At 48.8% G+C, this 141,357-nt stretch overlaps 3 protein-coding genes across 11 annotated transcripts in view; 2 read left to right on the forward strand and 1 right to left on the reverse strand.

Annotated features, from left to right (window-relative positions):
- Positions 1-1,238: 1,238 nt before the first annotated feature.
- Positions 1,239-31,724, reverse strand: LOC128338670 (kelch-like protein 12). Of its 3 annotated transcripts, XM_053281411.1 has the most exons (6): positions 31,388-31,724; positions 29,060-29,226; positions 9,507-9,625; positions 7,541-7,619; positions 5,426-5,653; positions 1,239-2,928 (listed from the first exon to the last, which is right to left on the reverse strand). In XM_053281411.1, the coding sequence occupies exons 3-6, from the start codon at positions 9,580-9,582 to the stop codon at positions 1,440-1,442; spliced, it is 1,872 nt and encodes a 623-aa protein (XP_053137386.1). In that variant the 5' UTR covers positions 9,583-9,625; positions 29,060-29,226; positions 31,388-31,724; the 3' UTR covers positions 1,239-1,439. The 3 variants fall into 3 exon arrangements, with proteins under 3 accessions (XP_053137386.1, XP_053137387.1, XP_053137388.1); XM_053281412.1 differs by lacking the exon at positions 31,388-31,724 and having other exon boundaries at positions 29,060-29,423; XM_053281413.1 differs by lacking the exons at positions 29,060-29,226; positions 31,388-31,724 and adding an exon at positions 11,379-11,409.
- Positions 31,716-74,748, forward strand: TNFRSF1B (TNF receptor superfamily member 1B). Of its 2 annotated transcripts, none has more exons than XM_053281415.1 (10): positions 31,716-31,828; positions 51,914-52,016; positions 56,775-56,903; positions 59,061-59,210; positions 61,855-61,948; positions 62,470-62,672; positions 66,223-66,294; positions 68,616-68,638; positions 69,723-69,978; positions 71,423-74,748. In XM_053281415.1, exons 1-10 carry the CDS (start codon positions 31,757-31,759, stop codon positions 71,704-71,706), a joined length of 1,386 nt encoding a protein of 461 aa, XP_053137390.1. In that variant the 5' UTR covers positions 31,716-31,756; the 3' UTR covers positions 71,707-74,748. The 2 variants fall into 2 exon arrangements, with proteins under 2 accessions (XP_053137390.1, XP_053137391.1); XM_053281416.1 differs by lacking the exon at positions 31,716-31,828 and adding an exon at positions 49,764-49,836.
- Positions 74,749-77,749: 3,001 nt separating this feature from the next.
- The window catches only part of VPS13D (vacuolar protein sorting 13 homolog D), a 171,515-nt gene continuing 107,907 nt past the window's right edge, over positions 77,750-141,357 (forward strand). For 5 of the 6 annotated variants that reach the window (XR_008312635.1, XM_053280941.1, XM_053280945.1 and 2 more), the window contains exons 1-29: positions 77,750-77,859; positions 85,826-85,992; positions 88,016-88,090; positions 89,900-90,090; positions 92,369-92,449; positions 94,976-95,092; positions 95,869-95,973; positions 96,646-96,816; positions 97,049-97,149; positions 99,650-99,818; positions 101,389-101,481; positions 102,736-103,003; positions 104,791-104,970; positions 105,134-105,264; positions 108,251-108,323; positions 110,447-110,617; positions 112,085-112,215; positions 113,896-114,028; positions 115,611-117,842; positions 119,372-119,520; positions 123,058-124,095; positions 125,751-125,841; positions 126,892-127,018; positions 127,501-127,681; positions 129,999-130,181; positions 131,313-131,520; positions 132,532-132,742; positions 133,618-133,789; positions 134,998-135,104. Coding sequence is in view for 5 of the 6 variants with exons in the window: in XM_053280941.1 (XP_053136916.1) it covers positions 85,896-85,992; positions 88,016-88,090; positions 89,900-90,090; positions 92,369-92,449; positions 94,976-95,092; positions 95,869-95,973; positions 96,646-96,816; positions 97,049-97,149; positions 99,650-99,818; positions 101,389-101,481; positions 102,736-103,003; positions 104,791-104,970; positions 105,134-105,264; positions 108,251-108,323; positions 110,447-110,617; positions 112,085-112,215; positions 113,896-114,028; positions 115,611-117,842; positions 119,372-119,520; positions 123,058-124,095; positions 125,751-125,841; positions 126,892-127,018; positions 127,501-127,681; positions 129,999-130,181; positions 131,313-131,520; positions 132,532-132,742; positions 133,618-133,789; positions 134,998-135,104 (6,986 nt within the window). In the remaining variant the exon portion in view is untranslated. The remainder of the gene's footprint in view (positions 77,860-85,825; positions 85,993-88,015; positions 88,091-89,899; positions 90,091-92,368; positions 92,450-94,975; positions 95,093-95,868; positions 95,974-96,645; positions 96,817-97,048; positions 97,150-99,649; positions 99,819-101,388; positions 101,482-102,735; positions 103,004-104,790; positions 104,971-105,133; positions 105,265-108,250; positions 108,324-110,446; positions 110,618-112,084; positions 112,216-113,895; positions 114,029-115,610; positions 117,843-119,371; positions 119,521-123,057; positions 124,096-125,750; positions 125,842-126,891; positions 127,019-127,500; positions 127,682-129,998; positions 130,182-131,312; positions 131,521-132,531; positions 132,743-133,617; positions 133,790-134,997; positions 135,105-141,357) is intronic. The other variant, XM_053280943.1, reaches the window with a different exon arrangement.

The following is a 141,357-nucleotide window of genomic DNA, read 5'->3' on the forward strand; positions in this document are numbered from 1 at the left end:
ATTCCCCTCCACCCCAAGGGACGGAGCCGCTCTGGGAAGAGCAGAAGGTTCCAAGTTCCCTCCCTGGCAGCATCTCCAAGATAGGGCTGGGAGAGATTCCTGCCTGCAGCCTTGGAGAAGCTGCTGCCAGTCTGCGTAGACAATCCTGAGCTAGATAGACCAATGGTCTGACTCAGTTTATGGCAGCTTCGTACATTCCTAGGTGGCTACTAGGGAGAGAGCCTTTTTGGTGGTGGCACCCCATATATGGAATAGCCTCCCCAATGAGGCTCACCTGGCGTCATCACTTTGTTCTTTTAGATACCAGGTGAAGATCTTTCTGTTCACGCAGGCCTTTTAGAATTGATTTTTTTTTTAAGCTTCAAAATGTTTTGTACTGAATTTTGAATTTTCTGGGTTTTTTGGTAATATGTTCTGTGTTACGTGTTTTGATGGGATATTGTGTTGTTGTGAGCTGCCCAGAGAACAATTACTTACAGGGTGGCTAACTAATCAAGTTTATTATTATTATTATTATTATTATTATTATTATTATCATTATCATTATTATTATCATTATTATTATCATTATTATTATTATTATTATTCAGGGCTGAAGCAGTCAGAGTTCGTTGCCCCTTCATAATAGCCCCAGACCACTGTGGACCTTGTACCCCCCACCCCCACCCCATGGGGTTTTTCTAGTTTCTGGGACCTGCTCCATAACCCCCAAGCCCTGGGTAATAGAGGTGGTGCAGCGTTCCAGCTCTGAAGGCGTGCTGTTTACCTGGCAGCTCAGGGACTCGTTCTCAATTGGCCTACCTGGGAGTAGGAGGAAACCAACTCAGGTGCCTCCTCTGAAGCAGGGATGTGTGAAATTCAGCCAAATTCGATTCGAATCAATTCGATTCGGAACCACGGAACAGAGTGGAGATTTGTTCAAATCGATTTGAATTCTCCCAAATACGAATCAGTTCAAATGAATCTCCACTCTTTGCAGTGGTTCCAAATCGAATCGATTCAAATTTGATTTCGGGTTGAGATCTCATGAGAGCCACCCCACAAGCTCTCGTAAGACCATGCCGTTCTCAAGCAAGATCTCACCCGTTTCCGGGCCAGTCTGGGGCATCGTCCATGACAGCAGCACCGATACACGCACACACACACACACACACACACACACACACACACACACACACACGGAACCTTCCAATGGTGGTAAAGCATGCACTGGTCAGGGCTCAGCCAGAGGTATGCCCCAATTCGTGCTTCCTCCCATTCCAGCGGTCCCCTCACGTTTCTTGAAATAAATGGCAAGCGCACACACACAACTAGGCAATCACTATTCCTTTTTCCTAAACCTCTGTAAAGCAACTGCCACTCGTTTCATAGACAGATGGTCCTTCTGGATCCCATTTCACAAGTTGGGCCCTCGAGAGCCACGGAGCCACCCTGGACCACTAGGGGCTCACCACCTCGATAGCAGTCAGGGCAACGGAGGTTTTACGGAAGAGCTCTAAGATGGGCTTTTTGGGTATCTTCATGGTGGTGCACCCAAAGCCACTGAGACCCCAGCTGGTAAAAGGTAACCTCTCCGGGCACCGAGTCCACTTGGGAGCTCCCGGCTCCCAGTAGTAAACCGTGTTGTAATATTCCTCGTCATTTTCTCCTTCCAGGTTATTATACAAATAGGTATTTTCGCCCCCCAGCACATAGATCCGGTGTTTCCAGCGCACCACGCCCGCTCCGGCCAGCTCAATCGGCAGCTTGGGGATCACGACGTTCCTGTCGATTCTCCCGTTCTCCTTCAGGAAGAAGCACTTCCGGGTGCAGCGCAGGCTCCCCGCGTCCGGCCACCTCTCGTTGTGATGCCTCACCCTGCTCCGGAAGTAGCCTCCAATCACGTAGATCCCGTTATTCATGGCCACGGCACCGGACCAGTAGCATTCATTGTCGAGGAACATTTGGTTCCACAGGTTCGTGAGCACATCGTAGATCAGGACCTTCCGGGAAGCGTACCAGGAGCCAACGGAATCTGTGACGCCTCCTATCAGATAGATCTTGTTTTTGAGGACGGCGGATGCAAAATGGCTGAGGGCGAAGGGCATCTTGGGCAGACGGCTCCAGGACTTGACCATCAAGTCGAAGCTCTCGGCTGTGTTGAGGTAGTCCTCATATTTGCTCCAGCCTCCCATGGCAAAGAGCTTCTGGTTGCAGGCGAGGAAGCCGTGGGAGGCCCGGGCCACCGACATGGAAGGGAGCTGGGTCCAGCGTCCCCTCAGAGTGCTGAATTCATGCAGCGAATCCGAATAAGAGTCATCGGTGTGGACCCCGCCCGTGACGTACAGTTTGTCCCCCACGGCCACGCAACGTGCACAGTACAGGCACTTCAGGAGGGGCAGCTTTCCCCACGTTTCGGTTTGCGGGTCGTAACAGCCGACTTGGAAATCTTTGGTTTTAAGCTCCGGGCCCTCCATGGTGAAGAGGTCCACACAGACAATGCAGGTGCTATACATGCCCTGCCTCAGGCCTTGGCACTGCTGTATCCGCTCTTGCCGGTTAAGGCGTTTCCACCGCGGCCGTAGGTCCCGGTAGCACATCAGCTCAGCCTGGACATCCCGCAGCTCCTCCTGGGTCAGAAGCGGGAGGCGGATGTAGGCCAGCAGCTGCCCTAGGAGCGGGAAGCGGCTGGTGCTTTGGGCCATCACCCAGTTCCAAACGGCCCGGTAAACGACCAGCTCTGAAGAGACGGCCAGGCTGTCCAAGGAGATGATGCTCACCAGCGTGCTGGGTGTCAAGTTGAGGAAGGTTTTATCCTCCTGGCTGAGGCGCTTGAAATGCAGGTTGACCAAGGTCTTTGCTTCCTGAAACAGAGAGAGGTCACTGTGTGCGTAGCCTAGTTCGTAGAGTCTGAGGCAGTTCTCTGGGCACAAGTGTTCCAAGAGGAACCTGGGGGAAGAAACAGGGACAGAATCGATACCGACTTCAACCCTATTCAGCCCGACACATGGACAATCCGTCAATAGCGGACACACGTGCAGATCGGCATGGATGTACAGTTATTCACACGTCATTCGCGTTCAACATAACCGCGTCTGGGAACCTTCAAACTTGACTACTACAATGCGCTCCATGTGGGGCTGCCTTTGTATGTCATCTAGAAACTGCTGTCGGTACAGAATGCGGCAGCCAGGTTGGTCTCCGGGTCATCTCAAAGAGGCTAGGGATGGACATGAGCGGTTAATCCAATCCCTTGTGGGGTGGGGTGGGGAGGGGTGCCTTTAACAGGTAAGGAGCTCCTTACCACCTTGCCCCCTCCCCGTCGCTTTCACCTCGCTTGTTTTAGAAACAATCTCAGAATCCAAATGACTAGCACACGTGCCCCATTTATTCTCATGCTGATGCCATCTGGGGCTGCAGGAAGGAACACTGCAGCCCTGCCCGGCTGTTTCTAAAACAAGCACCGGCAGGGGGGAAGTGGTAGGGAGGGAGCGAGCAGGTAAGGAACTCCTTACCTGTTTGTTAAAGGCAACCCCCCCCCCATCAAACTGGCTCAAACGCCAGCGTTCGAATAGGTTTGGTGCTCAGGAAAGAGAGTTTCAAACGTATTTGTGCACATCCCTAAAGAGACCACATTATTCCTATATTAAAAGAACTACACAGCCTACCAATATGTTTCCAGGCAAAATACAAGGTGCTTGTTATAACTTATAAAGCCCTAAACAGTAGAGGTATGCATGAATTGATTTTTACAATTCAATTTGACCTCGAATCGAATTGCAAAAACTTGAATTGATTCATTGAACCAGCTAGCCATTGCCAGCCAGTTCGACAAACCGAATCGAAAATTCACCAAAAAATCAAGATTCACCAATGGGAAACTCGAATCACCCCATTGTTACCCTAGGGACACCAAAGTGAGTTGTGTGGTAGGACATGATGGGTGCTACCTTCCACCCATTTCTCGCCACAACACCTTCTCACAAACAGACCAAACTACAACTCAAAGAAGGTAGCCAGGCACCCACGTTCTGCCTTTGTCAATCTGAGATCCAGCAAAACCAGATAGTTTTAGCAGAAATAGGTAGGTAGCACAGCATTCTACTCAGTGCTGAAAAAAGAAAACCACAAAATCCTTCCTTCTTCCTGTCCTGATGTATCCTCTCGATAACAAGCCAACCAAGAAGCAAGGAGATCTCAAGCCAATCAGAAGCCAGTGCCAGAAAACCAATCAGCAAGGGGGGAAAGCCCATCAAAATGGCTGCTTCAATCACACAAACTGATTTGCACAGGCTGATTCAATTTGACCTCAGATCAGCCCCTTCATTTAAGGGCCAATTCAATTCGCGGTCAAATCCACAAATTTCCCCCCAATTCAGCGTGAACCGATTCGTGTGTGAATCAAATTGCATATCTCTACTAAACAGCATAGGTTCAAGGTATTTAAGAGAACGTTCTAGGAACATAGGAAGCTGCCTTTTACTGAGTCAGACCCTAAAGGGAATATCTTACAGTGCTCACACATGTAGTCTCCCATTCAAATGGAAAGCAGGGCAGAGCCTGCTTCACAGAGGGACGGATTGTCATTAGCCATGCCCACAAAGAGCCATCAATGGATATGTGAATTATTCCTGTGTGGAGACATTTTTGAGGTGAGAATGTGCAAAATGAAGAATAATTCTCTAAAGCAGAGGTTACCAACCTGGGTTCCTCCAGATGTTGATGAACTACCACTCCCAGCATCCCCAGCCACAATAGATTGTAACTGGGGGTGATGGGAGTTGTAGTTCAGCAACATCTGGAGGAAGCCAGGTTGGGAACCACTGCTCTAAAGAATTCGCCTGCCCTCCCAAGTGAAGAATATTGGGAGGGGAGGGGAGCAGTGGTTGGAGAATATTCTTGTCCATAGCTACATATAAAAGCTTTTCACACCAGCAGTGTGAAGAGCCTAAAGGGGGTTTGCGTGGAGAGTGGGTTTGAGCCGCTCTCCCCACAGACGATCACTCAGTTGTCCCTGAGCAGCCAGATCCGCTGCCAAAATGGTTACCACCTCTGTCTCGGAGCCGGTGCGAGTGGTGGAGTTTGGGGACCTCCCAGGCCCCAGAAGTCCCTGAAAGCAGCGCACAAGTGCACAACGAAGTCGTGCTGCACCGACACACAATCACTTAACCCACTTTTCGGCCCAAAACCCTGGTTAAGAGGTGGGCTACTCAGGAGGGTTTGTCACTGGCCGTCCCACTGGTTCTCACGCGTGGCTAAAATCGGGCTGGGCTTCCCTAGCCCAGTTTTAACCAGACATGAGAATAGCCTCATCATGTTTTGACAGAGGGGAGATAAGACGACCCCAAGCAGTGTGCGTTCTGGGCAACATGAGGGGAGATGCCATTTGGGAACTCCAGTGACCCCCGCAGAGCTATGGTTCCGACGTGCCATCTTTGCTTGTTACCTGGAGCAGCTTTCTAGCAGCGGGAGGATCTGGAGTCTGCTGGCTGCTACAAAGAGATCTTGAGCCATCTCCGGCACGAGCACAATCTCCTCCGTGTAGTAATAGTTCAGCACCGTTTGGACAATGGAGGGGTCCATGTCCTGGAGCAAAACCTCTCCATCCTGGGACTCTCGGAAGGAGTTGGAGAACATGGCTCGGAAGTATGGATTGATGGCGGCAAGGAGCATCCTAGCAGAGGGAGGGAAGTCAACCAAGGTTCCTGAGACCTGGCCCTAGATGATCCCTTAGAAACGGGTTTCTCAACTGCTGGTACTCCAGATGTTGCTGGACTACAACTCCCATCACCCTCAGCTACAATTTATTGTAACTGGGGATGATGGGAGTTGTAGTTCATCAACATCTGGAGTACCAGCGGTTGAGAAGCCTGGTCTTTGAACATAGGCAGAGCCCCAAGGAGGCTTTTAAAAACCTCTAACTTATATTAAAAAAAAGAAAACCCTCAGAGATAATGGAACATCGACTTTCTCCTGAGATCACAGAGTTTTAGAACAACTGAAATAATAAATAAAATAAAATAAAATAAAATAAAATAAAATAATGAGCTTTATTTGTTAGCCGGCCCATAACAAATTGTTCTCTGGATGGCTCGCAACACAACATTAAGACATGAAACAAAAACACACAACACATTAAATCATAACAGACCAAAAAGGGCGGGGAGAGAAAATACTAATTATATAATACAATGCAATTTTAAAAACTCTTTAGAATCAGTTTTTTGAAACTTTGGAAATCAAAATTTAAAAGGTCTGAGTGAACAAAAAGGTCATGACCTGTTGTCTAAAAGAACAAAGTGATGAAGCCAGGCAAACCTCACTGGAGCGATTTTTCCATAAACAGGGTGCCATCACTGAAAAGGCCCTCTTCCTAGTAGCCACCTGCCTCACCTCATTTGGCAGGGGTACTCGCAGGAGGACCTCCGAATAAGATCTTAGGGTCTGGGTTGGGACATAAACTGAGATCTGAACCACAGCTGCAAGTTCAGACATAACATGAGACTATGGTTGGGACAAGCCCACAAACTTCAAACCTTTGGCTCCGATTGTGGTTTGACGGCCTAAAATAAGCCACAATTTGTTCACTAGTGTGAATTCAGATGGACAAACTAAACACAGTTAAACAAAAGGAACCCTGCTGCCCCGTGATTTCCGAACCCGTCCTGTGGCTGTGTTACTTATACGGCTAATTCAGACATACCATTGAACCATGAATAAAACTTGGTTCTGCATTACACTTTCAGAGCAAAGCAAAGTAATTCTCTCTCCCCGCCCCCTGCCGCTATGTATGGGGTGCGGAACCCCTCTGCAACGCAGATACATCTTTGTGGCATATACACGATCAGCTGTGTTGGGTGTCTGCTACTGTCTTAAAATAACACTGCATCAAGATGTGCTAAGCCAGTTAAAGAGTGTGATTCTAAAATCCGGTTCGAGTGCAGGAACATAACTAGGGCAGAATGGGCTTATGTTCTCCCCTCTCCATGGTGGCCGTTGCACACACCAGCCATACCCTCTTATGTGATGTCATGCACATGGGGTATGGCCAGCACCTGGAAGGACCCACTGGGCCCTCCGGACTGCATTTCAAGCCGGCTTCATTGTCCCAAGGGAAAGAGCAAAGAACACACCTAGCCGACAATGAAGCAGGTTGGGAATGAGACCGGCCCGAACTCAGTGGGAGGGACAGGAGGGAGACAGGTAGCTCCCAGGAGTTGGGGGGGCTCGTGTCCTTTGAGCCCATCTGCCCAATTATAGCTCCGCCCTCTTAAAGTGAAAAGAGGACCCTATGGAAGACTGAGCAATATTAGTTAAGGATCTGGAAAGAGATTCCAACGGAGCAGTAAGGGAAGCTTCTTGCAAGGATCTTGGGAAGGGGGGCAACAAGGCTCAATGAGAGAAAGACACCTTTGCAAGGTGAAATGTTGGCCTCTGATGTTGGAGCGGGGGGAATTTACACACACACACACACACACACACACACGAAAAACAAATAAGGATTAGACAGATGTGAACTCTAAAAACCTCTAGCAGCATGGTCAGCAGAAAGGCCCGGTACCTGTGACAAGGAAAGCGTTCACCTCCGGCCACGATGGTTGTATCACAGAGAAGTTGGTCTTGCTGCAGCTGCTTCAGCCCTGGAAGAGTAAGGGAAGCCAGATCCAGGCTGATCTGAGTGGAGGCATTCAGCAAGAAAGGTCTTATCACTTAAACCAGGGATAGGGAATCTGGAGAGGTTCGTCTACTGTTGCCACCGGCTCGTCTGGTGGCTACTCGGGGACGGGCCTTGCTGCCCCCGAGGCTTTGGAATGTACTCCCTGTTGAAATAAGAGCCTCCCCATCTCTGATAACTTTTTAAAAAGTCAATTAAGACACATCGGTTCACACAGGCTAATTTGACTTACAGTTTTAATACTTTTAACTTCTTTTAAGTTTTAAATTGTTTTCAATGTTTACATTTTGTTTGATTTGTGTTTTTATTGCGATCCGCCCAGAGACAAAAGTTTTGGGCGGTCTAGAAATTTGTTCAGTAAAAAAATATATATATATATGTACAGAGTTCCTGGGTGGATGTACACACATTTATATAGCAGAATGTCAGAGTTGGAAGAAACCTCGGAGATCTTCTAGTCTCGAGAGCTGCGACAGGTGGTCCTTCAGATGTTGCGGAACCACAACTCCCATCATCCCCAGATGCAACAAATTGTAGCTGGGGACGATGGGCATAGTATTGAGCAACATTGGAGGTACTACCACTTGGGAACCCCTGTCCAACCACCTACCCGCCCTTGCTATGATCTTATATGGAATTCTCTGCCACGGGGTGGGGTGATGGCCACTAGCTTGGATGGCTTTAAAAGGGGCTTAGGCAAATTCATCGAGGACAAGTCTGTCAATGGCGACTAGTACTTATAGGGCTTTTTAGATAGTTTTTTAAGCCAGAAAAATTTCCAAGGTGTTTTAAACTAAATATTCAGAGACTTCTCAGTCTCCCCCACCCCCCAGCCCTATGGCAAGCATATCCCTATCTATCTGGGGGAGAAGGGTGACCCCAAAAAGGAGTTCACAGTCTACCTGGCAAATGCTGGGCTGGGCGGAGGGTCTGCTGCAGAGAGCTGTGGGGGCCACTCTGCCTGCCTGCCTTGCTTGCTCGCTTGGGGACTCCCTGCAAGCCTCCTCCAGTTCAGGCTTCACTGGGGCCTACACGGAGGCCCCCCTGGAAGCCCCACCCACCCGCAGATCAGCTGAGAGGTGGGGAGAAAAGGAGCTCTTTGCAGCTGCTTAGATTGCCGGCCAGGAGGACAAGCAGGAGGGAGGCAAACAGGGCAAGTGGCTGAGGGGACCTGGGGCTGGGCAGGGGGCAATGGGGAGGCATGAGAGGTGTCTCTGGGGGCCCCCCCAGGCAACCGCCTCCCCTTGCCTAATAGTAGTTACGCCCATGCCCAATGCCCATACATTTCCCCAGAATGCCAAACATTTCCCCCAAATGCCTCTTTTTTGCAGCATCCGGGGAACCCAAAGGAACCCCAAAAGTGGCTCTGCTCATTTGATGCATCCATGGGAAGATGTGAGCTAATGCAGCCGACTCAACAAAGTGAACGTCCTGGTTTTTGTTTAAATTGCTTTTTAAAAAATAAATTTATGGCCTGCCCTTCCATGCACTACAGCTCGGGGCTGCTTACAACCCTGATAAAATAGATATAACATAGAACAATTTTTTTAAAGAAGAATTAATAAGAATTCAAAGACCTTCAATTAAAGAATTCAATTAATAAGAATTCAAAGCTAAGACCGCATTTAAAAGTTACACGTTGTTAACGCTTTGCATTCAAAGTTATAAATAAAAAGCTAAAAACCAAGCAGGATTGGTTCTTCAAGACTCATTGGGAATTATCTGCTTACTAAAATTAATTGGTAATTAATAATTAGGAATCATGAATCATGAATCATTTATTATTAATGGGGAATAAATTATTATTAATTATCTGCTTACTAAAATGCCTTTGTGGCATCAGGATACGTACCCTCCCGTATATAGTGATCTAGAGGCTTGGGTTCATCTTGCATGGCATTCCGGTCCATGTCGAACTGCGAGTTCATCACTGCACTCCCACTCAAAACGAAGCTGTCTTTTATATCATTCCTGTTGGAAGAAGAGCATGCAGGTAGCCACAGCAAGAAATCTGATTTCAGGCCCATGGGGTTCCACCTCCTGACCCTTGGGGGGCCAGCCCCCTTTCAAAACCTTGCAGGGTTTGTGAGGAGGCAACCCCATCACCCCCCTAGCTGCCATAAATTGTGGCTGGGAATGATGGGAGTTGTAGTTCAGCAACATCTATTTGTTTGTTGTGAACCACCCTGAGACCTTGGGTTAGGGCGGTATAAAAATGTGCTAAATAAATAAATAAATAAATCTAGAGGAGCAGAAGTTGGGAGGAGAGAAGGAGAGGAGAGCTGGTCTTGAGGTAGCAAGCATGGCTTGTCCCCTTAGCTAAGCAGGGTCCGCTCTGGTTGAATATGAATGGAAGACTTGATGTGTGAGTACTATAAGATATTCCCCTCAGGGGATGGAGCCGCTCTGAGAAGAGCAGCAGAAGGTTCCAAGTTCCCTCCCTGGCTTCTCCAAGATAGGGCTGAGAGAGACTTGGAGAAGCTGCTGCCAGTCTGTGCAGACAATACAGAGCTAGATGGACCAAGGGTCTGACTCAGTATATGGCAGCTTCCTATGTTTCACCAGAGGAAGGCCTGAAAACCCCTCTGAGAACACATAGCTGGCACAGCTGCCGGGAAAGAACTCAGGCCAAGGGCTACGCGTGAGCAAGGGAAAGGGTCTCCTTTGGGAGGAAGAGTGCTTCTACAAAGCCAGCAATCGGGCAGCTGCAGCTGCAACAAATGACTCGTTTGCCTCTGCTAGGGATGTGCATGAGCCAGTTGCAAAAGGAAGCCCCAAACTGGCTTGAACACCACTCAACTGGTAGCGGCGGCGGCGGTGGTGTTTGCCCCTATATCGGGCAGCAGCGATCTGGGAAGATGCTGAAAGGCATCATCTCATACTGCGCGGGAGGAGGCAATGGTCTACCCTTCCTGTATTCTACCTAAGACAACCACGGGGCTCTGTGGGTGCCCAGAGTCAACACCGACTCGAGGGCACAACTTTACCTTTAAGAAGCTCCTTACCTACTCACCCCCACCCCACTGGTTTCCCCCTGCCAGTGTTCGGTTTTTCAAGAGTTGCACAGGGTTGTGGTACATCCTGGCCATGTGTGCACTGAAGCCGATTGGGGGTGCAGGAAGCAGTTCTGCAGCCCTGCGCATCTATTGAAAAACGAAGCACTGGCAGGGGAGGGGGGAATGGTTGGGCAAGGGTGAGAAGACAAGGAACTCCATATCTGCTCTTTTAAAGGCACCCACCCACCCCTGCCACCCCGGGGAGTGCACAAACGGTCTGTGCACATCCCTGGCCTCTGCTCTGCGAGCCTCTCAGCTTTGTAAGCCTCTCCGTTTAGCCTGCTCTCTGCTGCAACAACATCGCCATCGCTGGCCTGTCTAGCTCCCTTGCTTCTGGACCCAGCCAGGAGCAGAGACCTTCATGCCTGAGCTTGTGCTCCCTGTCGTCACCTGCAACCTGGCTCCTGACTCCACTTGCTACCTGGCTCCAGACTCTGCTGCTACCTGGCTCCAGACTTTGCTGCTACCTGGCTCCAGACTCTGCTGCTGCCACCTTCATCAGTTGTCCCTGCACAAGCCTTTGACCAACCCTGGCCTCAACATCGAAACCGTGCTGGGACCCTGCACCCCCCCCCCACACACACAACCAGTAAACTGTGAGTGAGCACTCCTGGCTGTGCAGAGGCTTTGCCAGTGTGCCTGCAAAGCATCCTTTTCCTCCTCCCCACCTGTGTCCAGACTCTTGGGGGTCCCAACCTCTTCTTTCTGCCCCTCTGCCTAGAGGCAGGCCTGAGCCTCTTGGTTGGGGCTTGTCCCTCCTTCCCATTGGTTGGGCTGGGATGGTTGTCACAGACCATTTTGCATATTATGTGTTGATTTGTTTCTCTGATTGTGTGCCTGGGGGATTGATGGGGTGGCCAGGATGGGGAAACTGGGGGCTTGGTTTGAGGACAGAGGGACGGTTAAAAAGAGCCTCAGCAAATAAGAAGGAATCAGTCTGTTTCAAGCAATGGGTACTTTGGGAAGAGGCTGGGTTGTGAGCTGCCCAGAGAACAATTTATTATGGGATGGATAACAAGCTGTATTTGTAGTAGCATTTTATTTATTAAGAGGCTGGGCATTTTCAAACCGAGGCTGGCTGTCCACCTGTATGCTATAGGACTTTCCTGCACTGAGCCGAGAAGACTGGAAGACGTCCAGGATCCCTTCTACTCTGTGATGCCGTGAATTTCAAGCCAGCGGATTCAGGCTAGCCATTCAGACTTTTCTAGCTGTCAGGGATACTGGAGTGGTTTCATGCACTGGGGGGGGCAGACTAGAAGACCTCTAGGGGACCCTTCCGGCCGGATGCTGGACTTACTCTCTAACTGCCCCTTTCTGTCAGGGATCATGCTTGTTTTCTGGTACCAGTCCCTAGAAGTTTTTCGCACCCAGCTTTTAGTTTGCGTCTCCTCCAGAATGGAAAGAAGGAAAGAAATATTTCTGAGCCGTGTTTCGCTTCTGCAACCCAGTTTGGTCTTTTGTGTCTTTTGTGAACTATCATCCTAGACTTCCCTACCGGGTGGCCAGATTGCTGACGCTGGGGTTGCTTCTCTCTCTCCCACCCTGCTCGAGAGCAATGCAAAAGGCCATTGTGGCTAGGAATGATGGTAACTGTGCAGCTCTACCTGACAGACAGGCGGCCTGTAGGCAGTGGAGGGTGGAAGAGAGAGGAGCAATCTAAGCCGACTCCTTTGGCGTCACCTGGTAGTGATGCCAAAGTGTCAGTAGTGACTCGCTGGGATTTATGTATTATTTATTTTTCTTTGGAAACTGCTTTGTGTACTTTGGTTGAAGAGTAGTATATACATAGTAAGTAGAAGCAGTGGGAAAGGGCATATTTGGGACATCTTCTGCTGGGAAACAAAAGGAAACAAAAAGATAAGACTTAGGAACATAGGAAGGTGCTGAGTCAGACGATTGGTCTATCCAGCTCAGTATTGTCAACACAGACTGGCAGCGGCTTCTCCCAGGTTGCAGACAGGAGTCTGTCTCAGCCCTATCTTGGAGATGCTGCCAGGGAGGGAACATGGGACCTAGATGCTCTTCCCAGAGTGGCTCCATCCCCTACTAAGGGGAATATCTTACAGTGCTCATGCATCTAGTCTCCCATTCAAATGCAACCAGGGTGGACTCTGCTTAGCTAAGGGGACAAGTCATGCTTACCACCACAAGACCAGCTCTCCTTGTTTTTTCTTTCTTTCTGTGAGAAAATTCTGGAGCAGGGGAATGCTTGTGGATGAGGTCAGCTGCACAGCTGCTTGTAAAGTAAACACAGCCGAATGAGTGAAAAACTTTATTACGATCGTTGATCAGATGTACAAGCAAACTGATAATATGAAACAAATACGACAAATATTTATATACCGCTTTTCAACAAAAGTTCCCAGAGGTTTACATAGATAAAAATAAATATAATGGCTCTCTGTCCCCAAAGGGGCTCACAATCTATAATATAGTAATCCCTTGCCAACTGCTAGGGTTCCGTTCCAGCAAAACCTCGCCGTTGGCAAATTCGCAGTTGGCGACGCATTACAGTCTAAGGGATATAGGGGGTTTGGGGAACCGTGGCCACAAAAAGAGCTAAAAATAAAGGAAAAATAGGAGGGAATGCAGAACTGCTAAAAAAATCAATGTGGAATTCTCTGCCACAAGATGTGGTGTTGGCTACTAGTTTGGATGGCTGTAAGAGGGGTTTGGATAACTTCATGGAGGAGAGGTCTATCAACGGCTACTAGTTGGAGGGCTACAGGCCACCTCCAGCCTCAGAGGCAGGGTGACTCTGAGTACCAGTTGCAGGGGAGTAAGAGCAGAAGGAAGGGCATGCCCTCACCTCTTGCCTGTGGCTTCCAGCAGCATCTGGTGGGCCACTGTGTGAAATAGGATGCTGGACTAGATGGGCCTTGGGCCTGATCCAGCAGGGCTGTTCTTATGTCCCAAATCCCATAATATTGCCAAGAGTCACCAAGAAGAATGAGCAGATCATTGTCTGGGGGGGGGGGGAACAATTCAGAAAATTGACAGCAAGGTCAGCAAGGGCAAGAGCAGTTTGAACCTCTGGCACACACACCCCATCACTAAACCTTCCCCCCACCCCGCCCATCACTAAAAAACCTCGCCAACCATGGATACTCGGATCACGGATGGCAAAACCTGTCACGATTTCTCATTTGCATATACTCAAAACCACGGTTGGTAAAACCACAGTTGGTAAAACCACGGTTGGTAAAACCACGGTTGATGAGGGAATACTGTACTACATTCACATAAGAATCCAATCATATAGTATGCAGCACAATCACCATTTCTCTACATCTAGGAGCCAGAAGCGAACTGTTGGTGGATCTTAAATGCAGCTATACAAAATCTGGCAGCATTATGAGTGATGGGAGTCGTCTTATCTGCGAGAAGAAGTGTGGCATGAAATTCAGCCATTTCACTGGGAAAACGTGACAACAGGGGAAGAATAAGATTACGCCGACCACCATTCTAAAAGGAGCAATAGAACAGCATGTAGTGGACAGATTCAACTTCGTCTGAACCACAAGGGCAGATCCAACTGGCCAAAGGAATTTTTGAAAAATTTCCAAGTAAACACAGCTGAGAATCAACCTTGGCCTCCGTTAGGTATTTGTTGTTTGTGACTTGGTGCTTATGTACTAGGAATGTGCCTAAATGTGATTCAGCATCTGAATCTCAAGCACAGTCCCTTTAAACCGCCCGATAAGTGGGTGGCTCACAACAGAACAGTAAAAAAAACACCCAATAAAAACCCGTAAAACAAGGCAAACAAATTACAACACAAAATAGAAAATGCAAAATACAATACAAAACATCTTTAAAACTTTTTTTAAAGGCAATTCTAAAAAACCCTGAGTGAACAAAGAGGTCTTCACCTGGCATCTAAAAGAACAAAGTGACAACCCCAGAGGAGCCTCATGGGAACCTTTTCCATAGATGGGATGCCACCACCAAAGAGGCCTTTTCTCTAGTAGTCACCCACCTCATCTCATTTGGTGAGAGCAGGAAGAGAGATCTGTAGAAGATCTTAAGGTCCGAGTCAGGACATATGGGGCAAGATGATCTCTCAGATAACCTGATCCCAAGCTGTTTAGGGGGTTTCGTGAGGTAGGCACATATACTGATCTGGTGCGAAGAGTAAGCATAAGGTGCTTTTCTTAACTGAAAAAAAAAATTGGCACAAGGAGAAATTTGTCACTCGCCACTCTTGATGCCACAGACATTAACCAATAGATGCCTGCGACAGGCAGTAACCCTGGATTGCCTTGTGAGACAGAGGTGCTCCCAATCAGGCTGGCTGAAGAATCTCACAAATGGCGCTGAGTGGTCCTGATTTTTAGACAGGCCAGGCCCCCTCAGCCAACATCAGACACGGGGGGCATGGTTAGGCTGCAAACGTGTTAGTATGCATCTATTTGAAAGAAAATAGGGACCACTAACAGGGCCACCAGCAGCTTCCTATGCTCCTGGGGGATTTTGACACCCACACACACACATCCAATGGTGGCTATGCTGCTACAGTGAGGGAAATAAGTATTTGATCCCCTGCTGATTTTGTCCGTTTGCCCTCTGACACAGAAATGACCAGGCTATAATTAGAATGGTAGGTTTATTGTAGCTGTGAGAGACAGAATAACAACAAACAAACCCTCAAAAGCCCAGTGCCCAAAAGTCAGTGATGGATTTGCATTGTAGTGAGGGAAATAAGTATTCGATCCCCTATCAACCAGCAAGATTTCAGGCTCCCAGGTGTCTTTTCACTATATGCAGGTAACTATATGCAGGAGCTGAGATGAGGAACACCCTCTGTAAGGGAGTGCTCCTAATCCCAGCTTGTTACAGTACCTGTATAAAAGACACCTGTCCATAGAAGCAAGCAATCACTCAGCTTCCAAACTCACCACCATGCCCAAGACCAAAGAGCTGTCGAAGGATGTCAGGGACAAGGTTGTAGACCTGCACAAGGCTGGACTGGGCTAAAAGACTATCGCCAAGCAGCTTGGTGAGAAGGTGACTACAGTTGGCACGATAACTCGCAAATGGAAGAAACACAAAATAACTGTCAATCTCCCTCGGTCTGGGGCTCCATGCAAGATCTCACCTCGTGGAGTTGCAATGATCATGAGAACGGTGACAAAGCAGCCCAGAACTACACGGGGGGAACTTGTCAATGATCTCAGGGCAGCTGGAACCATAGTCACCAAGAAAACAATTGGTAACACACTACGCCGTGAAGGACTGAAATCTTGCAGTGCCCGCAAGGTCCCCCTGCTCAAGGCAGCACATGTACAGGCCCGTCTGCAGTTTGCCAATGCACATCTGAATGATCCAGAGGAGAACTGGGCGAAAGTGTTGTGGTCAGATGAGACCAAAATCGAGCTCTTTGGCATCACCTCAACTCGCCGTGTGTGGAGGAGGAGGAATGCTGCCTATGAGCCCAAGAACACCATCCCCACCACCAAACATGGAGGTGGACACATTATGCTTTGGGGGTGTTTTTCTGCTAAGGGGACAGGACACCTTCACCGCATCGAAGGGACGATGGACGGGACCATGTACCGTCAGATCTTGGGTGAGCACCTCCTTCCCTCAGCCAGGGCATTGAGAATGGGTCGTGGATGGGTATTCCAGCATGACAATGACCCAAAACACACAGCCAAGGCAACAAAGGAGTGACTCAAGAAGAAGCATATGAAGGTCCTGGAGTGGCCCAGCCAGTCTCCAGACCTTAATCCCATAGAAAATCTGTGGAGGGAGCTGAAGGTTCGGGTTGCCAAACATCAGCCTCGAAACCTTTCTGACTTGGAGAGGATCTGCAAAGAGGAGTGGGACAACATCCCTCCTGGGTTGTGTGCAAACCTGGTGGCCAACTACAAGAAACGTCTGACCTCTGTGATTGCCAACAAGGGTTTTGCCACCAAGTACTGAGACATATTTTGTGAAGGGATCGAATACTTATTTCCCTCACTGCAATGCAAATCCATCGCTGACTTTTGGGTACTGGGCTTTTGAGGGTCTGTTTGTTGTTATTCTGTCTCTCACAGCTACAATAAACCTACCATTCCAATTATAGCCTGGTCATTTCTGTGTCAGAGGGCAAACAGACAAAATCAGCAGGGGATCAAATACTTATTTCCCTCACTGTATCTAGAACAGAAATGTCCATTTTCCTTCCCAGGCTCTTGGAACAGTTCTCCTCAAGTGGAGAGCTGGTCTTGTAGCAGCAAGCATGGATTGTTCTCTTTGCTAAGCAGGGTCTGTACTGGTTTGCGTTTGAGACGACATGTGTGAGCTCTGTAAGATATTCCCCTGAGGGGATGGGGCTGCTCTGGGAAGAGCACCTGCATGCTTGCATGCAGAAGGTTCCAAGTTGGCTTCTCCAGATAGGGATGAGAGAGATTCCTGCCTGCAACCTCGGAGAAGCCGCTGCCAGTCTGGGTAGACAATACTAAGCTAGATGGACCAAGGGTCTGACTCAGTATATGGCAGCTTCCGATGTTCCCATGTTTTGGAGAGGAGAACTGGTATTGTGGTAGCCAGCATGACTAAGCAGGGTCTGCCCTGGATTGCATTTGAATGGGAGACGGCATGTGTGAGCACTGTAAGATATTCCCCTTAGGGGATGGAGTTGCTCTGGGAAGAGCAGAAGGTTTCAAGTTCCCTCCCTGGTGGCATCTCCAAGGTAGGGCTGGGAGAGACTCCTGCCTGCAGCCTTAGAGAAGCCGCTGCCAGTCTGTGAAGATGATACTGAGCTAGATAGACCAACGGTCTGACTCAGTATATGGCAGCTTCCTATGTTCCCATGTAAAGCCAGAACACTGCAAAAGTGTCCCTTGCCTGATGGCACAGGTGGCTATCAGTCAAGCACAAAGTGGTGTGTTCGCCCATGTGGCATAAATGACGTCAAAACATTTGGCTCCCGTGACTCACGCTTCTCCTGCAAGTCATGAAACCGAGAACCCACAGTGAAACTTACATTTCAAAACGTGTCAACTCATATCCGTCATGGAATTAACAATGAGCTTCCTTTTTTGTTTGCCCTGGCATGCAGATTGGTGAACTGAAAGGAAAGTTCCCAAGATACTTTCCCAATCCAATACATACCCTCCCAAATGATTTATTCGGATCTTTCCTCCATTTCCACGTGTGTGGCACACAGATTTGAACAGCGGGAGACTTTGAAACCCTCTCAGAATAAATCAGACTTATTCCAATGAGATCTGCTCTCATTCCACTGGAATGGAAATTGGGACCCCGAATCTCAGCATCTCAGATGAGACAGACCGGCCACATTCTCACATAACACGAAAGTGGAGATCCCTTCACCTCTGGTTTTGCAAACTGCATGTCTGAATACAGGCAAGTGCAGTTTAAGCAAAAAATGGACCCGCAGTTTCATAAGAACAGCCCTGCTGGATCAGGCCCAAGGAGGCCCATCCAGTCCAGCATCCTGTTTTGCACAGTGGCCCACCAGATGCCACTGGAAGCCACAGGCAGGAGTTGAGGGCATGCCCTCTCTCCGGCTATTACTCCCCTGCAACTGGTACTCAGAGGCATCCTGCCTCTGAGGTTGGAGGTGGCCCACAGCCCTCCGACTAGTAGCCGTTGATAGACCTCACTTCCATGAAGTTATCCAAACCCTTCTTAAAGCCATCCAGAGAATTTCTGGCAGAGAATTTCACAAGTTGATTATGCCTTGTGTGAAAAAGTACTTCCGTTTGTTGGTCCTAGATTTCCCAGCAATCAATTTCATGGGATGACCCCTGATTCTAGCGTTATGGGAGAGAGAGAAGAATTTCTCTCTCTCCACTTTCTCCACACCACGCATGATTTTCTAGACCTCGATCATGTCTCCCCGCAGTCGTCTTTTTTCTAAACTAAAAAGCCCCAGGTGTTGTAGCCTTGCCTCATAAGAAAGGTGGTCTAGGCCCCTGATCATCTTGGTTGCCCTCTTCTGCACCTTTCCCAGTTCTACAATGTCCTTTTTTAGATGTGGTGACCAGAATTGTATGCAGTACTCCATGTGTGGTCACACCATAGTTTTGTATAAGGGCATTATAATATTCGCCATTTTATTTTCAATCCCCTTCCTATTGATCCTTCCCCAAACTGAGAATTATACCTTCGGTCTGCATTACATTTCACCGCCTGTACCTCCAGTTTAGCAGTGCTGGCATTGCGTCCAAATGCAGGCACCACAGTTAGCCTTTTCCCCAGTCATTGAGGGACGACTCATGCTCACTACCACAAGACCAGCTATCAACATTCTTTCTAAACTGAACACTCATTCAGGGATTCTCCCTAGCCGAAGGAAGCCTCTCCATGCCGTTAGTGATTGCAGTATCCTCCAGCTAATGTGGTTTCCTTTCACTGATTGGATTAGTCAGGGAAACTCACACGTCTTGATGAAAAATTATAGCCTGGAAGTAGAGGGACTGGCCATCATCAACAGTGTCCCCAAAGTTCCCCCAAAGCAGAGATTTTGGATTTCCAAAACCCGAAAGTCAGAAGCAAACAGAGTCAGAAGAGGAACTGCTCTCCTCAACACCGCTGCACGATGAGAGAATAAACCCGACTAGTTCAGCTTCCAGTGGAGATTTTTCTCACTGTGCTTTTTACTTCGAATCTCCCCCAGAAGGGAGTGTGTGCTTTCACACTTTGGCCAGATTCCCGTCAAGGTCCCTTCGAAATCTGTGGGACCGCTTTGCACACAATTTGGATTTTCCCTTCCGAGTTTAAGGTTAATCCCCTTTATGACCGGGGTAAAAACCAACAAGCCTGCATTTCAGTGGCTTTTTCGGGATAATGGCTGCCAATCGAGCTTTTGAGATGCTAGCTTTTTAAATGCAAATACGAAGCTACCTTCTGTAATGCCGGGATTCTTACTCAAAGTGGCTTCGCTCATGGCATACTCCGAGAGCAGAAGCTCTGTGTGAAAAGCTCCTCTTATTCTGTGATTTCCAGCCAAGTTCAGGCATATCTACCTCAACCCGGATCCAGTGTTTGGAACAGACTAACCGGAACATCTAGGAGCTTTTACGTACAGCAGGTAAAGCTCTCAGGGTAAATGTTGAGTGAAGCCACTTTGAATTACACTCGCGGCATGAGCGAAGCAGCCCCTCCCAGGGGCGGAGCCACCTTTGAGCCAACAGGTTCCAAGAACCCGGGCCGCCACCCTTCAAAGGTTGTGCCTCGCATCCCAGCCACACACCCTGTGTCTGATGTCAGATGCAGGGGGCGGGGCTAGGGGGCATAGGGGTGGGCTGAACCTCGGCTGCTGCTGGCCTCCCTCCGCCCCTGCTCTCCAGGGTCTTTGCCCCTGGAGAACTGGTCTTGTGGAAGAAGCATGACTTATCCCATTAGCTAAGCAGGGTCTGCCTCAGTTGCATTTGAATGGGAGACTTGACGTGTGAGCACTGGAAGATATTCCCCAAAGCGGGATGGAGCCGCTCTGGGAAGAGCATCTAGGCTCCAAGTTCCCTCCCTGGCAGCATCTCCGAGAGAGGGCTGAGAGCGATTCCTGCCTGCAACCTTGGAGAAGTTGCTGCTGCCAGTCTGTGTAGACAATACTGAACTAGATAGACCAACGGTCTGACTCAGTATATGGCAGCTTCCTATGTTCCTGTGTTCCCCTCTGCTCTCAGGTCTGCTTTTGGTGCAGGCTCACATTGCATGCCTCCATGTTTTCCTTCTAGCCAATGGGGAGGAGGGAGAGATTGTGTGTGTGTGTGTGTGTGTGTGTGTGTGTGTGTGTGTGTGTATGTGTGTGTGTGTGTGTGTGAGCTCCATGGGGAGGGACACAAGTTGCCTTCAAAACCTCGTGTCCTAGACTGGGAGCATTTTTATACACTAACAGATTTCTTCCCTTTTTTCCAACACATGTGTGGTGTTTTAACCAGCGAAAACCTTGAGCAAGCAGACTAATATGGTTCACAAGTCCACTTGAGCAAACTCAGAGGTTTTGCTTTTGGAACAAGAACTTAAAGAGCTTGCTTCCTGCAGCTGGGCAAGCCTGCTCGATTTGCATCTCTAAAGAGCTATATCTGCATTCCTAAAGAGAGTATCCCTCCTATCATGTTCATGATTCAACCTCAGTGCCTTTTCCTATTTGCTCTGCCTTTTTCAGAAAAACTCGCTTAAAACCAGCATTTTTAAAACCCGGAAATATAGTGAGATAAACTAGAATTCGGACGACAAAGTCCGATTTGTGCATGGAGTGCTTCCAAGGATCTCAAACATACTTCAGGGGTAGGTTTGGCTGGTGTGTGAACGCAGACACTCTCTACCGAAGAAGATTCGCGGTAACAGCCCTGTGTGGAAACGCTCCAGAGAGAGAAAACTGGAACCTGGGGAGCTGCCAAGGCAGAGCATTTGGTCCATCTGGTACAGATCAGTATTGTCAACCCAGACGGTGGACCAAGGGTCTCACTCGGTATATGGCAGCTTCCTATGTCCTGATGACAGATCTTAAAAGGACTCTTAAGACATGTATTCCCCCCTCCAACTTTTTAACTAGAATTTTGGTCTTCAGCCATTTTAATGGTCTAATTTTCTGTTTTGATTATGTTTGTTGTGAACCGCCCAGAGATGCGAGTTTGGGGCGAAGTATAAATATACTTTATAGCCACCTAATGGCGCAGCGGGGAAATGACTTGCCTAGCAAGCCAGAGGTTGCCGCTTCAAATCCCCACTGGGATGTTTCCCAGACTATGGAAAACACCTCTATCGGGCAGCAGCAATACAGGAAGGTGCTGAAAGGCATCATCTCATACTGCGTGGGAGATGGCAATGGGAAACCCCTCCTGTAATCTACCAAAGACAACCACAGGGCTCTGTGGGCGCCAGGAGTCGACACCGGATCGACGGCACACTTTACCTTTATGAATTTACTAAATAAATCACGTTGTGTTTGCTTTTGATGGGAGGAGCTCAGACCACCATCCCCAGCACAGCAAATGGTGGGTCCTTGAAGTTGTGTACACCGTCTTGAGATCTAGGTGTTAGGCAGTTTATAAATGAAACAAACAAACAAATCCTCCTCGCTGCTGTTAAGAGAAGGCAATGCAACTTTGGGACAGAGAGAGAAGCAGAGGAACGTGTGGACAGCAGAGCCTACAACAAGATCCGCCCCCCCAAAAAAAGTTTAAACCGGCAAGCAATGTAAATGTTGTGGTAGCAAGTGTTGGATAACACTTTACCCCCCCCTCAAGTATTCAGATCTGTTGTAAGCTATATCAGGGAACTTCTGTGTTCAAGGTGTCAATCCAGAAATGATACTGCACGTGGGTTTATGTTCCTCACAAGGGTACTGTAATGATGATATTTAAAGAGAAATACTCAAGAGGGAGCAGCTACTGTAAAACATCCTAGTTTGTGTATATGGCTGCTAGTACATATTTAGACCTTATTATTATCATTATTATTTATTGCATTTCTATACCGCCCTTCCAAAAATGGCTCAGGGCAGTTTACACAGAGAAAGAATAAATAAATAAGATGGCTCCCTGTCCCCAAAGGGCTCACAATTGAAAAACAAACATACAGTAAGATAGACACCAGCAACAGTCACTGGAGGGATGCTGTGCTGGGGGTGGAGAGGGCCAGTTACTCTCCCCCTGCTAAATAAAAAGAGAATCACCATGTTAAAAGGTGCCTCTTTGCCAAGTTAGCAGGGGTTAGAGGCTGTATCCAGATATACATGGTTGCGTGAATTGGACATGACCTCCATGCCCATTCACACAACCACTCACACCTGGGTCAGAGGCTGGACACAGGTATAAGTGGCCATGTGAATGGGGTGACTGAGCTGCAGGAACAAAGGCTGAAGGTCGTCATTTCGAGGCCTAGCTGAATCGAAATGGGAAAAGGAAAAGATCAGGTGACTTTATTCCTAAGAGCCATGACACAACAACAGAGAGTGTGGCTTGCTGGGCCAGAATCTTTGATTTTTTATGTATGTGCGCAGTGGGAAATGACTTGACTAGCAAGCCAGAGGTTGCTGATTCGAATCCCCGCTGGTATGTTTCCCAGACTGTAGGAAACACCTATATCAGGCAGCGGAGATATAGGAAGGTGCTGAAAGTCATCATCTCATACTGTGCGGGAGGAGGCAATGGGAAACCCCTCCTGTATTCTACCAGACAACCACAGGGCTCTGTGGGCGCCAGGAGTTGACACCAACTCGATGGCACACCTTACTGTATGTATGTCCTTACATACTTCGGAGATTACATTTGCCCATATGAATCTTCCAGGGCCCTCAGATCATCCAAAACTTGTAATGTTTCTAAAATGGTCTTGGTGGGAGCATTGCTTATCATTGGCAGAAGCCAACTGGCACCTGTGACACTGATGCAGTCACATTCTGCACAGCAAAAATAAATACATGCATAAAATTGCATGACTGAGTGAGGTGGGAGGGAATCATATTTTCCTAGTGACAAGGGATTGTGATTTGGATGCTGAAAAAATGTGATTTCCCTGCAACAGAAGCTCTATTTCAGCAAAACATCATCTAAAGCAACAACACTAATGCCACACTGACTGTACAATGGAACTATTATTGCCAAATTTTCATCACCCTGATTTCTGCTTTTTCTACCCTAATGATGTAGCAAGAAAGGACAAAGTTGATTCAATATCTTTCAGTCTTTTGCAGTTTGGTCTGGGAGTTTCATGTCAGTGAGTGAGTGAGTGAGTGAGGCCCATGCATTTTAACATTAGAAATTTTGCCAAGCACATTATCCCAATAAGATCACAGGGCTCTTCCAGACGACAATAAAATGTGGGCTCCCAAAGGTTTCCTCACTAACTCTAAATGCCGTCATACTCACAATGCACACACTTGCATAACCTTCTGCACTCTTTCCCAGCGTGATCTTACCCTCTGGCCACACACCAAGCAGGGACCTTGTGCCATTTTCACAGCGCCACCTGCTGGCCAGCTCTTTCTTCCCGAGATGAACCCACCCACAGCTTTTGTTGCACCTGGGAAGAGGGAGGGACTCTTCTGGCCAACAGGTGGTGCTGTGGAAACTGCACAATGGATTGTGGCAGGGGATGGTGGGAGGTGTAGTACAAGAACCGCTGGGGAACCTCAGGTGGTGAGAGGAGAGCTGGTTTTGTGGTAGCAGGCATGACTTGTCCCCTTAGCTTGGCAAAGTCTGCCCTGGTTGCATAGCCAAAGTCAGCGTGGTGTAGTGGTTAGAGTGCTGGACGAGGACCGGGGAGACCCGAGTTTAAATCCCCATTGAGCCATGAGACTTGCTGGGTGACTCTGGGCCAGTCACTTCTCTCTCACCTAACCTACTTCACGGGGTTGTTGTGAGGAGAAACCTAAGTATGTAGCACACCGCTCTGGGCTCCTTGGAGGAAGAGCAGGATATGAAACATGTTTTTTTTAAAAAATGAATGGGAGACTAGAAGTATGAGCACTCTAAAATATTCCCCTTAGGGGATGGAGCTGCTCTGGGAAAAGCATCTAGATTACAGGTTTCCTGCCCGGCAGCCTCTCTAAGATAGGGCTAAGAAAGACTCCTGCCTGCAACCTTGGAGAAGCCGCTGCCATTCTGTGAAGACAATACTGAGTTAGATAGACCAATGGTCTGACTCAGTATGTGGCAGCTTCCCATCTTCCTATGTGGCTATCCCTGGAGTAAGCTGGATGGCCTGCAACCCTGTAAGAGGAATTCCCAGATGTTGATGACTACAACTCCCACATTCCCCAGCCAAAGATCACTGCAGCCAGGGATGATGGGAGTTTTAGTCAACAAAACCTGGGAATCCCTCTTACAGGGAACACTGCCTGCAAGCCCCCTTGCAACTCTAGGACTCAATGAGAGCCATTCAATGGGAGTGCCTGAAGCCTTGGAGAGCTGCTGCCAGTCAGTGTAGGCGATGCTGAGCTAGATGATCCAATGGCCAGACTCAGTAGATGGCAGCTTCCTATGTTATTTTGATTCTGCTCCATCTTTAGCTTCCCAGCTGCAGCGTGTTCCAAATATCAGATCAACCCAAACTCATAATCATCCAAAACAAATATCAGGGTTTCCGGCTGTTAATTAAGTGACGTTTCCTGCTACCTATTGGAAGGAAATCATTCCTTGTTCTCGAGTCCCCGGTGACTCAGGGAACACTGTTTCTCCCTTGCTACTTCATAACCGGCCTTTAGGGGTCTGCCAACAAAGATTGCATCTATTTTTGATCTTCTTCGTGATGACTGGCTCCTTATCCAACTCCGCATTCTAGGTGGCCAAATATTGTTCTCTTGGTGATGTGGCCCAGGGGAGACGAAACTGAATTTTGCACGCTGGCTTGCAGAATTAGAGGAAGGAAGTCTCTGTGCATTTCCCATTCTCATCGTCGTTGCACCAATAGTTTCTTTCGAGCCATGGGAAAGTAATTGCGACGTCCATCTTTCTGGCTATCGCCTTAAATGCATCGATCTCTTCCATATGCTTCATGTATCTCTATTCACCTGTCTGTCTCTTTACTTTTTGATACCCATGAGACTGAATCCTTGTCTATTTCGTTCTAATTTTTGCCTTTTGGAGACACTTTGCTCCAAAATGTCATCTGAAATGCAGTGTTATCATTTGTCAAATCCTTTCCCGGGATCCCTAACTATATGCCAGGGTGAATGAGCGATGCATTTTCTGTCTAGTGCCCATGCATTTCACAAAACCGTAGAATTTATTAGCTGGAAGGTATCCTGGAGATCATCCAGTCCAACGCCCCCAGCTCAACTTCCTACAGCGTGTTCAACTTGCTCAACCTACAACTGGCTGCAACTACAACTTCCTAAAACTTGCTTCCTACAATATCCTACAAATTCCCTGACAGAGGGCCATCCTGCCTCTGTTTGGAAACCTCCAGCAAAGGTGAACCCTTCACTGCATGAGGCAGGCTGTTCCAGAGTCCAACAGCTATTACAATTCAGAATTACTCCCAACATCTAGCTTAAATCCGCTTCCTTGCCATTTCAACCTTTGTAATCCAGCCCTCAGGAGCACCAGGGGAAAACTCTGCTTCTCCTTCTATACGACAGCCCTTCAGATTTTTGAAAACAGCTATCCTATCTCCCCTTGTTATCTTTAGTACATAGAATCCTAAAAATTTTGAGTGGGAAGGGACCCTAAAGATCATCTAGTCCAACCCCTTGTTCAGCGCAGAGACTGGCTATCCAGTCTCTGTCTGGAAACCTCCAGCGAAGGAAAGTCCTTCACTACATGAGGCAGGCTGTTCCACTGTCTAACAGCTCTTACAGCTAGGAACGTCTCTCTACTGCCTAGCCTAGATCCACTGCCTTGCCATTTCAGCCCATGGATTCGAATTCTGCCCTCAGAGGCCTCCGAGAGCAGGTCCACCCCTCCTTCTGTGCGACAGCCTTTCTGATCTTCGAAGGAAGCTCTCATCTCGGGCCTTCTCTCTGCCCTTCATCATTTGGCTAGCTTGAGATTTAACAGACTTATAATCTGTCTGAAGTCATTTTGTAGGATAAAACATGATTTGAGCCTACACCGGTGGATTTGCCTGCATTCACAAGGAACAGGAGGGGGCCAGCAATTACTGTAATGGCTGCAAGGTTCATTTCACCTGTCTCAAGACATTTGGTCTGGATGCCAGTCTGATTTGGCTGATGAGAAGGCCGATTTGGCTGGTGGGTGGAAGTGGAATGGTTTGACGTTTCCTCTGGCTTCCCAGCTATTCTACTAGGAAGAATTTGAATTCAGAATGGACACAAGAATGATCTTAAATTCGAACCTCTGGCAGAACCTCTGTGGTAGAGGATCTTAGCTGTGAAACCAGAAGGCTGTGGTGGTTAGACTAGGACTGGGCAGACCTGAGTTCAAATCCCCATTCAGCCCTGAAACTCACTGGGTGACTTTGGGCCAATTCCTTTTCTCAGCCTCACCTGCCTGGGAGGTGAGAGGAGGAGAGCTGGTCTCGTGGTCACAAGCGTGAATTGTCCCCTTTGCTAAGCAGGGTCCACCGTGGTTTGCATTTGGATGGGAGACTTCATATGAGCACTGGAAGATATTCCCCTTAGGGGATGGGGAAGAGATAATCTGCATGTTTGCATGCAGATGATTCCAAGTTCCCTCCCTGACATCTCTAAGACAGGGCTGAGAGAGAGACTCCTGCCTGTACTGTAGTCTTGGAGAAGCTGCTGCCAGTCTGGGTAGACAATACTGAGCTCGATGGAGCAATGGTCTGACTCAGTATATGGCAGCTTCCTATGTTCCTAGGTCCGAGGGTTGCTGTGAGGATAAGCATAACCATGTGCACCATTCTGTGCTCCTTGGAGCAAGAGCAAAATATCACTGTACAAATCAATAAATCTCTGTCCCACACATCCACCAAGTAAGGATTCACAAGAGTGTCCTGCCACCGTTGAGGCATGAATTGGCAAATCGGCAAAAGTCTCAATGGCTTCACGCAAAGTGCATTACAACAAATGGAGCAACGGGTGGATGTTGGGTGTGCATTTCCGCCCCCATTAGCTACGTAAAATGTATTTGTGAGAAATATAGTGGTTAATGGAAGAGAGATGGAAACAGATGGTGAGGGATGTGGTCAGGCCCCATTTTTTTTTTTGTTTCCTGCATGATTACTGAGTGTAAAAAGCACACTTGCACAGCTATAGGTTGTTGGCTTCTTAGTGGAGCTGATCTACGGCTTGTACTAGAATCTCATGCATGAAAAGTGCACCATGTACTGGTGATTATCTGCACTATGCAAAGATAATGATCCTGCGCAAAGATCCCACAAAGATGATGATCCCGCACAAAGATCCCACACTGTGCAAAGATGATGATCCTGTGCAAAGATCATAGGAACATAGGAAGCTGCCATATACTGAGTAGGACTATTGGTCTATCTAGCTCAGTATTGTCTTCACAGTCTGGCAGCGGCTTCTCCAAGGTTGCAGGCAGAAATCTCTCTCAGCCCTCTCTTGGAGATGCTGCCAGGGAGGGAACTTGGAGCCTAGATGCTCTTTGCAGAGCGGCTCTGTCCCCTGAGGGGAATATCTTACAGTGCTCACACTTCTAGTCTCCCATTCATATGCAACCAGGTTAGACCCTGCTTAGCTAAGGGGACAAGTCATGCTTGCGACCACAAGACAAGCTTTCCCCTCCTGCACCATGCAAAGATGATAATCCCGCGCAAAGATCCAGCTCCCTGAAAAGATGATGGTCCCACGGAAAGTTCCCGCAGCTTGCAAAGATGATGATCCCGCGCAAAGATCCCACGCCATACAGAGATGGTCCTGCACAAAGATCCCTCACCATGCAGAGATTATGATCCCACGCAAAGATTATGATCCCACACCTTGCAATTTTTTTATCTATCTATCTATCTATTCGATTTCTATACTGCCCTTCCAAAAATGGCTCAGGGCGGTTTACACAGAGAAATAATAAATAAATGAAGACGATGATCCCATGCAAAGATCCCGCACCTTGCAAAGATGATGATCCCACGCAAAGATCCCGCTCTTCGCAAAAAGATGATGATCCTGCGCTAAGATCCTGCACCATGCAAAGATGATGATCTGCTCATGAAACCTTGTATTCATTATTTATTTTATTTATTTATTACATCCTGCTCTTCCTCCAAGGAGCCCAGAGCGGTGTACTACAGACTTGAGTTTCTCCTCACAACAACCCTGTGAAGTAGGTTAGGCTGAGAGAGGAGTCACCCAGCAAGTCTCATGGCTGAATGGGGATTTGAACTCGGGTCTCCCCGGTCCTAGTCCAGCACTCTAACCACTACACCACGCTGGCTCTCTTTTCAGAGCAGATTCACAACAACGACGGCTGCTACAGAACCTCCCAGTCACAGCACTAAGTAAATGAGTGTGCAAGTGTGGAAGTGTGCTTAGCAGCTGTTTCCTTCCACTCGGTTCTTTGGATCCAGCTCTAGGTGTGCAGACGCCTGTATCCATGCATCATGGGGGTGTAGCTCAATGGCAGAGCACCTGCTTTGCATGCTGAAAGTCCCAGGATCAACTCCTGGCAGCATCTCCAGGTAAGGTTGGGAAAGACCCTCCCTGAAACCCTGGAGAGCTGCTGCCAGTCAGAGTAGACAATACTGAGCTCAACCACCAAGGGACTGACTCATCATACGGCAACGTCCTGTGTTCACTTGACGTAATGTGAGACTACCTTTCACTCCAGATCTTTTTGGTAGCTCTTGACTTGCCCTTTCTAAGTCCTTGTCTGCAGTCTTGAGTGCTAGAAACTTGACTTCAAACAAAACCGGAAAGCTGCGATATTCCACTGGGTAAGATAAATTTGGTGATTCACAGGAGGTTACAGTCATCCAATGAAAAGCTGTGTCATCTTACCGTGCCTGATGGAAGCAGATGTGCAGAAAGTTCTTTCTTTCTTTCTTTCTTTCTTTCTTTCTTTCTTTCTTTCTTTCTTTCTTTCTTTCTCTCTCTCTTCACCCTGCGTTCTTGCAGACAAGACATTATTTCATCCATGCTTTGAAAATGGACATCGAGGGATACACCTGTATAGAAATATATCGAGGACATCATCGCTGAGCTGAGAAATATGCCTCTCTAGAAGATACACCAAACATTGAACAGAACCTCAGGCCTGAATGCCAAAAGATTGCTTTCAACGTCAATTAATGCTTTTGGGCTTTAAACTACCGGTTAGCCTAGAAACAAGCTGTGTGCAGAAAAGAAACGCCAGAGGCTATAAATACATCGCCTCACTGCTCCTTTGGTTCCTGCATGTGGCTCTCCTGTTATTAGAGTTGGTTACACAATGCCTCCTATTATTGAGGGCTGGGAAGCAGAATCTAGATTTAGGGGAAAAACCAGATTTTTTTTTTAAAAAGGGAACAGTTGTGGCCAGTCGGCCAGGACACCTGCTCTCAAAGCCGGTGCTGGAGAGATAAACATATGAATGTAGCATTATATGTTCGTAAGGCAGTGTGCCTTAGTGGTCAGGTCAGGTGACCTGGTCGGGGGGGGGGCTTGTGTTTGACTAAGACTAGGACCGGGGGTGGGGGGGGCTTGTGTTTGAATCCCCACTCCACCATGATGCTCACTGGGTGATTGGGTCAGTTATCCCTTCTTAGCCTAGCTTAACTGACTGGGTTGATGTGAGGATAAAATAGGGGTTGAGACCATATAGGCTCCCCTGAGCTCCGAGGAGGAAAAATGGGATATAACTGTAATGAATAAATCAGCATAGATGGTTCTTGAGGAACATAGGAAGCTGCCATATTCTGAGTCAGACCATTGGCCCATCTAGTTCAGTATTGTCTACACAGACTGGCAGCGGCTTCTCTGAGGTTGCAGGCAGGAATCTCTCTCAGCCCTATCTTGGAGATGCTGCCAGGGAAGGAACTTGGGAGCCTAGATGCTCTTCCCAGAACGGCTCCATACCCTCAGGGGAATATCTTGCAGTGCTCACACTTCTAGTCTCCCTTCTGTATGCAACCAGGGCGGACCCTGCTTAGCTTACAGGGACAGGTCATGCTTGCTACCACAGGACCAGCTCTCTTCCCCGGGGAGGGGACATGTGGTAGGAAACTACAACAGGGCTACAACTCCCATCTTCCCCAGCCACAGAAGCATCTGGGGACCGAAATCTGAGAACTCCATTGCCGAACTCCTGCCATAACCTGAAGGAGAAAGGCACTTCTCCCATGCTCAGAGTGCCCGTCTTCCTTTTTCCTATCCTCATTACCACCACTTACGAATATATAGACAAAGTCTAGTTCCCACGGGCTTATTTCTGTTGAGGATGGGAGGAATAATGTGGAATGTACTGTCCGTTCTCTCCCAGACTTCTAGCATGCACGAGCAAGTTTGTCTCCCAAAATATTCTTTGCTTCATCTGTGCCCCTCCCCAACCTCCATAATAATAATAATAAGAAGAAGAAGAAGAAGAAGAAGGTAGCAGGGATGATACAGTAGAACATCTGCAAAAAATACAAGCTACCTGTAGCCAAAAATTGGTGGGACCATAAAATTGAAAAAGTTGAAGAAAACGAAGATGCAAAAATATTATGGGACTTCAGACTACAAACAGACAAACATCTGCCACACAATACACCAGATATAACTGTACTTGAGAAGAAAGCAAAACAAGTCAAAATAATCGACATAGCAATACCAGGGGATAGCAGAATAGAAGAAAAAGAAATAGAAAAAAATAACCAAATACAAAGATCTACAAATGGAAATGGAAAGGCTGTGGCAGAAGAAGACCCAAATCATCCCAGTGGTCATTGGCACCCTGGGTGCAGTTCCAAAAGACCTTGAAGAGCACCTCAACACCATCGGGGCCACAGAAATCACCATCAGCCAATTGCAAAAAGCAGCTTTACTGGGAACAGCCTATATTCTGCGACGATATCTATAACAACTGACAATAAAATTCAGCCATCCCAGGTCCTTGGGAAGGACTCGATGTCTGGATAAAACAAACCAGTCAATAACACCTGTCTGACTGTGTAAACAAGATAATAATAATTCGATTTCTATTCCTTCCAAAAATGGCTCAGGGTGGTTTACACAGAGAAATAATGAATAAATAAGACAGATGGATGGATGGATATATAGTAATAGACAGATGGATCGATGTCTGGTGTTGCCACTGAACGCAAAATGAATTGCAGAGTAAAGGGAGAGCAGGCAGAGAAGAGAAACCACCTGAGGAAATGTCCCAAGTCTCTCGCCACCCATAAGTGTACTTCGACTTGGTTAACTTTGCTCCAGCTGCGCGACTCCAAAGGCAGGCCGGGGCTCGGGCGGTGCCATCGCGCCCCCTTCCGCGGCCCCTTCCCCGGGGCTAATCGTGACCAGCGGAGTCCATGGAGGAGAAGGTGAAGGCGCCCTCTGCACACGCTCAGAGGCCCTCGCGGCGCCGGGAGGCTTTCCCGGCGGGCGGCTTCCGGGGCTGCGCGCTCCGTCCGGCCCCTGCCTGGCCTGGTCCCTCCCCTCCTCCCGGGCAGGCCTTGACCCCGGCCGGCTCCGGCAGCGCAGCTGCTTTCGCTTTCCGCTCCCCGCGGCGGCAGGATCATGCGACTCCGCGCGGGCTCCCCGGCGGCGCTCCTTCTCCTGTGCTCGGCGCTGCAGCTCCGGTTCCTGCAGGTGGGTGAGCTGCCTGCCTGGGTTGGTCGGTAGGTAGGTAGGTGGGTGGGCGAGCTGCCTGCCTGGGTCGGTGGGCAGGAGCCCTTGATCGTCAGCTCCCAATTTCCACGGTGCCCCCCCCCACTCCGCGACCTCCCCCCCCCAGCCCAGCTCAAGGAACTGCCTTCCCCCATTCAGCAGAGAGCCAGCTGGGTGAGCTGCCTGCCTGGGTTGGTAGGTAGGTAGGTGGGTGGGCGAGCTGCCTGCCTGGGTCAGTGGGCAGGAGCCCTTGATCATCAGCTCCCAATTTCCACGGTGCCCCCCCTCCGCGACCTCCCCCCCCCCAGCCCAGCTCAAGGAACTGCCTTCCCCCATTCAGTAGAGAGCCAGCTGGAGTAGTGGTTAGAGTGTGGCACTAGTAGGGAGCCGAGGGCGGCTCCGGTGGAGAGGGAGGGGAGGGCACAAGCACCCCCCCCCAGTGGCCCCCTTTCCCCAGGTTTCAGAACTCCGCGGGGCTCAATGCGCTTTGCCCCGTCTGTGCCCCCCCTCAATTCCCCCCGCCCCCGACTGGGACCGGAGTTCAGATCTCCACCCAGCCACGAAACTGGCGGGGTGGTGATGGCTTCTCGCCCTGCCGGCTCGGGATTGTGCTGGGGATCAGCGTAACCGTGGCTACCCTGGCGGAAGAGTCAGTCAATAAATAACTGGCATAAACCCAGAGCACCGGGCTGCTCAGCCTGGCGTTCTCTAGATACAGCGGGAGGAGGACTACAGCTTCCATCATCCACGGTCACAATGCTGTAGCTGGGAGAGAATTACTGACGGTGCTGTCGTGGTTTACATTTTTCTCTGCCGTGTGTGGTGTGCATGGTTTATGTTTATCCTCACAACGGCCCTGTGAGGTAGGTTAGGCCCAGAGAGAAGTGACTGGCCCAGCGTCACCCCGTGAGGTGATGGCAGAGCGAGGATTTGAACTCAGGGCTCCCTGGTTGCTGCAGTGGGGAAATGACTCGACTAGCAAGCCAGAGGTGGCGGGTTGGAAGCCCCGCTGGTATGTTTCCCGATATCTGGCAGCAGTGAGATAGGAAGGTGCTGAAAGGCATCATCTCACACTCCGCGGGAGGAGGCAATGGTCAACCCCTCCTGTATTCTACCCAAGGCAACCACAGGGCTTTGTGGGCGCCGGGTGTTGACACTGACTCGAGGGCACACCTTTTACCTCCCTGGCCCTAACCCAGCACTAACCACTACACCAGCTGGCTGGAGATCCCAAGGTGGGAAACCTTTTTCATAGGGGGGGTTAGCTATATTGCAAAATCTCCTCTCCTCCCCGCCGTCATGGAATATCCCTTTTCCGTCCCCATGGGAAGGAATCCCCGCTCTCAAATGAGAATCAAAACCCCCTGCACATTCAGGATGGATGAACCGAGGGTTGGGGAAAAAATGAGCTCTCATTTCCGTGGCTGACATGAGGGAAATTACTCCCAAGGAGTCCCATTGAAATGTTATGCCTTGCCTCTCTTTTTAAAAGCAGTGTGACTTCTTGGAATAATTTTCCCTCCTCCTGCTAGCTGCTGTTTATAAATATATGTGTGTGTGTGTATATATATTTGTTTACATTGATGTTGATATATTTATGTCTGTAAATTTCTGTGTATCCCTATAAGATGGTTTGGACAGTTATATGGTGGTTCTGTTTTCCCTTTTTGTGTGTGGCGAAGATATCGATCGGGCACGGGTATTTAGAGTTCCAAAGTAAAGTAACTCTTTTAAGTAATATATTTATGGTTCATGAGTATGTTGCGTGGTATCTGTTTCTCTCAGGTGGTATGGAGGAGGGAAAGGGGACTGATTAACTTATTTTAAAGCCATTTTTGGAAGGGCAGTACATAAATCGAATAAATAAATAACTATTAAATAATTATTGAGCATTTGAATATAATGCATTGAATATAATGAGTAATTAATTATTGAGCATTTGAATATAATGAGGAATAGAAAAGGACAAGATTTGGTAAGGGTTTTTGTGGTTTTGATGAAAAAGGATATAACATAGAGCTGCTCTTGTGGAAGCAAGCGGGACTTGTCCCCTTTGCTAAGCAGGGTCTGCCCTGGTTTGCATTTGAATGGGAGACATCATGTGTGAGCACTGTATAATGCCCCTTAGGAGATGGGGCTGCTCTGGGAAGAGCAGAAGGTTCCAAGTTCCCTCCCTGGCAGCATCTCCAAGATAGGGCTGAGAGGATTCCTGTCTGCAACCTTGGAGAAGCTGCTGCCAGTCTGTGAAGACAATACTGAGTTAGATGGACCAATGGTCCGACTCAGTATATGGCAGCTTTCTATGTTCCTACGTGGGGAACGAATTACTGTATTTAATTTTAACTTTTCAATTGTGCACTATAACAGAAATAATTTGAATATTTGTATACCACTTTCAACAAAATGTCCCCAAAGCAGTTTACATAGATGTGAATAAATAAAATGGCTCCCCGTCACCTAAGGGCTCACAATCTTTAAAAAAAAAAAGATAGACCCCGGCAACAGCCAATGGAGGGATGCTGTGCTGGGGACGGAGAGGGTCAGTTGCTCTCCCTCTGCTCAATAAAGGAAGAAAATAAAGATTAATGTTTATTAAAAATAAATCTTAAAAGAATACGGAGCTGCTTCTAACTCTTTCAAAGGCTTGTAGTTTAGGGACCATGTACTACAAACTGTCTTGATCAAACCGGGTTTCTTTGGGCTTGTTCCCAATAGCGGCCAGCCACGGGCTTCTGTAAATTCCCAAGTGAAGCCTCCAAGGGATGGCCTCTCCACCCACTTGGTTTGCTTTCAGCATCTGGGGTTCAGGATTAGGCTGCCGCTGGACCGGGTGGCTCCGTTGAGTTGCTGTGACTAATCAGCGTTGTTAGATGTAGCCTGCTTGGTGAAGCCCGTGTCAGTGGCTATTGATCTTGTGGCAGAGAGTCCCCTGGCTTAATTTTGTGTTGCGGAAAGAAGTCTGAGTCTCCTGCCCCTTTTGGTGGCTGATCTCAAGGTCGACTTGGGGTTTTCTTAAGGGAGGAGAGCTGGTCTTGTGGTCGCAAGCATGACTTGTCCCCTTTGCTGAGCAGGGTCTGCCCTGGTTTGCATTTGGATGGGAGACGACATGTGTGAGAACTGTAAGATATTCCTCTTAGGGGATGGGGTCGCTCTGGGAAGAGCATCGAGGTTCCAAGTTCCCTCCCTGGCAGCATCTCCAAGATCAGGCTGAGAGAGAGTCCTGCCCGCAACCTTGGAGAAGCCGCTGCCAGTCTGGGTAGACAACACTGAGCTAGATAGACCAAGGGTCTGACTCAGTAAATGGCAGCTCCCTATGTCCCTATTATGTTGAAGAAAGTTTCTAGCTGTTTCCCCAACTCACATCTCCCTCCCCCATTCCCAGTACACCTGTTAGCAGCTTCCGGGATGTGGGGGGTGGAGGATATAGGTCGGCGAAATAGCATGGGGTGTTTGTGTGTGGGGGGAACAGTAACCCCTTCCCCAGGGCTGTGTCCCTGATTCAGCCCAGGTGACCCCGACTGTTCTCAGGCTAAAAACTGAAGTCCACAGATGCCTTGTCGATTTGGGTCCTGAGATGGAGTGAGCAGGATATCATATTTGGATACCGCCTAAAACGCAGGTCCCTGTTTCCTTCCCTGTTAAATGTTGCCGTCTCAAAGATGCAAGTGATGGTATGGACATGCTTGCCGTTTTCCACCACTTTCTTAAGACACTGAGGTCTCTCTCTCTCTCCCCACTCTCTCCTCCCCCATCACACACACACACACACACACACACACACACACACACACACACACACGCCTGTCTGAACAAGGTCTGCCCCTTTCTCCCCCACTCCTCCCTCCCTCTCTCTCTCTTACACACACACACACACACACACGCACACTTCAGCCTGTCTGAACAACGTCTGCCCTTCTCCCCGACTACACACACACACACACACACACACACACACACACACTTCAGCCTGTCTAAACTGTGACCCTCTCTTCCCCCTTTCTCTTACACACACACACACACACACACACACACACCAGCCTGTCTGAACAACGTCTGCCCCTCTCCCCAACTCCACACACACACACACACTCTCTCTCTCTCTCTCTCTCTCTCACACACACACACACACACACACACACACACACACTTCAGCCTGTCTGAACGACACCTGCCCCTCTCCCCCCCTCTATCTCCTCCCCCACCCCCACCCCGCCGCCGTTTCACACATACCTGCTTCAGCCTGTCTGAACGACGTGACCACACGTCAGGCCGGGTTGACCTTTTCAGTGAATTTTTTGCTTCTGTTCGCCTGGGAATCCCCCCACAAAGCTGTGTGGAATTTTTTCTGTGGGTGGTCCTGTTTGCGGTTAGCAAGGGGCCACCCCCTTCAGCCTTATGGGGGATGGCGCCTTAGCTCAGTGGCAGGTTCACTCCCTGGCTGCATCTCCAGGCAGGGCTGGGAGAGACCCATGAGCCTGGAACCTTGGAGAGCTGCTGCCAGTCAGTGTAGGTAATACTGAGCGGGATGGACCAAGGGGCTGACTCAGTAGGCAGCAGTTTCCTAGGGGATGAGGCTGTAGCTCTGTGGTATAGCCCCTGCTTTCCAGTCCCTGGCAGCATCTCCATTTCCTGCCTGAAACCTTGGAGAGCTGCTGCCAGTCAGTGTAGACAATCCTGGACTAGATGGACCGAGGGTCTGATACAGTACAAGGCTGCTACTTTTTTCCCCTATCAACAGTGTGGGTTTAGTTCACCTGTTTTGAGTGAAATTGACCTTTTCAGTGATTTTTTTAAAAAAATTATTTAACCACAACTGTAAGATCTCTTTCGTGTGTAGGTGGTGTGTTTTCAGCCCCATTAGCGTTGGTAGGAACATAGGAAGCTGCCACATACTGAGTCTGACCATTGTTCTGTCTAGCTCAGTATTGTCTTCACAGACTGGCAGCAGCTTCTCCGAGGTTGCAGGCAGGAGTCTTTCTCAATGGTCGGACTCAGTATAAGGCAGCTTCCTAATGTTCTAAAAGTGTGAGGCCACTTTGTCACACAGTGAAGTTCTCCTCTATAGGCGGAGAGCTGGTCTTGTGGTAGGAAGTATGAATGGCCTCCTTTGCTAAGCAGAGTCCACCCTGGTTTACCTTTGAATGGGAGACTACATATGAGTACTGTATGATATTCCCCTTCATGGATGGAGCCGCTCTAGGAAGAGCATCTAGGTTCTAAGTTCCCTCCCTGGCAGCATCTCCAAGATTGGGCTGAGAGAGATTCCTGCCTGGAACCTTGGAGAAGCCGCTGCCCGTCTGGGCAGACAATACTGAGTTAATTGGACCAATGGCCTGACTCAGTATATGGCAGCTTTCTAGGTTCCTATCTTGGAGCAACAGTGGGATATTAATGTTGTGTGTGTATGTATGTGTGGGTAGATTCTCTCTCTCTCTCTCTCTCTCTCTCTCTCTCTCTCTCTCTCACACACACACACACACACACACACACACACACACACACACTGTAGCAGGGTCCCTGGGGAGCACGTCCTTCCAATGCAAGCCACAAGTTCAGCTCCCTTTCTGACATCCAGACCCCAAAAATGTCAGGTGGAAAATGCCAGGTTTGCTCTAGTCTTGCTCGAGATTCTCAAGGCAACTTCAGATGTCGGTTTCGGTGATGGGTGATGGGTGAATGTCGGGCAGTGGGGAGAAACCTGACCCTCGACTCAGTCCCCTGACTCGGCTGGCTGGGACCAGGGCTCCGCTCCGCATGCCGACACCTATGGAGGCCTGCTTGTTGAGCACGTGGGACGGGGCCTTCTCGGTGACAGCCCTCCTCAGCTCTGGAACTCACTCGTGGCCGAGATATTCATGGCTTCCTCTCTCCTAGCCTTCTGGAGGAAACTGAAGGCTGTTCTCTTTAACCAGGCTCTTTTTTTAAGATTTTTATTTTCTGGTTGTTTTTATTGAATGTTGATAGTTTTTATGTTGTGGTTCACTGCTACAGGGTATTGGGATGAAGGGTGCTATAAACACATTCTCCTTCTCCTTCTCCTCCTACTCCTAATTCTCCTTCCTCTCATTATCATCATCATCATCATTATTATTATCATTATTAATAGTATTAGTATTATTTAATTATATTATAGTATTAGTATTATTTAATTATATTATATTTACATAATTATATTAATTATATAATAATTATATATAGTACGATCGATTAGTAATTAATACATACATAAATGAATACATGAATTTAAAAAATGATATTCTTCACTCAATATTCCTGGGTTCAGACATTATGCAAAGAGTCAAACTTGTGACTCACACTGGGATCACAGGTTCCCTCCTCCTTACTTATGAATAGAGAAAGCTGCCATATACTGAGTCAGACCATTGGTCCATCCCACTCAGTATTGCCTGCACGGACTGGCAGCGGCTCTCCAAATTAGCAGACAGGAGTTTCTCTCTTGGAGATGCGGCCAGGGAGGGAACTTGGAACCTCCTGCATGCAAGCAGGCAGAGGCTCTTCCCAGAGCAGCCCCATCCCCTCAGGGGAATCTCTTACAGTGATCACACAGGGTCTCCAATCCAAATTCAAACCATGGCAGGCCCTGCTTAGCAAAGGTGGCAATTTGTGCTTTGCAGGGAAATGGGCTGACTAGCATGCCAGAGGCTGCCGGTTCGAATCCCTGCCGGTACCTATATTGGGCAGCAGCGATCTAGGAAGGTGCTGGAAGGCATCATCTCATATTGTGCGGGAGATGGCAGACCAGTTCGTCTCCCCTTGCAGCAGGTCATGTGAACCCACCTTACGTGGATGGCTTTGAGACGCTTTCCCTTGAAGCAATCTCCTGCCATTTCGTAGTTTGCATTCTTTGGACGGCTGTGACCCTCCCTTTAGCAAGAGCCTCTCCCCCTCCGCCTCCCCCCCCCCGACAATGTTGACTGAATACGGCAAAAACGGTGAATTACAGGAAGCGTGACTCAGAACTATTTCTGAAGTGCGAATCTCGCCGGTTTACCGTCTTGCTGTGTTTTGGAAAAGGCGGATGCAACCCAGATGAAATAACAGCACACTGCTTAGTCATAAAGACCAGCCAGAAAGCCACAGCCGGCTGCAGCCTCAGAAGCGTGCCCTCAATCTCAAGCGTGCATCTGATCAGATGGAGGTTGGTTGCATCACCCCTCCATTTGCAGCCAGCCATTTGTGGAGTCCACAGCTCCTTCGTGGCCTCCTTGCCTCTAGCTCCTGGCTAGCTCGATCCAGGTACGGACAAGGAAAGAGTCGCACTGCCCTAGCTCCTGAGTCCCCAATGTATGTAACATGAGCCCTGGCTGATTAGGCCAAAGGGCCATCAAGTCCCGCATCCACAGTGGCCAATCAGTTGCCTCCAGGAGTCTCACAAGGAAGGCATGAAGGCATGGAGCTCTCCCTTGTGCTGCGTATTTACATCCTTGCAAAGACCATGATGTGGATTAGACTGTTGATCAGACTGGAGGTTCCCTTGTGCTGCTTCCTTGGAAAGGAAAGATTGCCTGGTCGAGTTGGTGTCGAACCGAGTCGAGTCGGTGTCAAGTCAGTGTCGAGCCGAGTCGGTGTCGACTCGAGCCGAGTCGGTGTCGACTCGAGCCGAGTCGGTGTCGACTCGAGCCGAGTCGGTGTCGACTCGAGCCGAGTCGGTGTCGACTCGAGCCGAGTCGGTGTCGACTCGAGCCGAGTCGGTGTCGACTCGAGCCGAGTCGGTGTCGACTCGAGCCGAGTCGGTGTCGACTCGAGCCGAGTCGGTGTCGACCTGAGTTGGGTCAGTGCCGACTCCTGGCCACCACAGAGCCATGTTGTTTTCTTGGTAGAATACAGGAGGGGTTTCCCATTGCCTCCTCTTGCACAGTAAGATGCCTTTCAGCACCTTCCTATATCGCTGCTGCCCGATAGAGGGGTTTCCCATAGCCTGGGAAACACCAGCGGGGATTCGAACCGACAGCCTCTTGCTTCCCCACTGTGCCATTAGGTGGCTGTGCTGTTTCCTTACATAGTTGCAAATGACCATGATGTGGGTTATCCAGGTGTTCTGACCGGAGGGTCCCTCATGATGAACTCCCATGGAAAGACCTCTCCTGTCCCACAGATTTGTCTTATCCAGTGGTTCCCAACCAGGGTCCCTCCAGCTGTTGCTGAACTACAACTCCCATCGCCACCAGCCACAATAAATTGTCGCGAGGAATTGTGGGAGTTGTAGTTCAGCAGCATCTGGAGGAACCCCCCATTGCTCTAATCCCCATCACGGTCAGAGAAGCACATAGGTAATTGTGGAGCCTGGACCTAAAGGCCTTTGAAGGGCCCCCTCTCCTGCAAATTAAGCATCATCATGTCTGGGACAGACTAAAGAAGATTTGGGGGCCCCCAGGGGCCTTGGAGGCCCTGGACTTTGGCTCGGAAGACCAGGGGTACAGGGTCATTTGTAATCACCCTATTCGGAGACGGTCCTACGGGAAGGGGGCCAGGCGGAGGGTGCGCAATGCATAAGACTTTGGCATGGACTCTCCCCGCCGGCGTGAAAACTGGGGCAGATGGAGAGTGGGTCCAAATCGCCTCTTAGCTTTTCAAATATCTTCCGGCATAAGAGCCGTTTTTGGATGAGTCGTGTGTTTTCACTGGCGCTTTGATTCAGGCATTGTTGGCACTCCCAGCTGTTGACTACAACTCCCATCACCCCCCTGCCAAAGGCCACTGCAGCAGGGGATGATGGGGATTATAGTCTCATTGGCTTTGTTGTCGTCTCGGGGGGGGGGGATGCCTGAATTGGGGTTTTGTCTTCGGCTAGCTGGCGGGATGTTTTGCTATATTTTTTAACATCCGTCACCAGAACTTGCTCCTCGACACTTCGGAAACGCTGTTTGTTCTTTCCACAGGAGCGGTTTTTGATGTCAGAAGGTGGGTGGCTTCATCACTGTGGTTTTGGTTGTGCAATAGATATATTTTTCCACCGACACCTTGATCTGCTCAGTTTCTCTTGCCCGTCCTCGAGGGCCTTGATGTTTGCCATAACTGCTGACAAAGCCTGGAGTGGGGTGAACCCACACCCCGATTCAGCTTCCTTGTAAAAAATATACGGTGCAAAGGTTTCATTTCCTGCTTGCTGTCCAGTGGAACAGTGTCCCCTCTGAGATTTCCGGAGGTTGTTGACTACAACTCCCATCATCCCCAACCAATGGCAACTGTAGCTGAGGGTGATGGGAGTTGTAGTCAACAACACCTGGAAATCCCTGTTATGGGGAACACCGCAGTGGACGTATTATGCTTTGGTACGGAGGTCGCTCTAAATGGCTCCATATGACAGCTCTCGATCTGTGTGCATCTATGGAATTCTCTGCCATGGGATGTGGAGATGGCCACTAGCCACTAGCTAGTGAGGAACTAGCTGGCCCGGATGGCCACTAGCTTGGATGGTGATGAAAGGGGCTTGGACAAATTCATGGAGGACAGATCTATCAATGGTTACTAGTCTGGTGGCTATAGGCCACCTCCAGCTTCAGAGGCCTCTAAATACCAGTTGCAGGGGAGTACCTGTAGGGAAGAGGGTAAGCCCTCACCTCTTGGCAAGAACTGAATCTGGGGCCTTCTGTATGCAAAGCAGATGCTCTACCAAAGAGCTAGCCACCGAATGGCGCAGCGGAGAAATAACTTGCCTAGCGAGCAAGAGGTTGCCAGTTCGAATCCCCGCTGATATGTTCCCCCGACTATGGGAAACACCTCTATTGGGCAGCAGCGATAGAGGAAGATTTATTTTTTATTTATTTATTTTTGCATTTATATACCGCCTTTCATTAAAAAGATAACCCCAAGGCGGTTTACAAAAGTTAAAAACATACAATAAAAACACAATAAAAACATCATGTTAAAAGTACAAAAACATATAAAAACAGGCATAAAAACAACACAACAAATACAACAAATAGAAACACAGAGAAGCTGCAGTAGAAAACAATCATGTAAAAGCCTGGGTAAAAAGCCAAGTCTTTAAAAGCTTTCTAAAAGCCGTGATGGAGTCCGAGGAACGAATGGCCACTGGGAGAGCATTCCAGAGTCTGGGGGCAGCAACAGAGAAGGCCCTGTCCCGAGTGCACGACAACCGGGCCTCCCTCATTGTCAGCACCCGGAGCAGGGCCCCCTCAGATGTCCTAGTCAAGCGGGCAACAACCCTTGGGAGCAGGCAGTCCCTCAAATACCCTGAAAGGCATCATCTCATACTGCACAGGAGATGGCAATGGCAAACCCCTCCTGTATTCTACCCCAAAAAGTCACATGGCTCTATAGTCGCCCGGAGTCAACACCCATTCGATTTGAATATGAGTCGATTCGATTTGAGTCGACACCGATTCGATTCGGCAGCACAGCTCTGAAGGTGGGGAGGTATCTGAGGATAGGGGGCTGCAGCTTGGCCAATAGGCGCCAGCAACACTGAAGCCGCGACCAAGAGGGGAGAGGGGCATGGAGTGAAGGGATGGAGGAGTGACCAAGAGGGGCGAGGGGGATAGAAGCAACCAGATGGAGGAGGAGGAGGAGCAGGAGTGGGGCTCAGGTGAGATCTCTGAGGTGAGAGGGGCTGTGGCAGGGGGTATGGGGAGCAATCAGTTACTAAAGTGAGCCAGCGTGGTGTAGTGATTAGAGTGCTGGGCTAGGACCGGGGAGACCCGAGTTCAAATCCCCCTTCAGCCATGAGACTTGCTGGGTGACTCTGGGCCAGTCACTTCTCTCTCAGCCTCACCTACTTCGCAGGGTTGTTGTGAAAGAGAAACTCAAGTATGTAGTACACCGCTCTGGGCTCCTTGGAGGAAGAGTGGGATATAAATGTAATAATAATAATAATAATAATTAATCGCGCACAGATGCTCAAGTAAAACCAATCTGTTCTTCATTAATCACTCGGCATTAGCGTGGATATTTTCCGACTGTACACTGGCTTGCAAAATGGCGGATTTGTCTTTCCTTGAGTTGGAAGGTCTGCGATCCTCCCAGTTACGGCCAGACAATTGCCACACTCTTCCTTTCTTCCCTATTAATCATTTGAACACAGAGGATCATCAGCGGCTGCTCCCGATGAGATAAAGGGTCTCATGGGAAACCTCCCTTTCGTGATGCTTTTTTAAAAACGTGGCCTTTGAACTGAAGGGTTCGAGGTTTCCCGTACACTTGGGTGACCCATTGGCCGCTCTGCAAGGCGCCTCCCTTCCAAACTCCTGTCGAGGGTCACGAGTCGCTTCCGCCGCTGCCCGCATCTCCCTCCCCTCTCCTGCCCTGCTTTGCTGATGTTTTTGGAGCCCGAAAAGGGATATGCAAAATGTGCTAATGCTGCGGTTTCTCGATTGCATGCTGCTCTTCCTGTGCCCCGTGGGAGACGCTCAGCTCTGAACGGAGAGGCCTGAACGGTGCTGGCCTCTTCTCGGCGGGACAGCTGAGTGCCAAAACAGGCTGGAGCAGATGTCATGCAGGGTCTCCGTTAAAGCTGGACTCCAGGCAGTGTCCCGGAACCATGGGGACATGGCATCCCACTCCCATCCTCGCCGCAGTGTCTATCTCCTATCTTGAGGAGCGCCGGTCTTGTGGGAGCAAGCATGGATTGCCCCCTTTGCTAAGCAGGGTCCGCCCTGGTTTGCATTTGAATGGGAGACGACATCTGTGAGCACTGTAAGATTTTCCCCTTAGGGGATGGAGCCGCTCTGGGAAGGGCAGAAGGTTCCAAGTTAGGGATGTGCACGGAACCAGCTGGCCCGGTTCGGTTCGAGGCTGGACCCGACATGGCCAGTTCGGTCCGGCACCACCTCGAACCCCTCCCCCCCCGGTTCGGTTTCATTCGGTCCAGAGGGGTTAGCAAGCTTAATTGGGTTAACAATTTTTTTTTAACCTTTTACTCCCCTTGGGGGAGTTCCTGGAAGCAGTGGGGCGGGGGATCCGTGGAAGTTCCCCCGTTCCCCCTCCCCCCACCAGCCTTCCTCATACTCCCTTCGGCTGGTTCGGCCGCTATTCAGCCAGTTTTCGGCCTTCACCCGGCGGCGTGAGGCCATGTACACAGGCGCGTTGGCTCCATAATGGCCGCCGGGCCATCGGGTGAAGACCAAAAACCGGCCAAAGAGCAGCCAAACCGGCCAAGGGGAGTATGAGGAAGGCCAGCCGGAGGAGGGGGAGCCTCCGTGGACACACACACCCGCCGCCTCCAGGAACTCCCCTGAGGGGGAGTAAAAGGTGTTTTTTTTTTAAATCTAAATTAAGCTCACGAACCCCCTGAACCTTTGGGGAGTGTTTGGCCCAGGGCTGGACCAAACAGGGGGTGGTTCAGTTTGACCCCGAACGGTCGAACCGAACCGGTTCGACGTCGAACACGCAAACACGTTCGACATCGAACCTGTTTGCACACCCCTATTCCAAGTTCCCTCCCTGGCAGCATCTCCAAGATGGGGCTGAGAGAGATTCCTGCCTGCAACCTTGGAGAAGCCGCTGCCAGTCTGTGAAGACAATACTGAGCTAGATGGACCAATGGTCTGACTCAGTATACGGCAGCTTCCTATGAATCCTGTCTGTACTAAGGAGAAGGAAGCGATTCACAAGCAATTATCCCTGTAACAGGGACTCCCAGATGTTGACTACAGCTCCCATCATTCCCAGCCAAAGGCCACTCCAGCAGGGGGTGATGGGAATTGTAGTCCACAAAGTCTGTGGAGCTCACAACCATGTCACCTCAAATTGGCAGAGAGGCCATGAGTATAAATTGCCTTTTTCTGTATCTGCTACCAGGCTGAGCAAGTTGTGAGGTCACCAGACACCACCACAAAGGTCTTAACCAGCTTCCAGGTTACAACCAGATCTAGTAGCAGTGAGAGTTGACCTTTGGCAGACGAGATCCAAACCGCAGATGTCTCTGACTAAGACTACGGAGGTGCCTGCAATCTCGGAGAAGCCGCTGCCAATCTGGGTAGACAGTACTGAGCTAGATGGACCAAGGTCTGACTCAGTAGAAGGCAGCTTCCTATGAGAGAGGAGAGCTGGTCTTGTGGTAGCAAGCATGACTTGTCCCCTTAGCTAAGCAGGGTCTGCCCTGGTTGCATATGAATGGGAGACTTGATGTGTGAGCACTGCAAGATATTCCCCTCAGGGGATGGAGCCGCTCTGGGAAGAGCAGAAGGTTCCAGGTTCCTTCCCTGGCAGCATCTCCAAGATCGGGCTGAGAGAGATTCCTGCCTGCAACCTTGGAGAAGCTGCTGCCAGTCTGGGCAGACAATACTGAGCTAGGTGGACCAAGGGTCTGACTCAGTATATGGCAGCTCCCTATGTTCCTTCCTATGTTCCTGTGTTCCTATGAGATTAAAATGAACCAAGATCGAGTTGCGACATCAGTACTGACTGATGTTGGCTTCTTCCAACGTGCTTCAAATAACCCAAGATGTTTATTTCTTTACATTTCGTCTGAAGACCAAACAATACCATTCAATAAAACAAACATTTTTAAAAATTAGATCAAAACAATGACACTCAACAAAATGTGGATTGTTTTCACTTCAAATGTTACACACATTGTAAATGTGTCGAATTTTTGGTTTGGTTCGTCGTTGTCAACCACCTAGAGACTTTGGTAGTGGGTGGTATAGAAATGTGTTTAAGAAAATAGTAATGAGAAGAAAATTAAATAAACCAAAAAGCAGTACAAAACACAGCTGAAAATGGGAAAAGAACATGGCAACAGTGTTCCCTCTAACCAAGCGCTCACACGGTGGTTTTTTTTTTTTTTTTAATGTCCGCTCAGTTCATTTCAGATCCCGCTCAGGTTGAACCAGGAAGGCCCCACTCTGAATGCAGGTGCACACATACTGCCTTGATCCTGCCGCCCAGAACAAAACTCATTCCGCACACAGTTGGAAAAGAATTAGAACACAGCCCTCAGCCAATTGGCCCTCAGACAATTTTGCATTTTATTTCAAGCCCAATGGTCTTGCTCCTCTCTCTGTCCCAGTACAAGTGAAAAGCAAAGGTACACAGGGGTTCCCCTGGGGTCTCATACTGGCCTGGGCAAAGCTTTTTTTTTTTAGTCCAAGCTGGCAATGAAGGAGAAACAAAGGCAGATGCTGTCTCACTAGGGCCCTCCTGCAGATGTTGGCCTACAGCTCCCATAATCCCTGGCTATTGGCCACTGTGGCTGGGGGTTATGGGAGTTGTAGTCCAGAAACAGCTGTGGGTGGGGGGAGCAAAGTTGAACAGGCCTGATCTAGGGGAACAGTGGAAGATTTAAGAACATAAGACCAGCCCTGCTGGATCAGGCCCAAGGAGGCCCATCTAGTCCAGCATCCTGTTTCCCACAGTGACCCACCACCAGATGCCTCTGGGGAGCCCACAGGCAAGAGATGAAGGCATGGCCTCTCTCTGGCTTTTGCTCCCCTGCAACTGGTATAACAGATGCAGCTGTGCACTTGAAAACCCAGCCGGAAACTGTTTCTTGTGGGAAGCAAATGCCGAAGCAGGCAATTCATCTTCAAGAGAGGGAGCACAGTGTGTGAGTCTAGCTGTATATTGGAGGCTGAGGTGCAACGCGAAAAGAAGACTGTCTTTTGGGCAGGCCCTCGGAGGAACAAGGGCCAGGATGACGTCTTTCATCCTGACACCACTGGGCAGTGCTTCAGGATGGAATGCCATGCAAGAAGACGAGAGAGCATAATCGGCAGGGCTATATTCTGGCCCTCCTAAAAGAGCAAAGAGGCACCTTTTAAAAAGTGGTGGCTCTCCTGTATTTAGCAGGGGGGAGAGCACCCGGCCCTGTCCGGCCCTAGCACAGCACCTCTCCCGTGGCTGTTGCTGGTGTCTCTCTTATGTTTCTTTTTAAGATGGCGAGCCCTTTGGGGGACGGGGAGGCATTTTATTGATTGATTGATATTGATGTCAACCGCTTTGGGGTCTTTTGCTGAAAGTAAGTAAAGTAAAGTGTGCCGTCAAGTCGATTTTGACTCCTGGCGCCCACAGAGCCCTGTGGTTGTCTTTGATAGAATACAGGAGGGGTTCACCATTGCCATTTCCCACACAGTATGAGATGATGCCTTTCAGCATCTTCCTATATCGCTGCTGCCCGATATAGCACCAGCGGGGATTCGAACCGGCAACCACTGCACCACTTGAGGTGGTGTTGAAAAGCGGGGTATAAATCGACTAGTACTACTACTATGAATATTTATTTATATACCGCTCTTCAACCAAATTCTCAAAGCGGTTTACATAAATAATAATAACAATACATAAATAAGATGGTCCCCTGCCCGCAAAGGGCTCACAATCGAAAGAGACGATTGAAGATCTTTTCAGCTTAAGGCAAGGCCAGAAACTCTCCTCTCCAAAGCCTCGGTGTGGGATTCCAACAGCAGAGGGTTCACTCTCCCTTCCTCTGTTTCGGCCCCAGAGTGTGGCCTAGCCCTTGAAAGACAAACATTTATTTCCCAGTAAGCTTTTGTGAACTCTGGTGCACTTCCTCTGATGCGGGATTTTTGCAGGGTTCAGCTCATCTATCAACTTTTGCTCAACCTTTGCATCAACGGCGACAGCTGGAGATTTAGAAGAGGGCAGTTGGTGACAGGGAAGCTAGGACTGGCAAACACATCCAGTATCCCAGGCGGAAAGGCTCGGAGAGTTACAGCTGCAGAAATCGGTCTCCAGTCCAGTACCTTGTTGTTTGGGGACTCCAACTTCCAAGGGGTGGCTTTCTGACTGCCCAGAAATGTAAGACTGCCCAAAGGAAGTACTTTTTCACACAACGCATAATTGACCTATGGAATTCTCTGCCACAAAATGTTGCAGACCAGATCTCCCGGTTGTGTTTGAAGCCCTCAACCTCTGGCCTGTGGGCTCTCCAGGGGCATCTAGTGAGCCACGGTGTGAAACAGGATGCCCAAGACCGATCTAGATAGGCCTTGGGCCTGATCCAGCAGGGCTGTTCTTATGTTCTTAAGCCTTTCCCAGTGATGTTTGAAGCCTTGGCTTTCTTGGGAGGAGAGCTGGTCTTGTGGTAGCAGGCACGAATTTTCCCCTTTGCTAAGCAAGAGCACCCTGGTTTGCATGTGAATGGGAGACTACATGGGAACACTATGAGATATTCCCCTTAGGGGATGGATCTGCTTTGAGAAGGGCAGAAAGTTCCAGGTTCTCTCCCTGGAATCTCCAGATAAGAGAGAGATTCCTGCCTGCAACCTTGGAGAAGCCGCTGCCAGTCTGGGTAGCATGGTGTAGTGGTTAGAGTGCTGGACTAGGACCGGGGAGACCCGAGTTCAAATCCCCATTCAGCCATGAAAGTAGCTGGGTGACTCTGGGCCAGTCACTTCTCTCTCAGCCTAACCTACTTCACAGGGTTGTTGTGAAAGAGAAACTCAAGTATGTAGTACTCTGGGCGCCTTGGAGGAAGAGTGGGATATAAATGTAAAAATAATGATAATAATAATGATAATGATAATAATAATTAATAATAATCCTGCGCTAGATGGACCAAGGGTCTGACTCAGTGTATGGCGGCTTCCTCTGTTCCTGGTGTGCCTCCTCCCATTCATCAGGACTCCCAGGTCTTTTGCTACGTCAGGGGAGATCTCAAAGTCTCATGAGGAGAAATTTCTGCCAGGATTCCAGCAGCAAACACCATCCAAATAATACCCCAGCAAGCATGAATTGTCCCCTTTGCTAAGCAAGGTCTACCCTGGTTTGCATCTGAACGGTAGACTCCATGTGAGCACTGGAAGAGATTCCTTGAAGGCGTAGGGTTGCCATATTCTGGCTTTCCAAACCCGGGGGCCTAATTTGCATATTATGTAAATAGGCTTGAGAATAAATTTTGAGCCACAGAGTGACTGCACGTTTGGCTCCCTAACTCTGCTTCTACAAGGGCTAAAGCTTAGCTTTCTTTCTTCTTCTTCTTTAATGAAAGCTGGGTAGGCCAAGCAATCTGGATGAGATGCTTAAAATCCAGGTGAAACCCAGAATTCCGGGGGTGGTGGTGGATAGCAACCCTACTGTAGGTGATGGGGCCGCTCTGGGGAGAGCAGAAGGTCCCAAGTTCCCTCCCTGGCAGCATCTCCAAAATAGGGCTGAGAGAGATCCCTGCCTGCCACCTCGGAGAAGCCGCTGCCAGTCTGTGAAGACAATACTGAGCTAGATAGACCAAGGGTCTGACTCAGTAGAAGGCAGCTTCCCCAGTGCCTGTGATTCAAAGTAGCAGTACTGTTCGTTGCTGCCTGCTGCTACCGCCCTTCCTTGGCCTGCTGTTTGCAGAGGGAGGAGGCATCGTATTGTCCTCTGGGCCTCTCTGGCAGCAAGAAGTCTGGACGGAGACTTCCCTGCCGAGATCAACAACAAAGCGTCAACCCTGGAGTCACGGTCTTCCTGTTTTTCAGCCGCCTCCAACTCGTTTTCCTCCTAGTTCCTCAAAGCACAAAACCTCCCCCCTGAATGCCTGTCGGCTTCCATGCTTTGCCGCAGCCCACTTAGCGTCTATTGATCGGTTAATCAGGATATCCTCCCCTCCCTCCAGAAGTGAGCAGGACATGGGAGTGTGGCAGAGAGAAGCCACTGTTTATCTCAGTGACCAGTGTGCAGTCAATGTGCAATCTGCACCAATGTGCAGGCGCCTTCGGATCACTCCGGATGTACAGTGAATCGCTTCTGATTTCAGAAGGATGTTTCTGCTTCTGTCTTGAATTGTTCCTGATCTGGGGTTTCTCTTTTCTCTCTCTCTCTCTCTCTTTCCAAAGTCCAGCTTTCTCGCTGCCCTCATAAACCCTCGGATGGAAACGGAGAGCCCAGCAAAATTTTCTTGACCTCTTCATGAGGAACTGCCCCACTCACTGCCTCCACTGGGTGCAGGGCAGCATTAATCATGATGGCTACGAAACCACTTTCAATCGCAGGAAACTCCTACACAGCAACTAGTCCAAGCACCTTCTTGTGACTGTGTGTTCCCCATCGGAAACAGTCACATGAACGGGGTGTGTGATGTCTCTCTTTCCTACACATGTGCATGTTTGGATGGACTTGGGTAGAATTTTTGAGTGTTCTTGTAACCTCCCCCATTGACATACATCAGCAAGGAGGGTGACATACATTGGAACATAGGAAGCTGCTGTATACTGAGTCAGACCATCGTTCCATCTAGCTCAGGACTGGCTACACTGACCGGCAGCAGCTTCTCCAAGGTTGCAGGCAGGGCGTTTTCCACACAGCGGGCTTCACCGCAAATTTACTGCGAGGTCGAAATGGCCCCCACCCCCACCCCACAAAGCGACTCAAAAAGTGGATTTTTTAAAACCCTCAAGGAAAACCTCATTATACGCAGAACTGTTGTTCGCTCTTTCGCATATCCACGGGAGGGAAAAGTCACCTGGCCTTGATATCCGCAGATTAAAAAAGGGTTAAAACAAACGGAGCCGTTTTGTGGCTCTTTTGCTAAAAATATTTTCCACTTCTTTCTTTCTTTCTTTCTTTCTTTCTTTCTTTTTTGCAGCTTGGGGGGGGATTTGGGGGTTTGTGGGGCATTTCTGGGCACATGGGAACTCCACGGAGCATAGCACAATAAATATTTGCAGTTATTTTTGCCCCTTTCTGCTGGTTTTTTGACCCTTTTACTCTGTTTTCCCCAACTCTGGAACCCAGCCTCCCATTTTCCATAGGCACAATACCTTGTTACTCACGGTTTCATTCCTCACGGTAGTAAGTGAGTAATGAGGTTTGCCTGTATTTGAAATATTTTACTATTTCTATACACCCTCTGGTGCAGAACATTAATCAAATGATGTTTTGCCTTTTTACTGGCTTTCTTTGATACTGCAATAAATATACTAGGAGGTCCATCATTGACTGAGCAAAATCATTTCGTGTATATTGAACTTTTAAGGAAGTTGGACAAATGAAATATACGTCATCATTTATTTATTTTCTTGGTAATGTGCTTGCAAAGGGGAAGTAAAAAAAGCAGTTCTGAATATGTAGGATTCCAACTTCAGACTTGATTCAGTTTATTGAATAATTACCATACACAGCAAATCTGAATAATAGGAAATTTGAAACTGACCAAGAAAGAAAGATCTTCTGCTTCTCTTGGACTTGATACTGTTTTGGAATTACTGATCTGGTTTTTGAGTGTTAAAAGTCCATTGAGAGCAATAGCAGTTACAATATGATCCTTATATTCAGCATTTCTGCTCAAAGAAATCTAAACCTTTCACTCAGCATATTCGGGTGTTAAAAAACAGTGCATTCAGCTCATTTCAGTGGCAGGATTGTGTATGCCCAGTTTGGTATCTGTTGGGCATGGGGAAGTGTGACTTTATTTCTCCCAAACAAATTCACAAACGTTTCAGAGCCGATTTGCACAACTTGCTTTTTGACCTGATTATGACACACATACACCGAGAGAACTTGTCTTTGTTGATTCATTTTCACCATTAGATGAATCATTAGGTGATTTCTATTTGTTGCATCTTTGCAAAGTATGTGTGTAAAAATAGAACTTTCTTTTTTATTGTCTTTTAAAATTAGAATATATCTATATATACTAGCTGGGCCAGGCGCAGAACATCTGCGCCTCGCTGAACCCCCCGCCACCATCTTTCCCCCCCACCGATCGCTACTTCCCTCGCCCTCTTGCCCTCTGCTGCTGTTTTTCTGCCCTCCCTTCCTCCTTCTTCTCCCCACCGGCCACCATTTTCTTCCCTCTCGCCCGTCCCCATTGCCAGCTGCTAGCGAACTCTCACGAGAGCTTCCACGCATAGGATTAGCGACTGGTCTGCCTAAGATAAATATATATAATGATGATTTAACAATATGGGGCCTTTGAAACTTGATATAATGTACGGCAGCGGTGGGCAAACCTGGCCCTCCAGCTGTTGTTCAACTACATCATCCCCTGCCAAACTTTATTGTGGCTATGGATGATGGGAGTTGTAATTCAACAACAACTGGGGAGCTGGGTATGCCCCATACCTGCCTTATGGTCCCAGCATGTCATAATCTGGCTCTGCCTTCACCACGCTTGTATCCCAACCATTTCTCTTTTGATGCCTGCAGGTGTATCTGCTGCCCTACACTCCCCAGGTGGGGCACCAATGCCAAAACAGTACGGAATATTATGACAGCACCATCCAGAAATGCTGCCGGCTCTGTCCGCCAGGTAACCTCGTTGCTTCGCTCCTCCTAAGTAGCTGTGTTATTTTCACGTGTGGAAATCTGAAGCATGGATTTAGTGCGTGGTTATTATGCGAAGACCCAGCTCCCTTGAGAAGTCCATAATGCTGGGAAAAGTGGAAGGAAAGTGAAGAAGAGGACGACCAGCAGCCAGGTGGATGGACTAGATGACAACAGCCATGAATGCACTACTGAGAGACCTTCAAGGCCAAGTTGGAGACAGATCGTCCTGGAGAGAATCTATCTATGTGGTCACTAAGAGTCGACACCGATTTGATGGCAATCAATCAATCAATCAATATTACTTATCGGTAACATATCAACCAATCAATCAATCATCTTTATTACGGTCCAAGACCAGCAGCCTTATACTGAATCAGACCCTTGGTGCATCTAGCTCAGTATTGTCTTCACAGACAGGCAGCGGCTTCTCCAAGGTTGCAGGCAGGAGTCTCTCTCAGCCCCATCTTGGAGATGCTGCCAGGGAGGGAACCTGGAACCTTCTGCTCTTCCCAGAGCGGCCCCATCCCCTGTGGGGAACCTCTTCCAGTGCTCACATGTAGTCCCCCTTCTAAATGCAAACTAAGGCAGACCCTGCTTGGCACAGGGGACAATTCACAATTGATAATCGACAATTGTGGCTGGCTACCACAAGGCTGACTTTCCTCCCCATCCCCTCGACAAATAAGCCTGTCCTAAGAACATAGGAAGCTGCCCGATACTGAGTCCAACCCTTGGTCCCTTTAGCTCAGTATCATCTACATTGACTGTCAGCGGGTCTCCCAGGTTTCAGGCAGGAGTCTTTCCCAGTCCTACTTGGAGATGCTGCCAGGAACTGGTAACCTGCAACCTTCTGCATGCAAAGCAGATGTTCTACCACTTTGCTGCAGCCTCATCATTGAGCTGATATTATGAATATGAATACATTGGAAGCTGCCATATACTGAGTCAGACCATTGGTCCGTCTAGCTCAGCATTGTCTACCCAGACTGGCAGCGGCTTCTCCAAGGCTGCAGGCAGAAGTCTCTCTCCACCTGATCTGGAGATGCCAGGAAGGGAACTTGAAACCTTCTGCTCTTCCCAGAGCGGCCCCATCCCCAAAGGGGAATCTCTTACAGTGCTCACACATGTGGTCTCCCATTCAAATTCAAACCAGGGTGGACCCTGTTTAGCAAAGAGGACAATTCATGCTGGCTACCCCAAGACCAGCTGGAGAGGTATGGAGAGCTAATGGGAGAAATATGCTCCCATTAGCATATTGATATACCGCCTCAAACTCACATCTCTGAGCGGTTTTGCGATATTAAACAAAAGATTAAACAGATTAGAAGACCGCCTAGAGATTCGCTATACTAGGCAGTATAGTAATGTGAGTGAGTGAGTGAGTGATAGAGAAAAAAGATTCGACAGATTAAAACAAAAATCAAAGCATTAAAATAATTTAGGAACAATGACAGTTTCTATCCGTCTAACTAAAAGCCTGGGTGAATAAATGTGTCTGAAAAGCCCTTTAAAAAGCAGTCAGAGATAAGGAGGCTGTTATTTCAGCAGGGAGCGCATTCCAAAGCCTCGGATCAGGATCCCAAATTCCGTGGTTTGGGTGTCTAAAAAGTTGCCAAGCTATAAAACTGTAGCACTTTAAAACTGATTGATTGATTGATTGATTAAGAGCCATCATGTCAGTGTCAACTCTTAGTGACCACACAGATAGATTCTCTCCAGGGTGATCGGTCTTCAACTTGGCCTTGAAGGTCTCTCAGTGGTGCATTCATTGCTTTCGTCATCGAGTCCATCCACCTTGCTGCTGGTCGTCCTCTTCTTCTCTTTCCTTCCACTTTCCCCAGCATTATGGACTTCTCAAGGGGGCTGAGTTTTCACATAATGTGTCCAAAGTAGGATAGTTTGAGCCTGGTAGAACTTTAAAATGCAGGTTATGAATAGCTGTTATAAAATGTTAAGGGGCACTCTGCAACTGAGCTATGGGTCAAATGAAATGTGCCTGCAAAATGAGCTTTTAAGAGTTGTGCTTACAATCAGAAGCACGTCGCCTTTGGGGGAGAAAGAGCTCAGAAGAATCCCAGTGGTTATGCAGCTAAACTCCGAAAGGTCAAAGATACGGTGGCTGGTTTTCTACTGAAATTTGCTGCTGAAGTGGGGAAGAACCATAGCTCAGTGGAAGAACATCTGCTTTGCCTGCTAAAGACCTTAGGTTCAATTCCTCGCATTTCCAGGTGGAGCACAAACCAGAAACCAAGGAAGCTGCTACCAGCCAGTGCATACAGTCTTGAGCTCAATGTTTGGGCTCGGTTTGGCAGCTTCATACCAAGAACATACAGAGCTCAGTGGCAGAGTACCTGCTTTGCATGCAGAACTTCCCAAGTTCAGTACGTGGCATCTCCAGAGAGGGCTGGAAAAGACCCTTCTGTCAGAAACTCTGGATAGTTGGTGTGTGTGTGTGTGTGTGTGTGTGTGTGTGTGTGTGTGTGTGTGTGTATGTGTGTGTGTTGGGGGGGGATTGTTACTGTAGAAGCAGCAGCAATTTTAATGTAATTATTTAAAAATAAAAACCCAAATAAAGAATCCACAAATTGCTACCTATAAGGCAATTAACCAACATTTAATCATAATCCTCCCAAGTCCGAACATGATCCATCGTGATTGCTGTGAAATCACTAAAGTAAAAGTAAAGTGTGCTGTCGAGTCGGTGTCGACTCGGGGTGCCCACAGAGCCCTGTGGTTGTCTTTGGTAGAATGCAGGAAGGGTTGACCATTGCCTCCTCCCACGCTGTGTGAGATGATGTCTTTCAGCATCTTCCTAGATCGCTGCTGCCCAATAGAGGTGTTTCCCATAGTCTGGGAAACATACAAGTGGGGATTCGGACCTGCAACCTCTTGCTCTCTAGGCAAGTTACTTCCCCGCTGCACCATTAAGGATCACTACAGCGACCAAAAGAATCAATAAAAACTTGTATGGGTGCCACATCTTTTGTATATTATTCAAAAAGGTCCAGAATTTCAACAAGACATCTATTTCCAATTTGTAGTAAGATGGTCCTGAAATCTGGAATCATCTCACACAACCCCACCAAGTTTTGCCAAGTCGATTAAGTCCGTTTCTCAGGCAGAATAAATGTCCATCCAAAGTGGAGTGTCTGATGGAGCCAACAAGAAACAATCTTCAAAGAAATAAATATCCATCTATTCCTGCATCGTCTTATACGTACAGGTGGTCCTCGATATCCGTGGGGGTTCCATTTAGGGATAACAACACTAATGCTGAAACCAGGCATTAAAGTCTATGGGATCACAGGGGTTAGGTTCCTGGAGGCCCAAAAATCTCCCCCCAAACAGCAAAAATTGGGCAAAAAACAGAGTTCAGCAACGTCCCCCAGAAGACTGAATGTTGCCATTATTATTCTATGATTTTTTTAAAAATGACATAAATATATATTTTTTAAACTGAGACACAAAATAACTCCATTTGACAAAATGGTAGCCGGAAATGATCTCCAAGGTCATTTCCGGCCACCCCCCAACCCACAGATATGTGGATTTAACCCCTCGTTCACCCTTTTTGCACACATATGCCGGGGTTGAGCGTCGGTTCTTTGACTACAGCCACATGCAACTACAGGTGTTGGTTCTGTGGGTAACAAGGTTTTCCCGGCATTACCCCATGCCTGCAGTAGTCCATCTTAGGTCTGTTCTACAAGAAATGCAGAGAAGGTGCTTTGCCGGTGGAGGGAGAGGCCATTCTGTTTCACTCCTTCCTCCCCCTGCCCTGCCTTTTTTTTTAAATGGGCAGCACGCCCAGAACCATAAACAGTTGTCATTAGGAGTTGGTTGGTTCCGAACGGAAATGGTTCCATTTCTTGTCCCTGCCTCCAAGCAAGGGCTGTTAAGCTGGAAACCAGCGCATAAAGAAACCGTCCAACTTCTGCAAAGTGGCAAATGTCAAGCAGCAAGATGGCTGGGTTTCCTGTGTTTTTCAGTACGAAGCCGGCGGCAACCAGATGTGTGTGTTTCCCCGCAGACACTCAAAGGAGAACTCTGGACTCCCTGCAAGTCAGGGGCGCAGACCCGTCAGGATCTCTTTTCTCGTTCCTTACTTCCATCTACAAGTTTGCTCAAAGAAACACAGAAGCGAGCATGATTGTGAAGACAGTAGCAATGGGTTTCGCAAAGTACCTGTATTTACCCACATAGGAGACAACTCTGAATTTCAGACGACCTCCTTAAAAAGAGGGGTTAAATATAGGTGATACCTGCCTTTACTCGAAAGCAACAGGACTCTGGATTTAAGAAAACCCCACCTTAAGTGGCGCAGCAGGGAAATGCTTGACTAACAAGCAGAAGGTTGCTGGTTCGAATCCCTGTTCGTATGTTTCCCAGAATATGGAAAGACCTATATTGGGAAGGAGGGAGGGAGCAGGGCGAAGCTCTTCCGGGAAGGTGTCCCAAAGCCAAGGGGCCACCACCAAAAAGGCCCCAGTGTGAGGGGAAAGGGCAAAACCCCCCATGGTCCCAATTTAACAGGGATTCCCAGATGTTCACTACAACTCCCAGCATTCCCAGCTGCAGTTGCCTTTGGCTGGGGATTATGGGATTTATAGTCAACATATCTGGGAATCCCTGTTAGAGGCAACACGGGTCCCAATCTGGCCTGGGTGGCACAAATGCTTTTTATGAGAAGTGCAAAGCAACGGGTGTGTGTTCACAGACTCTGTCCTCGTTTGTGTTGCAGGTCATCGGCTCTTCCAGGGATGTACTGACAATGCCAACACCCAGTGCCAAGCCTGCGAGGAGGGCACGTATACGAAGAGCTGGAGCCGAGGCGACCGCTGCTTTAGCTGCTCGGCGGAATGCAGAAATGGTACGCAGCAGCCGTCTGCATTTCGGGAACTCTCTGCCTGGGCTGGGGGCGGTGGGAGGCGGCCATGCAATGGGGATCCCTTCCTGTCCTGACCAGTGTCCCCTCTAACAGGGAATTCCAGATGTTGTTGACTACAACTCCCAGAACCCCCAGCTGCAATGGCTTTTGTTTGGGGATTCTGGGAGTTGTAGTCAACAACATCTTTGAATCCCTCGGCTTATGTACATAGTATGTCTACTGAATCATTCATGTCTGTTTGGGAACCCTTTATAAATTATAATATCCGTTATGGTCAAACTTTGTTCCCATTTTCTGGACTTGGCTTATAGTGTTTTCGATATGTAACTTGCAAGAAGCTGATCAGATCAGATTTTACAACTTTAAGAGTCTGAATTTCTTTTGCTTTATCTTGCTCTAGATATTTTTTCTTTACAGATGTAATTAGAAAAATGAGGTTTTTCTTTATGAAAAATGATTGGTTTTATATTGTCTTTATGGTGATTTGTTTCTGTCTCCTTTGGTTTACTTCTTAACAAAAATTCTTATTTTAAAAAAATATCTATCTATCTATCTATCTATCTATCTATCTGGGAATCCCTGTTAGCGGGCACACAGGTCTTGACTCCACCCTGGCTAGTGACCCTGGCTGATGGCCGGACTACCCTACTCATGAGTAGCCCCCTTGAAAGGAATAGGACCAATTGGCCAAGACTCACTGGAAGTGACCACGTAAAAGGGATCCCTTCCTGTCCAGACTAGTGGCCCTGGCTGATGTCTGGACTGAGTTACTCATGAGTAGCTCCCTTGAAATTAATAGGTCAAGCTGGCCGTGGCTAACTGGAGGTGGCCAGGAAACAGGGATCTCTTCCTGTCCTGACCCCGCCCCCCCATTGGCTGGTGACCCCAGCTGACACTACACATGATTCAGCTGACGGTACCCATGAGTAGCCTCCTTGGTATTAATAGGACACATTGGTTGTGACTAACTGAGCAACTCTATCTGATCCTGAGGAGGCAGAACCAGCCCTGGGCCCCGAGCCTGAGAGAGCTCCAGAGTGAAAGCCCCCTGAAGAGCCTTAGAGCCTCCCATATCACTGAACCCCTGTCCTCGGAGTTGGAGGACAAAGGGAGGGGAGTGTTGAGGGGGTCAGCGGGCATAGGGAACCCTGGTGCTGGAGGTGACGGCCCCTTAAATCCCGCCTCATCCCGAGAGTCCTCTGGGTCAGACCCAGGTGTTACGGGGTGAGGCTTGGGGTTCATGATACCAGGAGGGATAGCCTGAGATCAGGGCGAAGTAACGGCTCAGTCGACCTCTGACTAGTTTCAGAGCAACGTGTCCAGTGGAGCTTTCCATGGTGCTGAAATCTTCCCTCTCTCTGCCCTGTCATTTATCCTCTCCCCCTCTCTCCATTTTTCAGACCTGTCCTGCAGGACAGGACAGGAGACGTCCCTTCTCTCTTCCCTTCTCTTCCCAGAAGGTCTACATCTTGCCTTCCTATCTCCTCGGAAAGCCCACCTTATCTGTGAAGCCTTTGCCTTCATCCTCATTTTCAAGGAAAGCCAAAAATGTGCCTCTGTGCCTATGAATCCTTCATTACCTTTGCCTCTCCTTCTCTCCTGCATTCCAACGGTACATTGTAAGCTCCTTGGGGCAGCAGCCGATCCTGTTTGCTTGTGCTGTAAAATGGCAGTGGCAGTGAGAAGCACATAAGTAATAACAATGGCAACTGCCACAAATAGAAGTGGGGACCTGCAAGGCGTTGAAGAGCAGAAGGTTCCAAGTTCCCTCTCTGGCAGCATCTCCAAGAGAGGGCTGAGAGAGATTCCTGCCTGCAACCTTGGAGAAGCCGCTGCCAGTCTGTGAAGACATTACTGAGCTAGATAGACCAATGGGCGGACTCAGTATATGGCAGGTTCCTATGTTCCTTTTCCTCTGCCTTCTCCCTTCTCCTTTCCCCTCACCTTCTTCCTTCTCCCCTCCTTCCTGAAACTATAATTGATTGATTGTGGAATGTGGTTGGTTTTGGCTACCAGAACTTTGACAAGGTTTTCTTTCATACACACCCATTCTCTGAATACATAATATTGTTTCTCATCTTCTTCCTCTCCAGCAGTTTCTATAACCACATTGTGTCCAATTCCTTTCCTTGAAAACAGGATTTGTGGAGAGGAAGAGATGCACCCAGACACAAAACCGATTGTGCTGGTGCCCCTTTGATGAATTTTGTACTATGAAGATCTCCGAAACCTGCCTCATATGTCAACCATACCAGCGGTGCAAAAGGGGCTACGGAACTGCCGTGCCAGGTAAATCCGAGAAGTCACCTTCTCCATAGGTGGCAAATTCTGAACTCTATTGTAGGGGTGTGCATGGAACCGGTTCGGTTTGAATCCAGACCAGATTTGATCTGACCCAACCCACTTCTGGGTCTGGCGGATATACTTGCATTTTTGTGGGGCATTTATTTATTTATTTAACATATTTGTATACGGCCCAAAACTTTCTATCTTCTTAATTTATTAAGAAGATAGAAAGAAATAACATGATTGCATTAACATCTCTTGAACTTCCAGCAGTTACATATGACATATGACAATCCAAGATTCCACTTCCACCCTTTGCCATCCTTCGCCCTCACAACGGAAATATCAGATATAAGTAATATATCTTACAGTAGAAAAATATCAGATATAAGTAATATACTAGCCAGCCCTCGGTTTTTTTTAAAAAAAACACAACAAATCTGGGGTGTGGATGTTGACCCGGTGCTGTATTATGGTTTATGAAAGGTTCTCAAGTTGACGCAAACGTTTTCTCTGAATTATTCCGCAAATATGCAGTAACCTTAGCCATCGAGGCGTATTCCCATAGCTTTAGTCACCATTCATTCAAAGTCGGGATTGCTTGGTGACCGTAGGTTGGCGTTGTAAAGAATCCTAGCGGCAATAATCATAAATAAGGACAACTCCGTGTATTTATATGTAAATAAATGTTTTTTAAAATGTAAATAAATAAAATAAGTGTAAAATAAATAAATAAAATATTTGTTAGGTATGCCGGGCTTAGTCATATTCCGGGGATATACTTGTAAAGGGGAATCCAGCAAGAATTCCCCTTTACGAGTATAGGGGCATTCCCTACAGCAGAGCTTCTCAACTAGGGTTTCTCCTGATGTTGCTGAACTACAACTCCCAGCATTCCCAGCTTCGATCAATAGTTTATTACAGTCACAGACCCGGACAGTTTACAAACAGCAGCCCAGCAAAGCAAACCAACGGGGTTATGATACCGCGATAAAATACAGAGATTAAACACATAGATCAGCTAGAGTTGACTGGCTGCGAAACCGAACGGAGCCACGTTCTAAGATTGCAAATGACTATGATGGGGGGATTAGACCAATGGTTCCCAACCCGGGTTACCTCCAGGTGTTGAGGAACTACATCTCCCAGCAACCCCAGCAACAATTTCTTGTGGCTGGGGGTGATGGGAGTTGTAGTTCAGCAACGTCTGGAAGAACCGTGGTTGGCAACCACTGCCCTGTAGTAAGGCAGGGGCTTAGTACCTTGATTTTTCCAGTGGCGGATTGCTGTAGTGGAGGCGGATGTGGTGGTGGAGATGGTGGGGGGTGGGGGCTCCACCAACCCCCCCCCCCCAGCCCCCCACCAGCCTCCTGACGAGCAGCCTGTGCCACTGTGGTTGGGAGAATCCCCTGCCCTGCCTAGATCTTCCTAGTGAACAAGCTAGCCCTGGGTTGAGGCCATAACCGAGGGTGAGCGAGGCAGTCAGAAGGGGGCGAAAGCAGTGAGACCGAGCCTCACCCCTGGCTCATGTCCACCCCACCCCCCCACTGTGCCCTCTAACCGGGATTCCCAGATGTGGTGGACTACAGCTCCCAGAATCCCCAAGCAAAAGCCGTTGCAGCTGGGGATTCTGGGAGTTGTAGTCCACCACATCTGGGAATCCCTGTTAGAGGGGACACAGCCCACCCCCAACCCCCCGCCCCACCCCCGGTCTGCCTGCCGTGGTCGCCACTGCTTCCTAGGTGCAGAGAGAGGCAGCTGGTGTGACTAGTGGGCATGAGGGACGGGTGTGAAGCGTTCAAGGCGAAGAAAAAAGCAGGAGCCCGAGTGGCAAGTGGGTTCTCTGAGCAGGTGCTTTGTTGCTGGCAACCTTTAGCTAAGCAGGGTCCGCCCTGGTTGCATATGAAAGGGAGACTAGAAGTGCGAGCACTGGAAGAGATTCCCCTCAGGGAATTCCCCTCTGTGCCTATATCCACTAGTGGCAAAACGGGTGCACTGCCCTCCTGCTGCTTAGGAACATAGGAAGCTGCCCTACAGTATACCGAGTCAGACCCTTGGTCCATCTAGCTCAGTATTGTCTACCCAGACTGGCAGTGGCTTCTCCAAGGATGCAGGCAGGAATCTCTCTCTCAGCCCTGTCTTGGAGATGCTGCCAAGGAGGGAACTTGGAACCTAGATGCTCTTCCCAGAGCGGCTCCATCCCCTGAGCGGAATCGCTTCCAGTGCTCACACTTCTAGTCTCCCATTCCAAATGAAAACCTAGGTGGACCCTGCTCAGCAAAGGGGACAAGTCTTGCTTGCAGCCACAAGACCAGCTCTCCTCCCCGAAGTGCTTCCAGGCCACTTAGTTCATGTGCTGTTTTGAGGTTGGGGGGGTGCTCGGAGCGAGGCGGAGAAAGAACACACCCGATTCGAGTGGCGCATCGACATCGTGCCGACTGCAAGCGGCAGACGGTCAGTGCACCACTAGTGGCCACGCCCCTGCTTCTGACATCATACATGGGGGTGTGGCTAATGCACACGTGCACAAACGGCCATGGGGCGAGGGCACCCATAAGAGCCTGTCTCACAGCTGCCGGTGAGTTCCCTATTCCTCTGATGTGCAGCAGCTGGTTACCATTCTTTGAAAATGTTCCTTTGCTTGTAGGCACTGAAGATCGCGATGTGGCGTGTGCGCCGTGCGCTCCTGGCACTTTTTCGGACGTGGAATCTCACAACGCCACCTGCAGGCCCCACAGGGTGTAAGTTGACTCATTTTCTTAATGCGGCGGGGACATCAGGGCGTCTTGCAGGTTACACTATTTGGGGGAGATGAAATAACAGGGAAAGATGGTGTCTTGGCAAAATTGTTCACACGCACACTTAATGCACATTTTCAGAGCCAAAAATACGGTGGGGGGGGGGAGAAAAAGAGCAAAGGGATATAACAACATTCCTGCATGCAACCTTGGAGAAGCTGCTGCCAGTCTGTGAAGATGATACTGAGCTAGATGGGACAATGGTTTGACTCAGTATATGGCAGCTTCGTATGTGCCTAAGGCCTTAGGGTTGGGCTTAGAACAAACCTGCTCAACTTAGCCCCCCCCCCGCTGTTTTTGGACTACAACTCCCATAACCCCCAGTAACAGTGGCCAATAGCCAGGGATTGTGGGAGTTGTAGGCCAACATCTGCAGGAGGGCCAATGTTGAGCAGCCCTGGCTTAGAAATCCCCGTTGCATTTTTTAAAGTTTCCCTTCAAATCTGCGATTTTGTCCCCTGCAGCTGTCAATCACAACGTACCCCTGGGAACAGGACACACGACGCCGTCTGCCACGATTCCGTGATCGTTGGAGGAAGTTCTCCTCCTCCCAGCACGGTGCCTGCAAGGAGCCGGCTTCCTCCACTGACATCGCTTACCACGTGTTCGATGGCGGATACGAAGGAGAGTCAGGGAAACCTGTCAACAAACATTTCTCACGTGGCTGGTGAGTGAGGGCGGATTGACTCACTTCTGCTCGGAGATCACGCAGGGCTGCTCTTTGTCCACGTAGCTCCCAAGTTGGCGACTCTTTTGTGTCACGTGACCATAAATGCAACCAAATTGCTAGACTCTGCAGGGCTGGGCAAGCTTGGTTTTTGGATCACGGCTCCCATCATCCCCTGCCGCAGGAGCCAATTGTCAGGGATTATGGGAGTCGTAGTTCAGTATCCGCTAGAGGGACATCATGGACTAGGGTAGTGCCCAGGGCCGGCTATGAAGATAAATAGCACCCTGGGTGAGAAAAGTCTTTGGCGTTCCCCCCATAGGAAGCTGCCTTCTGCTGAGTTGGACCATTGGCACATCTAGCTTAGTATTGTCAGCACAGACTGGCAGCAGCTTCTCTAAGGTTACAGGCAGGAGTCTCTCGCAGCCCTATCTTGGAGGTGCCAGGGAGGGAACTTGGAACCTTCGGCATGCAAGCAGGCAGGTGCTCTTCCCAGAGTGGCCCCATCCCCTACGGGGAATTTCTGACAGTGCTCACACATGCAGTCTCCCCTTCAAATGCAAACCAGGGTGGACCCTGCTTAGCAAAGGGGGCAATTCAGGCTTGCTGCCTCCCATAGTCTATCTGTGTTGGGTTGATCAGTGTGGCCAAGTTCTGATCTGATCTGATTTGTTTCGTTTCTATACCGCCGATTCAAAAAACAGCTCAGGGCAGCAGGGGTGTATCTAGGGTGGGGCAGGCAGGGCACGTGCCCCGGGCGCCACTTGAAGGGGGGCGCCATTTCTTAAATTTAAATTTTTTTTTTAAATGGCCACCAAAACCAAAATGGCCACTGGGAATGCTCAAAGGGCCTCTATGAGGCCCTAGGCCATGCCAGGCCTCGCAGAGGCCATTTGAGCAAGCGTGGCGGCCATATTGTTTTCAGCGGCCATTTTTAAAATATATATATTTTTTAAAATGATCACAGCACATGCTCAAATGGTGCCTGTGAGGCCCTAGAAGCCAGTGGGAGGAGGGGAAAACTTTGCAGACCCACTACAGCCTTTAGGAAGTCCCCCGAAGGGGCTACAGGTAATTAAAATAATAATAATAATAATAATAATAATATAAGTCACTGTACACATATTCAGATTGGCACTGTGTACAGAGAATCAGGGCTTGTGAATACTGAGCTGAAGTTTATGAGCTAAGATTGTATCCATTTGCTCTAACTTTGCTTCTTGTGATAAGTGAGTTAAATGTGATGTCTTAATAATATGGCTATTAATGGTGAGTTTGTCTTTGAATAGGTGAAATCCTTAGTATTAAGGCCCACTGGGAGTTTCTTGCTCTCTTTCTCTCATTTTAACTGTCTTTCTGAAATACTAGAATATATTCCAAGCAGTCACACAATTTACTCTGCATATCCTTTAATTATTTTCAGAGTATCTGGGAAAGTCAAATTCTCCATTTATTTTTAAAACTTATGTAATCGTGATGCTACAATGCATAGCAGAGAATTAGACAGGCACTTCTATTTAGTTTTTCCAAGTACACCTCTGCATAATATTTGGGTATTTCATGAGCCCCAGCTATCCGAAATTTGTAGGTTCCCAGCATTTTTTGGTCCGGCTACATCCACTGCTAAATAGTTTTTGAAAGATTAAAAGATTAATGAGCTTGACTTGTATTTTTCTGCTGATATTATGGTAAAGTTATCTGAAAGATGGGTGTCAGATGTTTGGACAGGGGGTGCAATTTCAGTGGCCCTAGGTGCTATTTTCCCTAGATACGCCTCTGCAGGGCAGTTACCGCAAGCACACCAGATAACTCTGGCCACTTCCAGCCAGGGAGTAGACAGGGTCGCCCTGTAGGACTTTGGACATACCGAGTGCCGGCGAGGGGGGGAGTGGAGGGAGGGATTAAGTGCACCCATCCCCGCCCTTAAAGTGTGAATGTTGAACCTCCCAGTGTTCGAACCTGTTCGGAGGCCCGTCAAAGAGCCTCCGAACAGGTTCATGCACATCCCTATCATAAAGTGACCAGGCTGGGCTTAAAAACATTTTTTTAAAAAATCAAGTGAGCTGAGATGTTTAGTTCTGGAGAGAATAATGCTTTCTCCATTGCTCCACAGGGTTGCCTCAGTGAAAACTGAAGATTAAGGGGAGAGAGCTGGTCTGGTGGTAGCAAGCATGAATTGTCCCTTTGCTAAGCAGGGTCCAGCCTGGTTTGCATTTGAATGGGAGACTACATGTGTGAGCACTGGAAGATATTCCCCTTAGGGCAGGCCTGCTCAATTTAGCCCTCCCCCACCCCCCGACTGTCTTTGAACTACCATAATCCCCAGCCACAGAGGCCAATACCCATGGATTATGGGAACTGTAGGCCAACATCTGCAGGAGGGTCAAAGTTGAGCAGCCCTGCTTAGGGGTTGGGGCTGTAGCTCAGCAGAAAAGCACCTGCCTGCTTGCATGCAGCCCAGGTTCCCTCCCTGGCAGCATCTCCAAGATAGGGCTGAGAGAGATTCCTGCCTGCAACCTTGGAGAAGCCGCTGCCAGTCTGGGCAGACAATACTGAGTTAATTGGACCAATGGCCTGACTCGGTAAAAGGCAGCTCTCTGTGTTCCTAAGATACTTAGAACTGATATGTATATGTTTTAATGCCTTGGCCCTGTAGCATGTAATCTGAAAGGTGACAGCTTTTCTGGACAAATTCCTGCGGGTGCTGAGCAGAGTTCCCTCTAACATGTTTTCCCAGATGTTGTTGACTACAACTCCCAGAATCCCCAGTGGCAATGGATTTTGCTTGGGGATTCTGGGAGTTGTAGTCAGCAACATCTGGGAATCCCTGTTAGAGAGAACACGGGTGCTGAGGACGCAGTGAATGCACACCCTTGCTCAAATTAGGCAAGTGTGGACGTCTCCCTGCTCAGGGAGGAAAGTAGCAGGGGCGTAACTATCATTGGGCAAGGGGAGACAATTGTCTGGGGGCCCACTGCCTGGGGGGGCAGAGGCAAGTCACATGACTGACTCCCCCATCCACGCACCTGCCCGAGCTTCCTTCAGTTGTATCCATCCTCCGAAATTGACATGAGTGTTAAGACCTTGAGCTACCAGAACAGCAGGTCTTTCTCTAGTACCATTGCATCGTCCACAATTTACAAAACCTTTAAAAAAATAATTTAGGATGATGTTCTATTGTGGCACATAGGAGATAGATATAGCTATGTTTTACTATGTTTTTGTTACCACTATTCAGCCTCATTTAAGATTTCTTTACTTCATGAGCTGAGCTTCAGTGAGGGGAGGGGGCCCATTTTAAAATCTTGTCTCCGGGCCTACTCCAACCTTGCTACGCCCCTGGAAAGAAGCATGTAGCAATCTATTTAAGGTTTCCCCCAGAATTTTTTCTTTCTTTTCTGAAACACCTCCTCCTGTTGCTTCATTGTCTAGAAACCCAACATTTTAACCACAGGACTTCCTAGCAGAGGAGAGAAAAAGTAGGGCTTTCTTCTTGATTTGCATGGAAGTCCATTTTCCGACGTGTATTCTTTTTTGGTCTTGTTTTCAGGTTTACTCGCCGGCGTGACCCTTCTCCTTCTGATGGTCGGGGCTACTCTCTGTATCGTATTTAGAAGAAAGGGTAAGATGAGCATACCATCAGTATATCACAGAGGACGTTGTGGTGCCCTGAAGCACTTCCTCACAGATGTCCCCCAAACACATAAAAACCCTACAAAGTGTCCCACTGGAAGAAGTCCAAGGGCAATCTAGTCTAGCATCCTGTTTCCCACAGTAGCCCACCAGGTACCTCTGGGAAGCCCACCAGCAGGGGATAAAGGCAACAGCCTTCTATTGCTGTTCTTCCACAACAGCTGATATTTGCAGGTAGACTGCCTCTGTACACTGAGGATCAGTTGCTAAAAACCTGGCTAAATAACCAAAGACAAATCCCACTGGCCCAAGGCCCATCTAGTCCAGCATGCTGCTTCCATACAGTGGCCCACCAGATGCCTGTGGGATGAAGATATGAAGGCATGCCCTCTCTCCTGCTGTTGCTCCCTTGCAACTGGTATTCAGAAGCATCCTACTTCTGAACCCAAATGTAGCCTATGGCCATTAACCTTGGATGGCTTTAAAAATGGGTTAGACCAATTCAGGGAGGACAAGTCGATCAGGCTAGTAAACATATGCTCCGTGAATTGGTCTAACCCCACTTTTAAAGCCATCCAAGCTGGTGGCCACCACCGCATCCTGTGGCAGAGAATTCCACAGACAAATTAGGTGTGGTGTAGAAAAGTGACGACTTTTGTCGGTCCTACATGTCCCGGCAATCTGTTTCACAGGATGACCCCTGGTTCTAGTGTTGGGAGAGTGGGATAAATCGACACAGCATGCATAATTTTATTAACCTCTACCATGTCTCCCTGAGGTCCAGACTAAAAAGCCTCAGATGCTGTAGCCTTGCCTCGTAAGGAAGGTGCTCCAGGCCCCTGATCATCTTGCTTGCCCTCTTCTGCAACTTTTCCAGTTCTACAGTGTCCTTCTTAAGATGCGGTGACCAGAATTGTACGCAGTACTCCAAATGCAGCTGCAGCATAGGCCATATAATGCTCCAGAGGGCACAAGGAATAAGCAAAACGCACATTACAGGGATGTGGAAGCTTTCGAAACTTTCTGCCTCTGAATTTCGCCCTGGGTTTTGGAGGTTTGAATTATCTGGGTTTTTTCTGAGCTGGGACCAGTGCACGAGGGAATCAGTGTTTCCTCTTACAGGGATTTCCAGCTGTTGTTGACTACAGCTCCCAGAATCCCTAGCTGCAATGGCTTTTGCTTGGGGGTTATGGGAGTTGTAGTCAACAGCATCTGGGAATCCCTGTAACAGGGAACACTGTTACACTGAACACGGAATACTCCATTGTTTTGGTTTTTCTTTCTGGATGTTGCACAGTCTGCTGCTTTTAACCATTCCTTCCATTCGTTTTCATCTTGCCCCCTCTCACTTAGTCACGTGCTTTGCAAAGCCCTGGACAGGTTCTCACATGAGGCTGACGAACCAGAAGATTTCCTCAGTTTCTCAGCCCCACCTGCTGGCCAGCGCTTGCATTGCATGAAGGTGGACAGCTCCTTGAAAGGGTCGACTCAATGTGCGGCCGCTGTGAAAAAGGTCAATTCATGTTCGGGATCATTAGGAAGGGGACTGGAAATATAAGTATACTGCCCTTATGCAAAACTATGGTGCGGCCTTTGTTTGGTCTAGGACCGTAAATAAAACTTGACTTGACTATGGTGCAGCCACATTTGGAGTACTGTGTATAGTTCTGGTCACCGGATCTTAAGAAGGACGTTGCAGAACTGGAGAAGGTGCAGAATTGGGCAACCAAGATGATCAGGGGACTAGAGCACCTTTCCTATGAGGCAAGGCTACAGCAACTGGGACTTTTTAGCTTAGAAAAAACTATACTTCTGGTTAGCAATCAAGGGCGCTAAAAGGGGCAAAGGTTTAAGAGAGAGAAGTGTGTGGTTTGGGAGTTGGCTGTCTTATAAATTAAGAACATAAGAACAGCCCTGCTGGATCGGGCCCAAGGCCCATCTAGTCCAGCATACTGTTTCACACAGTGGTCCACCAGAACCAGATGCCTCCGAGAAGCCCACAGGCAAGAGGTATGTGCATGCCCTCTCTCCTGCTGTTGCTCCCCTGCAACTGGTATTCAGAGGATTCCTGCCTTTGAGGCTGGAGTTGGCCTGTAGCCCTCCGACTAGTAGCCGTTGATAGACCATGAAGTTCCCCAAACCCCTCTTAAAGCCATCCAAACCAGTAGCCAACACCACATCTTGTGGCAGAGAATTCCACAAGTTGATGATTTGTTGTGTGAAAAAGTACTTCCGTTTGTTGGACCCAAGTTTCTTGGTAATTTGCATGAAGGGAAATTAATTTCAACTTTCCATTTTTCTCCTTGACAGCCCAGCGTGACAATGAAAAGAAGGTAAGTAGCATTGGCCTCTGTCTCCTTTCCCTGTGTAAGCTGCGTCCATTCTCTATAAGTTCCAGTAAAGTCGTAGTTGCGTCTTGTCAGTTTGGATTGCATGCAAATTGATGTAATTCACAAGTTTCACCACCACCATCACCACAGACCACTTGATAATTACTGGCAGACCACTTCATAAACCTCCTTTTGTTGTGCACAGGAAGCTGCCTTATGCCGAGTCAGGCCCTTGGTCCGACTAGCTCAGTATTGTCTACACTGACCGGCAGCAGCTCCCCAAGGTTGAAGCCAATCCCAACATTTTTGTGCAATGGATGATCCCAGTGATGGTGACTTCTAGATCTTTTGCTTACACCTCTGACCGTCTTGCTATTAATGTGAACGGATTGGGCCCAGGGAATTTAAGAGAGCGCCACCACTTTCATGAACCCTACCCCCAATTAAGATCATTGGGGGAGATCCAGTCTCAGTTACTGATTTGTTTGGTGGGGACCCAAAACTGGGTCTTCTCTAGGGTTGCCCGGGCACCCAAGGCTCTGGAATGTGCCCCCCAATGAAATTGGAACCTCCCTGACTCTGTTTCCAAATGGCATCTGAAAATACACCTCTTTTTACCACGCTTTGCGTTTATGATGTGTTGAAGTTGGTTATTTTAAGTTGTTTTATATGATTTATCATATAAAACAATCCCTACTGGGATTATCGCTGCTCCATCCAGGTTGGCTTTGAGGAAACCGCTAAAGACACCTCTTCTCAGCCAGGCTTTTAAGCTATGTAGTCGTTTTCATGGGGAATTTGAATTTGAATTTTTAGATCTTTTGACTGTTAACATTTCTTGGTTTGTTTTATTGCTGGAAGCTGCCTAGAGACGTCAGTAGTGGGCGGTATAGAAATGTTAATTAAAAAAAACAATTAAAAATTAAATTTGAGGTTTTTGAGGTACCATTGCGTGTCAGTGGTATATGAACTTAGGTTGAAAGGAGGTATATAAATATCTGTTGTCGTATTCGTCATAAATGGCCCAGAGATTTTATATGGGGCGGTGTAACAATACAATGAATAAACCAAGAAATGTCCCTTCTAGGCTTTCTCGCCAATTGAAAAGGCTTTGGACAATTGGCCCCAGGGCCCCAGTGCTCTGGGGCAGGAAGAACAGAACCTCCTGCAGATCTCCACCTCCAGCAGAGCCTCTTTGGAAAGCCCCCTGGGGTCTGAGGAAAGCAGCGGGATCATCAGCAACATTAGCACGGTGGAAGAGGACGATACGGCGAATCTTGCGATACAAACGGAGCCGGGATCGCTGCTGAATAACTGCAGCCACTACAGCGTCACAAGCTCAAGTGAGAGGCTGGCGAGACCAGATAACACAGGGCAGCACAACTTGAGCCCTCCAGCTGTGGTTGAACAACTCCCATCACCCCTTGCCACGGTGGCCAGTCATCAGGGATGATGGGAGTTGTAGTTCAGTAGCAACTGGATGGCCACAGTTGAGAGGAGAGCTGGTCTAGGAGAGGAGAGCTGGTCTTGTGGTAGCAAGCATGACTTGTCCCCTTAGCTAAGCAGGGTCTGTTCTGGTTGCATCTGAATGGGAGACTTGATGTGTGAGCACTGTAAGATATTCCCCTTTGGGGATGAAGCCGCTCTGGGAAGAGCAGAAGGTTCCAAGTTCCCTCCCTGGCAGCATCTCCAAGAGAGGGCTGGGAGAGATTCCTGCCTGCAACCTTGGAGAAGCCGCTGCCAGTCTGTGAAGACAATACTGAGCTAGATAGACCAAGGGTCTGACTCAGTATATGGCAGCTAACTTTGTTCATATGTGCTGCTGTGAGATAAGATAACTCTTCAGAGTGGAGGTTTTTCTGTGCTACCACACATATCATTCCAGAGCCCCTATTCATGCTCTCTGTGGAAGGGAGCAAACGGAAGCGTGCTAGCTAGACGTGGCCCTGGGTTCTAATCATGCGGAAAAAGCCTCAGCGTGTGCTCATCATTTCCCTTTGCAAATACGTGCTGAATGCATGGAGATCTGGGAGGGTTGCTAGCTTGGCCAGCTCCCCTCACACATGTCTGATAGCTGTAATAGGCTGAGAGTCACCAGTTGGGAGGACATTTGGGAGGCATTTCCCTTTGAAAAGCAGCCCGCTTTGACAGATACGAGAAGCGGTCTGGAATGTTTGGTAGCAGCGTGTGTCGCTGTTCCCTGTAACAGGGGTTCCTAGATGTTGACTACAACTCCCACAATCCCTAGTGGGAAAGATCCACGCCTGAAACCTTGGAGAAGCTGCTGCCAGTCAGTGTAGACAATACTGAGCTAGACGGAACCTGGGTCTGACTCAGTAGGCAGCTTCATATGTTCATCCGGTGCATCCATAGTTTTAGAGCAGGGCTGCTCAGCTTCAGCCCTCCTGCAGATGTTGGCCTGCAGTTCCCATAATCCCTGGCTATTGGCCACTGTGGGTGGGGATTATGGGAGTTGTAGTTAACAGCTGGTGGGGAGAGCTAAGTTGAGCAGGCCTGGTTTAGGGGACGAGCACACAGGAGGTCCCAGGTTCAATCCTGGCAGCATCTCCAGATAGGGCAGAGAGAGATTCCTGCCTGCAGCCTTGAAGAAGCTGCTGCCAGTCTGTGCAGACAATACTGAGCTAGATGGACCAAGGGTCTGACTCAGTATATGGCAGTTTCTTTATCTTCCTAAAACTGATTATTAGGCACCATATCTGGCAGACGTTTGGACTTCCTTCTGCTTGTAACCAGTTTTCTCTCTCTCGCTCGCTCGCTTTTCAACAGAGCAAGCAGGCAGCGGGCACACACATGTGAACGTCAGCTGTATCGTCAGCGTGTGCAACGCCGACCACAACGTGGAGTCCCTGAACAGTCCCGTGATTAGAGTTTCTGCAGATGGTGCTTTGATGGAAGAAGATCTCCCCCTGTCCAAAGAAGAGAGTCCTGTAAAAAGGGAGACGAAGAGACAGACAGCCGTCGAGGTGGAGGACAATATGGAGGTGTTTGCCTGCGATGAGAAAAAGGTGCTTCCGCTCAGCATCCAAGACGTCGGGATGAAAATCAGGTGAAGGAGCCAACGGCCTGGCGATTTGCGAATCCATCCTCCTTGGGCAGCTGAATTGCTTTCTAGAAAGCAGCGTCTGCTCAGTTACAAAAGTGTTATATTTTTTCCCCCAGTTCTTGACAGTGGCTCGTGAAACTCAGGTGCTTTATTTAGTGGGGGCGGGGGGTGGGGAGGAGAGACTTGTGCAGAAATTAAGCTTGTGAACATATTGCACATATTGGATTTGTCGTTGACCAGATGCAAAAGTGGGTCTTGGGGTCTTGGGAGTGCTTGGATTGCCACGATATTTCTCCAGATCCGCAACGGCGGTGACTTCGGACTCTAGCGATCTTCATTATTTTCCAAGTCACTTTGGCAAGAAGAACAGCAGCAAAAAGCCTTCCGTGTGAGAGCCGTTATACACTGTGCCGACCTCTGCACAGGACTGCACCTTTCTCAGCGAGGGGAGGGCCCTTTAAGAAAGACGGAGCCCTCAAGAGCTCTAGGAGGAAAGCTACTCTTCCCAGCAGGCTGTGCGTCCCTTCCAAGATGGCGCAGGGGCTGAAGAAGGCTCCATTTCCCTAAAAGGAGCATCACCCAGTGCTGGGCAAAGCGCAGCAATGCATGCTGGGAATGATCGCCTTCGCTGGGCGCCCAAGGGACCGGGCAGAGTATTGCGCTTTGGCCCAATCTCCACGCAGGCGCAGTGAACTATAGCTGGGAGCTACCCTTTGGGCTGATTTTGGACCCTTTCTTGCAGTGAAGAATGCTCATACAGGGTCATGTCTGCATTCGGCATTCAGACATTACGCTGCATGAGTGTACGGTTGTCTGTACACTCAGACGCCTGTTTGTGTGGAAGCCTGTACACCTGCCGGCATGGCAAAAGTAGAGCCGGATACAAGCCCCTCAAATGCACGGTTCGGATCGGAGGTGTACTGCTGTACCTGTGTTCAACTTAGCGTGGGAATAGCTGTACCTGTGTACAGATCTGTACCCAGGGGCGCACCTGGGTCTTTTTGACCTTAGGCTGAAGGGCTTTGGATGCCTCTGTCTGCGCGCATGCGCAGTCGGAACGATGGAGTGTTGCATTCCGTGACATCACGGAATGCAACGCTCCATAGGAGAAGGCCGGTCTGCAGGCCGAGCAGACCCACCTCCACCCGCTGCCGGGGTGGTGGCGAGTGGAGCGGAGCAGAGCAGGCGAGCGGCGGCGGCGAAGGGGATATAGCGGCGGGTGCCGGGCGGCAGCAGCAGCAGCGGCACGAGCATAAAAAAATAAATAAATAAAGCGGCGGCAAAGGGGAAATAGCAGCAGGGCGTCGGGACTCTGGGGGGCATTTGGAGGCCCCCCAGGAGGCAGGAGGCCACGGACCCCCGCCCTGTGGTCCGTGCCTAAATGCACCACGGTCTGTTCCTGTGTGCCCTCGTCATACGAGTGTTGGACATAATGTGTGAATGGGCTTCTTGTCATCCTCTTATCCAGCTCCTTGGCTTGGTGGCTCATATAAAACCTTCACAGCTCTTGTTTCCCAGCATCTGCCTTGTTCCTGATCTTCCTCCCAACATGCATGAAAACAGGGTTTTTTGCAACTACCCCGAACCCCAAGGCTGTAGGAAGAGAGAGCCTCGTTTCGTCGTCGGAAGCCTCTGTTCTTCCAACAGCTTTGCACCACTCCAGGCGAAGGCGGCAAGGGTCTGGCGTAGGGAGCTTGAAGTCCTCTGGCGGCTACCCCACCCCCTCGCGGTGTTCCCTCCAACAGGGATTCCCAGATGTCGTTGACTACAATTCCCATAATCCCCAAGCGAAAGCCACTACAGCTGGGGATTCTGGGAGTTGTAGTCAACCACATCTGGGAACCCCTCTTAGAGGGAACAGTGCCCCCTAGGCCTTACTATCGCGCGTGTCCCAAGCCACGCCCCCTGTGACTGACATCAGATGCAAGGGGCGGGGCCAATGTCAAGGGCAGGGCCCATCAGACCTTCCCTTCCCCAGTCTTGAGAAGGCAAGGCAATGGGCTCCCAGTCAGCGATCCCATAAACCGCTGACTGGGGAAGGGAAGCTCGGCCTGGGGTAACGGGTCCCGTTCTGGGAAGTGGCCACGCCCCCTTGAATCGGATGCAGGGGGCGGGGCCTCTCCCATCCTTCCCTGGTCAGCATTTCAATGAATGTCAATGTCAATGTCAATGTCAGTGTTTCAATTTCATTGGAATGCGTACTGGCTGGGTTTCCCCCCTAAGCACAGCTAGCATTTCAGTGGAAAACTGGCTGGGGGGAAGAGGGAGGCGGTGAGTGGGTGCCTTAGCGGCCCCCTAGAACCTGGCGGCCAGAGATCCTTGATCCCCCCTTGCTCCCATCCCTACGCCCCACATCTGGCCCAGTACAGGGGTTGCAGGATATTAGGCATTGGGTCCCTTGCTAATTAAAACGTTTATTATGACCTCTTAGATATGTCAGTTAAATGTGAAGTAGCTTTTGGCGTGTCTTGTGGTTTTATGAAAATTCACGAGAATAAATTATCCTTTTCAGTGGTGGGGAGACGTGATTGACACTCAACGGTGTTGTGAGAAAAGGAGGGTCGAAACCGCGACCCTAAAGAAACGGTGCAGAACTTTTATTTTATCTTCTGGACATATTCAGTGTTTGTTTACCAGTCCACAAGCTATCCCCAAATATGTCCTAAAGAATTGTACAGAACCTTGCTTTGCCTTTTGACCGTAACCATGTGTATTCACCAATATGCAAGCACTTTTCAACTTGGCTTTGATTTTGAGCATCCAGTGAATAAATAATTCTGTGTTTTCAGCTAGCAAATTTAGATTGTAGCTGCCGGCAGCCCCTAGAGAGTGAAAATAACATTTTACATAGCTTGACCATCTTATTATGGCTTCTACCTCAGAAATTGTGCCAGTGTCTCTGGGGGGGACCAAACCTTGGTTGGGCTCCAGGCCCACAGAGTGGCCAGATAACCCAGCACAAACCCAATTTGAGCCCGCGTTGAATTGGAATGTTATGCCTTTGCTTGTCTTGTGTTACGTACAAATAAATCTCACTCATTTCCCGTTATGGTGTGGCAACTTTCTGTAGCATGCGTGTTAATCATACTTGCCTCTTTGTTCATCAACATATTGACATAGCAAGCTGCTTTACGGAGTCAGACTATCGGTCCACCTAGCTCAATGTTGTCTACCCAGACTGGCAGCGGCTTCTCCAAGGTTTCAGGCAGGAGTCTCTCTCTGCCTTATCTTGGAGATGCTGCCAGGGAGGGGAACTTGGAACCTTCTGCACACAAGCACGCAGGTGATCTTCCCACAGGGACCCCATCCCCTGAGGGCCAATATCTTACAGTGCTCACACATGTCATCTCCCATTCAAATGCAAACCAGAGCAGACCCTGCTTAGCAGAGGGGGCCATTTCTGCTTGCTACCGCAAGACCAGCTCTCCTCCCTTCCGTCACGAAATCTGGTAATTTTTTCAAGTGTTGGCTGCCTGGCTTGTAAACACCAGCAACAGCTACTGGAGGGACACTGTGCTGGAGCTGGATAGGGCCAGTTGCTCTCCCTGCTAAATAGAAGAGAATTAGCACTTTAAAAGCTGCCTCTTTGCTCAGTGGAAGAGACCTTGAGGTCTTCTATCCAACCCCCTGCTTGGCTCAGGAATCTTCTGCGACACCTCTGACAGATGGCCATCCAGCCGTTGTCTGAAAATCTCTCCTGTGAAGGAGAGCCTCTCACTGCATGAGGCAGGCTGTTCCACAGGCCAGCAACTCTTACAGTTAGGAAATTCCTCCCTAATTAATTTCTAAGTCTGCTTCCTTTCTGAAGCAGATTTCTAAATCTGGAATTTTCTAAAGCTGCCTAAATCGGCTTCCTTTTAATTTCAACCCATTGGTTCTAGTCTGCAGAACCAACAGAGAACATGTTCACTCCTCCTCCAGTCTGACAGCATCTCAGATCTTCGAAGATGGCATCCCTGCGTCTCCTTGGTTTCCTCTTCTCCAGCCTAAACATACACTCCTACAGCCGTTCCATAAAGGGCAGGCCTGCTCAACTTTGGCCCCCCCAGCTGTTTTTGGACTATGGTAAAGTGTGGCGTCAAGTCGATTTCAACTCCTGGTGCCCACAGAGCCCCGTGGTTGTCTTTGGTAGAATACAGGAGGGGTTAACCATTGCCTCCTCCTGCGCAGTATGAGATGATGCCTTTCAGCACCTTCCTGTATCGCTGCTGCCCGATAGAGGTGTTTCCCATAGTCTGGGAAACATACCAGTGGGGATTCGGACCTGCAACCTTCTGCTTGTTAGACAAGCATTTCCCCGCTGTGCCACTTAAGGTGACTACTGAGGATTTTTTGTTTGGTTTGGGTAATTTTTGGCAAAGGTGTAAGGGCTGTTGTAGTGGAGCAGCCATATAAAATGTCGGTGGCAGCAGTAAAAGTATAGGTATCACCAAGGTGGGATAGACAGCTCCGTAGGGTTGCCATATCCTGGCATATTCTAGATTCCAGTATGGAGGGAAAACCCTGAATTGAGTGTGAACTGCTCTCTGAAATATCACACGGACTTCAGGCTAAATCTGGCCGATACGTGAACGCACACTAGAGTTGCTGTATTCTGGTTTCCGAATCTGGGTGCCTAATTTACATATTATGTAAATTGGCTTGAAAATCATTTTTGAGCAGAATAGTGACTGCACGTTTTGCTCCATAACTTTTTTAAAATAGAAGCTGGAATCTGGGTGGGCAAAGCAATCCAGTCAGGATGCTTGAAATCTGGGTGAAACCCGGTGGTACCCATTCCACAAGGGCTTAGCTAAGCAGTATAAAGTATTTTCTTAAATTTTCCATCTAGTACTATATACAGGGAGGACTATATTCAGAATTTCTTCTTGAAAAATATTTTTAAACATTCCCCAAGCATCATCTAGTATAAAAAGTCGTGCATTCAGCTAATTTTAGTGGCAGGATTGTTCCTGCAAAATTGAATATCTGTAGGTCATCAGAAAATATGATATTCAAAATTTCTTCCCCAACCCCCCGCTCCCCCAAAGTATTTAAATTTTCACAGAGCATAATTAGCTGCAGAAAACAGAGCACTTCAGTGGCAGGATTGTGTTTGTCAAATTTGGTATGTGTAGGTCATCAAGAAATATCTTTCGCACAAAGAAACAAACCAACTCTTCAAAAAAACTGTATTACATATATTTGGTACTATTACATGCACATAGATGTGCATATGAGAGTGTGTGTCTGTATATATACACATCCACCTATATATAAACACAAGGGCATCCCCTTATATACGTAACTTTATGAATGTGCACACATACACACATCACATACAGATATGCATGTGCCTATTTGAAATTGTGCGTCTGTATATACACACACACCTCTCTATAAACACACATAAGTATTTAAATGTGTTTTAAATTTAATGCTTTTCAGTGTTAAATGCATGTTATAAAAGGCACTGAGGACACATTTATTCACCCAGGCATTTAATTAGATTTATGGTTTTAAATTTTGAATGTCAGTTTTAAGTGATTTTAATTTTATTTTTATGTTTAAATGATTTTAATTAATTTAGTTTTGATTTTGTTTTGATGTAAGCTGCCCTGAGCCATTTTTGGAAGGGCGGTATATAAATAAAATGAAATAAAATAAAATAACTTGTGTACAACGCCTAGACAGGCAGATATCAGGCAATATATAAATATAAATAAGTATATATTCGTGTGTGTGTGTACATACACCCCACACACACACACTTAGAGATTTAGGTGCACATGTGTGCTTGTATACACACAAACATGCTTGTACTTTTGCGCATGCGTGCACGCACAGGGACGGAGGGAAAACACCGCTTCGCCCTATCCATCAACGAGTCATACACTGTGCATCTGAGCATGCTCAGAAGCATTGGAGCATGCTCAGTATGGTTAAATGAAGCTCCTTTTCGTTTTTTGCCCAAAACCCCTATCCGTTGCCACGGCAACCGCGGCTCCAACCAGGAAAGGGCCGCTCGATGCGCTCGGCGCTCACCTGCGTCCCTCGGCCTGACGCTGGGTGGGCGGTCCGGTCGGCCGGCGCGTGCGCAGCAGCTGCCCATTGCCCTCCTCCGTCTCCTCCGCGGGCCCAGGTCGGGCGAGTCGGACGCTGGGGAGGACTCGCGCGGCAGGTACGCCTCCCTTCCCTCCTCGCGGCTTAAGGGGTGTGGTTGGGGGCTCTCCCCCCTTAGGAGAGCCTGAAGGGGGTGGTATGTCTCCTAGCCTGCGGCCCCTCCCCACTCCCCCCCTGCCCGCATGGCCTTACGGGAAGGCTCCCTCTTTTGCATGGGCGCCTGTATCCTGCTCACGACGGCCCTGCAAGGCAGGCCAGTATCCAGGAGGGGAGCCTGAGAGCGACGACGCCGGCTGGGGTCCTGGGGGAGGCCAGGCTCCCAAGCCAGGACGCCCCCCCCATCTGTGCCCCTCGCTCTTCCCACTGCGCAGCACCAGCCTTGAAAGGGAGGGCAGCGTGGTGCAGTGGTTGGAGCAGGAGGGGAGGGGGGGCTTCCCCCAAACTCGGGTCCCCAGATGTGGTTGGACTACAACTCCCATCATCCCCAGCCACAGTGGGAGTTGTGGTCCAACCACATGTTTTTCTCAACTTGTGCACTCGCTTGGGCAGCACTCATCTTTGGGAATAAATCCAGGGTACGGTGCAGTGTCCCCTCTTAACAGGGATCCCCCCCCATGCTGACTACAACTCCCAGCATCCCCTGCTGCACTGGCCTTTGGCAGGGGGTTATGGGAGTCGTAGTCAACAACATCTGTTAGAATCCCTGTTAGAGGGAACACTGTAATGAGAACCCTTAAGTTAAAGGGTCAGGCCAAGGCTGCTGTCTCGGTATTGGCTCGGCCCTGAAACCCGCCGGGTGATTTTGAGCTGATCGCTCTTGCTCAGCCTAGCCTGCCTTGCAGGGTTGTTGTGAGGACAAAGCAGGTGGGGGCGTGGGCCCTGTTTAGGACGGATGCCGCAGTAGGCTGAAGCGAGAGGTGGTTAAAAATACGATGCTCACTGCATCCTCGGGGTCTGGAGCTACTGTTGATCTCCTTTTATTCCTCAGTCCCTTGCCTGCTGTGTGACGCCGACCCTGTAAGGTAGATCAGTGTTGTTTTGTAAACCGCCGAGAGATGTGAGTTTGGGATGATGGTGTACAAATATGCTAAATAGCTAGCTAGCTAGTATCAGACTTGGATGTAGTCGACATAGGTATGGCTTGGCTATAGGTATGTATGAAGCTGCCTTTTTCTGTGTCAGGCCCTCAATCCATCTGTCTTAGTCTTGTCTACTCTGACTGGCAGCAGCTTTCCAAAGTTTCAGGCAGGCTCCTTTCCCAGTCCGTCCTGGAGATGCTGCCAGGGATCAAATCTGGGAATTTTTGCGTGCAAAGCAGATGCTCTACCCCGGACTGTGAGCCCATCTCCATGTATGTGGCTTATGCCACAGTGGATTCTCCTTTGCTGGAGGAGTTCAAACAGTGGCTCTGCTGCCATAGCAGATTCCTGCACTGAGCTGCGGGTGGGACTAGAGGACCTCTAAGGCCCCTTCCAACTCTATGATTGTGCAGATAAGGGCAGGCTGGGTTTCCAGTAGCTGGTGTCACTTTTGGAAACAGGATCAGACCATGCGGTGACAGGTTATTTTTAAATACAGTGCTCACTACTTCCTAAGGGAAACTGGGGCTGTCATCGACTAACATTTATTCCTCAGGCCCTTACCCTCTGTGTGACACATCAGCCCTGTAAGGCTGACCAGTGCCACATAGCGATCAGAGCAGTGGTTGGCAACCTTGGTTTTCCAGCTGTTGCTGGACTACAGTTTCCATCATCCCCAGCCGCAACAACTGGAAAGTCACAGTTACCTGCCCCAGATCAGAGTGTTGGACTAGGATTGGGGAGACCCCAAAGTCAAAGCCCTGTCCACCCATGAAACCCACCGGGTGAACTTGGACCAATCACTCTGTCTCCGCCTAACCTACCTCGCAGGGTAGTTGGGAACGGCTATGTATGTTAAAGTGTGCGATTGAGTCGGTGTCAATTACTCTTGTCAATTACTGGTGTCAATTACTCTTGTCAATTACTGGTGTCAATTACTCTTGTCAATTACTGATTGTCTTTGGTAGAATACAGGAGGGGTTTCCCATTGCCTCCTCCCACGCAGTCTGAGATGATGCATCTTCCTCTATCGCTGCTGCCCGATGGAGGTGTTTCCCATAGTCTGGGAAACATACCAGCGGGGATTCGAACCGGCAACCTCTAGCTTGCTAGACAAGTCATTTCCATGCTTTGTCATTAGGTGCCTCATTAGGTGGCGGTTGAAAATGCACTGCTTAGGAGTGCCTAAGGAATGGTGTGTGTGTAGGGGGGATAATCCTTTTGAGATGTCTGGCATTTTTGAAATTGAACTTTTCAGCTGCTGACATGCCCCCAAGAAAGGCTGGGATCTTCAGATAGCTGCACCTGCTCTGCCTCATGTTGCATGGCATAGTTCTTTTGAAATGGAGGAACTTTTAATTTGCAGCTCTGATAAAGAGGAGGAAAGACAAAAGCTCTGCTGGCTGTGTTTTCTGGAACAGGACTTCCCAGAATTTGTTGACTACAATTCCCATAATACCCATCCAAAGGATGATGGGGGTTGCAGTCAACAATATCTGGGTTCCCCTGTTGCAGGGGATGCTTTTCAATGGCACACCCAAGGATCCCTAAAGGAGCTTGTGGGCTCTCTGCCTCTGAGATGGCACTCCTAGAGATGCTTCCCTGGGAGTAAGCCCCGTTGAATCCGCTGGGGCTTCCTTCTGAGTAGACATGCCTACGCTTGCACAGGTGCTGCTGCTGTTATAATTATTGTTATTGAACCATAAGTATACAGTTGTGCTTTACACGCTGGTGGTTGTGTAATGGTGGGTCCCCACCTTTAGGAAACCACATGTAATTAAGGTGACATTTGCATTGTGGTGAAATGTGCCCCGGCGGAGATCTTGAAATTAATGCTGAAGTTTCGGGGAAGTGCGGAGGCTCTTCCACCAGGGAACATAGGAAGCTGCCATATACTGAGTCAGACCCTTGGTCCATCTAGCTCAGTATTGTCCACTCAGGCTGGCAGCAGCTTCTCCAAGGCTGCAGGCAGGAGTCTCTCTCAGCCTTATCTTCGAGATGCTGCCAGGGAGGGAACTTGGGACCCCTGACGCTCTTCCCAGAGCGGCCCCATCACTGGGTGTCTCTGGGCCAGTCATGTTTCTCTCAGCCTGACCTACCACACAGGGTTGTTGTGAGGATAAAAATAAGCATGTATTATGTCTGAGCTCCTCAGAGGAAGAGCGGGATATAAATGTAATAAATAAATAAAATAAAATAAGGGGAAGACCTTCCAGGGCTCACACATGTTGTCTCCCATTCAAATGCAAACCAGGGCGCACCCTGCTTGCTGCCACAAGACCAGCTCTCTTCCCTGGGCAGTGCTGCTCCCAAAGCAGCCAGCAGGGACCCGGGTCCTTGCAGTGGTGGCCCCAAGACCTTCCTCACAGCTGGACCTTAGCCTGCCAGAGAGTGACTGCGCAGCTAACCTGCCACCTTGTTGTGGCTTTCGCTCTCAGGTTGTGACCCTTGTTCTTGGATGGAACGCCCCATCTTTCCTGTCCTTTCGTTTGGAAGGAGCCATGGGGTCGGAAGCCGCTCAGAGCCAGGGTCATCCAGCAGCGGCGTTACGGGTTTCCTTCTCCTTGAACTACAACTCCCATCATTCCCAGCCACAGTTTTTTGCAGCTGGGGATAATGGGAGTGGCAGTTCAACAACAGCTGGAGAGCAAAGATTCCTGCAAAGCATGTGTTGATGTGCAACGTGGGGGTTCTAATATGCAGAGGTGAAGAAACGTTGGCTCAGTTGGTCAGGCAGATGAAATATTTTACTCGTCAGGCTATATTGGTACACTGCTCATCAAGCTTCCCCCCACCCTCGTCGGGCATCGTTTTTTCACTCGTCACAGACTAGTAGACTAGTGGGTTTCTGCAGCCCTGCGTTGGCTCAGTTGATCAGGCAGATGAAATATTTTACTCGTCAAGCTATATTGGTACACTGCTCATAAGAACATAAGAACAGCCCTGCTGGATCAGGCCCACGGCCCATCTAGTCCAGCATCCTGTTTCGCACAGTGGCCCACCAGATGCCGCTGAAAGCCTCAGACAGGAGTTGAGGGCATGTCCTCTCTCCTGCCATTACTCCCCCGCAACTGGTACTCAGAGGCACCCCTCCCCCGAGGCTGGAGGTGGCCCACAGCCCTCCGACTAGTAGCCATTGATAGACCTCTTCTCCATGAAGTCATCCGAACCCCTCTTAAAGCCATCCAGGTTGTCGGCTGTCACCACATCCTGTGGCAGAGAGTTCCACAAGTGGATCACGCGTTGTGTGACTTTTTTTTCACTCGTCGGGCATCGTTTTTCACTCGTCACAGACTAGTAGACAAGTGGGTTTCTGCAGCCCTGCAACTGCAGAAGGGCTGCACTGGGCTGAATAGGGACAGTTGCTCTCCTCCAGCCAAATGTAAGAACACCCCCCCCCCGCCCCAAGTTTAAACGGTGCACCTTGGCTCAAGAGAGAATGCCTCCTTCTGACCTAACTCTGGAGTGGGCTAATATGCAGCAGCGAACACAGAACCAGAGCATCGGGATGGTTTGAGTCCAAAATTATGGGCCACAGTGGCCAGCCTGTGACTCTCCCACTGTTCCTCCCATGATGCCGTAGTTCCCCACCATGGACACATGGCATCCAGGGCCTCCCCCAAGCCTGGGCCTTCTCCCTGTTTCTCCCACTCAGTTGTGGCTGGGGGTTGTAGTCCAGGAACAGCTGAAGGGCCAGGTTTGCCCATCCCTGCCTTAGGGGATGGGGCCGTAGCTCAGTGGAAGAGCACCTTCCTGTTTGCCTGCAGAAGGTCCCAAGTTCCCTCCCTGGCAGCATCTCCAAGAGAGGGCTGGGAAAGACCTTGGAGAAGCCGCTGCCAGTCTGGGTAGACGATCCTGAGCTAGATGGACCAAGGGTCTGACTCAGTATATGGCAGCTTCCTATATTCCTATGCTTGTGTGCAGAAGGTCCCACGTTCCCTCCCTGGCAGCATCTCCAAGACAGGGCTGAGAGAGACTCCTGCCTGCAGCCTTGGAGAAGCCGCTGCCAGTCTCTGTGAGCAATACTGAGCTATTTATTTCTGTTTATTTATTTAACATATTTTTATGCCGCCCAAAACTTGCGTCTCTGGGCAGTTCACAACCAAACAAAATGAGTGACAACAAAAAAAGCTGAAACGTTAGTTAGAACAAATAAACGACAACAAAAAATAAAAACATTAGTGTTTTGTTTTTTTAAAGACAGTAAAAAGTTAACACGTTACAACAATTTAACATTTTAAAACCATCTTTTATAACAATGTCAAAACTATTAAAACAGCATTTACTTGAAAGCCTGGGTGAAAAGAGGCTTCTCTAATAAAGATTTTTGAAAAATTCAGAGATGGGGAGGCTCTTATTTCAGCAAGGAGTGCATTCCTCAATCTCGGGGCAGCAACCGAGAAGGCCCGTCCCCGTGTGTCCACCAGCCGAGATTCAGGTTCCTCCTCCTAGACATTTCTTTCAGCAGTGTGCCGGGGGCTGTACAGAACGTGCCTGCCTTTCTCTTGTCGAGACAGTTCTTTGCCCTCTGCAGAACCCCAGCAAGGGGTTCGGTGTTCTCTGAGGACAGAGGGAATTTCAATGTGTTCCCTACTTCTGCCTTCTTGCTTCAGAGACAGCCCTCGTGGCCAGCTTTGCTTTGTCCTGCTCGCACGGGCGTGGGAGGACCTTTCTCGGGGAAAACGGAGAGAGATTTGGGAAACGAAACGGTCGTCTCTAATGTATGCGTGTCCTGATGTCTGTCTAATGGGTAGAGTGGTTATTGCGGGGCAGGGCTGCAGAGCAGCTGTTTTTGGACTACAGCCCCCATCATCCCCGGCCACAGTGGCCAGTAGGCCATGGGAGTTGTAGTCCAACCATGGCAGGCGGGCCAGAGTTGTGCAGCTTTGTTAGAGAGGATGACCAACCCACATGTACACAGTGCTGCTTACAAGCTTGATGTGAGGTTTGGATATAAACTGGGAGGAGAGCTGGACTTGTGGTAAAGGCAAGGTGTGCTGTCAAGTCAATTTCGACTCCTGGCGCCCACAGAGCCCTGTGGTTGTCTTTGGTAGAATACAGGAGGGGTGGATCATTGCCTCCTCCCGCGCAGTATGAGATGATGCCTTTCAGCACCTTCCTCTATCGCTGTTGCCCAATATAGGAGTTTCCTATAATCTGGGCAACATACCAGCAGGGATTCGAACTGGCAACCTCATGCTTGGTAGTCAAGCCATTTCCCTGCTACGCCATTGGATTGTCCCCTTTACTAAGCAGGGTTGGCCCTAGTTTGCATTTGAATGGGAGACAACATGTTTGAGCACTGTAAGAGATTCCACTTAAGAGGATGGGGCTGCTCTGGGAAGAGCACATAGGAACCTAGGGAGCTGCCAAATACTGAGTGAGACCGTAGGTCCATCTAGCTCAGTATTGACAAGCACTGACAGGCAGCGGCTTCCCTAAGGTTGCAGGCAGGAATCTCTCTCAGCCCTATTTTGGAGATGCTGCCAGGGAGGGGACTTGGAACCTTCTTTATGCAAGCGGGAAGGTGCTTGCCCCTCTGGGAAGAGCATCTAGGTTCCTCATTCCCTCCCTGGCAGCATCTCCAAGACAGGGCTGGGAGAGATTCCTGCCTGCAACCTTGCAGAAGTTGCTGCCAGTCTGTGTAGACAAAACTGAGCTAGACGGACCAGTGGTCTGACTTGGTAGAAGGCAGCTTCCTACGCTGCTAAACTGGACAAGCATCAGGCGTTCTGCTGAGAAACCTTTGCAAGGTCAGGGTTGATAAAGCTTTCATTTAAGCATTCTGGAGCCCTCTAGACCGGGGATTCTCAACATTCGGTCCCCAGATGTTATTGGACTTCAACTCCCATAAACCCCACTCCTCTGTGAAGTTGTTCTCTGTTGCTCTTGAGGGCAGAAGCGGAACCATGAGTTTGAAATTGCAAGGGAGCAGATTTAGGCTGGACATTAGACACCATTAGCACAAAATGTTGGCTGGAAATGACCTCTGAGGTCATTTCCAGTCACCCCCTAATAAGCATATATGCGGAATTTAACCCTGGGTTTTCTCCCCTGCTTTTTTCCATGTATACAGAGGTTGGGTGTCAGTTACCCGACCGCGGATATGTGAGATCACAGATGCTGGATCCACGAGTAACAAGGTCCTTCTGTACACTAAACATCCTGATCTGCATTCGTTTGAGGTTGAACTGCGTTTGGATAGACTATAAAACATAATAGATACTTGGAGAAGAAATGTTGGCTCAGTTTATTAACCAGGCAAAATATTTTACTCTTCAGATGGTTCCTCAAGCTGTGTTGATACATTACTCATCAGGACTTTTTTGACTCGTCACAGACTAGTAGACTAGTGGATTTCCTCAGCCCTGCTCTGGGAGTAGTTGCCCAAAATACAGAGCCCACGCTCCCCACACTAGTCAAATTGGGCAGAGTCAGAATGCTAATCTTTTAATCTTTTGTTCAGGCGACTGAAAAATCCGATCTTTTTTCCAGACGACTGTCCCTTGGAAATGCGTTTTAGATGCATAGCAATGTGCATGGGCTAGAATTAGCACGTTAGCAGATTTCAGTGTCTTCCTTTTTCCTTCCTCTGAAATGTAAACAGCATAAGCGAAGTGTGTGCTACAAAGCCGTCACGTCTTAAAATATTTACGATACCAACAAATATCGCTTCCAAGCTGAGCTTCGCGTCTGTTTGTAACAAAATAAACACCAGAAAGTGCACTTCATGGATTCCCTCCTGCCCACCCGCCAAATACTTCTGGCTTTTGGAAAAACTCTTGAAATGTTTCTGTTTGGTTTTGTCCGATTTGCATTTGGCAAATGTACGAAATCGGATCGTGGGTGATTTAGGGCACTGGAAAGCAATAACGCGGTTTCTGCGGAAGTGGGGAACTCTCTTGCGTGTTTCTCCGTGCACATTTTCCTTCTGTATTTGTGCAGATCGGGCCTTTAACTATGGAAGAGAGCATCCAGGAATGACAGAAGAATCCTTGTCACCCGGGAAATAGTCATGTTGGAAGGATTGGTAGCCTGGGTCCTTAACAACTACCTCGGCAAATATGTCAGTAACCTGAACACAGACCAGCTCTCCATTGCTCTTTTGAAAGGTAAGGGGTGTGGATGTTGTCACCAAGGCTAACTTTGTGTTTAGTTATCTCGTATATTGGGGCTTGACAAATCCCAGGCAGCCGTGATGCCTAGAAATTGGACCGTGGTACCTAGACTAGGAAATTCAGAAGCAGCATTATTTAATGATGTCTTTATTTGTCCCAAGCAGCTGTGTTTCTGTAGCTCGGAGCTCCTTTTATCAGCTTCGGCTGATACGCCAAGTGCGACCTTACCTGGACAGAGATAGCTTAGCCACAGTTACTCATGCTCTGGGAACCTCTTGCTTAGATTCTTGCCATGCGTCTTACGTGGGGCTGCCTTTGAAGACAGGCCAGAAACTGCAGCTGGTACAAAAGAGGGCTGCAAGATTATTAACCGGGACTGGACGTTTGGAGCAGTGTTTTGTCAGCTACGCTGGCTCCCAGTCCATTTCTGGGTCCAGTTCAAAGGGCTGGTTTTAACCTTTGAAGCCCTAAATAGAATGGGACCGGGTTACCTGAGAGGGCCTTGCTCCATATGCCCCGACACGGACCTTAAGGTCATTTTCGTGCTCCGTGTGCCGCTGGCAAACAAGGTGAGGCAGGTGGCTACAAGGGAGAGAGCCTTTTTGGTAGTTTGTGGAATAGCCTCCTCTGTGCAGTTTGCCTGGCTTCATCACTTTGAGACACCTTTTAAAGTGGCGATTCTCTTATATTTAGCAGGGGGAGAGCAACTGGCCCTATCCAACCCCAGCACAGCATCCCTCCAGTGGCAGCTACTGGTAACTGCCTTATGTTTCTTTTTAGATTGTGAGCCCTTCGGGGACAGGGGACCATCTTATTTATGTATTATTTATTTTTCTGTGTGAACTGTTTTGATAATTTTGTTGAAGAGCAGTATATAAATGAGCCCCTTGTGGCGCAGTGGTAAAACTGCTGCCCTGTAACCAGAAGGTTACAAGTTCGATCCTGACCAGGGGCTCAAGGTTGACTCAGCCTTCCATCCTTCCGAGGTCGGTAAAATGAGTACCCAGAATGTTGGGGGCAATATGCTACATCATTGTAAACCGCTTAGAGAGCTTCCAGCTATAGAGCGGTATATAAATGTAAGTGCTATTGCTATTGCTATAAATAGTCACCATCGTAGTTCTTTTAGATGCCAGGTAAAAGACCTTTTTGCTCACTCAGGCCTCTTAAATTTTGATTTGTAAATCTGACTTAAAGTTTTAAAATTGTTTTGTATTTATTCATTTTTTGGGAGTGTGGTGTGATTTCCGGAGTTAATGTGTTTTTACTTGATGTTCTAATCCTGTGTTGTGAACTGCCCAGAGAACAATTTGTTATGGGGCATCTAACAAAAGTTTTATGATCCCCCTGCTAACTTGGCAAAGAGGCACCTTTTTAACGTGATGATTCTCTTTATTTGGCAGGGGGAGAGAAACTGGCCCTCTCCACCCCCAGCACAGTACCCCCTTTGGGGACAGGGACCCATCTTATTTATTTGTTGTTTCTCTGTAAACCGCCTTGAACCATTTTTGGAAGGGTGGTATAGAAATCGAATGAATGAATGAATGAATGAATGAATGAATGAAATGAGATAAAGACAAGTCCATTCACCCTCCATCCACAATATCCGCCACTAAGATTGGTAATTTTGTCAAGTGTCCATTGTCTGGCTCCTAAATTGTTGGGTTGGCGCCTAGATCCATGGAAAAGTTGTCAAGGCCTGTCGTATACATACAGCCTTCCCTCCTCCCCCCCCCCCAGTGTGGCATCTTTCTCACTGCTTTACCTAGGGGGACGTTGTTTGCAGGTATGGGCAATCTGAATCAGGAGGACGTGACACCCCCTGTGTGTCTGTGGTTGAAATAATGGCTTTCCGTGTTCTCTCCGGGAGCCTCTTTGGAATGTCCTCCCTGGTTTTTGCTGTCATGAGGTTGAGCACTAGATGAAGCCGCTTTTATTTGACCAGGCATACCTGGCTTGGTGTAAGGCAGCTTTCTGTACTCCTCAGTGCCAGAACGCTCTTCTTTTGCTCCCGCAGGTGCCGTCGAGTTGGAAAACCTCCCGTTAAAGAAAGATGCCTTGAAGGAATTGCTGCCATTTGAAGTCAAAGCAGGTCTGTCTTGGGGGTTGTGTTTCAAGCCAGGGCTTGGCAAATCCCAGGCGCCAGGGTGCCACGGCACCTAGAAATTTATCCGTGGCGCCCAGACTAGGATATCCAGAGGAAGCATTGTGTAGTAAAATCTTTATTTCTCCCAGGCAGCCCTGCCACTGTTCTGAGTGTGTTACTTGTAAAGGGGATGAAGAGGAGCCCATTTACCACCCCTCCACCCCACTTCACAACATCCATCATTCAATCCAGTAGTTTTGTCGAGTGTCCACTATCTGGCTGCTCAATTTTTGGGCTGGCTCTCAGTCCCAAAGAAAAGTTTTCAAGGCCTGTTTTAAGCAAGCGAGAGTGTCTTCTGGGGCTCTTCAAATGTTCCATTTACTGATGGATCTCCTAAGAACTAGGGATGTACCTGAATGGATGCGGGTAGGGAGGAGTTCCCGTAAGAAGCAGGGAAGCAGGTACTTCCCTGCTCTGCTGCAGCCCCACGGCTTTCCCAGGCACGGTGTCAGCGCACAGGCTGCAGGGAACCGTGCCGCAGCCGTACACAACCTTTGGCAGAGCGAGTGCCAAGCGGCAGGGAGGCAGCGGAGCAGGTAAGGAACTGCTCTGACCTGCTTCTTAAGGGAACCGCTCCCCGCCACTCCGAACCGGTCCAGCTGCGGGCGCCCGAGCCGGTCCGGCGCTTCCCTTAGAAGGTGGCGAACTGGTTCGTGCACATCTCTACTAAGAAGATCATGGATCTTGTAGATGAGGGCAACCAAGTTGATCAGGGGCCTGGAGCACCTTCCTTATGAGGCAAGGCTACAATGTCCTGGGTTTTTTAGTTTCGAAAAAAGGTGAATCAGGGGAGACATTATCATGTATTTTCCTTCTCTGAAAAGAGGGAAAAGAGAGAGTGCGGCTGTTGGAAGGAGCTCTATAAAATTATTCATGGTGTGGAGAATGAATTTTTTCTCACTCTCTAGCCACACTAGAACCAGGGGTCATCCCATGAAACTGATGGCCAGGAAATGTCGCAGCGACAAAAGGAAGTATTTTTTTACACCACACATAATTAACCTCTAGGATTCTCTACCACGGGATTTGGTGGTGGCCAGCAGCTTGGGTGGCTTTTAGCAGGGCTTAGACAAATTCATGGAGGACAGGTCCATCCACGGCTACTAGTCTTGATGGCTATAGACTATCTCCAGGCTTGGAGGCGAGATGCTTCTAAATACCAGCTGCAGGGGAGCAACAGCAGGAAAGAGGGCATGCCCTCCCCTCTTGCCTATGGGCTTCCCAGAGGCATCTGGTGGGCCAGTGTGGGATACAGGATGCTGGACTAGACAGGTCTTGGGCCTGATCCTGCAGGGCTGCTCTTCATCATCATCATCATAATAAATCAATTATTTATTTATTTATTTATTATTTATTTATTTATTTATGTTCTTAAAGTTTCTGTTAGTAAGCTTTTGGTTTGGATTATCTTTCCAACACTAGCTTCCCTGTGGGTCTTGGTGGCTTCCTGTAGGAAAACAGCACAATCAACAAATTTTGCTCACCATAAAGGACTTGGTTGCTTGTCGAGTATAAATGCAGTGCCCCTGATTGCGAGCTCTGCAGACACTCCACAGCACATGTGGAGCTCTGCCAAACTAGAGGGGAGCTCCCTGTGTGTATAGAGGAGCATCTACAGGGCTCCCCTCCAATGAAATGAGTAAGAGGCTCTTCTGCATCGGAGCTCTTGCATTCATGAGGAGCCATCAGATTACGGGGGGGTGGTTGTTTCTACACGTAGTACGTGCTGATTTATTTTGCTTTTCACAATTCTAGGTTTCATTGGCAAGATAACACTACACATACCATTTTATCGGCCGCATATTGATCCATGGGTGATCTCGGTGTCCAAATTGCACCTCATTGGCTCACCAGAAAAACAAGAAGAATTCGACGAAGAGAGAGAGCGACTGTTGGAAAGGGAAAACAAGAAACTAATTCTGTTAGCCCTGGAAGAAAAATGGAAAGTAGGTCACCTGGGAGTTTGGAGTGAGAGGTTCTGCCCGTGGGGGAATAGCTTGCGTTTAAAACTCAACTCGGATTCCTTAGCATGTCTAGAAAAGCCAGCACACGTTTCTGTCAGCACAGAAAATGTGGGTTTTCTTAGTCAGCAATAATCCAGGCCTGACTTGCTGTGAAAAATACCTGCGCTCTAACAGGCAGTTTGGAGCTGGTGAAATCTCCTGGTCAAAGTTCAGAGAGGGGGAAGCCGCTGCGTAGTTGGACTGCATAGACAAACCACAGCTGTCCTTCCTAGTAGGTGTACAATCGTGCGAGGAACGCACGTCTCTTTTTGCCTCGTGTGGAAGGTCTGGCGAGTTTTAGGTCCCCACTGCAGAGAAGTGTACGTTCAGAGATCCGCAAATTCAGGCTTGATTCACTACCCACCATTATTTGTGGTTGTCACGGATCCGTTCTCTTCCCTCAGATCCTCTTCTGGCACACAGGCAGAGGGCTTAGGAGAGAAGAGGGTCTTGTGTCACTTGCACTGGGAGATGGAGAGAGTAAGAAACGGGGGGAGCCCTCTCCTACGGCTCAAAAAGATTCCTGCCGTTTCTTACCTTCTCCAAAATGGCAGTGCCAAGGAGACCTCTGATGAGGAGATCTGTGCGGTGCTGGGTGTCCTGCTCGCCAGAGGGCTGCGGGTACTCGCCACTGGCGAGCGGGCAGGTGGATTTGTAGATGCCTGTAAATGTTTGTTACAATGCATGCTTTTTCCTACCCGGAAGTGGTACTGGGGTCAAAAGACTGACACATGGAGTGGCCCTCAGTTCTGCTTCATTCACCATTTGCAACTTCTCTCTCTCTCTCTCTGGCTCTGAGCTGGGCATACATGAAACATGTGACTGGCTAACATACTGCTCAACCTTATACACCCATAGGCATGTGTTTGGGGCGGTACACAACTATACTAAATAAATAAATAACAAGTGCACACGTTGTAATCTTGTGTTCCTGCAGTTGTGCGAGAGCGTTCTTGTGGAAGCGCAAAAATTGCACAAACGCCACCGCGTGACGACACGGGCATTATTTCCCATGTCTGTACCATTGCACCATTGCATTTGGGAACCGGTGTGGTGTAGTGGTTAGAGCAGGGCTGGGCAAACTGGGCCCTCCCATTTTATTGTGGCTGGGGATGATGGGAGTTGTATGGATGGGATGATGGGAGTTGTAGTTCCCTATGGGAACTATGGATGGGATGATGGGAGTTGTAGTTCCCTATGGGATGATGGGAGTTGTAGTTCAACAACATCTGGAGCGCCAGGCTTTCCCAGCTCTGGATTAGAATGTTGGACTAGGACCAGGGAGACCCGAGTTCCAGTCCCTGTTCGGCCCTGAAACTTCCTGGGTAACGCTGGGCCAGTGTTCCCTCTAACAGGGATTCCCAGATGTTGTGGACTACAACTCCCAGAATCCCCCAAGCAAAAGCCATTGCAGCTGGGGATTCTGGGAGTTGTAGTCAACAGCATCTGGGAATAGGGAACGCTGCTGCTAGTCACTTCTCTTACTGAGCCTAACCTAATTCACAGGTTCTGTGAAGATAAACATAACCATCTACACTGCTCAAGGCTCCTTGGAGGAAGAGAGGGATAGAAATGTAGGAAATAAATAACTAAATAAACAAGTAAATGACAGCCTCTCCCCCACCCCCCAAAGAAGACATTTTCGGAGGATTTTCTCTGGTGGCTTCTCCTCCCAAGTGACTCTGGGCCAGTCACTTATCTGTCAGCCGAAGCTGCCTCACAGGGTTGTTGTGAGGATAATTATGGGTGGAATATAAACATAGAAATGGAATAAATTGCCAGGCGTGCACAGTGTTGCACATTATGCTAGCCACAGTCTCTAGGTGCACACGTTGCCCAAAAGCAGGGAGGCCCTTTAGACTTGAATGCACCGATCGTTCCTTGTTCCTTCCCAATCTGAAATCCTGTCTGATGTGCCTATTTAATCATTTTAAAACCTTGTTTTAATATCTATTTCATTCTGTTGTTTTTGTTGTCATGTGTTTGAATTGGTAACTTTTAAAGCATTTTAAATTGTGTACACCGCCTAGAGACGTCGGTATCGGACAGCATCGAAATGTGATCAGTAGATAAATAAATAAAGTATGATGAAGGGTTCCCAGTAGATGGATGCTCTTTGCCAGCCAGCCACTAAAGTGGCACTCGGCCTCTCAATGTCCACGCTTCGGTGTGGTCCTCCTTTCAACCTTGCGGGACAGAAAGCCCTCCTCTCTCTTTTCAGAAAGAACAGGAGCAGATCGCCGAATCGTACTGGTATTCGGTCACGGCCTCAGTGGTCGCCAGGATTGTGGAGAACATTGAGGTGAGCCGGGCGGGTGGGCAGCACTTCTCGGGCGGGTGCCCACAACCCTTATCTTGGGGGGTAGGAGGAGCAGCAAGGCTGGATACAGGCACCCGGTGAGATTGGGAGCCCCCTTGGCGATCGTGAGAATTCTACAAACACGGTCGGAGTAGGGGGAAAACACTGGCCTGCGAGATGGGGATGGAGCTGGGAACAGCAGCGACCCCAGAACTGGGACCCAGTTCCAGAGTGAGGGTGGAGGGAAAGCATGAGAGGAGAGCTGGCCTTGTGGTAGCTAGCATGACATGTCTCCTTAGCTAAGCAGGGTCTGCCCTGGTTGCATATGAATGGGAGACTAGAAGTGTGAGCACTGGAAGATATTCTCTTTAGGGGATGGAGCCGCTCTGGGAAGAGCATCTAGAGTCCAAGTTCCCTCCCTGGCAGCAGCTCCAAGACTGGGCTGAGAGAGATTCCTGCCTGCAACCTTGGAGAAGCCGCTGCCAGTCTGGGTAGACACTACTGAGCTAGATGGACCAAGGGTCTGACTCAGTATATGGCAGCTTCCTATGTTCCATATGGACACAGGAAGCTGCCTCGTACCGAATCAGGCCCTGGGTCCATCTAGCTCGGTCTACACTGACCGGCAGTGGCTCTTCAAGGTTTCAGGCAGGGGTCTCTCCCAGTCCTCCCTGGAGATGCTGCCAGGGATTGAACTGGGGACCTTCTGCATGCTGGGATGGGAGCTGTAGTTCAGCCACAGCTGGTGCGTTCAGTTTGCCCACTCCTGGTCTGCCCTGACGGGAAGCATCTCTCCAGGTTTTCAGGCAGGAGTCCCTCCCAGCCCTACCTGGGGATAGGAACATAGGAAGCTGCCATATACTGAGTCAGACCCTTGGTCTGTCTAGCTCACTGTTGTCTGCACAGACTAGCAGCGGCTTCAAGGTTGCAGGCAGGAGTCTCTCTCAGCCCTGTCTTGGAGATGCTCTTCCCAGAGCGGCTCCATCCCCGGAGGGGAAGATGTTACAGTGCTCACACTTCTAGTCTCCCATTCATATGCAACCAGGACCTGCTTAGCAAATGCAACCCCTGCATTTTCATATGCAACCCCTGCTTAGCAAAGGGGGCAAGTCGTTTATTTATTATTTCTCTATGTATACTGCTTTGGAACCTTTTGTTGAAAAACGGTATATAAATATTTGTTGTTGTTGTCGTCGTCATGCTTGCCAGGGATTGAACCTGGGACCTTCTGCATGCAAACAGATGCTATCACTGAACTATGGATGCTCATGAATATAGGAAGCTGCCTTCTGATTCAGGCACTTGGCCCATCTAGCTCAGTGTTGTCTACACTGACTGGCAGCAGTACTCCAAGGTTTCAGGCAGGGGGTAAACATAGGAAACTGCCATATACTGAGTCAGACCATTGGTCTGTCTAGCTCAATATTGTCTTCACAGACTGGCCGCAGCTTCTCCAAGGTTGCAGGCAGGAATCTCTCTCAGCCCTATCTTGGAGATGCTTCCAGGGAGGGAACTTGGAACCTTCTGCTCTTCCCAGAGCGGCTCCATCCCCTAAGTGGGGGAATATCTTCCAGTGCTCATACATCAAGTCTCCCATTCAAATGCAACCAGGACAGACCCTGCTTAGCTATGGGGACAAGTCATGCTTGCTACCACAAGACCAGCTCTCCTCTCCTGTGGTTACCCGCTTAGGGTCTTTCCCAGCCCTACCTGGAGATGCTGCCAGGGATTGAACCTTGGATCTTCTGCATGCAAGCAGGTGCTACAGCCCCATCCCTTGAGAAGAATATCTCACAGCAGGCAATGCTCACCTGTAATCATCCGTACCCAGCTCGCAAATCAGCATATATCTTGATTGCAGAATCCCCCCATCTTGATTGTAGCATTCTCACGATGGCCAGTTGGGAGGGCGCAGGGCTCCCGATCCCAGCCTGGCTACTCCTCCCACCCCAAAGAGGATCGTGAGAACAGCCCTCAAGTTTTCTAATCATTTTATTGGGCATAGAATATCCCCATAGAAAACTTTGTGTGACCCGAGGGGGGAAAAACCTCCCTACCCCCTGAATCTCTTATTAGGAACATAGAAAGCTGCCATATAAGCGAGTCAGACCCTTGGTCCTTCTTGCTTAGTATTATCTACCCAGACTGGCAGCGGCTTCTCCAAGGTTACAGGCAGGAGTCTCCCATTCAAATGCAAACCAGGGCATACCCTGCTTAGCAAAGGGGGCCATTCCTGCTTGCTACCACAAGGCCAGCTCTCCTTCCTTCCGCCACGAAATCTGGTAATTTTTTCAAGTGTTGGTTGCTTGGCTCATCAATTTTTGGGGCTGGAGTTTAGATCCAGAGAGATTTTGTCACGCCCTGGGTTAACCGGCAGTTCCCAAGTTAGGACTGCACTCCATCCGTGCTGGTTTTTAGAAACAAGATTTTAAAATATATATTCGTAAGCTAGAGTTGTATCGGTCGCTTGTTGGGAGTCCTACTGAAGGAAGAAGCAAACCCACACATGTCCAATTTCCCCTTTTGCAGCTGAATATTCAAGATGTCCACCTGCGGTTTGAGGATGGCATCACAAATCCTTCGCAGCCGTCTGCCTTTGGAGTCTGTATAAAAAATGTATCTGTGCAAAACGCTGTAAATGAACCCGTGAGTAAATGCTTTACAGAGTCTTAAATGCAATTCCTGAGATGTGGGGTCAGGACAGTTTTCGCTGATGGCCAGAATTTATTTGAGTTCACGGAAAGAATGGCTGGCATCCAGACTAAATTACTCTTGAGTAGTCCTATTGAAATTAATTGTTAGAGTGATCTACCGTCGTGCATAAAATGACCCCAAGGCTGTTTACAAAAGTGGATACAGTACAATTGCATGAAATCCTGTTAAAATCAATTGAAACCATAAAAACATAAAACAGCCACAATTAAGCAGTCCTTTAGAGTAACTCCTGAGTAGTACTATACGGTAAGTTATCCTGGTTGTCAGCCAGGACTTTTAGGTTGGAATGGGCTAATGAACCACATGGGGAAGGGCTGAGGTCTGATTGGCCAGTAACCTTGGGGTCATCTTTTTTTTTGTTTCCCCTGGATCATGTGATTGTCTCATGCTATTTGCTTTGCAGGCCTGTGATGCAGTAGGCATTAGCTGTGATCCTTACTCGTATCAGTGTGTGTTATCTGAGTTGATGAGCATGTGAATGCCAGACTGAGGCTGCTCTTCCTGAAATTATAGAGTTGATGCCTTCTAGCCCGGATGGCATTTTGGTAGTCCTTTGCTTGCCTATGTGTGATTAGGCGAAGGCCGAGCCCAGAGAGAACCACTTAGATGATTCAAATAAATCCTTACAACGTGTGCTGCTTATTTCATGCCACTTGTTACACTTTTGTGGTGACGCCAACCCAATTCCCCCCCGCCCCGGTTTTCAGGTGGAGGAACTGATGAAGAAAAAACAGCTCGAGATTGCGGACTTCAGCATCTACTGGGATACAGATTGTGCTTTGTTGGGAGACCTGCCTGCCGGGGAGCTGCAGGTATAGTGTTCCTATGAATGAAAAAGATCATATCTGTCTAAATAATGATACAGGGACCCTAAGCACTAGAATAAATTTGGCAGAAGCCTTTAATGGAAAATCGGTTACCTTTAAACCCCGCCTTTTAAAGAGGACTGGCTGACTTGTGCATACAGGTGACCCTCATCCGTGATCTCGGCACCTGCTGTTTCTCTTATCCACAGTTGGGCAATGTAGACCTGACCTCGTTATACATGGTTTGAAAAATAGTAAGAATATGTATATTTCCCGGGTGGCCGGAAATGACCTCTGCAGTCATTTCTGGCCACCATTTTGCTTAGCAGAGCCATTTTGTTGCTCTTCCTTTAAAAAAAATTGCCCCCCTGCACTTTTCGCAGAAAATAAACAGAATTGGGAGTTGGGGGGGCGTGGCGTTGCTGGACAGCTGGAGAGCATGCAATGGCACTTTATTTCTGCCTTTAAAAGCCTTTTTAGCCCCCTTTTCACCTCCAGGAACCTAAGCCCCCAGTTCCCATTGCCTCAAGGTCTCGTTATCCGCGGTGTGGTTATCCACGGTCGTCGGTGAGAACGGAACAACCCCCTCAGATAACGGAGGCCCCCTGTAATTTCTTTACCAAACCAAGTTGCGGAAACCTGCACAACTGATAGACTCCACTTGTTTCTGATTTCCAGGAAGCGATGGATGAGAGCATGGAGAGCCGTGACCATGATTACATCATGGAGCCCGTGTGCACCTCTGCCCTCCTCAAGAGAAACTGTTCCAAGGAACCTCTAAGATCGCGAAATACTCCACGGCTTGAGTTTGACATCCAGCTGGAGACCATCCCTCTGAAACTCTCCCAGGTAAGAGCACCTGAAGGGCGTTGCTCTATAAAGAGGCATTTACACATCGTGTAAGGCAAAGGTTCTCAGGCTTCGTTTCTGAAGAAATTCTCGGCCTACAGCTCCAAGCCCCTGCGGCCTTTCTGCGGCTTTTCTGCTCTCTAGTGTTCTTGGTCAATAAATGTCCGCATTTCTGTTTCAAAGTCCATCGGTATGAACTGACTAAACTTCCTACATGGTTTTATTTCCACAGAGACAATACAGACAAATAATGGATTTTTTGAAGGAATTGGATCGGAAAGAACGGCAGCTTAAATTCAGGAGATGGAAGCCAAAGGTCACAGTAGCTGAAAAGTATGATTTGCATTTTCTTGATCACATACCCGATACATTTAGTCGCCCCTCCAGATTAAATATTGTTCTCAAGACATGTACAGGAGGACCTCAGTATTCGCGGGGGTTCTCCACAATTACCGTGGATATGGAAACGCGAATACAGGAGAACCTCGTTAATTGTGGATTCGGCATCCGCGGTTTTGCATATCCGTGGTTGGGAAATAGACACCTGACGGTATACATGGGGAAAAAGAGTAAAAGAAGGGGTTAAATCCACACATCGGGGTGGCCAGAAATGACCTTGAAGATAATTTCTAGTCTCCATTTTTATTTCGAGTCATTTCCCTCCAAAAATGAGTTCAAAGTGGTGATTTTCTGTCAGTTTTCTGCAGAGCATGATAGGCCGCCCCCCCCAGTCATTTCTAGGGCATTTTATAGCACTTTTTGAATGGGAACAAACAACAACCCTTGCAAAACGTTTTTTTTGGCTGGTTTTTGGCTGTTTTAACTCTTGGGGGACCTAACCCTCGTGATCAATAACCTAGTATCCGTGGTTCCACATCCATGGTAGTCAGCGGAGAATGGAACCCCCGTGGATACTGAGGTTCTCCTGTACTGAGTCATTGGGGCAATGGGATTGCGGGGGTTAGGTTCCCGGAGGTCAGAAAAAATGTCTGGGAAATGGGTGAAATAGCCATAGAAATGCGTGGGGAATTGGCCTCGCGGATCCCCAGCGGTTCAGCACTGCCCTCCTAGAACTTCCAAGTCCACCATTTCTTGCAAAAAAATTGCAGGTTTATTTTATTCTTTTTAGACAAGCCACAAAAATGGCTCCTGAGCACAAAATGACAGCCAGAAATGACCTCCAAGGTCATTTCCGGCAACCCCCAATCCGTGGATATACAAATTTAACCCTTCTCCCCATTTCCCCCTACATATACCGAAGTTGGGTGTCAATTACCCAACCACGGATATGTGAAACTGCAGGTGGTGAGTCCATGAGTAACAAGGACCTCCTGTGCTGGCATTGTTTTGTGGATATTTGAAGTCCTGGGTCTTGTTGAGAATGTTGCTTAATATTGGACCTGTAATTTTGGAGGAAGGGTCCTAGCTAGGAAAGGGTGGTAGAATGCGGAGAAACTGGAATTCCCGTTTTTGTTTCTTCTATTTTAGGATGTTCATTTTTGATCCTGTTGACAGTCTATTATTGATCTCCTCTTAATGCCTCGTGCAAGCAGTAGGGCCCCCCAAAATGTATGCATTTAAAAGATATATATGCTGCCATTCTTCATAAGTGAATTCATGGGGGCATGCAACAAAATTGCTTTAAAAACCACAGTAAAACGCAACATCTAAAATATTAGAAATGCAGGATAAGGCAATAATTTAAAAAGTACAATAACAGAGAAATGTATAGAGTTAGGGGAAGACCTTCTGAAATAAAAAAAGTTCTGGTAAGAACTCGTTTGGCTACTTTCCTTTCACTATAAACTTAATTGATAATTACCATCTTCACAAGTTAGCCCACTTCTGTCTCAAATGTTTACACATCTGCCATCTTGAATTGGGGTGGATCACAAACTTTGCCGTTGAGGTGTCCCTACGATTGCATCAAATTTGGTTCAAATCGGCCCAGGCATTGTAAAGTTAATCGACACACACACACACACACACACACACACACAGTGCGAGAGAGAGAGAGCTGGGTGATCTCATAATACAAATACAACAAATATTTATATACTGCTTTTCAACAAAAGTTCCCAAAGTGGTTTACGTAGATAAAAATACATAAAATGGCTCCTTGTCCCCAAAGGGCTCACAATCTAAAAAAAGAACCATAAGATAGACACCAGCAACAGCCACTGAAGGGATGCTGTGCTGGGAATGGATAGGGCCAGTTGCTCTCCCCCTGCTAAATAAAGAGAATCCCCAATTTGAAAAGGTGTCCTTTTTTCTCATTTAGCAGGGGTCAGACTTGCTTCCCTGAAGGAGACTAAAAAGTCTTCAACTTTGATTTAAAATTAAACCGGGAGGGGGCAAGGCTAAGGTCAAGGGCCAAGGAGTTCCAGAGAGCGAGGGCCACCACGAAGACATCTGTCCCATGCATCATCAACAACCGTGATTCAGAAGGTGATGGGATGCACAGGAGAGCCTCTCTACATTATCCCATGGGCTGGGTAGAGCTATATTAGGTCCTTCAGATATCCTAAGCCTTTAAGGGCTTTAAAGGTTTAAACGGAACAGAGAAATAGAATTGACTTGGAATTTGTTTCCTATCTGGAGTGCTTCGTATGAGATTTTTCTGCTGAAGGAGCCATGCGTCCTATTTGTATTTATGGACAAGACGGGCAAATGCTCTTATGCCAGCCCTGCCTGGTGGGGTGGTGATATGCTAGTGGATACCTTGAGTAGAAGTTGTGCGAGACTGCCATTACTGCACACATTCTCCTGTCCCCGTGTCCTATTGTTTCTCGGTTGGTGCCTTGGCTAAGTATATTTATTTGAAACGTTTCAGCTGCCGAGAATGGTGGCTCTTTGCTCTGAACGCCAACATTGCAGAGATCCGAGAGCAGAGGAAACGGTCTTCCTGGGAATTTGCCTTGCATCGGGCCCACGATGCCGTATCGTACATGGATCTGTACTATAAGAAGTTGAAAGAAGTCCAGCTGTCTGAGGAGGAGCAGGTATTGGGGGTTGAAAAATAGGGGCGGCACCTTGCAGTGCTGTTAAATCTGTCCTGCTGTCGTCTGTAACTATGTGGGTTTTTATAAAAACCACTGTTGTGCCTTTTGGCAGAAACGCCATGGCGCATACCTTTTGAAAAGTTAATTTTCACCGCCTGCAGCACCTAATGCTGATGTGTCGCTTACATATGGGTTTCCCCTCTCTTCTCCTGCGGAATCCACGTACTGGGTTTTCGGAGCATGCTGCATTTTAGGTGCCATTTTAGTTTAGTTCTGCTTAGCTGTGGCATTTAGGGCGAGGCAGCATTTCTGTTGAAAAAATACGGTAATATTTTTCTTTATTTTGGAAACTGGCTTTAGAGCTTGTTATCTTGGTTTGAAGACAGATTTGTCTGTAAGATGTTACCTTTTTAAAGTATTCTGTTCCTTACAAGTAGTGCAACACCAGACTTTCACATGTGAACATTTTCACGGTCGTTTTGTTTTGGGTGCTCCAAAGGACCTTCACAGCCCTCGTCAGCTGCCGGTTCAGTGCAGTTTTTAAAAACTACTTCTTCCTGATTGTACGATCCAAGCCAGATAAAGGAGCCGATTTGGGCCAAGCGACCATATCGCAAAGCCATTTCAAAGTGGGTTCAGTATATCATGTTTTCACTCAGAGTTGGCTTTTTTGAACAGTGTGTATTATATGTCACAAAGCCAATTCAGAGTGACGGCAGGAAGCACAGCCCTCACTCTGAAAAGGGAAATACCTTCCCTCTTTGCAGCCCCACAAAATAGTGACTGGAAGGGTGTGTGAGTGTATAGCTTGTGAAATCTTTCATTAAAAAAAATTGCTTCCCTCTGTTCTGCCCATCTGCATCTATAAAACAGCTGTTTTCTCAAAGCGGTTTCAGATGATATGTGTTTTGAGCTCACCTCTCAGGTTTATCATCAGTAGTGCTACTTAATTCTAAAAGTAGGGTTGAAACCAGGTGCTTAATTCTTGCAGGGTTGGTGTTTTGATTTCTAAAGGTGATTCTTATAACATCAGGCTAAGACAGAGGTTCTCAAACTGGGATCTCCAGATGTTGTTGGACTATGACTTCTGTCTAGGGAGGCGAGCTGGTCTTGTGGTAGCAAGCATGAATTGTCCCCTTTGCTAAGCAGGGCCCACCCTGGTATGCATTTGAATGGGAGACTACATGTGAGCCCTGTAAGATATTCCCCTTAGGGGATGGGGCTGCTCTGGGAAGAGCACCTGCATGCTTGCATGCAGAAGGTTTCAAGTCCCCTCCCTGGCGGCATCTCCAAGATAGGGCTGATTCCTGCCTGCAACCTTGGAGAAGCCACTGCCAGCCTGTGCAGGCAATACTGAACTAGATGGACCAATGGTCTGACTCTGTATGAGGCAGCTTCCTATGTTCCTATCATTGCCAGCCACAGTGGGTGGGATGGTGGAAGTCTGGGACCCAAGTTTGAGAACCATCAGGTTAAGAGAGTCTTTAGAAACTGAAACTGCCTTTGAAAAGGGCTGATTCTTTCTTTGGAATTGTGTACCATCCGCTCACGCTTACTTTCCTGCCAATAGGAGGAGATGGAACGCATTGAGGATGAGCAAACGATTGAGGAGCTGGAAATCCTACGCAAGAGAGTTTTCGAGAGGTTCCACAAACTGGCTGAGGTAAGAGGTTTTTACAAATGCTGTGCAGAGTCGTTTCTGGGGGTTTTGAAGCTCTCCTGACTGACATGGGCACACCGCACATAGAAGTGTCCGGAGGTGGTGGATCACGCACAGAAGTGAAGGTTTGGTTGGATTCCATAACAATATTTTAATCTCTTTTCTGCAGCAAAGTCCTCAGTGGGATTTGTAGCAATAGAACCAGTATTCAGCAAAAACTGTGTTTGTGGCATGAAAGCCAAATGACGAAAAATAGTAGGATTTTGCTGTTCGTCTTAATATGAAAGGTTGACAACTGGAGTGGAATAGTGTTGATCTTTCCCAGGATTTGGTGCTTGCTTTGGGATACCATAAATCCAGAATCAGTCTAAGGCAAAGGCTTTTAGACATAAATAGTCAATACAGGCAAACTTCACGAGATCTGGCTTCTGCGTATCCGCGGTTGGGTGACTGCCACCCCACCTCGGTTTATGTGATTTGATAGATAGACAGATAGATAAAGTGCTGTCAAGTCAGTGCCAGCTCTTAGCGACCACATAGATAGAATCTCTCCCGGATGATCTGTCTTCAGCTTGCCCTTTAAGGTCTCTCGATAGTGCATACGCTATACAATTCGGCCGTTAACGGGCTGAGGGTGACTCACGTAGCCACGAGTCGGGAATGGGCAGAAGTGACCCTCGATCTCATTTCTGCCCACCAATTTGAGGACAGGAGCCTTTTTGTGGCTCATTTTTGTCCGCCCCCCCCCCCCGGTGATTTTTCATGGAAGACCCCCATGATTTTGGACTTTTGCGGGGCTTTGCTAGGCATCTGGGGACACACACAGCACTGTGGGACAACCCCTCCCCAATTTCTCTCACTTTCAGTCCTTTTTTGTCCCATTTTTCGCTGCCCCCTTACCCGCAGTTTCGCCATTCACAGCACCCCCCTGTGGAATGGAACCCCCAAGGATAATGGAGTTCTCCTGGATACATTGGTCTTGACTAGGAAGTTACGTTCTCCTACAGTGTAGGAGGGTATCCCATTTAAGTGCCGTTTCCCCCAGGGGGTACTCGGGGCCTTCCTGCCTCCCCCACTCCTGATTGGCTGGCGAAGTGCTGAAGCTCAGCGCCCCCCTCCCCTCGGCCTGACTGACGGGCTTCAGACAATTCGCGCCGGGTACTCCGATTGAAATTGATGGGACAAGTACATGGGCGGTAAGCAGCACCTGTTTCATTTCCCTCCAGCTCTCTTCACGCGCTTGCTTCTTTCAAACAGAGCATCAAGGAGCCCTTGTCCGATTCCCTGGGGGCCGCGTCGGAGTCCGAACTGGAGTCTGCCAGGGGGAGCAGCAGCAACAGCAGTGGCGATGGCGGCGGCTGTAGCAGCAGCAGCAGCAGCGGGATGCTTCAGTACCTTCAGTCCTGGTTTCCTGGATGGGGAGGCTGGTATGGCGATTCTCGGGAGGCGCTGGATAAAGACAGTTTCGAAGGACTCCTTTCGAAAACCTCAGAGGAGTGGAGACAGGAGGATGGCACCCGTGCGGGTATTATTATTATTATTATTTATTCTTGCTTACACAGTCAGACAGGTGTTATTGACTGGTTTGTTTTATCCAGACATCGAGTCCTTCCCAAGGACCTGGGGTGGCTGAATTTGATCATCAGTATTGTTGGTTATTATAGATATCATCGCAAAATATAGGCTGTTCCCAGTAAAGTTGCAGGGTCTGCCTTGGTTTGCATTTGGATTGGTGACCACATGTGAGTGCCGTCTGCTGTAAGATATTCCCCTTTCGGGGATGAGGCCATAGATCAGTGTTAGAGCATTTGCCTGCATGCAGAAAGTCCCGAGCAGTTCAATCCCTGGCTGTATCTCCAGGTAGGGCTGGGAAGGATTCTTGCCTGCAGCCTCGGTGAACTGCTGCCAGTCAGTGCAGACAATACTGAGCTAGATTAACCAATGGTCTGACTCAGTAGATGGCGGTTATATGATACAATTTCCTGTGCATCCTTTCCTCTTCTACTGGTCCAAAGTTGAGTGATCTGTGCTTTGGGGGTGTGGTGTGACTCCTGTCGTCGTAGACGGGCTCGTGTCAGCCATAAATGTCCGTGGGGGTCAGGGACCAGTTAAAGCAGCGGGTGCACAACTTCAGCCCTCCAGCTGTGGATGGACTACAACTCCCATCATCCCTAGCCACCGTTTCTGATAGGGATGTTGGGGTTTGTAGTCCAACAGTAGGTGGAGGGAGGGCTGGAGCTTTGCACTCAGCAATAAAGTCACCTTAATTTCGGTCTTAGACAAGCATAAGGGTAGTACAATACGTGAGGGTACAGGCAGGAGTACAATATAAAATATAAAACTACAGTTATGAAGCTATAAAAGAGGCATCTTTTAAAACTGGTGATTCTCTTTTATTGAGCAGGGGGAGAGCAACTGGCCCGATCCATCCCCAGCACAGCATCCCTCCAGTGGCTGCTGCTGGTGTCAACCTTAGGTTTCTTTTTAGATTGTGAGCCCTTTGGGGCCAGGGGACCATCTTATTTATGTATTATTTATTTTTCTCTGTAAACCGCTTTGAGAACTTTGGTTGAAGAGTGGTATATAAATATTCATAGTAGTAGTAATCGGGTGGAATTTTTATTTTTATTTTTAAATTGAAATAGAACTGAGACTGTCTATGAGAAAGAAGTCTGCATCCTAGGTCAGTCCTTGGTCAGAAGGGCTCGACGTGTGAGAGTACTTAAAAATAATTAAGAGCGTTTAGAAATACGTAAGAAAAATTAAAATATGCTAATAAAAGGAGGTTACACTAGCTTGTGTGAGAGCTGAGGCCAAGACTAGATTTTGTAGGCTCAGCCCACGGTCCCTCTAGGCAAGAGGCACTCCTGAGTCAAAGTGATCTCTTTGCCGAGAATGATGCTTCTTGACTTTCAGAAGGCCCCGGGGAGCTTTGGTGCTGACCAGTATTCCTTCTGATTTTTTTCATCTGTGCACAAAATGACTTTTGTTCTGGGTGGCAGCATCAAGGCAATGTGCCCGCACGTACAATTCAAAGTGGGGCCTTCCCGATTCAACCTGAGCGGGATCTAAAATGAACTGAGTGGACATCAAAAAACCTGTGTGTATGTGCACATAGCTTAAAGGGAACCCTGGCGCTGACGTTGCAGACTTTCTTACCTCTGGCCTTATAATCCCCTTGGATACCGAGCCGAGATCGGGAAATAAGGACCAAGAATAGAAGTGTTATGTTCACTTTAAAAAAGCAAAAGCAAAAATAACTTTAAAAATAAAAATATCCGCTGTTCCCCCCCCCCCCGCGCTTTGACTTAGGCGCGGATGAGTTTTTTGACCCCAGCGTGGACGTCTCCAACATAAATACCTTCACGAAGAGGGATCACGTCTTTGCAAAGCTGAATCTTCAGCTGCAAGGGGGCTCCGTCACCTTGCTGCATACCGAGAGGAGAAGCCTGCAGGCAAGCGAACGGGCTTTCATGCAGCTGGAATTCTCAGGTACGGAAAAGCCAGCTTCAGCCCTTGGCTCACTCCGCGATCCTTTAGAAGGGTTGTGTCGCCCATTTGCCCAAACAGGGCTTTGGAAGAGCTCCAACTTCCTTCTCGGCTGCTGTCCCGGAATTAACCTAACACTGGGCTGGGTGTGGGGTTCCTTTCCCAGGAGTCACCGTCTTAGCAGAAACCCTTCCTCGCCGGAATTCCTCCCTCTTCAAGGTTCAGCTCGGCAGCCTCTTCCTCCGCGATCTAGCAACCGAAGGGACCATCTTTCCTGTCCTTGTCTTCCCCAATCCCGTACGTTGAATTCTAATCCTACACAGTCTGCATTTTAAATTGCCGTTTCCTTAAGGCTTGTTTTAAAAGCGTCAGGCTTCTGCTGGCATGAATTGGTGATGGGAAATTATCTCCGTGTTAGAGCAGCATAAGGGGGTGGGGGGCTAGGGTGAGTTCCCCTCCCCTCCCCACTGGGGGTATCATCTAGGGATGTGCATGAACCTGTTCAGAGGCCCTTTTACGGGCCTTACCTTTACGGGCCTCAGGTTCAAAAGACCGGTGGTTTGACCGGTTTGAAGGCGGGGGATACCTTTAAGGACTGGAGAGGGTGCTCTTACTCCCTCCTCCCGCCACGTTTACCCTGACGGCGCTGCGGTTTAAGAGGGTGCTTCCTAATCCGCCCCGTTGCCTCCTCGGACCAGAAGTACCCAGTGCACGTGTGCATGCTTGCTGGATTTTTCCGGGCCCTTCCGATCCAAGGAGGCAACGAGGCAGCAGGGAGGTACGCTGCCGCCCCGCCAGACCCTTTTAAACTGCAGTGCCAGCGGGGGAAATGCGGTGGTAAGTGCACCCTCCCCAGTGCTTTAAGGTATCCCCCCTTGAGCTGCCCCCCGCCAATTCTGTGCACATCTCTAATATCATCCTTAGCTTGCGAGGGTCTTGTTTGCCAAGTTTCAGCCTCGGTTGGGATGCCGAGAAGGAAGCGAGGAAAGAGACGTGCCCTAGCAGTGGAGTGCGCTTTAGTTCAGACGTTCCAAACCTTGGGTCACCAGATGTTGGGCTACGGCTCCCATCATCCCCTGCTGCAGGGGAAAGAGAAGTGTCACCAAGGTAGAGCACACATAAGGATCAGCTAGCTTGTGAGGTTCTCAAAGTTGGGTCCCCCGGTATGGACTACAAATCCCATCACCCTTTTGCTGCAGTGGTGGGGGTGATGGGAGTTGTAGTCTAACACAATCTCTGGGGGCCCGAGCTTGGGAACCCCTGAACTAGTCTAACCCCCTTTTTCGAGAGAGGGCGCCTGAAGTCCTGACAGACGCCTGGGTCTTGTGTCTTGTATTTGGGCATGAGTGGAGAGGAGAGCTGGGCTTGTAGCAGGCATCAGTTGTTCCTTTTGCTAAGCACAGTCTGCCCTGGTTTGCATTTGAATGGGAGACAACAAGTGTGAGCACTGTAAGGTATTATTCCTCAGGGGATGGGGCCGCTCTGGGAAGAGCATCTAGGTTCCCAGTTCCCTCCCTGGCAGCATCCCCAGATAGGGCTGAGAGAGACTCCTGCCCGCAACCTTGGAGAAGCCGCTGCCAGTCTGGGTAGACAATACTGAGCTAGATGGACCAAGGGTCTGACTCAGTAGAAAGCAGCTTCCTAGGTTGTAGTAGAGCTGGTCTGCTGGTAGCAAGCATAACTTGTCCCCTTAGCTAAGCAGTGTCCGTCCTGGTTTGCATTTGGATGGGAGACTACATGTGTGAGCACTGGAAGAGATTCCCCTCAGGGGATGGGGCTGCTCTGGGAAAAGAATCGGCATGCTTGCATGCAGAAGGTTCCAGATGCCCTCCCTCTCCAAGATGGGGCTGAGAGGGATTCCTGCCTGCCACCTTGGAGAAGCCGCTGCCAGTCTGTGTAGAAAATACTGAGCTAGACGGACCAAGGGCCTGACTTGGTAGAAGGCAGCTTTCTATGTAGGGCCCTTGTGCCTGGGGGTAGCACAGCCCTTTCTCTTGCAGGCTCCACTGGCAGTTTTTAAGACTCCCAGTGCAGTTCGGCAGAGTAAACTATTGGATGGGATTCAGCCCTGGCAGTTATGTGTTAGTGAATGGTTTGGCGGCTGAAGATCGAGGCCTTGTAATTGGCTCATCCTCAGACCAAATGCTTGGAAGGCGACTTCTTTCTTTTATGTTCATCAAAAGAGCCTTTGCTTCTGTGGCCAAGGAATTCAGTTTAGTTCCTCACAGAGGACCTCAACTGTGTTAATGACTGGGCTTCAGCCAGAGGTGTCGCAGAGTCAAAATGGACATGGCAAAGAAGTTCAGAAGTTTATTTCGGTCATTGACCAGCAAACATAACAAGGATGTTCGTTGCAGAACCGGGTTGTGAACTTGCACAACAATCCTGTTTGTTTACTTGCTTCCATTTCTAGCCCACTCTACAGGTGAAACTCGGAAAATTAGAATATCGTGCAAAAGTCCATTAATTTCAGTAATGCAAATTAAAAGGTGAAACTGATATATGAGACAGACGCATTACATGCAAAGCGAGATAAGTCAAGCCTTAATTTGTTATAATTGTGATGATCATGGCGTACAGCTCATGAAAACCCCAAATCCACAATCCCAGAAAATTAGAATATTACATGGAACCAAGAAGACAAGGATTGTAGAATAGAACAATATCGGACCTCTGAAAAGTATAAGCATGCATATGTATTCAGTACTTGGTTTGGGCCCCTTTTGCAGCAATTACTGCCTCAATGCAGCGTGGCATGGATGCTATCAGCCTGTGGCACTGATGAGGTGTTATGGAAGACCAGGATGCTTCATTAGCGGCCTTCAGCTCTTCTGCATTGTTTGGTCTCATGTCTCTCATCCTTCTCTCGGCAATGCCCCATAGATTCTCTATGGGGTCAGGTCAGGCGAGTTTGCTGGCCAATCAAGCACAGTACACTGTATACTTTTCAGAGGTCCGATATTGTTCTATTCTTCAATCCTTGTCTTCTTGGTTCCATGTAATATTCTAATTTTCTGGGATTGTGGATTTGGGGTTTTCATGAGCTGTATGCCATGATCATCACAATTATAACAAATTAAGGCTTGACTTATCTCACTTTGCATGTAATGCGTCTGTCTCATATATTAGTTTCACCTTTTAATTTGCATTACTGAAATTAATGGACTTTTGCACGTTATTCTAATTTTCCGAGTTTCACCTGTATATCGTGTATTATTTTCATCTCTCTCTCTCTCTCTTTTGTGTTTGTATTTTTATATATAATATATATTTCTCTTTTTAGCAAAAAGAAGTTGGTTGTGTCTCTTCCATTGGTCTCCAAACTTCCTCTTCAGACTCAAATAACCCAAGCACTGGTAATATTTTCATTTTTGTAGCAGATCTTTGACACTGAAATGCTCGAGTTCGTGGAAATCAGTTCTGAAGTATATATGAAATCTTCAACTCGTTGCGGATTGACCTATAGTGAAAATAAGCAGGTTACAGGGAGGACATTGTGATATGCCTACAGTTGTATGCATATCGGTTTTGCAAGATATCCGCTTCATAAAGTAAAGTTGTGCCATCGAGTTGACTCCTGGCGACCGCAGAGCCCTGTGGTTGTCTTTGGTAGAATCTAGGAGGGGTTGACCGTTGCCATCTCCCGTGCAGGATGAGATGATGCCTTTCAGCATCTTCCTATATCGCTGATGCCTGATATAGCTGTTTCCCATATTCTGGGAAACATAGCAGTGGGGATTCGAACCAGCAACCTCTTGCTCGCTAGGCATGTCATTTCCCCGCTGCCCCATTAGGTGGCTTATCAGCTTCATACCCTCCTCATTTAGTCCTCGTTCCACAGGCAGGTACTCCTCCCAAGTTCTTTAACTAGGAACTTACCCTGTTTCCCCGAAAGTAAGACCTAGCAGTAATTTCTGGGTAGCAGCCCAGCTTTGACATCACCAAATGCCTGACGGGCAGTTGATATTTTGCACTGTCCTAGAACTGGAGAGCAGCGAGGTGCCTCAGAGCTGATACAGCCCAGGGTTGGACAACCAGAGGGGCTCTAGCTGTTGTTGGACTACAACTCCCATCGGCCACCAAAAATTGTGCGGGGGGGATGATGGGAGTTGTAGTCCCAAACCACTAGAGCGTTCCAGATTCTGCACCGATTTGTCACTGCCAAAAGCAAAGGCAATCAAATTAGTCGTTTTTCTGTTTATCAAGCAGAAAGGAAGATGTCTCGCCCAAGCTGCTTTTACCCAAGAGCCCCTGATAAAGGGGCAGAGGCACTTTTTGAAGTGGTGGCAATCCTGTATGTAGCAGAGGGAGAGCGACTGTCCCTCTTCAGCCCAGCACCGTGTCCCTTCTGGTAGCTGTTGCTACCTCTGCTGTTGCCTCTTGTATCTTCTTAACTTGGGAGTCCCTTTAGGGCAGGGAGCCATCTTAGGAACCTAGGAAGCTGCCTTATTCAAAGTCAGATCCTTGGTCCATCTTGCTCAGTATTGACTGCACAGGCTGGCAGCAGCTTCTCCAAGGTCACAGGCAGGTGTCTCTCTCAGCCCGATCTTGGAGATGCTGCCAGGGAGGGAACTTGGGACCACCTTCATGAAAGCATGCAGATGCTCTTCCCAGAGCGGCCCCATCCCCTAAGGCAGTGGTTCCCAACCTGGGTCCCTCCAGAGGTTGCTGAACTACAACTCCCAGCTTCCCCAGCTACATTTTTTTTATGGCTGGGGATGCTGGGAATTGTAGTTCAGCAACCTCTGGAGGAACCCAGGTTGGGAACCACTGCCCTAAGGGTTGTATCTTACTACATTTGCATGTCTCCCATTCAAATGCAAACCAGGGTATACCTTGCTTAGCAAGGAAGACAATTCATGTTTGCTGCCACAAGACCAGTCTTGTGGAAGCACTCATGCATTGCCTCATTAGCTAAGCAGGGTCTGCCCTTGTTTGCATTTGAATGGGAGACATGTGTGAGCATTGTAAGAGCAGAAGGTTCCAAGTTCCCTCCCTGGCGGCATCTCCAAGACAGGGCTGAGAGAGACTCCTGCCTGCAACCTTGGAGAAGCCGCTGCCAGTCTCTGTGGACAATACTGAGCTGGATGGACCAATGGTTTGACTTGGTAGAAGTCAGGTATAAAACAGCTTCCGATGTTCCCTTAAAAGTGTAATATTCTCTTTTGATTTTGCTACGTAAACCATTTTTGATGCCTTTTTAGTTAGTGGTGTATATGTGTTTGAAATAATATGTAACCAGCTGTTGGGTTCATTATTGGACACCGGGGTGCTTTACCGTGTAACCTAAAGAAACAGGGCAGCATGCTGCCCTGAGGACCTACAGCCTGGATTTTGGCAGAGGGGCAGGGAGGAAGAGGCAGGGTGGGCAGACGGGAGGAATCTGGACACTCTTCCTACTCAGGGGACTTGTGTGTCCACGGAGCTCTGTTGCTGTGTGTGACTCCTGACCCGATGGCTGTGCTGTGCTTTGATCCAGCAGCTGACCCCGTCGTCCCGGTGTTTGAGATGCTGTATGAGAGAAACCCAGCCCGCAGCCATTTTGAGAGACGCCTGGAAGTCAGTACCAGACCTCTAAATATTATATACAATCCACAAGCCATTAAGAAAGTTGCTGATTTCTTCTACAAGGGAAGGGTTCATACCTCAGGTTAACCTTTTTTTTTGTTTTTAGTTATCTCTTTTCCATGCCTTTCTTTTCCTTGGTTTCCCCCTTCCTCCCATGACTGTAAAGTAATAATGAATGATTATCACTGTGTGTTCAAAATACTGAGTCCTGCAGGTTGGCAGGTAAAGTTCAGGACACCTTCGCTTCTTGAGACGAGCCAGCAAATGGCACCATTCACCCACAGAGCTGGTTACTAGAGGATGGCTTAGACCAGGGCTGCTCAACTTCGGCCCTCCCGCAGATCTTGGACTACACCTCCCATAATCCATAATGGCTTTGGCATATGCTCCCTGCTGAAATAAGAGCATCTCCTCTGTTTGTTTTCAGGAAGACCCTGAAGACTCCTGTTCTCGCAAGCTTTTAATCTGAATTTTAATAATTTTTAATTTGTTTTCATAACAGTTTTATGCTATTGTTTTTATTGTGTTTCATGTATTTTAATCTGTGATTTTTAAAATATCTTAAATTTTAAGATATTTCTAGCTATCTTAAGATATAGCTAGATATCTAGATATAGCCTAGATATATCAGGTGGTATATAAATGTAAAGTAAATAAATACATAATCCTGGGCTATTCGCCACTGTGGCTGGGGATTATGGGAGTTGTAGTCCAAAAACTGCTGGGAGGCCAAAGTTGAGCAGCCCGGCCTTAGACAGTGTGGTTGACATCCTGGCTGACAAACTTCTTATGTAACGAGCAAAGTTGCCCGAGTGCAAGGAAGTCGCAGTGTGGTGTAGTGGTTAGTGTGTTGCCTTTGGCCAGGGAGACCCAGATTCCCACTCCGCTGTGAAACTCACTGGTTGATCTTGAGAAAAGCGTCTAAAGCTTTCACCAGGCAACATGTGCATACCAGGGATATACTGCAACATTTGGTTGTGGGTCCATACTGGTGTTAAGATACTTTTGGGAAGCGAAATTGACATTCAGGCATTCATAAAGGGTGGCTTTCTTTGTTTTTTGGTAGAGAGGTGGAGGGGAAATCACGGCAGTACGTTTTAAAATGCCTACTTGAATTTGACGAGCGGCAGTATTTCTTAACAGCCGGTTGGGTGAGCGAAATGTCTCAGAAGCCCCAGAGGAGGCACCTGCCATCTCTTCCGTTCCCTCTGTGAACACCATTCCAGTCTGCTGATTCTCAGGAAGTCGGAATGGGAAGTTTGACTGACGTAGAACAATGCCTGGAGGGGTGGGGGGGAGGTCTCTTGATCCCTGACCGAACGGAGTCTTTTCTTAAGACTTATGAATAGTCAGCCGCTCCAGTATGTAATTCTTTGTCTGGTTCCAGAGAGGTACTTCTGACTTCCACTTTTAACCTCTTAAAAACAGAATGCTACCTTTCCACGGTGGTTCTGCATGTCAGAAATAACTCGGCCGCCTCCTCCGGCTCGGTCTGGTCCACGAATGAGTCAGCAAACTGATGCCTCCCTGTCTGTCTCTCTCCACTTAGGCTTTGGATACCAGTCTGAGCTCGAGCTAAGAGTGGCTGAAGCTGCCAGGAGACAGTACAACAAGCTCAAGATGCAGACCAAGGCGGAAATCCGGCAGACGATCGACCGCTTGCTTGTGGGCGATTTCATTGTAAGAGGGCTTTGATGATGCCAGCTGGCTGTATTTCCTTTCTACCAGGGTTTCCTTTCTACCTGTGGTCCCCCAGATGTTGCTGAACTATTATTATTATTATTATTTTGCATTTATATCCCGCTCTTCCTCCAAGGAGCCCAGAGCGGTGTACTACATAATGTTTCTCCTCACAACAACCCTGTGAAGTAGGCTAGGCTGAGAGAGAAATGACTGGGGATGATGAGAGTTGTAGTTCAGGGTCTGGAGACCCACAGGTCGGAAACCCCTGCGGTAATGGTGCTAGATGATATTTTAGAAGATTTGAGATTCCCTTAGGGACATGCACGGAACTGGTTTTTCCGGCTGTATTCGAATCCATACCAGATTCGAGCTGGCCTGGGCTTAGCCGAATTGGGTCTGGTCTGAACTGGGAGGACCAAAAGTGTACAAAACTGTACCAGAAGTCTTAAGGAAGAAATCGTGTTTTGAGGGGAGCACTGATTGATTCAGGTTTTTGTCTAGAAGTCGATTAATAAATAGCAATCCTTTTGAGATCCCTAAAGAGAGAGAGGGTGTTGATTAGAACCTGCACATTGGCACCTGCAAAATATAGAGGTTTGCAAACTGGTAAATGCTGAATTTTAGGTTTTGCCTTCTAAATAGAAGACAAAAGGGCATTATCCAGCCTAAGTTAGTTAAGTTAGTTTGGGCATTATCCAGCCTAAGTTGGGCCTAAGTTAGTTTGGGCATTATCCAGCCTAAGTTAGTTAAGACTAAGTCCCATTGAAATTAATGGTGGCTAAGGTAGTACAGCAGAACCCTATTATTCATGGGGGTTCTGTTCTGGGGGTGGGAGAGGAGAGCTGATCTTGTGGTAGCAAGCATGACTTGTCCACTTAGCTAAGCAGGGTCTGCCCTGGTTGCATGTGAATGGGAGACTAGAAGTGTGAGCACTGGAAGCTATTCCCCTTAGGGGATGGAGCCACTCTGGGAAGAGCAGAAGTTCCAAGTTCCCTCCCTGGCAGCATCTCCAAGGTAGGGCTGAGAGAGATTCCTGCCTGCAACCTTGGAGAAGCCGCTGCCAGTCTGTGTAGACAATACTGAGTGAGATGGACCTATGGTCTGACTCAGTATGTGGCAGCTTCCTATGTGGGGTGGGGAGGGGGAGGGGATAGGAAATCCCAGGATAATGGAGCATTAGGGCTTTGGCAAACGGAGGCTTAGGTTCCTGGACTGCCCCCAATCACCCCCCCCAAAAACAGTCAATGGGCCAAATAAAGCACCCTGCCATGCTCCAGAGTCACCCACAAGTGAAGACGACACCGAAAATCGCAGCCCCCTCCCCCCGTTTTAAAAAGTAAATGAGCCATAAAATGGCTCCTGAGTACAAAATGGTGGCCGGAAATGACCTCCGAGGTCATCTCCAGCCATCCCCGACTCGTGGATACTTGGGTTTAACCCCCCCCCCCGGACGCCTCCCCACCCCACCCCACACATATACTGAGGTCGGGTGTCCATGACCCAACTGTGAATACACGAGACTGTGGGTGCTGGACCGCCGAGTAACGAGGGTCTCCTGTAACCAATGAGTTTCTCTCATTGATTTCAGTGGTCCTTAGACTTGACTAGCTAGTCTGAATGCTGCCCAGAGAAACATTTTGAACTTTTAAAAATAAATTTTCCTTTTTTTCCTTTCAGGAAGAGAGCAAACGCTGGACTGTGTGCCTTGATATTTCTGCCCCTCAAGTTATTTTTCCTGATGACTTTAAATTTGCAGATCCCGTTTTAGTAGTGATCGACTTAGGAAGAATGCTACTTACCAATTCACAAGGTACAGCCATTTTTTATTTATTTTTTAATAACCAAGGTAGCTCCTTAGCTTTAAGTTGGAACATTACCATTGTTTTTTAAAAAGAGCCTCACTTGAAAGCCTTTGAAATGTTCATTGGTTTACTCTGGAATATAGAAAACTGCCATATACTGAGTCAGACCATTGGTCCATCTAGCTCAGTATTGTCTTCACAGACTGGCAGCGGCTTCTCCGAGGTTGCAGGCAGGAATCTCTCTCCACCCTATCTGGAGATGCTCCCAGTGAGGGAACCTGGAACTTTCGGCATACAAGCAGGCTTTTCCCATCGTGTAAGGGGAATATCTCATGGTGCTCACACTATGGAATGAACAGAATCTGTGTGCAAATTTATTGGGAGAGAGGGAACATTTGGAGTGAGCCTGACTGCAATATCTGGATACTACTAATTAGTTACCTGGTTGTTTGTTGGGAGGAACCATAGCCCAGTGGCAGATCACCTGCTTTGTTGGCAGAATGTCCCAGGTTCAATCCCTGGCAGCATCTCCAGGTAGGGCTGGGAGAGACTCCTGCCTGTAACCTTGGGAGAGTTGCTGCCAGTCAGTGTAGACAATACTGAGCTAGATGGACCAAGGGTCTGACTCAGAAGGCAGCTTCCCATGTTCCTGTCTCAGTTCCTTTGCATATCTTGCAAAACGTTGATCATTCCCATAGAAGTTGTTCTTGGCACTCAAAAGGTGAAGGGGGCAAACTGCTGCCCTTTTCAAATTATTAATCCAGAGTGGAGCCTAATCGCGAGCTGTGATTTAGGGGCGGAGAGCTGGTCTTGGGGTAAGTAAAGTTGTGCCATCGAGTCGCTGTCAACTCCTGGCGACCACAGAGCCCTGTGGTTGTCCTTGGTAGAATACAGGAGGGGTTTATTTTACTTTATTTCATTTATTACATTTTATATCCCGCTCTTCCTCCAAGGAGCCCAGAGCGGTGTACTACATACTTAGGTTTCTTTTCACAACAACCCTGTGAAGTAGGTTAGACTGAGAGAGAAGTGACTGCCCCAGAGTCACCCAGCAAGTCTCATGGCTGATACCATTTCTCCCTCCCGTGCAGTAGGAGATGATGCCTTTCTTCATCTCCCTATATCGCTGCTGCCCGATATAGGTGTTTCCCATAGTCTGGGAAACATACCAGTGGGGATGTGAACTGACAACCTCTTGCTCCCTAGGCAAGTTTCTTCCTTGCTGCGCCATTAGGTGGCTTGGTCTTGTGGTAGCAAGCATGAATTGTCCCCTTTCCTAAGCAGGGTCCGGGCTGGTTGTATTTGAATGGGAGACTACATGTGTGAGCACTGGAAGAGATTCCCCTTAAGGGATGGAGCCATTCTGGGATGAGCAGAAGGTTCCAAGTTCCCTCCCTGGCAGCATCTCCAAGATAGGGCTGAGAGAGATTCCTGCCTACAACCTTGGAGAAGCCGCTGCCAGTTTGGGTAGGCAATACTGAGCAAGATGGAACAAGGGTCTGACTCAGTATATGGCAGCTGCCTGTGTTCCTATGAGATGATGATGTAGCTTTGACTCGTCTTTCCCATCTTCCCCTCCTCCACTTCTAGAGGAGCATAAAAAGAAGAGCTCAGGCTTCCCATCGTCGGAGCTGAGTGACCAGAGTGACGACGAGTACAAGACCCCCCTGGCGACTCCCCCCAGCAGCCCACCTCCAGAAACCAGCTCGACGGAAAGCAAGCCGCTCGAATTCGCCGGGGTGGAAATCAGCGAAGAGCAGCTCCACGCTCACCTGATGAGTAAGAAGATGTACGAGACCTACAGCTTGTCGTTCATGGACCTTCAGATCATGGTTGGGCGAGTGAAAGACAACTGGAAGCACGCTCAGGACAGTGTCGTCGGCCCAACCCACGTGGTGGAGAAGTTCAACGTCCACTTGCAGCTCGAGCGCCGGCTGATCTATACGTCGGATCCGAAGTACCCCGGCGCTGTCTTGTCTGGGAATTTGCCGGACCTGAAAATCCACATCAACGAGGACAAAATCATGGCGCTGAGCAATTGTTTTGGAAGGCTAAGCACATCCGACGGCGACAGTTCAAGCACACCGAGCACTTTGCAGATGGGCAAGGAGAACCTTTTCTCGGATACGGAGCAGCGCGGCAGTTTGCACAATTCGGTCGTCAACCTCACGCAGAGCGTGGTGTTGGTGGAGCAGCACACGCGGGAAGTTCTGGTAGAGTCCCAGTTGCTTTTGGCAGAGTTCAAGGTGAACTACATGCAGCTGGGTGTGGAAAGCAACGGACACTATATCTCCGTCCTCAAGGTTTTGGGGACAAATGCCCATTTTGTGAAGAGGCCTTACGACGCGGAAGTCTCGCTCACGGTTCACGGCTTGCTCTTGGTGGACACAATGCAGACGTACGGCTCTGATTTTGACCTCCTGATGGCGTCTCACAAGAACCTGAGTTTCGACGTCCCAACGGGAATTCTGCAGGATAGCAGGGCACAGTCCCCTGTTGGAGGGCCGGGTGAGACCTGCCCAATCAACGGGATGGGCATGGCGGAGAAAGGCGGCCTCACACCCAGAGAGTTTTCCAGCACCTTCCCCCCAAACGACGAATCCTTAATCAAATTTGAGTACCAGTTTGTGAGCGCCGAATGCCCCTCGATGAACTTGGATAGCACGCTGCAAGTGATATCGGTGCAGATGAACAACCTGGACATCATTCTGAACCCCGAGACCATTGTTGAACTGATTGGTTTCCTGCAGAAGTCCTTCCCAAAGGAGAAGGAGGACTCCAGCCCTCAGCCCTTAATGACGGACTCTGAGATCAGTTTCAGCGAGCAGGACACCTTCCAGTCGACTCACGCCCAGAGTATGGAAGTTGCGGTAGACATCCACTGGTTAAACATTCTTCTCCTTAGGACCGTGACGATGATAAACGGAGAGAAACATGGCCGGAAAATTGCAACCGCGAGCGTCGGGGGCACCAAAGTGAATGTCTCGATGGGCAGCAGACTGGATGTGAATGGATCTCTTGGTTGTCTGCACCTTATGGACCTGACCCAGGAGAACTTGAGAAACCAGTATGTTGTCAGCATTGGGAATACAGTAGGGTACGAAAATCTGATTCGCGACGTGGGCTCCTTTAAGCCTGCGTTTCTCCCCTTTGATGACACAAGTGGTCTTCCAGACGCGCTGAGCTTCACCTTCATAGAGCAATCCAAAGAGGAGTGTGTCCTGCACCTCCGGATGGCCTCGTTGCATTACAACCACTCGGCGAAGTTCTTGAAGGAGATCACCCTCTCCATGGATGAGCTGGAGGAGAACTTCTGCAACATGCTGAAGAGCGCGGCGACCCGAGTGACCACCGTCTTGGCCACCAAGACGGCCGAGTATAGCGAGATGGTTTCCCTGTTCGACACGGCGCCTCGGTCCCGGGACCCCTTTAATCTGGAACCTAATGAGGGCGAGGAACCCATGGCACTGTGTGCCCCAGCAGAAACGATTAAGCTGATTTTGAATGTGAACATTGAGTCTCCGGTGGTCTCCATACCCCGTAAACCGGGCAGTTCTGAGCTGCTGGTGGGCCACCTCGGGCAAATCTCGATCCAGAATTTTGTAGCAGGAGAAGACAACTCGAGAAGCGACCGGCTCCAGGTTGAAATCAAAGACATTAAGATGTATTCTCTCAACAGCAATCATTTAACAGGCAAGAAGGAAAGTGTTTCTGAGTTCCCCCATGCGCTGCACTCTCCTATGGATATGGCCAGTGCCAGCAGCCAGGAAGAATCTCAGTTCACTCGTCACGATTTCTTCGAATCCTTGCATAAAGGCCATGGTATGTTTCACAATTCTGCACCTGACAAAAGTATCTGTTAACAAAATTATCCCGTGGTTGGCGGGCATGTGTTTGCAATGGCTTTTCGTCAACTTGTTCTAACGTGGTTGCATTAACTGTGCCTTTAGCAGCTGTGTCTGGATAGAAAGGAAACCCAGATATCCTTGGTCTTTGAAAGAGTGGCTGACATACAGAGCCAGGGAGCACCGGTGCAGGGGAAGAGCACACTAACAGAATTTTCCAACCAATTGCACCAGTGCAGTGGGGAAGTAGTAATTTTCAGCACCCCCCGAAAATATGTCCCTGAGGGTTGCACAGCCCTCGGGGACATATTTTGGGGCGGCACAGAGTTCTTCCTGGGGAAAGGGAGGTGCCAGAAACTGCCACCCCCTGCTGTTGCGCTGCAGGTAGTTGTGAAGTTAAGGACATAAGGAAAGCCCTGCTGGATCAGGCCCAAGGAGGCCCATCTAGTCCACCATCCTGCTTCACACAGTGCCCCACCAGATGCCTCTGGGGAGCCCACAGGCAAGAGGTGAGGGCACACCCTTTCTCCTGCTCTTTCTCCTCCGCAATTGGGATTTAGAGGCCCCTTGCCTCTGAGGCTGGAGGTGGCCTGTAGCTCTCAGACCTAGTAGCCATTGATAGATCTGTTCTCCATGAATTTACCTAAACCCTTCTTAAAACCATCCAGGCTGTTGGCTGTCTCCACATCATGTGGCAGAGAATTCCACAGGTCGATCATGCATTGTGTGAAAAGGTTTTGTGAGGCTGCGCTCCCTGCATCAGATGAGGGGGAGAGAAATCTTGGGTGGTTCCCTCCCCGCTGCCCCGATCTGACAGCTAGAAACTATTAAATTGACAGTTAAGTTAGTGAAGGTGTAAAGTAAAAGAAAAGTGTGCCCTCAAGTCGATTTCAACTCCTGGCATCCACAGAGCCCTGTGGTTGTCCTTGGTAGAATATAGGAGGGGTTGACCATTGCCTCCTCCCATGCAGTATGAGATGAAGCCTTTCAGCACTTTCCTCGATCGCAGCTGCCCAATATAGTAGCAGCGGGGATTTGAACCGGCAACCTTCTGCTTGTTAGTCAAGCATTTCCCCACTGAGCCCAATGAGATAGAGGACCCATTTTAGCCTCAAACAAAAAACACAAGTGCAGCTGCCGAAGAAAGATGCATTCTGATGCGTTTCAATAATGTATCTTTTTCAAGGAATATTTTCCCCTTGACTGCCTAGGAGAGAAGTGTTCTAAGCAGTCTTTCTCCCAGTAATACGTATTTCTTCATCAGCTGCTCTTGTATTGTTTGTTGAAGGTGTAGCCAGCCAAAAATGGCTGCTCTGGGTTCCCACACTTTGTCAATCAATCAATCAATCAGTCTTTATTACATTCCCAGACCAGCACAAGAATAAAAGCATACAAGGGCATGGGGGAAAAAGTCAAATGCTAAAAGTACATCACAGTCTATAATATTGACCACACTTGGTCATCATCGACGGCAGTAACGTGGCACCCCTCTCTCCTCAATTGCAGCATTCCATATTTTAAATAATGCCACGATCCAGTTCAAACTGGAGAAGATTCCCGTGGAGAGCGACGCAGAACTGGCGTTCTTGGCGAACGGCGACGTGGACATTTCAAGCATTATGAAGATCGAAGGGAAATTTGTCAACCCCCTGCGGGTAGAGTACCTTTCGACGAGACTTTCCCTTCCGCTTTTGTCTTTGCTCTCTTTGGGACCGATTTTAGGAGACGGGCAGTATCCCCTGTAAGAGAGATTCCCAGTGTTGTTGACTACAGCTCCCAGCATCCCCCGCCAAAGGCTCTTGTAGTTGGGGAAGATGGGAGTTTCAGTCCACACCTAGGAACCTCTACAGGGGGGCGCTGGAGGTGAGCTTAATTAAGATGGATGCACAGTACTGGAGATGGCGCCCTAATTGTTACTGGGTGGGTGAGTGGCTTGCTGGGCTGTGAGAGGGTCTGCCCAGCTCTGTTGCTTTTGACTTGTGTCTGGAGGGGCGAGAAAGAATGGAGGGTCTGATATGAGCCTGCCTGGGTTGTGCTCACCAGATTGTCCTGCGATTTTGCCTTGGTGTGAACGGAGCGTGGTTCGAGGAGGACGGAAGCTCTCTCCGTTTGACCAGAAGAACTGAGCCAGCAAATTTTAAGCATGACAGCCCGGCAGGGGTTAGCGGTGGTGATGTATGCTAGAGTCATAAGAGCCCTGCTGGATCAGGCTCAAGGCTGGTCTAATCCAGCATCCAATTTCCTACAGCATCCAAGGATGCTAGGCTAGGTGCTAATTTTAGTCTAGCATCCAGTTACTCCAGATGCACCTGTGAAGCCCACAGGAAAGAGGTGAGGGCATGCCTCCTCTCCTGCTGTTGCTCTCCTGCACCTGGAATTCAGAGGCCTCCTGCCTCTGAGCCTGGAGGTAGCCTATGGCCATCAAGACTAGTGACCATGGATAGACTTGTTCTCCATGAACTTGTCTAAATGAATTTTTCAAATCAACTTTTATGACAGTCTCTGACCAGCTACATCATGCCTAAGCTACCAGTCTCTAGGTTGTGGTTAGGAACTGGCATGTATTTTGGAGACCATGGTGAGCTGATACTCCAGACCAGTGTTCCCTCTAACAGGGATTCCCTGACATTGTTGACTACAACTCCCAGAATCTCCAAGCAAAAGCTATTTCAGCTGGGGATTCTGGGAGTTGTAGTCAACAAACGTCTGGGAATCTCTGTTAGAGGGGACACTGCTCCAGAGCTTGTTTTGATCCAGCTGGATCTGCCAGGGTTTTTAGTAGGCCCATAAGTACACAAGAACAGCCCTGCTGGATCTAGTCCAGCATCCTGTTTCACAAAGTGGACCACCAGATGCCGCTGGAAGCCTACAGGCAAGAGTTGAGGGCATGCCCTCTCTCCTGCTGTTACTCCCCTGCAACTGGTACTCGGAGGCATCCTGCCTCTGAGGCTGGAGATGGCCCACAGCCACCAGACTTATAGCCATTGATAGACCTCTCCTCCATGAAGTTATCGAACTCCTCTTAAAGCCATCCAGGTTGTTGGCTGCCACCACACCTTGTGGCAGAGAATTCCACAAGTGGATTATGTGTTGTGTGAAAAAGTACTTCCATTTGTTGGTCCTAAATTTCATGGCAATCAGTTTCATGGGATGACCCCTGGTTCTAGTGTGATGTGAGAGAAAGAAGAATTGCTCTCTATCCACTTTCTGGATACGCTCAATACTGTAGACATAACTACAGTATTTGACTCAAAAATTGGGTAGTTAAAACAACATTAAAAAATCGTAGTACTTTCAGATAGATAGATAAGTGAGTAAGGGTTGCATTAGAGGAGTTCAGACATGGAACCATGGCTTATATTGTCTAACTGTGGTTAGTCTGTATGCCTGAACCTGCACCAGTCAACAAACGGGGGTTTATTTTGAGCAGGCAAAGGACATTCTGAACCCAAGGCTTGAAGCTGGCTGGTTTGTCCTAACCGCGGTTCCTTGTGATATCCTAACACTGCTGTTTAATCTTGCTGTTTTTCAGTAGCTCTGCCCTAGCAGTGCTTTCACATAGCCTGAGTTCAGGCGTAAAGGATAACCATAGTTATAGCTGGCCGAGGTTGTAACTGCAGTACGCCCGGGACCGCAGTTATGGGCAAGAAGCTAACTCCGGTTTGCCTCTCCAAACTCCAATTGGAACCTTCAGTTAACTCGTACGTTTTGCCGCCAACTGAGGTCTTGCTGCCGAAGCGTTGCGTCCGAATGCTGACTCTGCTATTACCGTGGCTCTCCCTCAGTTCGGAGGAGTGTATCCAAGGATGGGTTGTGCCGCCCACTTGCTCAGAGACAGGGCCAACCGAAAGAAGACACATTCAGCCAGTGGCTCAACCGCTCAAGCTCCCAGACTTTGCCCTGTCTCACTCAGAGCAGGAGCTGTTTTTCCTTTGCACTCACTTTGGTCCTGTGAATCTTGGAGACCGAGAGAGTCTGTTTCTTCCCGGCTGTCCTTCCCTTTGCCCTTCACAGCTGTGAGACAGGGAGGGTAGGGAGACGGTGGGCGCTGGCGGTTCTGCGACTTGTCGGGCTGTTTACTGCACTCCGCCTTTATCATGGCCGCACAGGCTGGCAGCGTGGAGAGAGAGGTGTCTCCCTCTCTCTCCGAGGACTCAGTGGCTAGGGATGTGCACAGAACCGGCTGACCCGGTTCAGTTCAAGTCTGGATCAGACTCCAACCGGACCTGACCAGTTCGGCCCAGCACCCCCTTTCGAACACACACACACCACCGTTTGGTTCTGTCCATGGGGTCAGGTTCATGAATTTAATTTTAATTTTTTTTAAAAAAAATTCAATCAATCACCTTTATTTGGTCCATTGACCAGCTCCTTTGGGGGGGCTTCCTCTAGGCCTTGGGGGGGGGGGGCGTGAAGGTTCCCCCTTCCCCCGCCGGCCTTGGTCATCACCGCCGCTGCCGTTTCGGTTTGGGTACAAATCGAATTGGGGGAAAAATCAATTCATGCACATCCCTAACGACAACGTATCTTTTCATGCCTATTCCAAACTCCAGTCATAGAGACAGCTGAGATGTGTCTTGGCAGCCGGGCAGCAGGGAGGGGGCTCCCTTCTCTTTCAGCTGGAGTTTGGCTGGCCACAGTTTGGTGAACATCTGCGGCACAATTTGGAGTTAAGAACTGAAACCTTGGAAGCAAGCTTAGATCATGGTAGGACAAGGAGAAGGGGTGGGAACCAAACAAACCGAGATTTGGTGATTATCTGTGGTGCCAGTCCAGGTTTGTTAAATAAGAGTAGAAATAAACCATGATTCTGCGTGATGTCTGAATCTGCCTTCTGTATCATGTTTTCAGAACTGTGCAACACACATCTGGGTTGAAAGCACAATCAAACTTGCTCAATCAAATGGTCTCCATCTCAGTTTTTAGAAAGTGTGTGAAATCTTGGCTTTTTACCCAGGCTTTTATATGGTTGTCTCTACTGCTGCTTCTTTGTATTTAATATTTTAATTGTGTGATTTTTATAGTCTTGTTTTAATTTTTCTGTGTGACCCGCGTTGGGATTGTTTTAATGAAAGGCAGTATACAAATTTAACAATTAAAAAACAACAACGCACTTCTTCAAACAGGGTTTTCGAAACTGTTAATCCTAGACTAACACACACACAAACACACATTCCTCCCCTTTCATGCAGGTGGTGTTGGCAAAACATGTGTACGAGCAAGTTTTGCAAACTCTGGACAACTTAGTTTGCAATGAAGATTTGACGAAGCCTCCCTCCAGCTTCCAAGCCTCCGTGTATCCCAGCTCTAGCTCACCTTCAGTGTCTCTCCATAGCACAAGCAGCGACTTTTCCATTGAGAGGAAGGAGAATGGACTCTTCAGTCATTCCAGCTTGGGTTCCGCTGGGAACAGATTTGTGCCTGTCAAGGAAGCCACTCAGTCCTTTACTCAAATCCAGGCCAACTTTCACGTTTCGGAGCTCCAAGTCCAGTTGAGTGGCGACTTGACGCTTGGAGCGCAGGGTCTGGTGAGCTTAAAATTCCAGGATTTCGACGTGGAGTTTACGAAGGATCACCCGCACACCTTATCCATCCAGATTGCCTTACGTTCTCTGCTCATGGAGGATCTCCTGGAGAAGAATCCAGACTCCTTGTACAAGAACCTCATGGTGTCCCGTGGAGCACCCAAACCATCCAGTCTGGCGCACAAGGAGTACCTCTCCCAGTCTTGCCCATCGGTGTCTAATGTGGAATATCCAGAAATGCCTCGCTCCCTCCCTTCGCACATGGAGGAAGCACCAAACGTCTTCCAGTTGTACCAAAGACCTTCCTGCGTCTCCCACAAGAAGCAAAAGGACGACGCAGCCTCGGACTATCCACTGACTCCTCCTCCCTCTCCAACCAGGAACAAATCCAGCACGCCGTGTGGCACGAGTGACTTTGACGATTCCTTGGTTCACATCAACATGTTGCTGGTGGACAAGAAGCATCCGGACTTCGCTTCTTGCTACGGCAGGATCAACCGCAGCGTGGACGTTGACTTCAACTGCCTGGATGTCTTAATCACTCTGCAGACCTGGGTGGTGATCCTGGACTTCTTTGGGATTGGGTCCACCGCCGAGAACCACAGCATGAAGTTGCCGGCCGAAGAGGTTGCGCACACGGTTTCCTCGGAAGAAAGTGTCCTCTCGGGTGCTCAGGATTCTGTCAATACCAAAGTGGACTTGAAGGTACGAGAGAGAACTTTAATACGGCCACATGTGTCGTCATAAGTCATTTATTCTTATGTCTGGGACTGAGTCAATGGCTTATATTTTTGATGGATGGATTCCGATGCATCCTAAAACTAATAGGCACATATCCTTCTCATCATCATCATTATTGGCTGTCATACCACATAACGTTTTGCACGTTGTGGAATGTAACTTTTGTGTGGTTGCGTGAGCGCAAAATCATAGAAATTGCATTCCACAGCAGTGAAGCCATTTATATATAATGGCTCCAATGTTGCAGAGGTCTGCGCGTTTTTGTGCTTGCACAAACATTCAGTTCCACTGCATGCATAACATGCAGTATATCAGCCACTATTTGTTTGTTTGTTTAATTAGTTGACTGGTATCCTGCAAAGTGGAATGTTTAAATATGTAAAATATGTTTTTTTTTAAAAATATATCAAGGAACCTGTCAGGGCTGGCTTCCGAGTTGCACAGCAGTCTTGAGGATCAGTGTTCCCGGTAACAAGTATTTCCTGATGCTGTTGACTCCAACTCCCATCATCCCCAGCCAAAGACCACTGCAGCTGGGGATGATGGGAGTTGTAGTCAACAACATCCGGGAATCCGATACAGGGAACACTGTAGGGGGTTCTGTAATGCTCTGCCGAATGCCAGCTGTTGTTGTTGATTTGATTGATTGATTGTTTGACTGATTGATTTTATGTAGTGGTTTTCAGTGGAAAAGTTCTCCAAGTGGTTTACGTAGAAAAAGAATAAGTCTCCCTGTTTCCAGAGGGCTTGCAATCTAAAAAGAAACCTAAGGTAGACACCATCAGCAGTCACTGGAGGGATGCTGTCTTGGGGCTGGATAGGGCCAGTTGCTTCCCCCGCTGCTAAATAAAAAAGGGAATCGCTGCCTCTGCACTCAGTTAGCAGAGGGAATAAACCTTCATGGTATGTACTGGTATTCCTCTTGGGCGCGTGCAGACGCGACGCTAACCTGGTTCTGCGTCACGTGCCCAAGCACAGCTTCCATTTTTGATCCGATCCTAGTTTCACATCCCGATTAGCGGGCAGATTTAACTGCCCTGGCATCTCGTTTCTAAGGCTTGGCCCGATTGCACTCTGCTGCCACCTTTTGTTTATTTAATTTATTATTTATTTAGCATATTTGTATACCGCCCAGAACGCAAGTCTCTGGGTGGTTCACGACAAAACAGTAAAAACAACACATAAAAAGATTAAAACGTTACAAGAATTAAAATCTAAAATATCAAAACCATTAAAAACGCCACTAAAACAATATCTAATTAAAAGCCTGGGTGAACAAATGCGTCTTGACTGCCTTTTAAAAAGTTGTAAGAGATGGGGAGGCTCTTATTTCAGCAGGAAGTGTGTCCCAAAGCCTGGGAGAGCAACAGAGACGGCCCGTCCCTGAGTTGCCACCAGACAAGCCGGTGGCGACTGCAGATGGACCTCTCCTGATGATCTCCATGGGCGGTGGGGCTCATAGCCTTCTAGCCCAACTGACCTTATTCTCTTGGTCTCCTATGTAACGATGCGTGCCTTGGGAAGCGATTTGAAGGAGGAGATTGATAGGTCTGTAACCCTTGGTAGAAAAGTTCGTCGCGCCGTTATCTGTCACGTTCTCATTCTTTCTGCTCCGGCAGGTTCACTCCCTGTCCTTGGTCCTGAACAAGACGACCAACGAGCTTGCCAAAGCAAACGTCTCCAAACTGGTCACTCATGTGGAAATGATCGGTGAGTTTGGATTGCTTGTGCTTTGAAAACCGATGGGATGGTTGCGGCGGGCTAGGGCTTTCGGCGAGGGCACCCTGGCCTCGAAGCTTGCTGTATTAACACTAAAGGTAAACTGTGCCGTCGAGTCGGTGTCGACTCGTGGCGCCCACAGAGCCCTGTGGTTGTCTTTGGTAGAATACAGGAAGGGTTGACCATTGCCTCTTCCCGCGCAGTATGAGATGATGCCTTTCAGCATCTTCCTATATCGTTGCTGCCCGATATAGGGAAACATACCAGCAGGGATTTGAACCAGCAACCTCCAACTTGCTGGTCAAGTCATTCCCCCGCAACATTTATATAAAGTCCCTCCCAAGTTCTGCCTCTGTACTGGGGTGTAGGAAGGCTGGTAGTAGCCCTGGAAAGGCGGAGAACGGAACCCCCGCGAATACCGAGGTTCTCCTGTACTATAAACCGCTGCGGGATCTAGCGAGCAAGGGAGAAGAAGAAGCGGAAGAGAGCTGGTCTTGTGGTAGCAAGCATGACTTGTCCCTTTAGTTAAGCAGGGCCCACCCTGGTTTGCATGTGAAAGGGAGACTAGAAGTGTGAGCACTGGAAGAGATTCCCCTACGGGGGATGGAGCCGCTCTGGGAAGAGTATCTAGGTCAGTATATGGCAGCTTCCTCTGTTCCTTTGTAAGCATCCAGCTGGCATTTCACTAGCTGGAGAGGGTGGTGGGGCTGCCACGTGTTTATTCTGAGCGCTGGCCACGCCGCCTGCTTCGCTGTGATGATGCAATAGGAAGGGGCGTGGCTGGCATGTGGTAACATGCCTGGCAGTTTGTCCGTGGGCCTCTGGCCACCTCTCTGCCCCCCGGCCGGAGAAGAAGGACCAGACCCGCCACTTGATGATGGCTAGCAGCCTGCCGCAGGGGCCCCAGTTCCCTAAAACATCAGACAGCCAAGTCCGCCACCCAAAAATGGAGCCCCCCGCCCGCTGCGTTCGGGCTGGTTTGAAATCTGTCGAGAGCCGGGCTTTAACGGGCAGGGTCTGAACGGTCTCCTGTTTCTGCAGAAGGCGACCTGGCCCTTCAGGGAAGCATCGGGAGTCTCTCCTTAAGCGATCTCACCTCTCACGGGGAGTTTTACAGAGAACGCTTCACCACCAGCGGCGAAGAGGCACTCATCTTTCAGGTCCACAAGTAGGTCGTCTTTTTTTCTTCTTGCAGTAAGGTATTGCAGAGTAGCAGGGCTCCACCTGGGGCTTCTGGAGCATCTTGCTTTTTAAAAAAGAAAGAAACATACTACTTGACTTCTTGGGCTTTATCGCTGGCCAAAAGTGGCCAGATTTGTTTTAATATTTTTCACTTAATATTTTAATTGTGTCTTTCTTGCCATCTTGTTTTTAAATTTTGCTGCAAACTGCCTTGGGTTTGTTTTTTTTTATGAAAGGCAGTATATAAATTTAACAATTAAAAAAAAAAAGTATAAACATCCCGACAGTAGCCAAAAGGATTTGGATTGAAATATATGGCTGGGGGGGGGGGGCGTAAAGAAATCCAAGCACACTTGATTTGTTTAACTATTTGAAGAAATCCAAAGCGTGACTTGGAAGCGGCTTTAGTTGGAATCCATGTTTTTTGCCGTACAAGTTGAGCACTGTGAACTTCTGGTTTCTTGCTAGGTACGGCCCGCCGGATCCCTTGCTGCAGCGAGACTGCGATGTGCGCGTCAGCCTGCGGATGGCGTCGGTGCAGTACGTCCACACTCAGCGCTTCCAAGCAGAGGTGGTATCTTTCGTCCAGCACTTCACCCAGCTGCAGGATGTCTTGGGACGTCAGAGAGCAGCAGTGGAGGGGCAGACGGTGGGTATTATCATTTCTACTACTACTGCTCTTGCTGCTACTGCTGCTACTATTACTACAGGAGGACCTCTGTATTCCAGAGGGTGCCATTCTCAGCAAGCACCGCGGATACTGAAACCGCAAATACTGAGACATTATGGCAATGGAAATCTGGGAATTAGGTTCCTAGTGGGCGAAACCCCGGGCAGGGGGATATGCAAAAAAGCCAGGTAGAGTGCCCCACCGTGCTTTGTGGGTCCCCTGTGGTCCAGCAATGCCCCCCAAGAGACTCGATCAATCAATCATCTCTATCCCGTTCCCAGACCAGCTTAAAATAGCGTGATGCAGTAATTATGAGGAGTACCTACATTAGGATTGGATAGGACAGATTATGAAGCATTAAAACCATATTACTTTGAAATTACATCAACATTACGATAAATTATATGGAGCCGTAGTTCAGTGGCAAAGCATTTGCTTTGCATACGGAAGGTCCCAGGTTCAGTCCCTGCTGGCATCTCCAGGTAGGGCTGGGAAAGGCTTCTGCCTTAAACCTTGGAGAGCTGCTGCCAGTCAGTGTTGACAATATTGAGCTAGATGGACCAAGAGTCTGACTCTGTATGGTAGTGTCCTGTGTTCCTGTATAATTACTATAAAATTACTAATCATTACTAGTAGTTATAAACTAGACTCTGTTGTGAGGAGGACTGTAAAGCTACTACCACAGCTCCGCTTAAATACAGAGATACTCAATTCTTGCATTTTGGGGTGAAAAAATCGTGGAAAGGGGGGCAGGTTTGTGTTTTTAAAACGAGCCACAAAATGGCTGCTGTGAACAAAATGGTGGCCGGAAATTACCTCCGAGGTTATTTCCGGCCTCCCCCGATCCACAGATATGTGAATGTAACCCTTTCTCCCCCCACCCGCCCCCGTTTTAAATAAAATAACAAATAATATCTGAAATAAAATCTCCTTTGTCCCAGGCAGCCCTGTTTCTGTTCTAATGGTGTTACCCATACAGGAGATAAAAATCAGTTCATTTGCCTTCCCCCTCCACAGTGTCCATCACTAGCTCTGGCAGTGTTGTTAAGTGTCCATTGTCTGGCTCCTCTGTCCTGGGGCTAGCTTCTAGATCCAAAGAAAAATGGATTTTCAGTAGAAACCCAACTGAATAAATAGGAGGGTGGGTGAATAAATAAAATGTTCCTGCCGCCCAAGAACAATGGCGCTCTTTGGAGTGGACTTCCGGGCGGAGGTCCGGTCCCCTGCAGCCCTGGGAGGGGCCTCCACATACTGAGCAGGCAAAATGTGGCATCTCTCTGCAAGTCAGTGGGAAGTATCTTATTCAGAATCTCTTCTAAAAACAAGAGTGTTCAGCTTTCCCTGAGCATGTTCTAGTGTAAAAAAAATAGTACATTGCAGCTTATCTGGTGGAGGGGGGGCGGGGAGGAGGAAAGGCCTTTAGGCCCAGGCACCAAAATTACCTAGGTGCACCAGGAATCTCTGTCCCCTACCTTCTTCCATGGTGGTATGCATTCTGCCCAAGATGGGACTTCAAGCAGGTTTAAGAGCGCCACCTTCTTCATGAATGTCGCCTCCTATGAAGATCATCGGGGGCGTCCAGTTGTGGTTGCCACCCCCTGCTTGTTCAGTGGCAGCCCCACACCAGGTCTTCTCTAGGGCTGCCCCAGGGCTCTGGAATGTGCGCTCCATCTCTGGCAACTCTTGAAAACGCACCTCTTTCATCCGGCGTTTCGTTTCTAATGTTTTAAAGTGCGATTGATGGGGATTTTTGTCTCTTTTATATGATTTCAGGTTTTCGATTGTTGTGTCTTCATTTGCAAACCGCCCAGAGATTTTATTATTATTACATTTATATCCCGCTCTTCCTCCAAGGAGCCCAGAGCGGTGTACTACATACTTGAGTTTCTCTTTCACAACAACCCTGTGAAGTAGGTGAGGCTGAGAGAGAAGCGACTGGCCCAGAGTCACCCATCTAGTCTCATGGCTGAATGGGGATTTGAACTCGGGTCTCCCCGGTCCTAGTCCAGCACTCTAACCACTACACCATGCTGGCTCTCCCTTTTATGTGGGGCGGTATATAAATAGGATAAATAAAATAAATAGGATTTGGGAGATCTGGACTCATGTCAGTCCCCACGATTGTCAGGAAATGGGTGACAGGTTGCAATGTTGATGTTTCTGTCGTTTTGATAGTGCAAAGTTGGGCTTGATTTTATGTGCTGCTTGACTTTGCACTGTTCTGCAGAGAAGCATGGAATGATTTGGGTGCCTAATATCTGTGCCCTTGTCTGAGACCAGCTCTCTTTCCCCCAAGGTAAGGGATCAGGCCCAGCGAGCCTCCAGGATCCTGCTGGATATCGAAGCCGGTGCGCCTGTCCTCCTTATCCCAGAAAGTTCCAAGTCCAACCACCTCATAGTGGCCAATCTGGGGAAGCTGAAAGTCAAGAACAGGTTCCTCTTCTCAGGCACCCCAGGCACCTTCTCGCTAAAAGATAAGGTAAGAAGCGAACTTATCCTTGTATGGCTGTAGGCAGTAACAGCTCGTCTTAAGGAGCCAAGGTGGAATACAAGGTGGCTCCTCTCTCTCCCACCTTGCCCGAGACCTGCGCTCCCTTCAGGCTGGCCATTCATCAGGCAAAGCTGTGCGGTTAACTGCGCAGCTCTATCTGATGAACAGCCAGCCTGCAGGCAGCACGGGAGAGAGGGGAGCCCCACTGGGTACCCCCCTGACTTCTTATTAGGACAAGCCACTATTGGCCCTAGACCAGGGCTTCTCAAACTGGAGTCCCCCGATGATGGTTGGACTACAATTCCCATCATCCCCTGCCACAAAGGCCATTGTGGCAGGAAATGGTGGGAATTGTCTAGCAACATCCAGGGAGCCAAGTTTGAGAAATCCTGCTCTTGGCATTGCATTCAGACGGAGCAAATGGTGAGGATTTGATAGTATTTGGTCTCGATTTGAAATATTTCTGTTTCTTCCTTCCTTGCTTTGAGGATTTGATTTTACAAGGCAACGCCTGCAGAGATCCCATTTTTTGTGAGGTATTTCGCACACCCTTGCAGAGGTGCTTGTTATCCGTGCCAAGAAGCCTTGTGGAATTCAGCCCCCATCCAAATGGCATTTGAAACTGGATGACTATAATTCTAAAACTTTGCCTCCTTTTTATGATGATGATGATGATGATCAGTTGCAGAATTCCAGAAGGGTTGGTTTGGAATTAAATTTGCCGTGTTGTGCCCTTTAAAAAACTCTTCGGAAGCTAAGATTTCGTTTCTGAACAATATCTTCCTGGGTTTAGTGAGAAGTGCATGCATTTCCACTTGCAGTCCACGTAGACTGAAGCCAGTGGCATGATAAGGGATTGTTTCCGTTTTCTGTCCCTTCCTCGGAGACAAAAGGGATCTGATCTCTGGCCCTATCCCACTCTTATTGTTGTGTGTGTGTGTGTGTGCTTGCGCATCTGAGAACTCTCAAGGACTTCGAGAAGCAGGCTACAGCCCCATTCCCAGCGATGGAGCCATTTCATTTTATGCATCTCTCTTATCCAGTAGCTATTGCACTTTGCTTGCAGAACAGTTACTTCTTTAATCAGGTTGTTTCCTCTTTGAAAACAAACACACTCAGGATTCTGTTCAGTTTTCCTCGCCGCTGGGAACCCCGAAACACAGCATGAAGAAACCGGCGAGCACAGACGAGTCCAAGGCAGCCCAAAGCCCCTCGGAAGGCTTGTTCATGAAACCACCCCCTTCTGGACCAAATCTCAGCAGACTGAAGAGTGACCCGATCCCGGGTGCGTTGACGAAGCCGCCCAAACCACCTGCAGAAAGTCCAGGTAAGCTGGCGAAGACTGGCCCGCCGCTCTCATTTCTTGTTCCTGGGAATTGTGTGGTTTGTTCAGGGCTGCTCCACTTCGGCCCTCCTGCAGATGCTGGCCAACTCCCAGAATCCCGGGCGGTTGGCCACTGTGGCTGGGGAATGATGGGAATTGTAGTCCAAAACAGCAGGGCTGGGGTGGGTGGGTCCTAAGTTGAGCATGCCTAGTTTCAGAAGTCCTGACATGCTGTGTCACCCTATGGGCAGGCCTACGGTGCAGTTTCCATTGAGGTGGAGCCAGGAGCAGGCCACCTCTGCCCTCCAGCTATTGCTGAACTACAACTCCCAACAATACAGCCAGAGAGCCGAGGTTGCCTGCTCCTGAGCAAGAGTATGTTGCTAGCAGAGAGCTAGCAGAGGGGAAAGCTGCATAGCGCTCTCCGATAACAACAAACAACAACAAATATTTATATACCACTTTTCAACAAAAGTTTCCAAAGTGGTTTACATAGAGAAATAACAAATAAATAAGATGGATCCCTGTCCCCAAAAGGCTCACAGTCTAAAAAGAAACATAAGACAGACACCAGCACCAACACTGGAGGGATGCTGTGCTGGGGGTGGAGAGGGCCAGTTACTCTCCCCCTGCTAAAGAAAGAGAATTGCCACGTTAAAAGGTGCCTCTTTGCCAAGTTAGCAGGCAACTGGTCCCCAAAAGTCACGGATTTCTCCCCTTTTTATTTTATTTTCTTGTCAGAACGAGCCACAAAATGCCTCCTGTGGATTAAACACAAGGACTGTAGCTGTGGGGGTTTTAACTCTTTGGTATCCCCAGATAAGGCGGTTAGGTGTCTGACACCCACAGATATGCGAAGCCACGAATAGCGGTCCCACATACAATGAGGTTTGCCTGTATGGCCAGAGATAGTTTGGAGGTGGGCCTTAGGGGCCAAACAATGTTCTGGAACAAAACGCATTTCCTGCAGAGCGCAGTTAGGAGGACTAAATATTCTGGATTAATCTCTTGCAGAGGAACAGAGCTGCCTGTTAGACTGCATTGTGGTTGATCTGCAGGACATGGATATTTTTGCTGCCGAGCGGTACCCACGGGAATATTCGAAGGTCGCCGAGGACCCCAGTGCCGATCTCAGCTTCCCTTCCTACCTTGTCAGGCAGACAGGAGGAAGCCTCCTGACCGAGCCCTTCCGGCTGAAGCTGCGAGTGGAAAGGAACTTGGACAAGTGAGTGACACGGCTCTGTGCAATTTCACGTTTGCCCTGGAGTGCGTTTTTCCCCCCGTCACTGGAGTTCAGAAGGGCTTATGGAATGCAAGAAGGTGTGGCCCTTTTAAGTACAGGAGGGCCTCGTTAATCTCGGGTACAGCACTCACGGTTTTGTGTATCCGCGGCCAGGTCATTAGCACCCGGCCTTGGTAAATGTGGGAAAGAAACCGGGGGGAATGGGTTAAACCCACTGGTCGGCCGGAAAGAACCTCAGAGGTCATTTCTGGCCGCCATTTTGTTTTGGGGAGGAGAACAAACGAATAAAAGGAGGCAACAACAGCAACTTTTGGCCAGTTTTTGGCACCGTAGACTACTCTGGAGCATAGTAGGGCACATTTATAGGAGAGCATAGGAGAGCCAGCGTGGTGTAGTGGTTAGAGTGCTGGGCTAGGAGCGGGGAGACCCGAGTTCAAATCCCCATTCAGCCACGATACTTGCTGGGTGACTCGGGGCCAGTCACTTCTCTCTCAGCCTAACCTACTTCACAGGGTTGTTGTGAGGAGAAACTCAAGTATGTAGTACACTGCTCTGGGCTCCTTGGAGGAAGAGTGGGATATAAATGTAAAAAATTAATAATAATAATTTGGGGGGGCAGCTTTTTTCAGAGTTTTGGGGCAGTCCGGGAGCCCACCCCCCGATTCCCGTAGCCCTAATGCTCCATCATCTGAGGATTTGCTATCCACCACCACCCCACACACACAAGGAAAGGAACCTCCACGGATAACAGAGTTCTCCTATACCCTCACGAGAACAAAAAGTACAGTACAGTGTGCCCAGCCTGCTTGAGTCCAGCCAAGATGTCATGACCTTTGGGTATTCCTTTTTCCCTGCAGGGAGATCAGCCACGCAGTCCCTGATATATCCATTCATGGCAACCTCTCGTCCGTCCACTGTTCTCTGGACCTGAATAAATATAAACTGATTCGAGGACTCCTGGAAAATAACCTGGGAGAGCCCATAGAAGAGTTCATGCGGCCTTATGACTTGCAAGACCCCCGGATACATGTGAGAGCCATTTGTGTTTGCAGCTGAGCAACCTGCCTGTGAAGTAACTGAGTTATGTTAGGAACATAGGAAGCTTCCTTATACGGAGTCTTGGTCTCCCAAGCTCAGTATTGCCAACGCTGACTGGCAGCGGCAGTCACTACCACTAAACTCTGAAATGAAGGCATCCAGATCACTGTGTCCAGCTGCTGCCTACTGAGTCAGACCCTTAGTCCATCTAGCTCAGTATTGTCTACCCGGACTGGCAGCAGCTCCTCCAAGGTTTCAGGCAGGAGTCTCTCCCAGCCCTCCCTGGAGATGCGGCCAGGGATTGAACTTGGGACCTTCCACATGCAAAGCAGATGCTCTTCTACAGAGATATGGCCCCATCTCCAATCTTGTTACTGAGTAGGGCAGTTCGCACAGCCGAGAATCCTCCTCCAGTTCAGTCGCTTTGCCACGCTTTCTGATTTTTTCGGTGTGCAAACAAGGTAGGAGATGGGGAGCTTCCTCATGAGTTCAGCTTCATCTGGGCGGGGCGTTTCCCCTTCCTACCTTGTCCCGAAGTGGAGGGTGGGATCTGAATAGGCCGTGCTTTTCCTGCTCGTGATCAGAAGTGCATCTAGGTAATTTTGGAGCCGGTACCTAAAGGCCTTTCGGGGTGGGCATCCCCACCTCGTGGGTAGGTGGAGCAGGCTCAGCCACATCCAGCCCTCAGCGCCCCCCACCCACTCCCCACAACAGCAGATTGGATGGGCTGCCAGCTTGATGGACCAAGGGACTGACTCAGTAGACGTCCACTTCCTATGTCTCTGGAGATGCTGCCAGGGAATAAACCTGGGACCAGATGCTGGGAGGAGAGCTGGTCTTGTGCTAACAAGCATGCCTGGTCCCCTTTGCTTGGGTCCAGCCTGGTTTGCATTTGAATGGGAGACTCTCATGTGAGCACCATGAGACATTCCCCTCAGTGGATGGGGCCGTAGTTCTGTAGAAGAGCACCTGCATGCTTGCAGAAGGTCCCGAGCCGCTCCTCCCCACACACACACCCCTGACCTCCAACCCCGACAGCATCTCCCAATAGGGCAGAGAGAGACTCCTGCCCGCAACCTCGGAGAAGCCGCTGCCAGTCAGTGCAGACAGTACAGAGCTAGACGGATCAAGGGTCTGACTCAGTATATGGCAGCTTCCTCTGTTCCCTGCAACGACTTGTGTTCCTTTTCTCCTTGCAGACCGTCCTGAGTGGAGAAGTCTACACTTCTGTGTCTTTCCTAATTGACATGATCAATGTCAGTCTGGAGCTGACGAACCCCCAGGGGAAGGACGGCTCGTTGGCCCGGTATGTCCCTCGCCTGCTGTGTGTGGCTTTCTGGCGTGGCTGCTTCCTGTCTTTTGCTCTGTTGTCGACGCAAGAAAATACAAAGCGGCTAAAGAGAGGGGAGCCGTGCTCCAGGGGAGCTGAAACTGAGACCGGGTGGCTTTCCGAATGTTAGTCCACCTTATTCTCCTTGCCACAAATTGTGCCGCGCAGAGTAGGTGCAGGGATGGGCCAAACCTTCATTATTTTTCAAGAGTGTGGAGAGGCCAAGGTACAAAATCCTGCTGACTGAAGCCATTGCGCATGCACACCCACAAACACACCCCCAGATTGTTCACCTGGAGTTTCTGCTCCTGCTGCCATCAACCATTTTCATATTGGGTTAACATAAGCACAGCCCTGCTGGATCAGGCCCAAGGCTTACCTAGCCCAGCATCCCGTTTCCCAGAGTGACCCACCAGATGCCCCTGGGAAGCCCACGAGCAGACAATGAAGGCATGTCCCTGCTCCTGCTGCCCTATTACTACTAGGCAGTGTTCTCTCTTTAATTTTTTCCATCGGTGTGCGGAATGAATTTTGTTCTGGGCGGCAGTATCAAGGCATTGGGTGTGCACATACATTCAGAGTGGGGCCTTCCTGATCCAAGCTGAGCGAGATTTTAAATTAACTGAATGGACATCAAAAAAACTTGTGAGCGCACACACGTGTGCACGCCTTAGAGGGAGCACTGCTACTACAGATGAAATACAGTCAGTCCTCACCAACCACAGTTTTCCCAACCGCGGTTTTGAGTATCCGCAGCTGGGAAGCTGTGACAGGTCTTGCCAACCTTGACCCCATTATCTATGATTTGGTGAGATTTCTTGGTAATGGGGGGGGGGGTGTTTCCGTGCTTTCTGGCGGTTTGGGGGTGATTTCTGGGGTTTCCCCCTCACTCCTCTTGCTGACTATGGCTGATTTAAAGGGATTCCGGGTGTGTTTTAGTGATTTTTTCTGGTCTATCATCTTTATTTTTCCATCTTTTCACAACTGTGATTCCCCTAACCCCCTGTTTCCAATGTATTTCAGTTGCTCGTCAACCGCGAGGTTTTCCCAGCACGGAACCCTTGCGTTTGTTGAGGAATGACAGTACCATTTTTCAACAAAGGTTCCCAAAGTGGCTTACGTAGACATCCAAATAAACAAAGATGGTCCCCTGTCCCCAAAGAGCTCACCATCTAAAAAGAAACGCAAAGAAGACACCAGCAACAGCCACTGGAGGGATGCCGGGCTGGGGATGGATAGGACCAGTTGCTCTCCCCCTGCTCAATAAAGAGAATCACCACTTTAAAAGGTGCCTCTTTGCTCAGTTAGCAAGCTGGTATCTGGATTGGAGGCGACCTGCCTTTGAGCCTGGAGGTACCTATAGCCGTCAGAACTCATAGCGATTGATAGCCCTCTCCGCCCTGAATTAGCCTTTCTAATAAAGCAGTGGGGTTGTCTGTTGCTGGACCTCTGAGGCATCTTGTACTTAGCAGGGACATCTCTGGATCAGCAGGAGGCACCTGTCAGCCACCTGCTGAATGGCCCCCTGCTCTGGCATCCCAACAGAGCTGACAAGTGCTTTCTGCCTGTCTCCTTTGGGGCATCACTTTTCCAGCAGACGCAGGCTTCTGTGGCCAGCCGCAGAGGTAGCTGAAAGTCTGTTTGTTTGTTTATCTATATATTAATTTATTTGATTTCTATACTGCCCTTCCAAAAATGGCTCAGGGTCTTTTACACAGAAAAAATAATAAATAAATAAGATGGATCCCTGTCCCCAGAGGGCTCACAGTCTAAAAAGAAACATAGACCCCAGCCACAGCCACTGGAGCTACTGTGCTGGGAGTGGATAGGGCCAGTTACTCCCCCTCCCGCTAAATAAAGAGAATCACCACGTTAAAAGGTGCCTCTTTGCCGAGTTGTTCTCCCCTGATTAAAGACAGCCAGGCTTCAGAAGAGACTCTGGATGTCTGGCATTTGGAGTGGTCTTTGTGCCGTTTGGGAAGTACTAGACAGTCGGGATGTGCCCAGAGCGATTCGGCGCCTGAAATTCGAGGCACCAAAACGCTTCGAGCCGCCCTAGCTGAATCGTTTCGGCGGGCGGCGAGCAGGTGCTTTAAAGGGAGGAAGGCGGGTCTTACCTGCCCCTCTGTCGCTCCTCTGCTGCCCCACCGTGGCGCTGTCAGCACTAAACAGCTGCACTGTCTATTCTGCTTCCTGCTCGGGAACAGGAAGGGGCACATGCGGCATTGGCATGGTGTCCACGCATGCATGAGTGCCATTTCTGTGGTCAGCATGGTGTTGCTGGCCACGCAAGTGGCACCCACGCACGCGAGCAAACTGCTGGGAACAGGGAACTTCCTGATCTGGATAGTGATCCGTTGTATTCATAACAATGGGTTCTGCGCCTGCGCAGTGACCTCACGGACCGATTAGCTAGCTCCTCGCTCCGCCCCTAACTGCCCTGCACGAGACCGTGCTCTTCTTATCCCTGGCAGTTGGGGCGTGTCTCTTTCAGTTTCTGGAGGACCGCCATTGCGTCAACACCTCGGACTGTTAGCTCCTCGGCTAGTTAGTAAATTGATATATTGGTAAAAGACTAGGAACGGATTAGGATGACGAATTGGTTTTAGGAAATTTGGACTGTAATTGGACTTGGATTTGGATCACCCGCAAGGACGTAGTAAGCATAAAAACGAACGTTACGATAGTGGGATGGCTGAGGTCATGTCGACTAAGGACAGACCCAAAACGACTTTCAAACGCTGCACGGAGTGCAATGCGAAACTGCCTTCAACTGATACACATGATGCCTGTTTGTTGTGTCTGGGAGAGCAGCACAACCCCGCAGGTTGTAGAATTTGCTCGTCATTTTCGAAGCAAACTTTGAAAAATCGAGCGCTAAGGCTTCGGGCGGCACTATATGATGATGCGCTGCGCCCGCCGACCCCTAGACCGTCGACATCGATGTCGGGGACCGCTTCGATGTCGTCCACGATGTCGAAGACAAACCATCCTTCGATATCGAAAGCGAGCACGCCTATGGTGGACTCTGCCGGTAGGCAGTCGAAAGCCACTGTGTCTGCTGAGTTTAAGCAGCCGGCTGATGCAAAGAAGAAACGTCACCGGCATAAGTGACACAAGCAAAAATCGTCTACAGAGGAGGATCAGGGATCTTCGCCCCCTTGAAAAAGGACTAAGAAAACTCGGGTCCATAGTCGAACTCCGTCTCCATTGCCGCTCCAATCAGATTGCGATGATTGGGACTCTGCTGAGTCGACGGCTTCGACACCGTGGAAATCGGTATCGAGAGAGTGTCAAGGTTTACAGGCACCGATGGAGTCGATGTCGGTCTCGATGTCGACAGTCACACAGCCGCAGCTGAATGCACCAATGTACTCGGTATCGACACGTAACGTGGTGTCGACGGTGAAATCCCCATCGATACCAGCGTCCTCTACACTGGCAGGGTCGGTACCGCAAATGCAGGACGGGACGCTTACCTTACCATGCACGGTATCGACTGTCGATTCGGTATCGGCTTCGACGTCGAGGGATGCTTTGATTCCAGAAAATATAGAGCAGACAGCCGCAAAACCTTTTCAACATCGACGGGGTGCGATGGAACTTACACCAGCTAGAACCCCATTGATTTCTCCAGCCATAACTCCGAGACAGGGGTACAGATCGGAGGACTTTCTGGATTTCGGAGAAGATGCTACAGAGAGGAAGATAGCGGCAGGATCTGGAGCAAGAAGGGACTTACTAGCCCTTTTGGAGTCGACTGATACGACGCCAACTGAGCCTACTTTCCTTGGTTTCCCGGATCGGGGAATGAGAGAACTGTCGGTACCGAGTACTCCACTACTGCCGGTACCGAGGACTCCGTCGGGATCCCCACAGCGTGTACATTTGCCGGCTGTGTTGAGACCAGTGCAACGTGTTTCAGCAGCAACTAGCCCAATGCTTACGCAAAGGCCACCTATGGTGGACAGGGCGACAGTGACGGGACCGTCTCCGATGTTTGTACGCCCGCCGGCTACGTGTTTTACCCAGCGGACTGTTGCACAATCTGATCACGCATGCGGTTTCACGCATTCCCCACCGGTGATTTATCCAGCGGACTACGCGGATTACAAGATATGGAAGGCACAGCAACAGTTGCGGGCGGTGGCAACTCAACCTGTGGTAGTGTCTGCTGTGGAAACTTTATCCGCCAGCATTCCAGTAGCGACATCTGCTCCTCCAGCAACACAACAACCAAAAGTACCTGTTGCACCATTGGAGAGGCCGGATTCCGGAGATGCGGATTCTTCGGATTCTACGGGGACTGATGAGGACGATCCTTCCATTCCAGAAGAGCCTATGGAACCTGAACTGCCATCCGATGTAGCCCCGCACACTTCGGTTTCGCCATCGGAGGAGCTGAAGGCATATCACATTCAGATACGTGAGATGGCGGAGGCATTGGGCCTTGAATTGAGGCAGCCTGAGATGGACCTTAAGGATCCTGTATATAATATGATGGCACGTGCTAAAGTGTCTCACCCAGTTGCTTTGCCCATGATACCAGCGATAACGAAAGCGGCACAGACTGCATGGGAGGTCCTACAAACATCGACAGCTACCTCACGTAAACTTGAGGGCCTATATCGGGTGCAAGAGACTGACTGTGGCTACCTTATGAAGCACCCGGAACCAAATTCTTTGGTTATAGAGTGCGCCTCTTCGAAAGGGGGAGCGCGACATTCGACGCCCGGTGATAAGGAGGGCAGAAAACTTGATGTTCTGGGACGGAAGGTCTATGCTACGTCAAGTTTGGCAATCAAGATTGCTAATTACTTGGCTTGTTTGACGAGATATGGTCACCACATTTGGGACACACTGTTCCAAGATTCAGCAACAATGTCACCTGAGGAATTTCAGGAGAATTTTAAAAGGACATATGAGAAAGCGACGGTCATTACGCGGCATTTGCTGAGCACGTTTAAACATGCTGCGGAAACTGAGTCACGTGCAATGACCACTGCTATTACCTTGAGGCGCCATGCGTGGCTACAATCAACAACTTTGCAGCAGGACATGCGCGATAAAATAGAACACTTACCATTTGATGGCAAAGGGCTCTTTGCCGAGACGACAGATTCCACGATGCAGTCGTGGAAGCAATCAAAGTTCACTGCCAAGACGTTCATGGCAGCAGTGAGTGGTCAGGCATCAAAAAACTTTGCTTATGGACGTCAGCAAGGCTGCTCCAGATACAGACAGGACAGAAGGGACAATAAACGGCAGTATAAGCCTTATCAACGCAATAAGCCCTATGCCCAGCGCCAGAAAGGACAGAAGCCTGGCAAGGACCAACATAAGCAGTCTCTTTGATGGGACGGTCCATCCACCTCCTATGCTACCGACAACACTAGAAGCTCGGGAACCCAAGACCCACAACAACGGTCTTGTGCAGGTCAGCATTACCATCAAACTGGCCAGTCACGCGCAAGCGTGGCACAACATAACATCAGATCAATGGGTATTGAAAATCATAAAGTGTGGCTACGCGATAGAGTTCAAAGCTTTGCCACCTTTTCAAGGAATAACCTATACCAGGTCAACCCAAGTACTGATGGAGGAAGTACAAGTGTTGTTGCAAAAGCAGGCAATTGTGCCAGTGAGGTGGGTGGACAGAATGCAGGGATTCTATTCCCGTTATTTCCAAGTCCCCAAGAAGGACGGGGGCATAAGGGCGATAATGGACTTAAGGCAACTGAATTGGTATGTAGACACGAGAAAATTCAGGATGATAACACTACAAGGCATTTTACATCTTCTTGTGCAAGAAGAGTGGGCTGTCACTTTGGACTTGAAGGATGCCTATTTTCATATAGGTATTCGCGAAGGACATCGCAAGTACCTGCGGTTCACCGTAGGAGATACAGCGTACCAGTATCAGGTTTTGCCATTCGGCCTGTCCACAGCGCCAAGAGTGTTTACCAAAGTCATGGCGACTGTAGTTGCTTTCTTAAGGACCCAAGGGATAGTGGTGTATCCATACTTGGACGATTGGCTCCTGGTCAGCGACAAAAGAGAGAGATTACTTTCCCAAGTCCAGTATGTACTCACTCTTCTGAGAGACCTAGGAATCACGGTGAACCAGAAGAAGTCACGGTTGCAGCCCCAGAGACGGGTGGACTACATTGGTGCGATTTTAGACATGCAAGAAAAAAGGGCTTATCTGCCGGAGTCCAGGTATGCCCAG

The sequence above is a fragment of the Hemicordylus capensis genome, chromosome 16, assembly GCF_027244095.1.
Source record: "Hemicordylus capensis ecotype Gifberg chromosome 16, rHemCap1.1.pri, whole genome shotgun sequence".
NCBI lineage: Eukaryota > Metazoa > Chordata > Lepidosauria > Squamata > Cordylidae > Hemicordylus > Hemicordylus capensis.

Coding starts and splice junctions, on each gene's coding strand:
- TNFRSF1B (XM_053281415.1), top strand. CDS start 31,757: ATGCGACTCCGCGCGGGCTCCCCGGCGGCGCTCCTTCTCCTGTGCTCG. Junction 68,639..69,722: donor AGCGTGACAATGAAAAGAAG/GTAAGTAGCATT, acceptor TGTCCCTTCTAG/GCTTTCTCGCCAATTGAAAA. Junction 69,979..71,422: donor CTACAGCGTCACAAGCTCAA/GTGAGAGGCTGG, acceptor GCTTTTCAACAG/AGCAAGCAGGCAGCGGGCAC.
- LOC128338670 (XM_053281411.1), bottom strand. CDS start 9,582: ATGAACTCGCAGTTCGACATGGACCGGAATGCCATGCAAGATGAACCC. Junction 7,620..9,506: donor AGATCACTATATACGGGAGG/GTACGTATCCTG, acceptor TTACTCTTCCAG/GGCTGAAGCAGCTGCAGCAA. Junction 2,929..5,425: donor CTGCTAGAAAGCTGCTCCAG/GTAACAAGCAAA, acceptor TTCTTCCCCCAG/GTTCCTCTTGGAACACTTGT.